The sequence below is a fragment of the Lissotriton vulgaris genome, chromosome 1_1, assembly GCF_964263255.1.
Source record: "Lissotriton vulgaris chromosome 1_1, aLisVul1.2, whole genome shotgun sequence".
NCBI lineage: Eukaryota > Metazoa > Chordata > Amphibia > Caudata > Salamandridae > Lissotriton > Lissotriton vulgaris.
The window spans coordinates 141,492,821-141,630,876 of record NC_141685.1 but is presented as its reverse complement, the minus strand read 5'-3'; the positions used below and the strand labels follow the sequence as shown (position 1 = coordinate 141,630,876).

General features: G+C 46.6%; 1 long non-coding RNA gene across 1 annotated transcript; it reads left to right on the top strand.

The window, feature by feature from the left end:
* The first annotated feature begins 22,569 nt into the window (after positions 1-22,569).
* Positions 22,570-82,766, top strand: LOC147737818 (uncharacterized). Its single transcript, XR_015299374.1, has 3 exons — positions 22,570-22,620; positions 27,703-27,822; positions 82,042-82,766. It is a non-coding gene; the product is annotated as an uncharacterized LOC147737818 (long non-coding RNA).
* The last annotated feature ends 55,290 nt before the right edge of the window (positions 82,767-138,056 follow it).

Below are 138,056 nucleotides of genomic sequence, written 5' to 3'. Positions count from 1 at the left end.
AACCTGGTTCATTCTTCAAGACTATAGGGATAAACTAGAACTTCACACATGACTTCTGCTGTGTGCTGAGTAGCTATTTACAACAAGGGGTGGTGAGGGACAGAGTCTCTGAATTAAGCAGAAAGCTCTCACCCAGTCAAGAGATCAGGGCTAGATCCAACACCGTTTTTTAGCTCACTGCACCATCCCAGTTTCAGAACCTGGCTGTATGCAAATTAGTGCATGATGGGAACAGGGCAAACCAAACTACAAAAGCCAATTCTTACACTGGGAAGGAAACAAGCTCCCGGGGAATATACTCAGACATGAGTCCCTTTCTCACTGCTCCATCAGGATTCAAGCAAGCCGGGCCGAAGAGGCTGAAATGCCAGAAACCAGCAGCGGTGTAGCAAAGTAGGATCTGCTTGTATGGGTCCCTTCCCTTTTTGCCCGGTGTTATACTGTTTCTGACTAGTCTGGTTGGGATCCTGCTAACCAGTACCCTAGCCTCTGTTCTTTCTTCCATAAATTGGCTATGGCAAGTACCTTGGTATATTCATGTTTGGCTACTGGTGCACCCTTGTAAGCCCCTTGTATATGGTACTGAAGTACCTGGGGCATAGGTGCGCCAGGGTTCCTCCCTGGGCTGAAGCATGTATTATGCCACCCATGAGTGTCCCTCTAAATCCTGACTACAGGCCTGCCATTGCAGACTGTGTGAGTTGGTGCTTGCACCTCTCACCGGAGATATAAGCTCCTTATATCTCTCTCCACTGCACTTAGACCCTATAAGTCACCCCTCTGGCAGGCCTTTTCAGCCCCATAGGCAGGGTGCTCGGTTTTAAGTGTGAGTCCATTCTCCAGGCTTTGTAAGTGGAACAGCCATCCTGAAATAGAGAGGCCAAGAGTCATCACGCAATGACCATCTCAAAACTGACTGGAACGAACCTGCTGGAATCATACCCCAACACCATATCCGGTGTTGAAGGTATGATTCCAATCACAGGAGAGCTCAATCATGTCAAGAGTAGAGAGGAGTTTATTAACCTCAGGGTTCGTATGATTTTCACCATGAAAATTAAAATCCCCAAACAAAAGAAATGTATTTGAGGAGAGCACATGTATAGCAATTAGATCTATCAGTTGGTCCGTGAAATTAGTCTTAGGAGAGCTCTTCCGGGGAACCCTCCCTGCTCCCAGGACCGACGTTACAGAGCCTAACAGCAGCCTAGGTCTGCTGCCGATGCCAGACACAATTCTGCCCTCCAGCTGCTGGGCCATGGCCGAGCAGGAGAAGGTAGTACAATAGGTTTCCTGTCACAGGGAGGTCGCTCCCCACACTGCAACAGCACCACCTGTCTGCCCGTGTCTCCCAGCTCCCTGCTGTTGCCTCGGACACAAGTTCAAGGCCCTCCTCCACCCGCAGGCTACCACCTGTGCCCCATCCCTGGTGGCCAGTGGTAGGTTGCTTTGTGTAATTGTATTGCTTGTTGTATTGTTTATTTTGTTTGCTTCATTCCCCTTGCGCTACTTCTGTGCCCAGTGCCCTTCTGCCTTCTCGCCGTTCCTCCTGTGGTTTCCCCGCCGCTGCGTCCCCTGCGGCCCTGCCCCCCGCTCGCTACACTTCGCCTTAGTGTATTTTGTTGGTTGTTTTCCTTTCCGTTTCTCCTTTTCCTCTTGTGCCATTTCTGTGCCCTTTTTGCCTTCTGTACCCTGGGCGTTCCCCATTTTCCCGCCGCTGCGCCCCCTGCGGCCCCAATCCCCCCGCTCACCCATTCATGCGCCCCCACCTCCCAGATGCTCCTCCCTCCCATCTTCCCTTCTTATGGCGGCTGCTGCACGGTGAGGAGAACGACCCTTGACCCTTTCACAGGGAGGGCGCTCCCCACACTGCAACAGCACCACCTGTCTGCCCGTGTCTCCCAGCTCGCTGCAGCTGCCTTGGACGCGAGATCGGTCCCTCCTCCACCCGCAGGCTACCACCCGTGCTTCATCCCTGGTGGCCAGTGGTAGGTTGCTTTGTGTAATTGTATTGCTTGTTGTATTGTTAATTTTGTTTGTTTCATTCCCCCGGTTGCCACTTGCGCTACTTCTGTGCCCAGTGCCCTTCTGCCTTCTCGCCGTTCCTCCCATGGTTTCTCCGTCGCTGCATCCCCCCGGGCCCCCCCCACTTGCTACACTTCGCCTTAGTGTATTTTGTATTGCATTTTGTTGGATTGTTAGTTGTTTTCCTTCCCATTCCTCCTTTTCCTCTTGTGCCATTTCTGTGCCCTTTCTGCCTTCTGTACCCTCGCCGTTCCTCCCCAATTTTCCTGCCGCTGCGCCCGCGCTCCCCTGCTCGCCCATTCGTCTGCCCCCACCACCCAGCTGCTCCTCCCTTCCACCTCCCCTTCTTATGGCGTCCGCGGCTGGACCGCGCCCAGAGCCAGAACACTGGGCCCCCGCGAACGCCACGACACCCGTCTCCGCTACAACTTCAGCTCCCTCCACGCACTCAACCCTGGACGATCATGCACCTGCTGCCTGGCTGCCCCGTAACGCACCCAAGGACCCTTCTCCTGCCGGAACTGCAGCTTCACCAGCATCCGGCCCGCCAACTACCTTAGATGCATTCATCTCAACAGGGCAGTAGAAAAACGAATTTGCAGGAAGTTGGCACTTCTTTACGATCCCAAAGGGATTCTATAAGGACAGTATCCACTTGTCCTAGCTCAAATTTACATTTTGTTACAATCAGTCAGGGAACTTAGAGTCAAAGAACTTAAAGTATAAGTAAAAGATTCATATATTCATTTGAAATGTAAATGCTCCACGTTCGATTTCTGAAGAACGAATAAATCATTGTGAGTTCTCTCCTCGCTTCTGGTTAACGAAACACGGCAGAAAACATAAACGGGATGCAGCTGGCAGCCGCAGCGTGTGCATGCAGTGTTCAAAGGCCTCGTGTAAGATGGCCGATCAGTTGAGTGGCGGTTTAGCTGCCGCTTGCTGTATGGTACAAGTGGGATTATACGAAGTATGCATCTAAGACTAGCCAAGGTTGCAGTCCTGTTTTTCTATTACAAACTTACTTCAAATGTTTTGTTTGATTTAAGTTATTCCTGTAACTGTTCAAAATGAAAAGATTGATCTTGAGAACACAATTTGTCACAAGGGGAGGCTGAGAATTAAGAAAAACAACAAATCTCCTGGTTTTATAGATGCCATCTTGTTTTTTAGTGGATGTCACTGTCTGTGATGGTGAGACCGGGACTGTTCTAATCATGGAAATGCCACTGAGTGCGAGCTGCCCAGACCTTAAATAAAGAGTTCTCAACCACAATATTTTGGCAAAGAGGTGAAGCCACAAATAAATGAGTGAGGTTTGTGGCTGCCCAAATCAGTGAACACCTTGTTGGGGGGGGGGGGGGGGGGGCGGGGAGATTCACAAGGATTTTTTTAAAGCACTCGCTACTTTAACAGAGACAGTTTCCAAGCACTCAAAGTGTTTACCGATAAGAGACTAAGGGCCAGATGTAGGTAGCTAAATACCGGTCGGTAATGGCCAGAAATTGGTGAATTTCCCGTTACAGACCGGTATTTAGCCCTTTCCAATGTAGGAGGTTGTAAATAAGGATTCGGTAATTTACCGATTCGTTATTTTAAGGAATCAGTAAAATACTGATTCCTTATTTTAAGGAATCAGTAAATTACCGAATCCTTAAAACCTATGTAGGTAGCACTTAAGTGAGTGCATTTTTGCTTTAAGGATTCTCTATTTACCACCAACTACAAGTTGGTGGTAAATACCGAATACCTTTAAAAAGCAATTATTTGCTTTTTTCAAAGTGCCATGTGGCAGACATACATGCCCTTAGGGCATGCATGTGCGCCACATGGGCACACATGCACGATTCAGGGGTGTAACAGGGTGTCAATGTGACACCCTGCCACCCTTGAATATGCTCCCGCTATTACTGATTCGGTATTTACTGAATCGGTAATAGTAAATGGCTTCCTATTCATTCCAGGGCCATAGGGATAAATGGGAAGGTATTCCTCATTACCAAATCGGTATTACTGATTCGGTAATAAGGAATATTACCAAATCGGTAAATTTTACCTATTTTTTACCTACATCATATTTACCGATTCTTAAATACCGAATCGGTAAAATTCGTTATTTAAGAATCAGTAAATTGAGATTACCTACATCGGGCCCTAAAGGTATAATAAGGAGATAGCGATGCCTAAGATTTTATTTCATACCAATCGAGTTACATCCTGTGTAGACTTGGCTCACCAAATGCAGCAATAGCAGGCAGAAAAGGCTTACTTTAAGGTCCAGTACCGTCTAATCTATGTTTCTTCTAAACACTAGGGGATTCAACAAACTTTATTCGGTTTTATAAATGGAAAAAACCATAAAAGTCATAGATAGGATGCTTTTTTGCAGCATGCGTATGACAATATGAAAGAAGCCTGTGAACAGATACAAACACTATTCCTCTGTAGAAAGTACGCATGTTTACCTGCTAATAAACACAAAGCATCACTTCTGAAATGATGACACTGTGAAAGAACTATCAGGAGTCTCTTTGAATTTGCATACATAGTGAAGGGTGGTCCTGCTAGATAGAGACCCGTCCCACTTAAAGCCTTGCGTATGACAATATGAAAGAAGCATGTGAACAGATACAAATACAATTCCTCTATAGAAAGCACGCATGTTTACCTGCTAATAAACACAAAGCATCACTTCTGAAATGATGAGACTGTGAAAGAACTATCAGGAGTCTCTTTGAATTGACATACATAGTGAAGGGTGGTCCTGCTAGACAGAGACCCGGCCCACTTAAAGCCAGAGCGTGACAATATGAAAGAAGCATGTGAACAGATACAAATACTATTCCTCTGTAGAAAGCACGCATGTTTACCTGCTAATAAACACAAAGCATCATTTCTGAAATGATGAGACTGTGAAAGAACTATAAGGAGTCTCTTTGAATTGACAAACATAGTGAAGGGTGGTCCTGCTGATAGAGCGCGCAGTTCTCCCGGGCCACCTGGGTTACCAATTCTTTACACGCACTGGGCCCTGGCGTGCGAATTTTCCAAAAATACCACACTAATAATTTGGGTGAGCCGGAAGAGGATTACTATATTTCTCCTCCTGCACGCTTGCTATGAGTAATTAAGGTTTGGTGTCACCTCTGCATACCATATACCTGACTTACCACAGGCACAATTCTTATGACGGATCTGGAGCTATAAGGGAAATAGCAGACAGGCCTAAAATCAGATACTCTTTATAATCACTACAATACTTATCCACAATTTCTGTAAAATGACCACAGACACCTGAGGATGTTTAAAACTTTATGTAAAAGTTCAGAGAGAATATGACAAGGCAATAAGTGATAGGCAGAATAATGCGTCTAACATCAAAATCAACACCATAAAATAGCTATAGATTAATGCTAAGACCATTAGAGTATATGGGAAGACTAAAAGGTAGGAATCTTAGAACAAACTAGTCACTGCAACTTTATACTAGAACATAGGAGGTGGATGGGACCTAGAACATGTACTTAACCTAAGTGATTAAACTATTCTTACTATGTTCACCGCAATCAGGCTAAAGGTAAGGGAAAAATTGGAACATACTAATACAATATAACAGTTGGTAATTTTCAAAGGGAGGGGAGAGAAGTGGAACAATTCTAAAACAATTGCATATAACTCGTTCTCAAGATGATAGAGCAATGTCACAGTCAAGAGTGCTTTATTAAGAAAAATAGAGAGAGAAGAGGAAGAGAGAGAGAGAGAGAGAGACGCAAACCCACAGATTAATATTTACCTAGGTCTGAGAGAAGACTAACCCTGGCCACAGGTCAGTTGGTAGGACGGGGACAAGGACCCTCAGGAAGGAATGCCAGAATGCGAGCAGGTACAGCTCACGGACAGTAAGGACAGGATACCCCTCAGGATTTGGGATCAGGACTGGGCTCACCAAGGTACGACCAACACCCACAGCTTCAGAAGCAACGCCAGCGTTACCCCTCTCTGCAAGTAATCCGCCAGTAACCCCGATAGGGTTTTTTTTCGAATTCCCCAGCAAAGTGCTTCGCCAGCACTTAGGATTATTTCCACCCCTTAGGAGTTTGTGGAAAGTATGGACAGAGTGCTCCGCAGCACTTCAGATTGAGCACCTATAGAGTTCGTAGGGTCAGTGACAGGTCTGCTACTCGGACAAGTCGGACGATTTTCCTAAGCTAAACTAGGGCAATTATACAGTTTTGGGGGCCCTTAGACCACCCACTAATGTTGCAAGTGACAGTTTCTCACATTATGATTGGTCAGAAGAGGTGGTGCGGTCATTACCACCTCCTAGAATTCAATTTTCTCATCCCAAATATTAAAATTTTCCTACCCGCCCCTTGGGTTCACGTTCCCATGCATAGAGTACAGCAATATAGAAAAAGTTCACAATAGGTAGCAACAGTATTGCTTCTTCCAAGGTAAGAATCCGTCTTCCCAGAGATGTTCCCAGGCGCATTGTGCTTCAGGAGCCAGCTGGCTTGTTTCAGCTTCTGCGCAGTGGAGGTTTTCTCCAGTCATGCGACGGTGCCCAGCAGAGCCTCAAGTATGGCTCCGCTCCCGATTTCCCAGCCCCAGAGACGCGGTACATGAAAAGTAAGCGAGAACGAATTAAAATCACGTATAAAACGATTACACTGTATACCATGATAAAATACTAACCAACCCTTATTTTATAATGACTATAGCATTATTGGTTTAATGCGAAACGACAGATAGGCTGAAGCAGCGGTAGCAAGCGGAGAGCGTGGTGAGAGACAAGCGGCCATGTTTGCAACAGTGCGCATGAGCACAAACTCCCTCCAGAATGCGAGTGCGTCACATCACATGGGTATGACCGACGCATGCGCAGACTGAATTTCAGCGAAGCAGCCGTTCTTTAGTGCAAGCTTCGTTAGTATGAGAAAAGACATACAAGCAAGCATCCTGGGGACACCCGCGTGTTTGGGAAAACACTTAATAAATGACGAACCATAGTGTTAATATGATTATACGATTTAGGCAAGGGTTTTGTATGAGAGCAGGGCGCTTGCACGCGAATCCCAGCTCCATCAATCCCCTCTTTGATGATATTTACTATCATCACCACATAGAAGGACACAGATGCCAACTTTTCTCATTCATCCATATCATTCATCTGAATTTCGACAAATTTTTCGTTGAGTTTTCTTGCAGCTTCTCTATGAGAGTGGTGATTTTTCACCTTTTTGTAAATTTCACTCTTTAACTCCTCTAATTCTAAATCATCAATATTTCTTTTCACCCCCCTCTTATTTACAGTATATTTCTTTTTGCACTTCTGGCATTTGCAGCAGATAAAAATGATTAATACAACTACACCTATTATAACTATTGGCATCAGTATTTTCCACAAAAGACTTCTACCTAGGTTAGTAAACCAACTACCTATAGAGGAGAGACCTCCAGTCAGTCTCGTCCAAGCACTGTCAACCTCCAATGGTTTGAGTTCCTTTTCCAAATTAGTTATGTTTTTCACATATTGCTTTAGTTCGATACTTTTATCAGGAATGTAGGTGCAACAATGTTGCGCTTTCAGCATTCTACAGACTCCGCCCTCTTTTGCTAATAGGGTGTCAAGGGCAAGACGATTTTGCAAAACCATTGATCTGATCGCAACCATTTCAGTATTGACCAGCAGAAATCCAGCAGCAGTGTCAGTAGATAACCGATCCACTACTGTAGACAATTTGCAGATTCTATGGGTGTTCAGAACTACCCCCATTCCAGGTATCAGTGCACTAAAAATATCACCTATAATTTCACCTACACTTTCACGTTTACTACGCACTAAGCCATTAGTCTCTTCATCGCTTCCAGCTGCATTATTCACATGGTATATTTTCGGGGAAACAATGCCAAAGTAGCAGCTTCCATACCAGTGATCCGGCAATTTGAAATAAGCCTTGTTCCCACATATATATTATATTCCGGGGAACACAGGTTCTGACCCATTTTTGAAACCCCAACCTCCAATTACCTTGTAATTATGTTCACACTCGCTGGAACCGATGAATACATTGTTATAGTACTCTGTCTTTTCCCTGTGGATACAAAGTTTCCCCTTTCGTTCAAAATCCAGCAACAAGGCAGGACTAGCTTCGCCTTCCGAGGTGTTATCCATGTGCTCAGCCCACCTAGGGACTCTATCCTTCTCGTCATTTGCCTTCTTCTGAAACTTTTCCCTCCTTCTGTCTGCCATCTTTATGAACATCTTTTCCTGCTCTTGCAGAGAACAGGTCAGATTAGCTTGTCTTGCTTCATCTAAATCTATGTTACCTATAGTCAGAAAATATTCTCCCATATAACGGGTCACGTCACTTTTAGTATGTACAAGGTTCAAGTGTCCTCTAATAGGAAGTTCAGAAAATACTACGTCAGCATTTGAATAATAATACTGCAAAGTGCTCCTATAAAACAAGCTAGCTAATATACTACAGGAAATTCCATAGGTTAAATAGATGGTGATATGTCACACCTTCAGCCACTGAAGTTGGTAGATTCATGCAGACATAACAGTCCTCGATTTCCATAGCTTCTACATAATGCACTAACAAGTTAGCAAAAACATTTAGATGCGTCTTGTTTCTCATTTTGTGAAAGTGCAGTTCATCCTCATCTGATGCTTCTAAATTAGGTCGTGTGTGTGTCAGTCTCACTTGTTTGTCGCGTCTTTCTAAGCTTCGTGGTGTCTCTGCAGTCTGTACAACCCCTACGTCTACTGCTTCGGGTTCAGTAGGGGACAAGTTGGGATCTTTACTTATCATAAAAGGTAGGAAAACTGTTAGTCCTATCCACATTACTATTAGCATTGCTATACTACACAAGCATATTTTACAACAGGTTTTAAGACACCCACACCGGGATCTCCCAGAGACATTCGGATCAGACATTTTTAGCTTACAGGTGGCTTTTGCTACCCCTCTTCGCTTCTTTGCACCAAAGGCTCACTTCGGGGCTTTTTCAAGGAGGGTCTTCGTCAGAACTCCGATCAGCGATGGACTCGTCGTCACTGTTGCCACTGTTGCGTGGTTCGTCTATTTCCTCCAACACAAAGTAAGTCCACTCAGGGTTCCGATACAGTCGGTTTTGTTTCTTTAGTCTGTCGCTCTTTCTTAGCGATTTGCCTTGGGCTGCATTTCTTTCACTTTGAGCCCTTTTTCTGTCTTTCAGTTTTTCTTCGACTGTCTTTAGTCTGAGCCTCAGTCTCTTGACGTATCGGGGTGCACTTCTGCCTCCGTGCCTCCCAGTCGTTGAGGAAACTTGGCCTTCTTCGTGCACTCTTTTTACTTTTTGATGTGGCACCTCTGTTTCCCTGCCTGTCTGACTTGTTCCAGGTCTTTCGTCTATTTCTTCTGCCTGGTCCCTATTCTGTCCCTGCTCAGATTCAAATCGTACTTTCTTTTTATTTCTGGTTGCTGTTGTTTCCGTTGTCTGAGCACTTTGATCTAATTCTATCTGTTCCTGTTCATGCTCTTCGATCTCTTCGTTTTCTTCTGCATGAACGTCCGTTCTAATTTCTAACTGTCCCTCTCCAGTTTCTGGAGTTTCAGGAGGAGTTTCGATGTCTTGATCTGACCCTACTTGGCCTACTTCCTGATCAGGTGTGTTGTGATTTTCGTTGACCTGACCTCCTTCCTCTATTTCTAACTCACCTGGACTATCCCACTCACTGTCTAAGTAAGAATATTTCCTGGTTCGTATTGGATCATGAACTTGGTCGTCGGCGGGGAACCATTCAACGTCTCGACTTGTGCTCGGCAGTTCGATGTCAGCTAGCTCCGGACTTTCCTCCTCGGAAGCCTCTTCAGCTGAGCTGCCTTCAGCTCCAGTCGCGTTTTCTCCAGATACCCGCTTTGTGTGGCTGGCGTGGATCCACTTCGGTACACCAGCACACTTTACAGCAGTTGTAGGGACGAGGATCACTTGTCGTGGCTTTCCCCACCTTGGTTTCAGGCAACTGCTCCGGGTGTGTTTCTTTAACGCCACCCAATCTCCTGGTTGCAGTTTATGTGCTGGAGTCTTTGGCCACTCGTCTTCAGTCTCTCCAATCTGCTGAGAGAGAGAACGCACTTGGTCACCCAGCTGCTTGCAGTATTCTAATACCATATCATCAGAAATGCTTAGCAGTTTGTGTCCGGGTACCCACGCCTGTCGCATCACTCTTCCCATCAACACTTCATGGGGACTTAGGCCAGTTTTTCTGTTCGGGATACTTCTCAAACTCATCAGCACAAGGGGTAAAGCCTCTATCCAGTTCATCTTTGTGGAATCACACATTTTGGCCAATCTGGATTTCAGGGTGCCATTTATTTGTTCCACTACCCCAGAAGCCTCTGGATGGTAGGCACAGTGCAGTCTTTGCTTCATTTTGAATGCTTTACAGAGTTCTTCTAGGACATCGTTGGCAAAATGCCCACCTTGGTCCGTTTCGATTGTCTCTGGGATTCCATACCTAGGTATCAACTCCCTGAGCAATAACTTGGCTGTGGTGAGGGCATCATTTTTCTTTGCGGGATATGCTTCCACCCACCGGGAGAATAGGCAAACTATGACTAAGATGTATCTATACCCCTTACACCTAGGCATTGTTATAAAGTCTGCCTGCATCCTGACAAAGGGACCTATTGCCTTTCCAACCGTACTCTGTTCTACTACAGTCTTTTTCCCTGCATTGAATTGCTGACACACCAGGCACCTCTGGCAAAGCCTTTCCGCCTGGTTCCTGAACTTTGAATTACAGAACACCTTGTCAAACACCCGACACATTGCGTCTCTTCCCATATGTGTTGGTTCATGTATCATTCTGATCATGGGGTCGACCAAGCTATCAGGCAGTACAGGCACCTCAGTCGAGTTTACCACCACACCATCATCTCTCAGCTTGCATCCCTCTTCTGCCCACCTTCCTTTCTCTTGTCTGTCTACTGCCTGTTGCAAATCCTTTAATTCCTCCCACGTTGACACATTCTCAAACAACATAAGTTGGCAGCTGGTTCCATCCCACAGCGCAATTTGGAGTGACATATGGTATCGGGCACAAAACTGTGCAATTTGGTCAGCGTACCTATTACCGGCAGTCACATCATCATTTCCAGATTTGTGAGCCGCACACTTGACCACAGCCAATTCTTTGGGCAATTGGATAGCTTCCAGTAAGTTATGCACCACCTTTCCATTTCTGATAGGGGTGCCTGAGGACGTCATGAATTCTCTTTGCAGCCACAATTGGCCGAAGTCATGAACAACCCCAAAACAATACTGGCTGTCTGTGTAAACAGTTATTCTCTTGTTCTTACCCCTCTTACACGCTCTGGTTAACGCGATGAGCTCTGCCACTTGTGCAGATTTCACCTCGCTCATGTAAGATGCTTCTATGGTTTCTGTCAATGTAACCACAGCATAGGCAGCACTCAGGCTCCCACTTTCATGTCTTAAACACGAGCCATCCACGAACATTGTTTTATCCCCATCAAGTAACGCTATTTCACGGATGTCAGGACGGGGCTTGGTACTGAACTCAGTTAGATCGATGCAATTATGCTCCCCTTCCTCTTCAATTTCTACCTCCAGAGGGATAGGTAACAATGTCGCAGGGTTTAGGACATTGCACCGGGAAATAGTGACATTTTCGGCACCAATCAAAATTCTCTCATACTTAGTCAGCCGACTAGGTGTGAGGTACTGGGTCTTAGTTCTAGTCAGTAGGATGACAACAGAATGAGGAACATATACAGTGACGTGATGTCCCATGACAATATTCTCACTCTGTTCCAGACTGACGCAAGTAGCAGCAACTGCTTTCAAGCATCCAGGTAATTCAGCAGCCACCGGATCTAGGGTGGCCGAAAAATAGGCCACTGGTCTTCTAATTAGTCCGTGCTCCTGGGTCAGGACTGAAAGAGCACAATTCTCTCTTGTGTCACAGAATAGCTCAAAGGGCTTGGTGTAGTCAGGCATACCCAATGCAGGAGCAGAACATAGACAGTTTCTCAAAGTCACCCAAGCGTTCATGCTCTCACTGTCCCAACTGACGGGGTCTTCTACGCCTTTCTTTGTCATATTTATCAGGGGTCTGGCTAGAGCTGCGAATCCTACAATCCATTGTCTGCAGTAACCCACAACTCCCAAGAACATTCTCACCTCCTTCTGAGTTCTGGGCAGTTCCATTGCTTTAATTATTTTGATTCTTTCGGTAGTAACTTTCCTGATTCCTTTTTCGATCTGGTGCCCCAGATATTTCACTGAATTTTTACAAAATTGTAGCTTGTCAGGTGACACTTTATGTCCTCCCTTTCCTAGGTGATTCAACAAGGCAATGGTGTCAGTGACGCAGTCATTTTGGGTTTTAGATGCCACTAACAGGTCATCTATGTACTGCACTAAAACAGACTCTCTTGGCAGCACTAGGGATTCAAGGCACTTTTTTAATATCTGGTTGAAAATCGATGGACTTTCAGTGTACCCCTGGGGGACACGATTCCAGACATAGATATGACTGTCAAATTCAAAACTGAAAAGGAACTTGCTTTCTGGATGCAATGGGATGGAGAAGAATGCATGGCACAAGTCGATGACAGTGAACCATTCTGCATTCCAGGGAATCTGATATAGTATCACGGCAGGGTTGGGTACAATAGGGCAGCACGGCACCACAATTTGGTTTACCTTGCGTAAATCTTGCACCACCCGGTACTTTCCACTAGGCTTTTTGATCCCAATGATTGGTGAATTACAGGGACTGCTCATTACTTCCTCTATTATCTCTGCTTCGAGTAGCCGGGTAATTTCAGTCGCTACTCCAGCTTTTACTTCTGCACTCATTTTGTACTGTCTGGTTTTGGGGTATACAGCATTTGTTTTTATGGCTATCTTAACTGGGTCCACATTTGCCATTAAACCTACATCCTTTCCTGTGAAATCCCACACTTCTGGAACTACTCTTAACTGGAGCTCTTCAGGTAAATCTTCAACTGTTAAAGGTTTGATATCAGAATCTTGTCTGACTAGCATCAGCTTGTACACACCATCTTCATCGGGTGTCTGAATTTCGACGCCTTTTGGTGTGCAATAGATGGTACAATTCATCTTGCACAACAAATCACGTCCTAGCAGGTTCACAGGACTAGAATCACAGACTACAAATCTGTGCATTTCTTTGAAATTTCCTATAGAAACTTCCATTGGTTCAGTTACTGGAGTACTTATTATTTGATTTGAGACGCCCACTACTTGGATCGCTTCTCCCGAGAGGGGTAGGTTAGGAACATCCACTGTTCTTACAGTAGATCTGGTAGCACCAGTGTCCAACAGAAAGGTGACGTCTTTTCCCTCAACCTTTCCTTCAATGTATGGTCCAGTCTGGTCTACCGGTAAGGAGGCGCCAAGCACGCACTCCTCATCCTCCCCTCTCAGGCCCCGTCAATCTTGATCTTCACAGAGGAAGGTATCATTTAGCAAATACTGTGGAATAATTGCGTTTCTTTCACTCTCAACTTCCCATACTTCCGCCCTCTCATTCTGCTGACCCTGACTCTTAAAATTCTGTCTAGGAGTGCGAGGTACGGGGGGTAGTTTTACCTGTTGCTGGTTCTTTCTTGTCCCCTCTTTCGGCACCTGTGGATTTAAACCATTTACAGGGGCATTACCGGCCTGCAGGTGTGGACACTCGTCTCGCCAATGCCCTATCTGGCCGCACCCGTGGCACGGAAACTTTTTCATGGCTTCTTCCCGACTCATTTTAGCTCGGGGCTTTCCTCCTCCCCCAGCAGTGGCATTCTGAGCATTAATACTAGAAGTCAATTTACTTAACTGTTTTTCCTGCTGTTCGGCTAATTTCACCTGTGCCCACATTACTTTCTCCTTGAGGGCCTTCTTTTTATTTTCGATTTCATCTTCACAGTATTTTGCATATTTCAGGACATCATCTATGGGCTTTCCCTGCCAACTGATTTTATTATCTCGAATCCATTGTGAAATTTCAGGCCTTAATCCTAGCACAAATCTGTAACTGAAATGGGTCATGTCTTTCATGTCTACATTGTCGATTCCACTGTAAGTCTTGAATACTTGCAGTAACCTTTCATAAAAGGAATGTACAGTTTCATCCCGTTCTTGGGTGGTTCTATCTATTCTGGTCCAATCTGTCTCCTTTGCGGGCACCTTTTTCTTGAGGTATTGTATGACTTGCTCATACTTCCTCATTACTTCAGGTGCGGGAGCTCCTGTTTTCTCATCTCTGGGATATTCATCATTGGGCCAATTAATTTCTATTTTACATTCAGTCCACAAATCTACAGGGACCACAATGTCGAAAAACCCATCCAGGTCTTTCAAGAGGCATTTCTGAACTTTTATGAAGCGTTCTACCTGCCTGTACCAGTCAACTGGCTTCTCACGTAATTTCGGGAAGTCATTTGTAAATGACACAATATCCTGTCTGGACCAAGGGACATGGACATATTTTCCTCCCGGGACCTCTCTCATAGGGCACAATTTTTCTGTTGGCGTCACTTCCTTTAACACGAATTCTGAAGTCTGTGACTTAGCCCTGCTGTCTTCCTTTTTCTTTGCCCACCGAGTTCTCCATTTTCCCACCTCGCCCCATTTCTGCAGAAGCTTCAATAATTCCTTTATTTGGATCTGTTTCCCCATCACATTCAGGCTTTCTAAATCTTTATCTGAAAAATCTACTCTGTAGGGTTTCTGAAGAATTTTGGAGCGACTAACATCAATTCCCATTTCTGTGGCGGTATCCATTATCCTTTCATGGAGCAACCTAGCACTCCGGGTAAGGTTTTTGCTGATAAACAGTAATTCTTCTTCACTGTACGAGCTTAGGCGCTCGACTCCTACATTCCCAGCCATCATTTCTTCTATTTCTATCCTTAATTTATATATTTCTAATGCTTTAGGTTGGGGAGTGGTCTCCTTCTCTAGCTCCTTTGTCCATCTGTCCAATTCTTCTGGGGAAACTACGGTGGCACTCCTAACCCCGGATGCACCCTCAATCAACACCTCCTTTTGTCTTGTCTGGCTCCTTGCCCCCGATGTACTAGTTCTAGACTCTCTTATGGGCAAATCCATCAAACCCACAGATTCACACTCACTTTCCTGATCCTCATCTATGAATACTTCCTTCCTCGGGGTCGGGATGCTAGGAGTAGGCAGTATTGGGGTGATAACAGGAGGATGGGGACTAATCAGGTCATTTCTATACAGTGGAATAGCTGGACCAATAGTTACTGGAATAGTCAGGGAATCAGGATGGGGATGTATCTGGGCAATGGTTCGAACTAAATCCTCTCGCTGTTTGGCCAGGGCTTCTTTCTCTTTTTCCTGCAACATCTTTTCTGCAGAATTGTCATGCAATACCTGAGGTACCAAGGAAGGATAAATACTTGGGGCAGTTGGAGTGACCAATCGGGGTGGATCTTCTCCGAACGGCCGATAATTTGGGACCGTGGGTCTAGGTCTGCAAAACCCATCCCCCTCACTGGCTTTACTGTCTGTACCTGTTCCATCTGTATCACTATCCCTCCCACGTCTGGGATATTTGGCAAAGGGATTTGGAGAATGCATAGGCCCTGACTCTGCAACATATGGAGGTGGATTTTTCATTAACAAATCTTCCAGGTGCTCATCTTCTGAGTCCCCTACGGGCATTAGGTGATGGGTCTTTTCTTTACATTTTCCTTTTCTCTCTTCCAATACCCCCATCATAGGGAATAGCCCTTCAGTCAACATAGATTGCCTCCACTGTTTCATTTTCTGCTCTTTGGTCTGCGCTTGAACCCTCGGATACCATTTACTCACTCCCTTATCCATCCGGGGTTTATCTCGCTCTGCAGCCTCAATCTCCCATTCCTCCAGGGCTTCGTACTGTGTCAACCTAGGTCTAGGGTGTAATTCATTCATGCGGGTCCTTAGGTTAAACAGAATCCGACCATTAAATGTGCCTTCAACAGGAAATGCTAGGACTCCGTCATCTACAGTATACTTTGCCCAATTTTCTAACCAGACACAAGTGTGGTACCCTTTATCAAACAGCATGAAAGAAGCAGGGGTATTTGGCGGGGGAATAAGCACGCCTTCCCTCGTTCTAATGGGCTTGTCAGTTTTGAAAAAATTCTTTATTTTATCAGAAAATGACAGTTTCCTCTTTACTCCATACATCATGTGCGGTCTACCTCGTCTAAGCTGATCCGTATGAAATCCTAGGTACTTTGGGTTCGGTATGAAATCTGGATACCACATGCAACTCTCCAGACTCGCTTCTAACTCGGCTTGATTAATTTTGTTTACTTTTGTGCTTCCAATGCTAGCGCGACTTTTATTTCGCACTACCCAATCAGGTCTGAGAATACAAACACCCTTGACCAATGGGTGCGCGGCCTTTTCGCAAGACAGAGTCTCACGCTTCGGCACTCACCCCTCCTTTACAAATTCAGCTCCACTACACACCCGCTGTCTTGACCAATGCCAGCGCGGCACGGAGTGACGTCAGAGCAGCTCTCCGACTGACTCCCTCCTTCACAAGGTAACGGAAACTTTTTACTCTCTCTAAAGTGCAAGTGCACGTTTTAGTCAACAACACACAACGTTTGCCACTATGTCTGAGTGTTCTAAAGAGAGAAAAGACTTTTCTTTCGCTACTAGTAAACCACTTCTGTCTACTTTTCATTCACTCTGGATAGACTTCTTTGCCTGTCCCTTCACACTAGTAACATAGAACCCGTTATTCTTCTGACTCATCCACCTTAGTCGGGGATATGTACTGAGCCAGGATTTCACCAGCGAACTATCTTACTTACCAGACAAGCCTCGGAGACCCTACTACTCCTTCCGTATGCGACCCTTACTAGGTGATATCGCAATGAAAGTTTTATAAAGGACTCGTAGCTATCATTCACTCCAGAAAACAAAGGTCCTAATTAGTGCTTCCAGTTCTCCTTAACCCTGCACTAATACCTCAAACCTAGTGACTTCAACAGCTAACCGGATTCTGCTCACCGTTAGCTAAATACTTCCCCGGGGATTCGGACTACACTGAACATTCACAAACACTGGTTAATATAAGATTTATAGCAGCAATGCAAAAATCATATATATTTGCATATAAATCCTTAAAACATTTCAAAATATTTGAACAAATACAGTAGAAAAATCAGCAGCACATTTTATTTTCACGGTTTGTTTATGACCTATCCTGTCTACCTAATCTAACTAGTCCAAACCATCCTCTGGCTACCAGAAAATTACTGATAGAGCGCGCAGTTCTCCCGGGCCACCTGGGTTACCAATTCTTTACACGCACTGGGCCCTGGCGTGCGAATTTTCCAAAAATACCACACTAATAATTTGGGTGAGCCGGAAGAGGATTACTATATTTCTCCTCCTGCACGCTTGCTATGAGTAATTAAGGTTTGGTGTCACCTCTGCATACCATATACCTGACTTACCACAGGCACAATTCTTATGACGGATCTGGAGCTATAAGGGAAATAGCAGACAGGCCTAAAATCAGATACTCTTTATAATCACTACAATACTTATCCACAATTTCTGTAAAATGACCACAGACACCTGAGGATGTTTAAAACTTTATGTAAAAGTTCAGAGAGAATATGACAAGGCAATAAGTGATAGGCAGAATAATGCGTCTAACATCAAAATCAACACCATAAAATAGCTATAGATTAATGCTAAGACCATTAGAGTATATGGGAAGACTAAAAGGTAGGAATCTTAGAACAAACTAGTCACTGCAACTTTATACTAGAACATAGGAGGTGGATGGGACCTAGAACATGTACTTAACCTAAGTGATTAAACTATTCTTACTATGTTCACCGCAATCAGGCTAAAGGTAAGGGAAAAATTGGAACATACTAATACAATATAACAGTTGGTAATTTTCAAAGGGAGGGGAGAGAAGTGGAACAATTCTAAAACAATTGCATATAACTCGTTCTCAAGGTGATAGAGCAATGTCACAGTCAAGAGTGCTTTATTAAGAAAAATAGAGAGAGAAGAGGAAGAGAGAGAGAGAGAGACACAAACCCACAGATTAATATTTACCTAGGTCTGAGAGAAGACTAACCCTGGCCACAGGTCAGTTGGTAGGACGGGGACAAGGACCCTCAGGAAGGAATGCCAGAATGCGAGCAGGTACAGCTCACGGACAGTAAGGACAGGATACCCCTCAGGATTTGGGATCAGGACTGGGCTCACCAAGGTACGACCAACACCCACAGCTTCAGAAGCAACGCCAGCGTTACCCCTCTCTGCAAGTAATCCGCCAGTAACCCCGATAGGGTTTTTTTTCGAATTCCCCAGCAAAGTGCTTCGCCAGCACTTAGGATTATTTCCACCCCTTAGGAGTTTGTGGAAAGTATGGACAGAGTGCTCCGCAGCACTTCAGATTGAGCACCTATAGAGTTCGTAGGGTCAGTGACAGGTCTGCTACTCGGACAAGTCGGACGATTTTCCTAAGCTAAACTAGGGCAATTATACAGTTTTGGGGGCCCTTAGACCACCCACTAATGTTGCAAGTGACAGTTTCTCACATTATGATTGGTCAGAAGAGGTGGTGCGGTCATTACCACCTCCTAGAATTCAATTTTCTCATCCCAAATATTAAAATTTTCCTACCCGCCCCTTGGGTTCACGTTCCCATGCATAGAGTACAGCAATATAGAAAAAGTTCACAATAGGTAGCAACAGTATTGCTTCTTCCAAGGTAAGAATCCGTCTTCCCAGAGATGTTCCCAGGCGCATTGTGCTTCAGGAGCCAGCTGGCTTGTTTCAGCTTCTGCGCAGTGGAGGTTTTCTCCAGTCATGTGACGGTGCCCAGCAGAGCCTCAAGTATGGCTCCGCTCCCGATTTCCCAGCCCCAGAGACGCGGTACATGAAAAGTAAGCGAGAACGAATTAAAATCACGTATAAAACGATTACACTGTATACCATGATAAAATACTAACCAACCCTTATTTTATAATGACTATAGCATTATTGGTTTAATGCGAAACGACAGATAGGCTGAAGCAGCGGTAGCAAGCGGAGAGCGTGGTGAGAGACAAGCGGCCATGTTTGCAACAGTGCGCATGAGCACAAACTCCCTCCAGAATGCGAGTGCGTCACATCACATGGGTATGACCGACGCATGCGCAGACTGAATTTCAGCGAAGCAGCCGTTCTTTAGTGCAAGCTTCGTTAGTATGAGAAAAGACATACAAGCAAGCATCCTGGGGACACCCGCGTGTTTGGGAAAACACTTAATAAATGACGAACAATAGTGTTAATATGATTATACGATTTAGGCAAGGGTTTTGTATGAGAGCAGGGCGCTTGCACGCGAATCCCAGCTCCATCACTGCTAGATAGAGACCCGTTCCACTTAAAGACCCGCGTTTGACAATATGAAAGAAGCCTGTGAACAGATACAAATACTATTCCTCTGTAGAAAGTACACATGTTTACCCGCTAATAAACACAAAGCATCATTTCTGAAATGATGAGACTGTGAAAGAACTATAAGGAGTCTCTTTGAATTGACAAACATAGTGAAGGGTGGTCCTGCTAGATAGAGACCCGTCCCAATTAAAGCCCTGCCTAGGACAATATGAAAGAAGCCTGTGAACAGATACAAATACTATTCCTCTGTAGAAAGTACGCATGTTTACCTGCTAATAGACCACAAATGCTGCAACCCTATGAGCTGCTGCCACACGGTAAACCACTGGCTTAGTAACCCTCCCTGCCAAGAGGCTCCTTGCGGCCTCTGTTATATTGGGCATGTGTCACCGAGCACTCTCTGATTTGGAATCAAACCTTTTCTTCCTACCGGATTGCCTCCTCGGATATCATTTACTTCCGTTTCTCTTCGGCAGCGACGCACAGGCTGTTGGTGGTTATTCGGAGTTAAGCGCAGCTGATTCAGGGCTGACACCATCTACGCTGGAGGGCAGTTAAACTATTTATTATTTCTCCCCCCCCCTAGCCTTGCAACGCAGTTTTATTGCGCCCGAAGCGCAGAGGCTTTGAGGAGGAGATCGAATCATCCACAGGACTCCCAGCAGACGACCTTGGGGTCAGGCGCGGTGCGTCCATTGGGGCGTGGGGGCGTAGCCCCCCCCGCCCGCAGCTCCCTCGGCGTCTTTGAACTTAAGTAAACTCTCAGTTTACTTAAGTTTAAAGACGCAGAGGTTGAACTGACAATCATGTCAGTCAACATGACGCCGGACCGCCCGGTCCGCGTCATGTTGACTAACATGATTGTCAGACCAGTGGGGGGCAACAGGCATCAGCACAACAAAAGTGCGCAGGAGTGGAGACGGAGGGCACCGTGCCCACGCATGCGCACTTGTGTTTTGACCTGTTTTGACCTGTTTGCGCATGCCCATTAGGAGCCCTTTGGGCTCCTAATGGGCGTGCTACGGGCGAAGAATAGCCATGCCCTGGCGCTGCCAGGATTGGCTTAGAGGGGCTGTACCTTTGGTGGTGATCCTGCCTCCCGTCTGTGTGTTGAAACGCAGCGCTCCCTCATCACACAAAATGTCCCACTGCGAGGAGGAGGGTTAAGGGTAAAGAAGGTTCATGTATAACCATAATTGTTTAAAAAACCACAGACCCTCCTGTGATGTAACGTGAAATTTATTGCCTTAACATCAGAGCGCGGAAGGCTGTGTTTCTATGGTTACATCAGTACTGGCAAGAACTATCTGCACCTGGGGTTTCACAGCTGGCGAGCTGTTCTCTCTGCGGTTTGATTGGCTGGTACCAGGGCTATTGTTTCAGTAATAAATCCACGAACTGAAGTGTCCACCTATACAATAAGTATCTTTTAGGCATTTGCAGGACATAAACCTGGCCTGATGGGCGGCGAATCGCTTTACATAATGAAAGCAGAGATATGCAAAGCGAGTAGTCTCATATATAATGATACATTGGGGCAAGTAGGAAGGTGGGGGCACGGAATGTTAGGGCCACTGTTTGGTTTTAAAGTGACCATAGCTTATTGTTATGAAATGAAAAATACAAATACACTGCGGCATCCGCTGGTGGATATCAGGCACAGCAACCTGCCGGGGATACTGGTGAATGGGGGAGGGAGAGGGGGGGGGGGTGGTCCTGGTGGCTGCGAGAATGGATTAATTGAATTCTATTGACGAAGGGTAGATGGATGAATGTCATGTGGGAGAGTTTGAATTCATGGCTGCAGGTGGATGGATGAATGTCATGGATGCAGGATGGATGGATGAATGTCATTGATGCAGGATGGATGCATGTCATTGATTCAGGATGGATAGATGGATGGATGAATGTCATTGATTCAGGATGGATGGATGAATGTCATTGATGCAGGGTGGATGGATGGATGAATGTCATTGATGCAGGGTGGATGGATGGATGAATGTCATTGATGCAGGATGGATGGATGAATGTCATTGATTCAGGATGGATAGATGGATTGCCCTTTGCTTACCGTGGGACGTACAGTATTAGTGTGGAAACTCCCACATAAAAATCTGCAACGAGACACAAAACTCACCCTAGAAATGTTCTCACGCCTGACGAAGTCATTACATTGGTACTATTTATAAGATTAATTTAAATAGAAGGCAGCAGAACACCACGTCCTTAAGAGCAGCCTACGACGGGTATAAATACATCTACAGGAATGCAGTGTTCCCTGCTCCTGCGGAAAATGAACCTGCCATCACTGACCCGGAAGAGGAAAGTCCATTTCGCCTTTCACCAGCAGAAAAACACAAATTAATAAAACTACCAGAATGTTAGCCCCAGAACTCCCAAGTGCATTATGGTATATGCAGTTCACTGTAATGTTTCATGGCATGCCACATGCACCAACAGAGAATAGTCCATTTGGTCTGTGGGGCCTCATTTTCAACTTCCACTAGCTCCATTTTAGCAACGAGCGCACCCCCATGTTTCGTCCACTGCATTGAGCCCGCAGCTTCCAGAGGCGCTTGACACAAAGAGCTGAACGCTGCGGGTGAGTCAAACCCCAACTGGCCAGACCAACACACTATGTCACAGTTGCGCACGAGCAGGACCACGCGTCACAGGTGCGCACGAGCAGGACCACGTGTCACAGGTGCGCAAGCGCAGGACCGCGCGTCACAGCTGCGCGTGTGCGGAGCTGCGCGTCACAGCTGCGCATGTGCGGAGCGAAGATAGGACTCAAATCGCCGAGTTAGGACCTACTTCTGGACAGATCTCACTCAACCTGCGCAGAGGAAATACACTTCTCCCCGCATAGAGGAGCCAACCCGAGGCGCTTAAATATATCTCAGCGTGTGCTGTATGTTGTCCTCAGCGCATGCGCACTTCATCCATGTTGTCCTCAGCACATGCGCAGTTAATCTATTTGGTCCTCAGCGCATGCGCAGTTAGTCTAAGGCCTCTTTACCCCGCGCCGTGGGAAGCTGTGTCTATCACCAGCGCATGCGCAGTTGTTCATCTAAGGCCCTCTTTTAACCCGACCACAGCAGGGCCCGCAGCACCCACATGAAACCCCAGGTGAGGTCAAGAGATACCAAGATTGTCTGGGGCTGGAGGGTCTCGAGCCTGCTGTCCGGGATTCATTTTGTTGTTGTCTGCATCGATCGATGATTATTTGTATCAAAAATGCTGATTGACCCTCATTGGTCATCCATTCCTATGTGACCCTTGAGTATATCCAGTCATATCCCTTCCCTATGTATATAGAGATAACTCTAATCACTAGTATATGCAGTAGACCGTTGTACTCTCTACCATTCCTATGTGACCCTTGAGTATATCCAGTCATATCCCTTCCCTATGTATATAGAGATAACTCTAATCACTAGTATATGCCGTAGACCGTTGTACTCTCTACCATTTCTATGTGACTCTTAGAGTATATCCATCCGTATCCCTTCCCTATGTATATAGAGATAACTCTAATCGCTACTATATGCAGTAGACCTTTGTACTCTCTACCATTTCTATATGACTCTTAGAGTATATCCATCCGTATCCCTTCCCTATGTATATAGAGATAACTCTAATCACTAGTATATGCAGTAGACCTTTTTACTCTACCATTCCTATGTGACTCTTAGAGTATATCCATCCGTATCCCTTCCCTATGTATATAGAGATAACTCTAATCACTAGTATATGCAGTAGACCTTTTTACTCTACCATTCCTATGTGACTCTTAGAGTATATCCATTTGTATCCCTTCCCTATGTATATAGAGATAACTCTAATCACTAGTATATGCAGTAGACCTTTGTACTCTCTACCATTTCTATGTGACTCTTAGAGTATATCCATTCGTATCCCTTCCCTATGTATATAGAGATAACTCTAATCACTAGTATATGCCGTAGACCGTTGTACTCTCTACCATTTCTATGTGACTCTTAGAGTATATCCATCCGTATCCCTTCCCTATGTATATAGAGATAACTCTAATCACTAGTATATGCAGTAGACCTTTTTACTCTACCATTCCTATGTGACTCTTAGAGTATATCCATCCGTATCCCTTCCCTATGTATATAGAGATAACTCTAATCACTAGTATATGCAGTAGACCTTTGTACTCTCTACCATTCCTATGTGACTCTTAGAGTATATCCATCCGTATCCCTTCCCTATATATAGAGATAACTCTAATCACTAGTATATGCAGCAGACCGTTGTGCTCTCTTCCATTCCTACGTGACTCTTAGAGTATATCCATCCGTATCCCTTCCCTATATATAGAGATAACTCTAATCACTAGTATATGCAGCAGACCGTTGTGCTCTCTTCCATTCCTACGTGACTCTTAGAGTATATCCATCCGTATCCCTTCCCTATGTATATAGAGATAACTCTAAACACTAGTATATGCAGTAGACCTGTTATATGTGACTCTTAGAGTATATCCATTCGTATCCCTTCCCTATGTATATAGAGATAACTCTAATCACTAGTATATGCAGTAGATGTTTGTACTCTCTTACATTCCTATGTGACTCTTAGAGTATATCCATGTCTATCCCTTCCCCATGTATATAGAGATAACTCCAATCACTAGTAAATGCAGGAGACCTTTTTACTATCTTAGAGTATATCCACGTGTATTGCCTCCTTGTGTGACTTTACATCTTGTACATTTGCAATTTTTTCCGTGTGTATCCTTCTTTTGTAACGCATGTAATCCTAAGTCCTTATGTTTCTCAACTGGTGCTTATGTAAAGCGCTCTGACACCTTTGGGTAAAGTTCGCGCTATAGAAAATCGCATAAATAAATTGGTGGAGTTGGGTCACTCTTTTTTTTCCCGCTGGGTCTGGGTACCTTAAGGTCTGTACTGCACAGCAGCTATACTGGGTCTCCTTGTGTCTGCTGAGCTGGGTCACTCTTTTGAAGGCCTCAGCAAACGTTGACATTTTTTCAGCCTGAAAACTCAGTGTGATGAGAAGATCGACTCGAATTCCGTTTTTGGCTTTCACCAGAGTAAAGGGGGGCAGCCCCGTCAATTGAAAGTGAAAGATCACACTCACAGTCAGCACCACCAACTGCGCCTCATTGCTACATAGTCCTGGGCCTGCACATCTGATGTGGATAAAGAAAAATATGTCTCAACCTCACTAGGTCCTCAGTAACCAGGTAGCGGTCAGCCAATGCCCATCAGGTAAACAAGCATGGGCATAGCCAGTAGGTCTCGCCTCTGGGACCTTATACGTGTTTAGTTATCCAGCACAATATCCTTGGGGCAACAATATCAACTGTTGCATGGCTAAACACTTATAAGGTCCCAACGGCGCAACCTATTGGCTATACCAATGCTTGTTTTCATTGGTTCCTGTTTGTGCCTTTCAGAGATGCAAGCTTCTGTTTCATCCTCCTGTCTAACTACTTCCATCTTTTGTTGATCTAGGTCACAGGTACTCACAAACATTTTCCTGGGGCCCGCAAAGTTTGGTCTATGGTGGGACCGAGGGCCGTACTGATGCCATCGGGGGTGTTAACTCTGGGTAGGGGAAACAAAGCATGTATATCTAGTGGCTGCCTTTAAGAATGAAGGTGTTCCTAAAGTTAAGGGCCTAGTTACCTCCTTTTTATGTCTCGTGGCGTTAACAGCGCGAGCGCTGTCTCGCCAGAGACCTATTGTTAGCGACGCAGCTTTCCAGGAGACAGGACCTGGCCGCGTGCCTCTCCTCTGCCGGAAGGCGATTTGAGCGGGCCACGCGCACAAGAACGCGCTCGCTGTGGCCAGCTCCTGTCTCCTGGAAAGCTCCACCACACACGCATGTGCACACACAGAGGCACACACGCAAGCGCACATACACGCACGCACACATACAGAGACACCCTACTCCCCCGTCGCACACAAGAGACACACACACGAGCACACCTACACGCACGCACACATACAGAGACACCCCCCTCCCCCGTAGCACTCAGAGACACACACATGAGCGCACATACACGCATGTACACATATAGAAACACCCCCCCCACCGTCGCACACATACACACACGCGCGCACACATACACGAGCTTACCGACACCCCCCTGCCGCCCCCCCTACAAGTAAGGCCCACTTACCGGCACTCCGGACATCTGCAGCCTACGCGGGGCTCTCCCTCGGGCATAGGAGCCCTGCGTCACCACTGCTCCTCCAGGCACGCTTTCACCAGGCACACACACACCACCAGCCGTCAGAGCACGCTTTCACCAGGCACACACACACACCACCAGCCGTCGGTGCACGCTTTCACCAGGCACACACACACCACCAGCCGTCAGTGCACACTTCCACCAGGCACACACACCACCTGCCGTCAGTGCAGGTATCAGAGCGCTTTAAATCAGCATGCTTATAACAAGCAAGACTAGCACTCTATATGACTGCCAACTTTGCTTAGCATAAGCAACAGCTAACCATTCACAAACAATGTTTATATACCAATTGCAAATTAAAAAAAAAATTAATGCAAAGCATTGTCATTTACAATGCCAGTAACTCTAACTTTAATGCTGCAAGACTTATTGCATTGTAAATGCTTGTTCTAACTGCAATTAACCTTTAAATAAGTGTTTGCTGTATATGTACGTTTCTTTTTCATGTTAGTTCTGAGTCAAGTAAACAGCAGCCCAGTGCTGCTGCTGCCGAGGGGCCCGCATGTAAAGACCTGGAGGGCTGGGGCTGCCCTTCCAGATGCTCACACCCTGCACAGCTCAAGAAGCTGCCATGGCTTAACAAGAGAAACAGGAAGAATCAGAGAAACTGACCCAGGTCAGACACACAGTACCAGAGAGTACTAACTGAGAACTTGCTTGTTTGCACAGTCTCTTTAAGCCAGAGTATTTTGAATGATTGAATGTATCACTTTTAAAATTACTCTGAGTGCTTCTAAGACAATCGCATTTTAAATTTAAAGCTTTTTGAAACAAATGTTTTTTAAACTGAAATTGCATTGAATGCTTACTCACTGTGGGTAAGCCTGACTTACGTCGAACAGTAGAACGGAAGCTGGGCTGGGCAGGACCAGTGACCACAGCTGGAGGACTCCCCCTCGTGGGGAGCGAGGGACAGGTCAGCGCTCTAGTAGTTAAGCATAAGCCTACTTATGGTGCCCACAGCATGGACGCGCAGCGGCACGCTGCTGGCGCGCCTAAGGCTAGCCCGCCTGTTTACGGACACGGTCGAGGGCGAGGAACCATGCCGGATTCGTCCCAGAAAACGGTAAGCTCATCACATATGATAGAGCATTATTACTCTAATTTAGATACTCGGGTAGAGCCCATTGTGAGATGATTCTAGCGCCAACAAGCTTGATAGGGTGGAAGATGTCATGCTCTATCTGCCGGACTAAGTTTAACTCAGGCATGGTGATGGATGTGGTGGTTATGGACGTGGTGATGGACATGGTGGCGGTGGATGTGGTGGACATGGTGGTAGTGGACGTGGTGGTGGTAGGTGTGGTGGTGGTGGGCGTGGTAGTGGTGGACGTGTTTTGTACACAAATACAGTGCCATTTAATACAATTAAAAATGTGTCAATTCACATGAAGAATAATGACAACCTGTATTTTATTATTCTTCATGTGAATTGACACATTTTTAATTGTATTAAATGGCACTGTATTTGTGTACAAAAGTATTGTTTTATATCGAATAAATTGTACAATTTTCTTAATATTTTCTCAAAATTGTTTTGATCTTATTTTTCTATTTTTGTGTTTTATTAGAAATGTGGTTATGGCATTAATGGGTCTGTGAGTTATGAGTGGTCGCATTTTGAATTCCTTTTCATTTTTGGAAAAATAGGGACTTGTTTTTATTACTAGTCTCGTATATACAACACATATTGCATTACAAATGCTATAGGTGTCACATTTGCGAAAGTTATAACTATTGGCATTGTAAATGACAAAGCTATTAATTTTGCTATTTTCAAAACCAACACATAAATAAAAAAATTGTCATTTACAATACCAATAGCTCAAACTTTCCTAATGCGAGACCTATTGCATTGCAAATGCTTGTTTAAGTATTTGACACAATATTGAATTTATAACCTTTGTTTTTATGGTCATGAGTCACCAGAATACTAAAAACGTGTCTTTTATTTTCAGGGTCAATTAAGTAATGGTTACCAGCTTGGAAGCTCTGTTCATTCTTCAGTATTTGTCATTCATCTCCACATGTGGCTGGTTTGGGTCTGCCCCCTGCATCGTTCCCGATAACTCGCACAGGTAAGGAGCTTGTAGCAGCAACATGATAACCCCATACTCGTCTGTAAGAAGTGCGCTCTGAGGCAGGAATCCGATCATTTTTGTGAAACAAGGAAGGGCCAATATCTGCTATGTACATTTGTTAAAATAAAACAGTCAAATCACAGTATACTGTTCCAGAGGTTCGTCCCAGAGACATTTTCTGTAACTGAATGCAGACACCCTAAAGCATGTGCTTTTAAGACAAGTTGTGTTTACTCACCTGAAGGTGACATGTTTCATCATTGGGCTATACTCCTCACCAGGCCGGTGCTACAATGCCTGGTGGGCACCCCTAGAGGGCACTCTGTCGGAGATCTTTTAATAAGTACGTTGGATGAGCATAGTAGGACAGAGGATGTTGTGTCATAAGATGTGAGATTGGTGAAGTCTGAATATAAGATCAACTATCGACCAGTTGCCGCAATATACTTAATGTGATCTTCCTGGTCCATGTTGAGATTAAAAACAGTGGCAGAGAAATTGAGGAACTAAGGGCGCCTATCACTGTGTGAAAGTATTGATCACCTATGGACCTGCTGGTAAGCTGGGGTCTATACTTCAGGTCAACTTTGTTCATGCCTTGTGTAGTCATGGAGCAATCTGTTGGCATTTCATCAGGACCAAATATGGGAAAATTGGTAAATGGGACCTAATCTTCTCCACAGCGTGAGGAGCTCTGTAACTCAAAGCCCTGCACCATGCATAGGTGATAAGGTGCCTAGTAACATCTTACTACCACAGGTGAGCACTCTCTAACAGAGTGCACTAGTTACGGTAACCCTCCTAAAATTCAGGACAAACTGATTTATTCAATAACTTGGACGCCGCATCAGGGGGCAACTGGTTTGAAAAGCACATGCTTCCTAGGGTGTTCAGTTAGAGATAATGTCTGTGGGACCGAACCTCCAGAACAGTATACTGTGGGTTGATTTATACAAAGAATGTGTATACTGGACTGTCATATTCCTCGTCATCTCTTATGATATGTAAAATAAAACACAACACACCTGGAGGCCAACACATCTATTATAAATTTAATGCAAAAATAGCCAAAGGCCAAGCAAACTAACAAGTGACAATTGTCTTTGCAATGGACAAGAGCATCCACCCTAAAGCAAGTTGGAGTATATAATGCTAATGCTACTCAATGCATTTTTATACACTTCACCTAATACAAGTCAATGAAACATGAACACGTGATAGAAACAGTTACTAAAACAACACTAATGAGTAGGAGGCAGGATCTTTTCTCAAGAGGAATGTGCGGAGTCTGTGAGGTGCAGATCAAAGATACACAGACAAGCTGCAGAATTCACTGTTTCTGGAAATAACACTTCTGTTTGTCAATATTCAATTTACGACAAGGTGCAGGAAAGTGTGGAGATGGACATCACTAAATAAAACGGTTCTGGGCCTAATAGAATCATGTAACTTTGCAGGCATATTAAGGCGAACAGTCACATCAAATTAATATAAGAATATTGTAATTTGGGTATGTAATATATCAATGCACGTTGTGGCATTCATGTGTAACCAATTATCGGTGTTAAAGAAACCAGTATATCCAGGTATGCTTTCTCAATTCCTTCTTCCGAGAGGCCACCACTGCTGCTAGCCAGCTGTATTCAGCAGTGCCACCTGTGACCTGGAATCCTGCATTTAATCAATACCAAAGGTCGTCAATGCTTCTAGCCAACTCCGGTCACTGGTGCCACTCGCACCCCACCACCCTTGGGCCTGTTATTCTTTTAGCCAGCTCCAGTCAGTAGTGGCCCCTTGGACCTGTATGTAAGCCTACTAGCCAGCTCCTGTTAGTACTGGCCCCTGGGACCTGTTATCATCCTAGCCAACTTGAGTCATTAGTAGCACCTTGGGACTAGTGATCATACTAACCAGCTGAGACCTAGTATCCTGCTAAGTAACTCCAGTCAGTAGTGACCCCTGTACCTTACATCCTGCTAATCTACAAAACCAGAGGTCAACTCTACTGCCAACCAGTTCCAGTCAATATTGACATGCATTGTTAGCCTGCTTGTCATGAATACCAGAGGCCAGCATTGTTGCTAACCAGTATTGGCTCCCTGAGACCTATTATCCTGCTAAGTAACTCCAGTCAGTAGTGACCCCTGTACCTTAATTCCTGCTAATATTCAAAACCAGAGGTTAACTTTACTGCCAACCAGTTCCAGTGAATATTGACATGTATTGTTACCCTGCTTGTAATGAATAACAGAAGCCAGCGTTGTTGCTAGCCAGCTTCAGTCACCATTGGCCCGTCACATATTATCCTCAATAGGATCAACGCCCAAGGCCTGTGCAGCTGCTAACCTGCTCTAGTCAGCAGTGACTTCCCGGACCTGTTATTCTGCATATAATCAGCATGTCTTCAGACCTAAATACACTCACCCCACATCCTTACTGTATAATAGCAATTATTTACTTACATCATACAGTAGGTACCACACTATATCACACGATCCCAAAAACAAAGAAAATAAAAAAACGCCTAAGCCTTCAGTACTCCACCTTGTCAAAAATGACCAAATCACACCAAGCACTATAGCCTGCCACATCACATGGCACACTCAGCCACAACATGACGATACCACAGCAGGGATTTGGGGCCATTAATCCTCTGTTCTAGGCATGTATGCTGTAGATGCACATGCTTTGCATACTCCTGCCATCTGGTGTTGGGTCCGGATGTTTGCAAGTTGTTTATCTTAGAAGAAGTCTTTCCAGTCACGAGGTAAGGTGACCATCTTTCGGTGATAGTGCACATGGGCATTGACTCCATTGTTAGATTGTTTTTTACCCCAAACGGGTTCGAGTGCATATTGCTGCACTCCGAAACCGCTCTTCGGGTTCCCCTCAGTGCGCAGTCCACTCTACCCTCAACTGTATTGTTTCAGTACACATTTCCCTGTTCTCCTCGTTTCAAATAGTTTGGAAAACTCTCCATTTTTGATAGAAAACCTTGTGGGCAATGGTCGGGCCTTGCTGCGTAGGGCCAGCCATCTCAAATGGAACGGCCTCCATTCTATTTCTGTCCTGAGTGCCACACCAAGTTCCCTCCACCGACGTACATCAAGTTTGTAACTTGTTCCTCTCTCCGGAGCACAAGAAGGAAGACTGCGACCCTTGTAAGTCGTTTTGGTCCAAGAGAACTCTACCCGATCATCAGGCTCGATGACAAGAGAAAGAAACTCAGATAGTGATTTGGCAAAAACCTTGTTTTAAACTTGTGTGGTGTCACTTATTTACTTGAATTGTGATCCTTACTGTACCCTCCACAACAGTAAAAGCCTCTTGAAGCACACAGCGGTGCATACGCTGTAGCGCTTTTTACTTTGCTAAAGCGGCCGCCATTAGACCAGGCGCGCTCGCCGACCACGCCCTCTAGAGGCCACGCCCCCATTTTCCCGCCTACTTAAACGCTGATCGTCAGCGCAACGTTTACATCCCTGACCCAGTCCTGAGGCGGAAGCCGGGAGCTGGAGGTACGCATCAAACCTTGGCAAAAACCTTGTTTTAAACTTGTGTGGTGTCACTTATTTACTTGAATTGTGATCCTTACTGTACCCTCCACAACAGTAAAAGCCTCTTGAAGCACACAGCGGTGCATACGCTGTAGCGCTTTTTACTTTGCTAAAGCGGTCGCCATTAGACCAGGCGCGCTCGCCGACCACGCCCACTAGAGGCCACGCCCCCATTTTCCCGCCTACTTAAATGCTGATCGTCAGCGCAACGTTTACATCCCTGACCCAGTCCTGAGGCGGAAGCCGGGAGCTGGAGGTACGCATCAAACCTTGGCAAAAACCTTGTTTTAAACTTGTGTGGTGTCACTTATTTACTTGAATTGTGATCCTTACTGTACCCTCCACAACAGTAAAAGCCTCTTGAAGCACACAGCGGTGCATACGCTGTAGCGCTTTTTACTTTGCTAAAGCGGCCGCCATTAGACCAGGCGCGCTCGCCGACCACGCCCACTAGAGGCCACGCCCCCTCCACCTAGAAATGTGCATGCACAGGAAGCGCAGCGGACGAGCGCAGCGGGAGCGCCTAAGGCAAGCCCGTCTGCGCCTGTCCGCGCACGACCGGGCCTAGGGCCAGCCCCCATGCCGGAACCTACCACCAATAGGAGATATTACTCACGTCGAGATCTCCTCAGCCTCAGACCTTCGAAAAATATCACCTGTCATGCAATACACGACCCAAACGTCCCCTTCACTAGCTGTAACATCTGCAAACCTGGAAACCTACTCCTTCCCAGGATGGCCGCCCCACTCCCAGGCCTCAAATTAGCGACACTCAACTGCAGATCGCTTCCCAAGCACGCCCTACTCATAAACCATCTGATTGTCGATCACGATCTGGATATACTCTTCCTAACCGAAACTTGGATCACCGGTCATTCCAACTCCGACATAGTCTCGGCCCTTCCCCCGGGCTTTCTCATCATGTCCCAACCCCGCCCTCTGGGTCGAGGTGGTGGAATAGCCATCATCTACCGAGACTACTTCACCTGCCGATCTACTGAGATTCAGAACCAGGAGTCGGAGAGCTGTCTGTTCACGCTGACGCTCTCACCATCCTACTCCCTGTCAGGCCTTCTGGTCTACCGGCCCCCTGGACACCTCAGCCCCTTCTCCGCCGCTTTCTTAGAAACCGTTTCATCCCTGGCCCACTTAACATCTAACTTCTTGATTACAGATGACCTTAACATCCATTTCGATGATCTATTAGACACAGGGCCATCTGACTTAATCTGTGAACTTGGCGCCCTTGGCTTCTCCCTGGCTAACTCAGGAGCCACGCATTCGAAAGGACATCTGCTCGACCCTGTATTCTCGAACATCCCTTCCCTCCAGTTCACCAATTCCCTCCCCCTCCCGTGGACGGACCACTTCTTGGTCTCGGCCCATCTCCCAGGGTCCTTTAAGAAACCCCATAATCCCCCAATTTACACCAAGGACAGATCTTGGGCCAGACTTTCGATGGAAAACTGGGCCTTGGCTCTTGACGCTACCACCCCCAGTCTTGCAGCCGACCCCGCCTTGGCAGACACCCAGTTCAGAGACTGGATTTCCTCCTCCCTCGACAGCCTCATCCCCATCAAAAATCGAGAGGTTAAAAATAAGACCAAGGGCCATGCACCTTGGTATAATTCCGAACTCAGAGCGCTCCGTAAAGAGTGCAAGAAGGCCGAGAGAGTATGGAGGAAAGATTGGCTCCATAGTAACAAGGACATATATCACAATGCGGTAAGACGATACAAAACAGCCTTGAAATTAGCTAAATCAACGTTTTATGACAACAGAATAAAAACCGCGACTAACTCATCCAAAGAATCTTATCAGATAGTCAAAGAATTATTAAACATCCCAACAGCACCCCCCCCTCACTCCCCCCCCCCAGACAGAAGTAAGGATCTGGCTAACTACTTCGATTCGAAAATCCTGCGGATACTGGACTCCCTTCCTACCGTCAGCCCCCCTCCCATCACGGATATAGCGAACGGCAACAATAGCCCACAGCTGGACACCTTCAGAGCAGTTTCCCTCACCGAGGTGATGTCCACGCTAGAGAAAATGAAAAGCGGTTCCCCCCTTGACCCAGCCCCGGTCAGATTCCTAAAAAAGGTGTCTCCCATCATAGCCCCCATCATCATGGACCTTATCAACTCTTCCCTCGCTGGAGGAACGGTGCCCCCCAATTGGAAGAACGCAGTTGTTAAGGCCCTGCTGAAAAAACCCCAACTTAACCCGGACGACATGTCTAATTACAGACCGATCTCACTGCTCCCATGTATCAGTAAGATGGCTGAAAAGCTAGTTAACTCGCAACTGTCCCAATTTCTTGAGACAAACAATATCCTGCGCCAATCCCAAACTGGGTTTCGACCCGGCCATGGCACGGACACCGCCCTCCTCTCTGTCATCGAGGAGGCAAGGTGTATCCTAGACTCAGGGGGATCAGTGGCAGTGATCCTCCTGGACCTTAGCGCCGCCTTTGATACGGTGGATCACCGTGTCCTATTACATCGCCTGGCCAAGGCAGGAATTGTGGGTACGGCGCGAGCGTGGATCGAATCCTTTCTCTCCTATCGATCCTTTCAGGTGTGGGACGGCAACTCCCGGTCAGAACCTCTTCCACTGAAGAATGGAGTTCCCCAGGGGTCGTCGCTCAGCCCCACCCTGTTTAATGTATATATGGCCCCCCTGGAAGACGTAGTGGCCCCCTACGGTATAAAAATAATTAACTACGCTGACGACACCCAACTAGTCGTCTCCATGTCCCACCTGGATAACCACCCTGACAGCTTGCTGCATTGTCTCCAGGACATCCATACCTGGATGTGTGACTCGGCCTTGAAGCTGAACGGTGCAAAGACCGAGATCATGCTCCTGGGCAACAAATGGACGTCCTTTCCACCATCATCTTGGCCTGACACCTTCGGCGAAATCCCCTCTCCTAAAAATGAGATCAAAACACTAGGAGTATGGTTGGAACCTGACCTAACCATGAAAACGCAGGCGGCCAAGACAGCAGGCACCTGCTTCGGTCTCCTGCGTTCCGTGCGCAAGATCCTACCTCTTCTTCCCCTCCCATCCAGGAAATTGCTGGTCCAGGGTCTTGTCTTGGCCCGGCTCGATTACAGCAACGCCATCTATCTTGGGGCCCCTGAGTACACCCTGGCCAAACTCCAACGCACCCAGAATGTGGCGGCCAGGCTCATTATGAACCTCCCCCCTAGAGTTTCAGCAAAGCCTGCCCTCAAAGCCCTACACTGGCTCCCTGTTCGCCAGAGAGTAGAGTTCAAGGCCCTCTGCACCACCCACAAGCTCATCAATGGAGCTGGTCCAGCCGCGCTAAAAAATATGGTTACTCCATACAAAGCCTCCAGACCCCTTCGCTCTGACGCCGAACATCTTGCCACGGTTCCCAAATTCAGGAAGGCCCGCACCGGCGGTCGTCGCTTTTCGGTCAAAGCCTCCACAGCATGGAACTCACTCCCTCTCAGTCTACGTCTGGAACCCTCCCTCACTGCGTTCCGCAGGAAACTTAAAACCCTCTTGTTCCCCAAATAATTCACTCCCTCTCCCCCTCCTCTGGATCTTCTCAGGTTTATAGCGCGGGGATGCCTACGGGTCACCAGGCGCTCTAGAAATCGCAAAATAAATAAATAAATAAATAAATTAGAATCGTGATTTAAAAAGAGTGTGGGCTACTCATCAGACAATAATTTTATTGAGAAGGTAGCTTTAACTCTAGTAAAAACAGTGAAAAAACAATGGACTAGTGATTGGTTGGGTTAGCTTGAACCAATAAGTCCTCACAAAGGTGACAAATAAACAAAGATGGTCAACATGTTTCTGCTAAGGAGCCCAGAGTCAGCTCAGCATTCGTCAGGACCAAAACACTCATTCATACTCCTTGGTGGGCACTCACTAAGGTGTCCTAACCTAAGGTGTAGAAAAAGAAAAAACTAATACAACCTGGTGACTGTAAGGGTTCCTAAGATGGATGAATCTCCATGGGGTCTCGCCTCATTAAGGGAGACTAAAATTCTGAAAAATAAAAGAAACAAACAAATCTGTTTTGCTACTAATTGTACTAGACTTAATATAGTTCAGTTTATCTAAGCCAACGTGCACAAGATTTACCAGTTAATAAAATTACCACAGAAAATTGTACTGTAGAAAATACAGGGCACAGTGCCCGAGAGAAGGCCATCTCATGTTATGAGTTCCCAGACAAGTATTTACTCGTTATTTAACCAATATCAGAGAAAACACGCAAATAATATTATATCTGCATGTTTTAAGGGTAGATACTATATTAATGAAAGTGCTCGTCAAAAACGACCAAAGGTCGGGATTGTGAAATTGCAAAAACGCCCTTTAAATAAAGCGCAATCAGAAGTCATATCGAGACAGGGAGGTAAAACTCACTTTCAAAAGTCCGCTGTCGAACATCATGGGCTGGCGGAGGGGGGAAACCTTCACGCTCGGTCAATCTGTCAGCATAACATAATGGTATTAAAAGCCGGTTCTGCTGGCGTGTGTTTTTAGAGTTGCGGGGGTTTTTTTATGTGGTGAATGGAGTGTAAACCTAAGACCTACTTGCTCCGATGTGACTCCCCGCCGGTAGACCTGTTCAGACCACAACCACCGCCCGCAACAACCGAGGGGCAATGCGGTCGCGGATTTGTTTTTGTTGGAAAACGCGGAAGTTCGGGAAGGGCGCGGCTCGCGTTGTCAGCGGTCACGTGTTCCTATGACTACTCATATCACTTAAAGGGACCTCGCTGTTTCTTAGTTCGTTGTGCCGTGTTCCCAAATTATCGGCATAGCAAAACGAAGAGATCCCATCATTTTGGAAAAATGCTATGTATCATTGACACTACGTTTATAAAGATGGCATATTACACTAATATGATCACGAAATATAGGGAAGTCAGGACACATCCAGGGAGTAATAATTTTAATTTAGGATGGCAAAACAATTAGGCCAAACTCATTGCGGGCATGTTTAAAGGGGATAAGTGTAATCTGGGTACAATTCACCTTATTGCTCGCATCCCCCTCACTCCATGCCTGGAAGGACATACTGAGTGCCATCTGCCTGATTGGTTTTAATATCTAGATTAGGAGCTCCCTATGGAATGGTGCGCGCTTAAGTACTCTCACTACAAACCAATGCCATACTCTGGCCGTTTGTCGCACAATATATGGATTATCTCTTGGTGTTGCTGATTCCTCCATTAACAGCTCCGGAAGACAACCAGCATCCACCATTCCCGCCGAGAGCCGAATTTCCCAACTAGGGACTGTGTTGAGCCATCGAGCTGCGTGTTGAAAATGAACGGCATAATATTAGGGGTCCAAATCCCCCGCTGCATACGTCCTGGTCAGTGTGGCCAAAGCCACTCTGCTATGTGTAATGGCCTTGTTGAAAGATTTAACAAGACAATGAAGGGCATGATCGGTGGACTTCCTGAAAAACTCAAAAGAAGAAGGGATGTCTTACTTCCCTGCCTGCTTTTTGCCTATTGGGAAGGGCCACAGAAAGGAGTAGGGTCCTCCTTATCTTAACTTCTGTTTGGGTTTCCTGTCGGTACCACTGTGCCTTGTGAAAGAGGGATTGGAGAAACTTCTCGTTGAACCTTAGCAGATATAGTGGACTATGTGTTTGGCTTTTGCTCCAGGATGTATGAGTACGTGGAAATAGCAAGCAAAAACGTCGAGGCCAGCCTAGCTCCAGAAGCTCTGGTAATGCCAAAAGGCTGCTATGGTTGAGTTCCAGCCAGGGCAGATGGTGTGGGTTTTGGGGCCTGTGACTCCTAGGGCTCTGCAAGGTAAGTGGAGTGGACCCTACCCTATCCTAGAACGAAAACTGGTGGTCACCTACCTGGTAGACCCTGGCTCAGACAGGAACCATAAGAGGGTCGTCCATCTCAACCGCCTTACACCCTACTATGACATGGCAGATGTGACCATGCTCATGGTTACAGATGAGGATCGGGAAGCAAAGAGTGAACCTGCCCCTGACCTGTCCAGCAATCAAAAGATGGGTCAGTGGAAGGTGTGGTCTTGTCAGACACCCTACCTGCCCATCAGGAGACTGATTGCAGGCAAGTCCTAAATCAGTTTGCTGAGCTCTTCTTTTTGACCTGTCGCCAGACTAGCTGGTGTATCCATGCTGTAGACGCTGATGAAAGGCTACCTTTCGAGAATAAAACATACAGGCCGACCGAACATGTGAAAGAGAGCATCAAAGCTGAAGTAAGCATGATGCTGGAATTGGGAGTTCTAAAGCCTTCTGAGAGCCCCTGGACCTGCCCAGTTGTCTTAATCCCCAAGCCTCATAGCCAGGATGGTAAGAAAGAAATGAGGTTTTGTGTGGACTATTGGGGCGTGAATGCTGTGACCAAAAGCGATGCATACCAAATTCCATGGGCAGATTAACTTATTGACACGTTGGGAGCAGCCAAGTATCTGAGTATGTTTGATCTCACATCAGAGTACTGGCATATAGGTCTGACGACTCCAGGAGCAAAATAAATATCTGCATTTTCAACCCCAGATGGGTATTATCAGTTCACTGTATTGCCCTTTGGTTTGAAAAATGCATCTGCCACTTTTCAAAGGTTGGTGAACTAAGCCCTTGCTGGGTTGGAATCCTTGAATGCAGCATTTCTACACACTATTGCTGTCTTTAGCTCCACCTGGCAGGATCACCTGAACCACCTTAGGAAAGTACTGTGGGCTCTGAGAAGTGCAGGCCTCGTTATCAAGGCATTCAAGTGTCAGATAGGGCAGGGAAAGTTTGCATACCTGGGTCACCTTGTTAGTGGAGGCCAGGTTCAACCCTTACACCCCAAGATCTAGACGATTCTGGACTGGGTGGCTCCAACTACCCAGACTCAAGTGAGAGCCTTCCTTGGCTTCCCTGGTACTGTAGGAGGTTTGTGAGGGATTATGGCACCATTGTGGCACCCCTCACAGACTGACTTCCAAAAGAATGCCACAAATAGTGAACTGGACTGTGAGCTGTCTAATAAAGACTTATAAAGCGCGCGCACACCACAAGGTTTCATGGTGCTGCGGACAAGGGAGTCCTGCCGCTAAGTATTTCATTCATAAGCCTGGCGAAAAAACCAGGTCTTTAATAGTTTCCAAAATTGAGGATATGATATCATCGATCTAATGTCCCGAGGGAGAGAATTCCAAAATTGAGGGGCCAGGACCGCAAATCGTATTCCCCGCGATTTCTAGCATTTAAAGGATGGAGTAGCTAGGGGATTCAAATGGGAAGACCTAAGATCCTGAATGTGGATATATTTCTGGACCCGAGTAGAAACAGACAATGGGCAGTTGCCATGGAGCGCTTTAAAGAGGAGGCATCCCAACTTGAATGCACTGCGTTCGACTACCAGAAGCCAATGTAACTTTTTCATAAGAGGGGTGACATACTGCATTCTTGGCTGGCGATAGATTACTCTAGCAGCCTGGTTTGGCACTAGTTGCAGTCTTTTCGATTGATATGCCGGAATGCCAAAGTAAAGAGTTAGTGTAGTCAATGTGAGAGATAACTAAGGCTAAAGCAACTTGGGTAAGAGCTTCAGTAGTGAGAAATCTGTTGTTCTCCAGTAATGGGGTAATTTTCATAGATTCACATGCTTGAATCATTCCCCGTCATCGACGTGAGATCCCCACGGTACATAGAATAGCAGTATAGCAACAGCATAGCTAAAGCACAGCTAAAAGAGCAATAGGAAGTATTGTAACATGGACGTTAATAGGAAAAAAACGTGTCACTTTACTAACTTGTCCAAGTCCTTAGATATGGTACAAACTCCAGCCAATCAGGCGACCGCACCCTCTGGAATCTTCTCCTCAGAGGCTCAGGCTCTCAGATGTTCTACCGCACGTCGTGTGAAGGGAGTCTCCCTGAGCGCTGCTCAGTCCCTCTACCTTTTCTCTTCAGAAACCCGTCTTCACTGCTTTGTCTACTAGAAAGAGGTCACTCATCAGACACTGAGTCTTGTGGGAAACTCCGGCTTTATTCCAAAGACCCCCACAAAAAATGTATCTACTGCCTCCACCCTGAACATCAGGTGAGAGATTGTAAAATCTGCTGGACTTTTCTTCAAAAGACTTTAAGAGACAGAGAGGGAAGTCTACTTCTGTGGTTACAGAAACTCAAGACCACGGATAATCCCTTATCAGATGTTGAGAGTGACTCCTCTCTCAGGACTGTCATCTCTAAGAAGGGGCTAGTGACTGGGGGTTTGGTATCTGCTAATCAATCAATTAATCAAAGACATTTATATCGCGCACTACTCACCCGGAGGGTCTCAAGGCGCTTGGGGAGGGGGGGTCCGCTATTGCTCGAACAGCCAGGTCTTGAGCAGCTTCCTGAAGGCGATGTGGTCTTGGGTCAGGCGGAGGGGGTCGGGAGGGAGTTCCAGGTCTTGGCGGCCAGGTAGGAGAAGGACCTTCCTCCTGTTGTGGCTCTTTGGTTGCGGGGGACGGCGGCCAGGGCGTGGCTGGTCGATCGGAGCTGGCGTGTGGGAGTGTAGAAGTTGATGCGGTTGTTGAGGTATCTCGGGCCACTCGGCTACGTCTTGCATCCCTTCGTGAAGGTTGGTTGTGGCGGTGGTGGGGTCGTTGGTGAGGGAGAGGATCAGCTGTGTGTCGTCGGCGTAGGAGATGATGTTGAGGTTGTGTTGGCGTGCGATGGCCGCAAGGGGGCTCATGTAGATATTGAAGAGGGTGGGGCTGAGCGAGGAGCCCTGAGGAACGCCGCAGATGACTTCGGTGGCCTCTGACCTGAACGGGGGTAGGCGGACTCTCTGTGTCCTTCCGGCGAGGAAGGAGATGATCCATTCTAGTGCCTTCTCCTGGATTCCGACGTTGCTGAGGCGCTGCACTAGGGTGTGGTGACAGACAGTGTTGAATGCTGCGGAGAGGTCTAGGAGGATGAGGGCCGCTGTTTCTCCGTTGTCGAGCAGGGCTCGGATGTCATCGGTGGCAGCAATGAGGGCGGTCTCGGTGCTGTGGTTGGCCCTGAAGCCCGACTGTGAGGGGTCGAGGGATCCATTTGTCTCGAGGAAGGCGGCCAGTTGCTTGTTGACGGTCTTCTCGATGACTTTGGCTGGAAATGGGAGGAGCGAGATTGGGCGGTAGTTTTTGAGTTCGGTGGGGTCCGCTGTTGGTTTCTTTAGTAGAGCGCTGAGTTCGGCGTGCTTCCAGCTCTCAGGGAAGGTGGCGGTGTCGAAGGAGGTGTTGATGATGTCCCGCAGGTGGGGTGCGATGACGGCGTCAGCCTTGTTGAAGACGTGGTGAGGGCAGGGGTCGGTGGGGGATCCGGAGTGGATGGAGTTCATCGTGCGGATGGTGTCTTCGGTGCTGATCGGGGTCCAGGCGCTGAGGGTGGTGGTCGGGGGCGTTGGTGCGGTCGTGGGGAGCGTTGTTTGTGTGCTGAAGCTGTTGTGTATGTTAGCGATCTTGTTGTGGAAGTAGGAGGCGAGGGAGTTGCAGAGGTCCTACGATGGTGTGATGTCGTTGTTTCCGGCGTTGGGGTTGGAGAGCTCTTTCACGATGTTGAAGAGTTCCTTGCTGTTGTGTGCGTTGTTGTCCAGCCGCTCCTTGAATGCTGTTTTCTTGGTGGCGTGGATCAGTTGATGGTGCTTTCGGGTGGCGAGCTTGAGGGTGGTCATGTTGTCCGGTGTTGGGTCTCTTCTCCAGGCTCTCTCGAGGGCTCGGCAGATCTTCTTGGAGCTCTTGAGTTCGTCGTTGAACCATGGGGCCTTCTTGCTGCCGGGTCTGCTGGGCGGAGTCCTCAGTGGGGCGAGGTCGTCTGCGCAGATGCTGATCCACTTCGTTAGGTTGTTGGCGGCCTGGCTGGGGTTCGCTGAGCTGGCGGGAGGATGCTGGCTCAGGGATGCGGCGAGTTGGTCGGCCGTGATCTTGTTCCAGCTTCTTCATGCAACCTGTTGCTGGTGGTGGTGGATCGTGGTTCTTCTGAAGCTGAAGTGCTCGCAGCTGTGGTCCGTGCAGTGGAGTCCGGTGGCGTGGCTGAAGGCGATATCCTTGCTGGATGAGAAGACGGCGTCGAGTATGTGTCTGGCGTAGTGGGTGGGGTTGGCCGCCAGCTGCTTGAGTCCGAGGTTGTCGAGGTTGTCGAGCAGGGTGGTGGTGTTGCGGTCGTTGTTGTTCTCCAGGTGGAAGTTGAGGTCCCCGAGGAGGATGTAGTCAGCGGAGGGGAGGGCCTGCGGGCTTGTCAGGGTGTCGTCGGTGTTGGTCGTGATGCGGATGGTGTTCCTGTGGATGATGGCGATACCTCCTCCCATCTGGTTGGCGCGGTCTCTCCGGGTGATCTTGTAGCCCTCCGGGATGGCGATGGCGATGGCGATGGCGATGTCAGGCGCTGAGGAGGCGTTCATCCAGGTTTCCGTGAGGAAGGCAACGTCTGGCGATGTGGTGTCGAGGAGGTTCCAGAGTTCGATGGCGTGTCTGTGGACAGAGCGGTTGTTGAGCAGGATGCACTTCAGGTGGTTGCTGCTGGTGTTCGGTTTGGTGGGTGCTGGTGTAGTGCAGGTCCGGATGCAGGTGAACTTGCAGGAGTGACAGCTGAAGGGTCCGTGGGTGCGTCTCGGGGTGGCTCGGTAGCATCCTGGGATTCGGCCGGTGTTGTGTGCGTTGAGGGTGGCGGCGTCGTACGCCCGGTGGGTGGGCTGGGGTCTGCGGGGGACAGGGGACCTGGCGCTGGGTTCGGTCCAGGCGCGGACGGGCTCAGACGGGCTTACCTTTGGCGCGCCTTCGGCGCACAATCGGCGCGCCCGCTGCGCGTACGCCCGGTCGCCATTTATGGCGAAGTGGGAGGGAGGGAGGAGCTGGGAGGCGGGAGCGGGGAGGGTACAGAAGAAAAGGGGGCGTGGCCGTGAGCACGGCGGCGGGAAGCGGGGAGCGGGGCGGGGGGCACAAGGGGAGACAACAACACGGAGGAAAAGTGCAAAATCACAGGGGCACAAGGGCAAATAACAGCACGGAGGAAAATAGCACAAAGTCAGAAGCTCAGGGGGATACAGGAAACAGTGTTACACGGGAGGAAAAACAAGTTTAGCACAAGGTAGACAATGCGATCCCGCTAGGGCAGCGGGGGGCGGGGTCGTGGCTGCAGGCTCAGCGAGGCTGAGTGCAGCAGCGGGAAGGAGGGGCACACACAGCAGCTGGTGGTCGTGCGGTGCGGGGGTGTCCTGGGAGCAGGTCACACTCACCTGCGCCGCACGGTCGCCATTTATGGCCAAGTGGGAGGGAGGGAGGAGCTGGGAGGCGGGAGTGGGGAGGGTACAGAAGAAAAGGGGGCGTGGCCGCGAGCACGGCGGCGGGAAGCGGGGAGCGGGGCGGGGGGGCACAGGGGCACAAGGGGAGACAACAACACCTAGGAAAAGTACAAAATCACAGGGGCACAAGGGCAAATAACAGCACGGAGGAAAATAGCACAAAGTCAGAAGCTCAGGGGGATACAAAAAACAGTGTTACACGGGAGGAAAAACAAGTTAAGCACAAGGTAGACAATGCGATCCCGCTAGGGCAGAAGGGGGCGGGGTCGTGGCTGCAGGCTCAGCGAGGCTGAGTGCAGCAGCGGGAAGGAGGGGCACACACAGCAGCTGGTGGCCGTGCGGTGCGGGGGTGTCCTGGGAGCTAAGGCTAAGGTGCTCAAGAAAGACCACACCTCTACTCATGAAGGCCAGACTTCTTCCCCAAAAAGGGCTCCTGCTCCTTCTAAGGGACTACTTATGACCTCTACGCCTCCGAGATTTGCCACTAAGTCTCAGGCTTCTAAGTCTCTTCCTGAGTCAAATTTGCCTAAAAAATGGGTTCCTCGTCGACGAAGACTTCCGTCGCCACTGCTACAACGACGACTTCCACCTTCTCTTCTCCTCAACCTACAATGATTATTTAATTCGCGTCCTCTCCGTCGATGTTTGTCATGGTGTCGGTGAAGCCTCGCTTGTCTGCCACCTCCCTCACTTCGTGGTCAATGAAAAATAGTACTGTCATGGTGTCGGTGAAGCCTCGCTTGTCTGCCACCTCCCTCACTTCGTGGTCAATGAAAAATAGTACTGTCTCCGTCGGTCGTCGTTGGATGCCCCCTCGCCGACGAGACGGTCGATGGCTTTCAAGGCTCTACCTGCTTCGTCGACAGATGCCTCGTCGAAGGTTGCCTCGTCATTGATGGGTGCCCAAGTCGGCAGCTCTGGCTGCTGCACCACATCCTCTCCCCATAGCAAGTACATAGGCTGGACACTCGTCATTATGAGTTCGCAGCTCCATGATGGCTTCACTGAAATATGTGATGTTTGGCCCCAAGCATCTCAACATAATAAACTTGCACCGATTCCAGTGTAAATTTTTATTAAAAATTACACACATAGGGCCCGTTAGCGTGGTCCCCTGAAACCTACCAATCCTTAGTGTGGTAATTGACTGGCCTGAGCCTGCCTGCTACCACCAGAGTGTGTTCTGACCTCAGGGGAGAGTGCCTGCGCACTCTGAGACTGAGAACAATGCCTTTCCTGGGTGGAGGTGTTCACGTCTCCCCCTGCACAGGAAGAGACATCCGTGGTGGGGAGCCTCAAAGGTCTTGCCGCCTTTGTAAGGCAACCCCAGCCTCTCCTGTTTGAAGGAGCTGGTCTCCATCCTGTCCTCACCCCCTTTTTGGCAGCAGGACAGGTGGGAAACCTTTGATAGAAGAGGAGATGTGCCCCCCTCTGCCAACTATACCCCTCGGGTGATGGAGGCTAGGTCAAGTTCACTTTTCAGTGACCACCATCTTGAAGATGATGGGACTTATCCAGTTAGGGCTAGGACTGTGTCCTCCTCTCACAGAAGGTGGGCATGTTAGAGGGCGTTGACCCCCCAGGCAAAGGGCCCATTGGACACTACCTGTCACTCCCTTGTAACACCCTTAAATCTAGTTTTCAGGTGGCATCCCCAGACTCTGAACTTCAGTTCCTGATGAACTAAGAAGACCTGGCACTACCGATGTGCACCAGCAGAGAAGATTGCAGAGAACTACTGTACACAGGTGTTCCAGGACCTTTTGTCTAAAGTAAAATCTGTATCCCCTACGGACTGCTGCCCACCACACATCCTAAAAGAAGCCTTCACCGGCCTCCCAGGACCAGCCCTCTCTCTTCTGAATGAGTCCCCATTCTAGAGTTGTGTCACTAAGGCCTTTAAAGATGCAATTGTGGTTCCCCTTCTAAAGAAATCAGGGGCAGACCCCCAGATCCTGTTGAATTACCGCCCAATCTCTTTGCTCCTGTTCCTGTGGTGAAGTGCCTGTCCAATTTTATTGAACAGTCCAATTATATCGACTCACACCAAGCTGGCTTTCGGCCTGCCCACTCAATGGAGACCGTAATACTGGCGGTATTGGACTTGAGAGAGGGCTGACAGAGGTACTCCTCAGGCCCTGGTGCTGTTGGATCTCTCGCCCGCCTTTGACAGGGTCGACCATGGTACCGTGGACCGTGTCAAGGAGGCTGGCATTCAGGGCTCAGCCCTTAGTTAGATTAGCTCCTTTCTAGAGGATCGCTCCCAGTCAGTCTAGAGCGAGAGTCCACCATGAGCTGACCTCGTCTGGACTCCTCGACGTTACCTGCAGCCTCTGCAAGGAGACCCCCTCAACCTTAACGTGCTTTGGTATGCCTTTTCTGACACCAAAAGGCACCCTTGCAACCATCCGTCCTGGGCTTTGGAGAAGAGGACAAAGGGTGTTGCTACGTTCCCGAGAATCAAAACTTACCATGACAGCTTTTGGTTTCCTTCGACCGGCCTCCTGGCCCGAGCCTGCAGATCTTTTCCAACTTGGCCGGTCTTTGATGCTGTGTTGGCATCTTGCACCCTGTGTCCCTGTACCGCTGGTGGTGTGGTGTAGTCATGGTGCTGCCTTGGGCCATGTCCAGTGTTGGCCTCAACCCCCAGAGACTAGTTCCCCCAAGCCGCTGTTACTTACCTGTAAGCAGCCTCTGTCCGATTGCCCCAGTCCCCCTTAATTTGTATTGGGTTTCCAACCTTGAACTTGCACTTGCACCTGGGCGCCCCTGTGCCGCTAGTGGTGCACTGTTGGTTCTGAACTGAACCTTGTCCAATCCTAACTTTAACTTCCGAAGAATGGTCTTGTAAGGAGATGTTCCCTGTACGTATGTTGAATGTTTTCTTCACCCCATAGGTTAACATTACAAAGTCTGGAAAATGCACTAAATGTCCACTTTTTATATTGAACAGAATTTGTATTGCAAAACGTATTTATTCAAGATGAAATTCTGTGGTTCCGCAAAATAAATCTGACCAAGTGTCATTTTATGAATTGGTCTCAGATTTATTCATTGAGTGTGTGTCATTTATTACCACTGTGTGTACAACAATGTGCGTCATTTATTGCCACTGTGTGTACAACAAATGCTTAAAACAATCCCTCGTATACGTCTAACTGCTCCCCCACACTACCACAAAGAGCATTAGTATTATCTACTTTAGCCTCTGTTTACCTCTGGGGATCCGCTGGACTCTCTGTACGCTATACCTCTTTTTGAGCCGGCTCCCCACGCTCAAGTACTCGCACACACTCAGACATAGACAGACAGACACACACTCTCTCTGTCTCTCTCTCTCTATCTCTCTCACACATACCCACCCTACCTCACATAAGAAACATGTATTTAACTTCTAAATGACACCTTCAATTAGGACCATTAGTAAATAGGTTCATGCAGAATTCAATGGATCCTACTTATAAGGATATCTGTGCAGTCATCCCCGTGACAGGAAAGAAGAAATGCAAATGAATGAATAAAATGCTTTAGGAGGCTGAGCACTCTTTTATGTATTTATTTATTTTGACTTTTTTTTATTGATTTTAATGCAAAAACAAAAAGAAAAAAAAACCAACATGTCAGATACATACCTGAGAATTACAGTCGGCATACATAGTCATAATCAATACAGAAACCAACAACTGAATAGCATCCCCCAATTCCCACCCCCAGCCCGGGCCTAGTTCTGCATTGGTGACCACACATTAGCATGATTTGACCCATCTGGGTGGAGAAGTGTGGCTCACGGGTTAGAGGAGGCAGACCCTGAAGCAGAGGTCAGACCCGGGACCAGGGTTCAATTCCCGACGCGGCAGGGTCTTGAGCTCAAATGTCCACAGACTCGATAATTCTCGCTTCGGGGCCTACTCAAATCAGGGGTTCACACTCTGCAACTCTGGGCAATAGCTTGCTCAATCTCCACAACGGCCCCCGCAGCGGGATGCCTGGCTTTCACCTTGGGGGTGCCCAGTAGGGGCTATCTCACAGGGAAAATCTAGGACAGGTTCCCAAAGCAAGCGCCTTGATACCTGTAAGGTGATAAGTGCGCTATATAAGAAACCACACATACATACATACACATACATCTCGCTGGTGGATACGTATATCAGGACTAGAACACATCCTTGCCCTGTGGGCTTGCAGTTCAGTGGCTACAGTCTTTGACTGAAACAGTTCTCCCACCAGTCTGAAGGAGCATTGACCGCATCTTCAGTCTGCTCACTACGGGTCAACAAGTGTTCTCGTAACGGGGCCCAGATGTCTTTAGGTCGTGATCTCATTGGAAGTTCTTCTTCATAGAGGGACAATTGCGCCAGACAATACACCATATCAGTTAACCATTTGGCAGCTGCCGGGCCTCGCTTCCCATCCCACGTGAACAGAACCCTTCTCTTTGCCAGCAATATAGCAATTCTCACAAAGCGTCCCATCACATCCTGCACTGAAGGTACATATCCCAATAAGCAGAGCAGTGGGGTGCAGTCCAGCACTTGACCAGTCATCGTGTAAACCATCTCCAGCACCTCTATCCGGTATCTGTGCACACCCTGGCAGTGCCATGCTAAATGAACGAAATCTGCCTCCTCCTGTCCACATCGTCTGCAACAACTAGTATCGTCTGCAACAACTAGTATCTCTAAGTATCTCTAAGTCCTATCTTGTGTAAGCGTGCGGGTGTGTGGTATGTTTGATGGAGGAATTTAAGGTGTATAATGCGTAAATTACTATTAGCTGACAGCTTTCCCGTCAGACCACAAATCTGTCCCCACATTTCCAACGTGACCTGTGTATCTAAAACCCTGTTCCATCTTGCCAGACTCTTGTCTTCCGGGAGCACCAATTCTTCCTGCACCACCCGATAAAGTTTAGTGAGTAAATGTTTCCTAGAGGCTGCCGTCACAACCAATTGCAGCTACTTGGAAATGTAGTATAGTAATCCCTGACAGCTCTGCACAGACGATAGCAGGTATAAGTAAACAACGGTGTAGGATTGGATATAAAGCTCAAATCTTCCCCAATAATATATGTCCCATCTCTATAAAGATCACCCATCATCGAAATGCCTGCCTCTTTGAGTGCACGAAGCGCCCCGCGCTCTCGCGCAACCGATAGGGCACTATGCCCCTCAATAGGCATGTTAGGAGCATACAGAGGGAGTTTATGTGTCCTCCGGCCTATAGCTTGCCATGCAGAGACCGTGGCATCAATGGTATTTATTTCCGATTTGGGCGTCAATCTATGCACTTGTGTAATAATGCCATGCAAAGGTATCTCGCCGGCATCCCCCTCCTCAACTGGCACATGAGGAATAAAATCATGCGGCCGAAACCAAAAATATGCGTATTGGGCCAGTAGGTAGTATACGAAGAAGTCAGGAGCACAGAACCCCCCTGTATCAAAAGGCAATGTAAGTGTGGACCAGCCAATTCTGGGTGGCTTCGCACCCCACGCCAAGCGGAGCAATTGTGTTTGCACCGTTTTAAAAAATTGCTTGTTTAAGCGGATAGGAATATTACTGAACAGATACAGTAATTTAGGCAGTATCACCATTTTGATGACAGCTATGCGGTCCGCTAGTGATAAAGGTAACCCCACCCATCTATCAATTAGGTGTACCAGGTCAGTGTAAGCCCTCCCATAATTTTCGCGGACAACCGTCACGGGGTCACTATGGATCCAGATGCCCAGATATTTCACAGGATCCTCTGACCACAGCAAGGGATAGTCAACCTGGGGCGATTTAGTGGCAGGTGTGAGGGGAACCTTGACAGATTTCTCCCAATTAATGGTGAGACCAGAGTACAGCCCATAACGGACATATTCACGGATGACCTGCGATAGATATAGCTATGGTTCACGAATGTATAGAACCATGTCGTCTGCATACGCAGATATGCCCACTGGCCTATTATTAAAGTTCAAAGCCACCGCCCTGTGTGTTTGGCGAATTCTACAGGCAAGGGTTTCTAGCACGATGGCAAAAAGGAAAGGGGATAAGGGGCACCCCTGCCAAGTGCCCCCTTGTATAGTGAACGGAGCAGATGTGAAGCCACCCACTCGCACCCTTGCCAAGGAGACTGTATACACAATTTGAACCCACCGGACAAACACAGGGGGGAATCCCATCCTGTACAACATGGAAAGCATGTATTTCCATTCGATGGAGTCGAACGCCTTGGCTGCATCCAGTAGCACAGCCACAGCAGGCAACTCGGGGTTCAGCACATGGAACATGGCAAAAATCGTCCTGAGATTCCAAGACGTGGAGCGGTCCGGAATGAAGCCAGACTGGTCTGGTAAAACCAGTAGGGGCCTTAAAGGATGTATATTTTAGCGAGGACTATGGCGTCAATGTTAATCAAGGATAAGGGGCGATACGATTCGCACCGTGATGCGTCTTCATCTTTCTTCATCAGGGTGATAATAAGTGCCTGCCGGAGGGATGGAGGGAGATGGCCAACCTCATGCCCCTATACATAACAAAGAAGGGAGGTAGAGTACAACGTAGGATTCCTACTCCACGGGCACTGATAAATAAACAAGAAGAATCCTACTACCAGTGTGTAAAAAAGGAAAGGAGGGGGGAACACTCAGTGTTGTGTAAAATACCCCTCACACACCAACAGGCCCCTTGGTGTCATGCTTCATCATCGGGGTCTTCGCACCCCGCTAAGGGGATGCGGCACGCTACGACCTGCGACTACGCGGGAGCGTTGACAAATTAGACTATGTGTGGTGTGTGTTGAGTGTAAGTGAAGGGGAATAGATGTGAGTGGGAGGTGTAGTGAAAAATTAAAAAGTACCTGGCTAGTGGGTAAAATGAAAAAAACTTTATTTCGTACCCCTGGCTGGTGCTGTTAAAAAGTGTGCAAAAGAACGAGGTTTTTTTGTCTTAATTAGGGACAGAACCTCTGGTGTGCGTCGACATGTTTCGGTACTGGTGTACCTTCTTCAGGACGGGGCACAACTCCCAACCCTACTCACGTTTTTCTAAGGAAAATGGGTTTATTTTATTTTTTCTAAAAAGTGATAACACTCATTAAAGACGGCTACAATGTGCCTACAGCGGTTCTCTGGATCATGTAATTACATTAATCGACAAGCAAAAGACCTAAAAACTAAACTTATGCAAAGGCAGTACCCCACCAGAACCATCGAAAAAGCGATGAAACGCGCAAAGAACAATCACAGGGAGGCACTCATAGAAGAAAATCTCCAAGAAAAAGAAACAAATAAGAGGCCGATCTGTGTGACAACTTACTCTACCATATCAAACCAGGTATCAAAGGTCATCAATAAGCACTGGGGTATATTGAACTGTGGAGACCTAAGTTTTGAGAAACCGATGCATGCACATCGGAGGGGCAAAAACATAAAGGACATCGTGGTCCACACTAGACCACGGGAAAACCAGACGGCAAGACTCAATGTAACTGGTGTACAGGGTCATTTCCCATGTGGAGATTGCAGTTGCTGTCACCAAACCCAGAAAAGCAAAAACCTTACCTTCAGAAATGGCACAACATGGGAACAACGCCATTTTTCCAACTGCAATACGAAAAATGTGGTCTACATAATAATTTGCCCATGTGGATTGGAATATGTAGGCATGACCACTCGACCCGTCAAAATAAGGATAGGGGAACATAAAAGCAATATACGCTGCAAGAAAACAACAACCAAGATGGCATCACATTTTCTGTTGGTTGCAACAAGGGGGTTACTGGACTGTTCCTGAACGTGACTGAGGGAAAGATTAGTTGGCGTGACCAAAGGTGTGAATGTGACACCCAAGGGCATCCATTTTGTTGGATGGATTGGCCTCACACACCCCGAAGGATGTCATGCTTCATCATCGGCGGTTGCTCCTCGTCGGGGAGGCGGTGCAATCCCCGACGGGCTCACCTCAAAGAGGGGCTCTTTGGCGGAGATCTTTTTCCAACTGCCTTAAGGTGAGGTGCGGGTGTGTGGGCAGGGTGGTATGTGATAGTGATAAAGGGATATTAAAATGTAGCTAAGGGTACCGGAATGAACTTTATTCAGGGGGTCCCTCGCTGCAGTTAAAAACAGGGGGCTAGCTCACTAGGAGTCAACGAGTAAATTCAGGTGAACCTAGATGGGGCTAGTGGTGCAAAACGGTCGACATGTTTCTCGCAGTGGGCAGTAGTAACCCGCGATTCATCAGGACCTATAAAAGGTGATTAACCACATGCTAGTGTCATGTGTGGGTTTGTGTGTATATTACCTCTGTGAGAGTTGTCCTATGCCTAAGTATGGAAGGGAGATAAAACAACAATAGTTAAAACAATATGCAAAAAATGCAAAAATGGTCACGCCAATGGGGAAGAATAGTGAAAAGCGTGGCATGCTGTAGGTGTACTTGTGGTTCAAGTCACAATCAACACATGCCTGAGTGGTTAAGTATGCCACCTGTCTGTAGTATGGCGTACACAACAATCACAAAGTGGGTGAAGTGGGTATTTCTGTGAAGTGTGAGGAGGTTTTTTTAAAAAAAAATTTATATATACAAAGGAATCACATGCAGTAGCTAAGCAAACTCTATAGTGCAGCTGGGTTCATACCCTGTGAAGGTATCAGTAAGTAGCAGGGGGGGACACCCATTAAACCATGATGATTATAACATGAGCAAATTGCACACACCCTCCAACTTAAGGGATTCACAGTTCTAACAAACATTCCCATTATCCACTCACCTATTTATCAAGAACTAACTGCCACATGAGGGGTCGGCGGGATGAGGCATCAGGGATGAGTCATATAGTCAAGACTGGGTTTGGGATTTAAAACAAAACAACACAGCCAGGCGAGCATTAATGAACTAGCAGTGTCTACTACTGCGAGTGGCTCCCAGCCTAGAGCCCTTTCGTCCCGCTGGAGCACTCACCTCTAGTCTCCTGCGCCCCGGCTGCTTGACCTACCCTTCTCCGCCGAGCTCGAGTAGATGTGAGAGCTCGGCGGGAAGGGTTATTTACATTACTTGCAGCAAATCGCCACGGAGCGAGCGTCCCCGCCCATTTGCGGGTCACGTGGTTCATGCAGTTCGTGGGGCGGCCATTTTAAGCTAGTCAGTCTATGGCTTTCGTAAGACTGAGTTATGTGCCCGCGCGTCTATTAGCTGTTTATAGTGTGCATCAGGAGCCCCTTGTTCCGGGTATTGGAGCGTGTGGGATTTGGATGGTAAGCAGGTTAAAACTTGCTAATTTGTCGGCAATGTGTAGAGGTGGCCTCGCGCTACTAGAGAGTGTTTCGGCGGCCATGATAGGTGGTGTCACAGCGCAAAAGCCCCTGGGTGAGTCACGTGATTATCGTCGTTTAGCGGGGCGGACATCTTAAACTGGTGGATCTAACACATTAGATGGGTTTAATGTGCAGGCATCATTAGTATAATGTATCAGCCAGATATCAAGCCCCTGTGGTGCTGTGGCATACGTTTTATTCGTGATGTGGACAATGTAGGGGGCGGTGGGAGCCCTTATTAGAGTGCTGTTATTGCAGATATACTGTGCCAGATGTGCCCATAGGTCATTACAGATAGCATCCCAAAGCTGGATGTAGGGTTGCCTGGAGTGGTTTGCAACGGTGTATAAAATTCAGGTTGCAATGGCTCATAGCGAATGCCAAGGAATATCTTCATTGAGTCCCAGTCTGTCAGAGGATAGACGGTGGACCCATCTCTGTTCCTTCCTAAAAAGGACATTCTTTGGGCAATTGGGGCTAGACTCGATTATTACCCACTTGACAGAGTCCTCATCATGGCCTTGGTCTACATAATGTTTACACATCTTCGTGTGTGTCTTTTTGCAGCGGAAGTTTCTCCGATGTTCAATGATCCTAGTTTTGATAGGGCGGGTTGTCATTCCGACATATTGCAAACCGCAAGGACACGTGAGGAGGTAAACGCAGTGTGAGGTGTTGCAATTAGTATGGTGCCTCAGCTCCCATGTAAAGGTCTCAGAGAGCTGTATAGTTTTAGCTGTCCGAGTGTACCGGCAGACTCCACACATACCGCAGGGATAGTGGCCCGTAACTGGGGGAAGCTGCCACAGTGTCTGTTGGGTGTCTTTTATCGCCTTCTTAGGTCGGGTGCTGATGAGAATATCTTTTAGGTTTTGCGACCTCTTGAAGGCAAACCTAGGGTCTTCCATGGTCAACTCACCCGTGCTCAATATTCCCCAATGATGTTTGAAAGTCTTCCTGATTTGGTTAGACCTAGGGGTGAATGTTGTCACACATGTGATGGGTTGATTCTCTGTGAGGACCTTTTCCCGGTGCTCAAGCAGTGCCTCGCGATTGTTGTTCCTTGCCCGTTTCTTGGCTCTCAGAACATCGCTTTTGGGATAACCCCTGTCAAGAAGGTTCCTGGACAAGATTGTAGATTCCTTTTTATAATCACGCACATCGCTGCAATTGCGCCTTATCCGCAAGAATTGCCCAAAGGGCAAATTAGTGCGCAAGGCCTTTGGATGGTGACTTTTATAGTGTAAGAGACTGTTGCGGTCAGTGGGTTTCCGATACATGGTAGTGCTTATTGACCCCTCGTCTAGTCTGATTGTTAGATCCAGGAAAGCGATCTCCTTGGGTGATGAGGTCATGGTGAATTTCAAATGCGGATTCAAAGCATTGACCCACTCTAAAAACGCTTCCTGGGAAGTTGCCGGCCCTTTCCACAAGATCAGGATGTCACATTTTCTGTCACACCAGCATTGCATCAACGATCTACGCTGGACTGTCATCGAACGACTACCCTCGGAAGCAGGCTTGTTCCAAAAGGAACAACGTTGGGTGTTCCGCCTGGCAACTCATATCACAGGACTCAATGATGATATACCGTGGAGCCAAATCACCTGATCATCCCCGGAATATAACAGGAATAACAACAATCTCCGATTTAAGTGTGAGCCTGGGAACCTATACCAGTGGCCAAAAACGTTAATCATTGGGCCATTGAATGTACCACCCTCTGTACAGATAATAAGTCGCCACAGAATTGAGTATATCTGAATGACAACTCCCTCCAAACAACCAATATAGTGCACCGAATCTCTGAAAATATTAAGCAAAAAAGCAGGCACGAAAAGAGACATGGTCATTTCAGACTTAAACCAATGCCCCTTTTTTGTTTAGATAACTAACTGGCATTCGACCGCCGGATGCACCCTGAATGATGATATATTTTGGTAAACTGGAAACCAAGTATCCTCAGTGACTAGCGCTAATAACATAACATCATCGCGCATGCTCTGTCGACAATCGCTTTCGCGCATGCTCGCAGAATGCGCCGAAAAACCTGTTGTGCGCATGCGCGTACGAGAGACAGTCGCGCGGCAGCTGCATCCCATGGGCTCTCGATCAACGCGAGTCACAGCAACAGCCAGTGAGTGGCTGACGAGCGGAAAGTCCATATTTGGACATACCCAAACCCGGCAATGAACGAATAACAGAGGGTTACATGTTACATGTGACTAGACCACACGCGTGGAGGGGGCGGCAACACAGGTATCCTCCGTACATGGTCACTTGCCATTTCCGCTAATCAACCAATGGAAACTCATCCATTCCTCCTTTATATACCGCCTAGCTCATCCGTACTTCATTCACGGCGGAGCAGCACAGGGTGGTAGAAGGAGGCCAATATAGGCGGATTTCGTGAGTATTTTTCAAACAAAGTCCAGCCTGTCTAGGTGTATGGCAGAGATGAAAAGTGAGTAAAAGCAACAACACTGAATCCACTTCTCTATCCTTATAGATTGTGGATCCACCTACCTACCTTGATGCTCAGGACTTGCTCATGAGGCAATAGACAGCAAAGACCATGAGTATGTCCAAGGACAATAAGTACAAAAAAACCCTAAATGTGTCTTATATGTTGTTGTGTGTTTTGTATGTCTGTTTTCCTTTACAGGTTTAATTAACTGTTTGGGGCTCCAGGTGACTGCACCTGTCTGAGCCAATCCTATATGGTAACCAAACCTAATGGTTTTTTCTTTTTTTCAGGACATGTAATTACATGATCCAGAGAACCGCTGTAGGCACATTGTAGCCGTCTTTAATGAGTGTTATCACTTTTTAGAAAAATTAAAATAAACCCATTTTCCTTAGAAAAACGTGAGTAGGGTTGGGAGTTGTGCCCCGTCCTGAAGAAGGTACACAAGTACCGAAACATGTCGACGCACACCAGAGGTTCTGTCCCCAATTATGACAAAAAAACCTCGTTCTTTTGCACACTTTTTAACAGCACCAGCCAGGGGTACGAAATAAAGTTTTTTTCATTTTACCCACTAGCCAGGTACTTTTTAATTTTTCACTACACCTCCCACTCACATCTATTCCCCTTCACTTACACTCAACACACACCACACATAGTCTAATTTGTCAACGCTCCCGCGTAGTCGCAGGTCGTAGCATGCCGCATCCCCTTAGCGGTGTGCGAAGACCCCGATGATGAAGCATGACACCAAGGGGCCTGTTGGTGTGTGAGGGGTATTTTACACAACACTGAGTGTTCCCCCCTCCTTTCCTTTTTTACACACTGGTAGTAGCAACCTCATGCCCCTCCGCATACACTGCCAAGAGGTGAGGCGCAAGCAAGTCGACATATTGCTTATAAAATTCTGCTGACAGCCTATCGGGCCCAGGAGCCTTCTTGTTGGGCATTGATAGTATAGCGTCCTTGACGTCTTGCACATCGATGGGCAAGCTTAAGAATTTTCTATGTACATCAGATAACGATGCGCAAGCTGTATCCGAAAGGTAGTCTGTTAAGGCGGATTCCTGGTAGGTCACCTCGAGAGGTATAAAGTGTCTCATAGAAGCTACAAAACCTAGGATGTCCCCAGGGGTGAAGTGTTCGCCCCCCCCCCCCGTCGTCCACAATGCGCTCTATCTGGGGGGGCATCCATACGGTCACGAAGACGGTTAGCCAGCATTCGGCCCGGCCGGCCACCCTCCCCATACGCTCTTGCCACAAACCTCTTAGACAAGTACTTCACCTCAGAGGCACCTAATGTGTTGTATTCGTCAATGTATTCTCGAATGAGTGTAAGTGTCTCAGGCGAGGGCGTTGCGTCATAAGAGGATTCCAATTCTCGCAATTTATCCTTGGTGCGCCGCAATTGCCCCCTTAAGTCCTGCAATATGCCTGCCGGCGTACCTATGCATACTCCCCTTATTGTGACCTTGAAGGCCTTCCACAGGGTGGCCGCGCTATCAACCGAGCCCACATTCAGATCAAAATACTGTACTATGGCTTTCCTAATGGTATCCTCATATACAGGGTTTAGGAGAGAGTCTGCCCGAAACCGCCAAGTAAATGGCCTGTGTATGTTCTGTGGCACTAGGAGTTGTAATATAACCGGATTGTGATCCGAAAGGATCCTCGGGAGGGCGCTAACCTCAGTGACCCAGCCATTCGCCTCACCACCCAACAGCCAGTAATCTAGCCGTGACCATGTATTGTAAGCAGGTGTGATATGCGTGCCCTCTCTAGCTCCAGCATGTCGGTAGCGCCAGATGTCCGATAACCCCCTCTCCTCCATGAAATCCCACACACATTGGACAACCTTAATCATACGTTGACTAGATGAGGGAGACTTGTCCATGTGTGGATCTAAACAGGTGTTTAAATCGCCCCCCCCAGCAACAAGGCCGATTCCGGCCACTCGCGCAGTACCTGAAATAGAGATAGAAAAGATGCTGGCTCATCAACCACCGGGCCGTAAATATTGGCTATTGTCACCAACACCTTCCCCAATTTACCCCACACCACAGCCCATCTCCCCTCTCCATCTACCCTGGTATCCAGTGGCTGAAACGGGGTCCCCTTCTTCACAAGGATTAAGGCACCTCTGGCATAGCTAGAGTATGAAGAGGCCAAACGAAAGGTGGCCCAACGCCTTGCTATAGACCCCTCCGTATGTTTGGTTAGATGGGTTTCCTGTAATACGGCTATTCTGACGCCATGCCTATCCAAGTGCGCGAGCACCTGCCTGGTCTTCTTAGGCGTATTCAGCCCACGTACATTCCAAGTAATACACCCGTACTTCTCACCCTTCAGACTTCCCCCTTGTAGCCAATCTCGAGCCAGCATCTCCCCACAACGAGAAATAACACGCCTCAGTTTATGCAAATATCACCAGTACAGTAACTAAGCAGTGAGCAGACTCAGCCCCCCCCCCCACCACCCACTTTGGCACCCCCAACCCGCCAAAGACACAATACACCCACCCCCCTTGCCCCAACATACCCAACAAGAGCCAATATACTTTTTGGGGCATTCCCATTGAGGGCCGTGGTGGCGACATACACTCCCGGCGCTGGGTGGAAGTGGCCCACCGCAGTCTACTTTACCCACACCTCAGAGACCGCTGACATTAGTGACATAAGTGACTACGTAGGAGCAATCAGCATTCCATATACCATACGGACATTGGGAACTGTCAATAATCCCTCCCGTCTCTAGGATAGTCTGTAAGTACATTACATTGTTAAAGCCCAACAACATTTCCGCCATTCGAGGAGAAACACCGCTTGTGCAACCGCCCGTCCCACTCATCATCCCCAAAGTTCCAGCAGTATTGAAAAAACAAAGGAAGGAACACAATACTGGCATTCAGAAAACAAAGATACATATCTCAAGCATTGTCATACTCAGTCATCAACCTCAGAAGTGGAGCCATCAGATTTGCGCTTTTTCTGCAAGGATTTAGCATATGCCATGGCCTGTTTCGGCGTCGCAAAGATTTTCCCTCCTTCATACTCGCCGATCCGCAGTCGCGCAGGATACAGCATGGCATAGGGGATGTTTTCTTGCAGGAGCAGTTTTTTCACATTCTGGAATTCTTTCAGCGCTGCCTGTACTTGAGCCCTAAAGTCCGGGTAGAATGATAACGGAGTGTTCTGGTATACTACTTTGCCCTTCCGCCTAGTAATACGCAGAACAGTGTCTCTGTCCCGGTAGTTGAGCAGGCAAACAATGATAGGCCTTGGCGGGGTACCCGGGGGTGGACGCACCGCCAAAGACCGATGTGCCCTCTCCACCACAAACATGGGGGACAGTTCGTCCAGGCCGCACACCTCTCGTAGCATGGTCTCCATATAGTCCTCCATCCGGCCCACATTCGTCGACTCCGGCAGCCCCAGCACGCGAATATTGTTGCGCCTCGAGCGTGCTTTGATGACCTCGTTCTTCGCTTGTATGACCGCAAGCAGCTTGGTGAGGTCTGACGTTTTTTCCGCCACCTGTTGGAGGAGTCCATCCTCTGCGTCGGAGATCCTTTGTTCCGCCTCGCCAATGCGCGCCGCTTGCTTGTCGAGTTTGGCGGAGAACAGATCCATTCGACCATTGAGGGCTTCAATCTTCCCATCTATGGCCTGGAGGCTATGTTGGATGGCTGCCAGCGCTTTCTGCAGACTGGGGGCACCCTGAGACGCGGTCTCCATGTCTGGGTCCAACGTTTCAGATTGTGGTGGTTTGCCATTTTTTCTGAGTTCGAATGTGAGCTTCGGTTGGGCCCTGTCTGGCTTGCCCATGTTGCAGTCTCGAGCTGGCTGGTCACTCGGCACAACCACGTAGCTGGCGCCCTTCAGACCTTACTGTCCCCGTCACTCACCGACGTTTTTTTTTAGGGGTACTGTCACCGCCTCCTTACACTCTTCGCACCTCACCCTGCACGCTAACCTGGGGCGGCTCCCCTGCACAACGTCAATGGCGACCAACCTCACCCCCGGGAGACTTGAATAAGTGTTGCGGTAGGGGCGGTCGTCGGTTAGGCGCACCTCCTTCCCACCTCTTGTGTAATCACCGCCAGGCTTCACAAAACCTCAGTAAAAGGCACAGGCACTCCACGAGCCCAGTGGCGTCCTCCGGTCATGGGAGTATCGACGGAGACCACAGTGTATAAGGACACTCACAATCTCCCATCCGGTGGATCCCAACGGAGTGGCTCCACACACATGTCCATACGGGCAGGGGTGAGGTCCCAGTGATGGCTAATGACCCTTCCACTGTTGTCCAATCGGTCAATACCAAAGTCCCAGCCTCGAGGGTCGCGGCCTATCCGCGGCCTAGTGCACCCTCAAGAGCAGGGCGCTGACCTGGTGATGGTGCCCGGCTCTCTGGAGCCCCGCTCACCAGCGCGAAACTCGAGGGCCGCCCACAGCAGTTCTTAGATGTTCCCCCACTGTGATCTAAAAGGGGGGACGGTACAACACAGGGGCAACAGTCACTTCAATTGCGGACTCTAACTGGCAACTAATCGTCCATGCCGGGAGTCGGAAGGTGGAGTAAGCAGCTTCACAGTGGCCTACTATGGGAGCCGGCCGCCTCCCATCAGTGGTTCACTCACCCCGGCTGCATGAATCTCGAGGTCCGCTCGCGGCGGTCCTTCGCGTCCTGTACACTGGGCACAGTCTCCTCCGCTGTTTCGGTGGTTGCGTGGACCTGTAGTGTTCCCCAGCAGCGTCCGATGGGCCTCACTGCAGCCACACTCCGTACTGTGCCCGGAGCCGGGGGCGATGTCCGGTGCCACTTAACTAAGCACCGCGGCTCACCTCAGTCTCCGTAGACCCCACGCTTGGTAGCAGTTTATGAACACAGTCCGCTCCGTTCCAAACAGGCAAGCATCTGTCTCCGATAGGGCAGCATATTTCAGGATATTGCACGGTGGCCCGTGGAGCAGCACTACAGCGCTGCCATCTTGCCGCGCGCCAAGCTGCGCCCCCAGGCTGAGCACTCTTAAATTAAGAAATGAAAGAAATATAAACCAGGAATAGAGAGAAACAGACAAAGCAATAAGAAAGAGAAAAAAAAGAGTAATAAAGATAATGAAAACAAGAGAAATAGAAAGTATGAAAGAAAGAAACAAGGCTCCCCTATATCATATTCAGTAGTGCTTGTAACACGACGGCCAGGATATCTGTCACGTTTGTGTCTGAGTAACCCTGCCAGTAGCTCACCCAGCGAACTCTAAATCAGGCTCTTGACACTTTGCATGTTGCTGCTGTTAACTGTGCACTATTACTTCTTCAGAAGTCGCGAGCAAGAGACACCTGGTCACCTGTAACATACCTTTTATAATTACAAGGGTGTGACAACACCACATAAACAACAAGTGCAGAGTAAACCACAGGGTTCAAATAAACCCACACACACACCATAAGATTAAACCTGTACTAAACACACAAGCCTCAGTATCTGATAGAGACTACTAGCAGCAGATTCCTTAACGTAGAATTATCCCCAGGCGTGGGACTGGATCCGGAAAACTTTTTGCCACAGCATCCCTGTGCGCCAGGGAGACGGCATCACGCGACTCCGCCCAGGCGTCGTCCGTGTAAGCGAGGTCACATAAGTCCCACCCTGGTGCGCCTATGTCAGTTTTTTCTTTGGATCCGGTCCCTGTTTGGGCCCTTTTTCTTTCATCATTGTGATATTTTTTGGTGGAACAGTGTGTGAATGCCTTCGGGCTTTAAGACTTGCACATCGTGTGTGCGCCTTATGTCGGCAATGGACCCTCACCTCATTTGCATGTGGTGTTAGGGGAAGATCACGGCACCACTGATTGTGAGGCGTGCCAACAGTTGAAGCCGAAGTCAAGACGGGAGCGCCGGAAGAAACTACTCTCGGCACGTCGCTCAAGATCGGCTTCTTCCCCTCGATCAGCCTTGGCAGACTGTTTCAGAAGCGGCCGTACTCGTCGGCGTCCTCATCCCTCTCCGATGTCGCACGAGCGCCGCTCCCCAGTGAGTAAGTGTTACAGCTTGTCCCCAGGTGCTGGTGTTCAGCCTGCCGGGTGTGTGAGCTCTCCGAGGGTGATGCGGCCCTGCGTGTCGTCCTCCTATCTACGGTTTCCCAGTGAGGGGGCATTGAGAGCCCAGATGGAGACATATGCGGCGATTTTGCAGGCCTCGCTGGTGTCTCCTGCTCCTTCCCATGCTGGGACGTCGGCGGATCCCTTGCATTGCCCGGGCCCTCTGCGGCGTCGCCGGCGGCTCTGGCACCGACTGGCTCGGCTCCAGGATTGGAGGATGTGATGCTGTTGGGGTGCGGACCTTCGGGGGTCCCTCCTTCGGATGACGCAAACTCCTGCTTAAGTCCCTGTGGTGACGCGGGAGGTCACCGGGGCTCGGGTCGCACAGCCCTACTCCGCCCTCTAGACAGGCGACAACCTTTACCACGGCTGAGCTTACGCCGCTACGGCGCCGGCGCCTGCTGGCCCTGGTGGCGCCACAGGGGTCGGTAGACCCGCTCATCCTGCTCTGGGTCGTGGCTGGACGGGGCCCTTTGTCCCCCTCCGGGCCCCTCTCGTCCCGCCACGCAGGAAGCTGCCTCATCGGAGGTCGAGTCGGAGATTGAATCGGCCCTGGCGGCGCTGCATGCATCGGCGGACCACCTACGTCACATTCTGGGCCGAGGCTGGCAGAGGGCTTCTTGTCACTCCCCTGGTCCCTCTCATCCCTCCACGCAGGCGGCTGCCTCGTCAGAGGTCGAGTCGGTGCCGATCCGGCACCGCCCCTTGGCCACTTCGGCTCCGGTCTCCGGCGCTGCGTGATTTGGAGGAGCCCTGTCCGGCGTCTCCTTCGGCGCCGGATGGTGATGACGTCCTGCCTCGGGCTGCAGACTCTACGACACCGGACAGACATTGAGTTGCGGATTCGGCTTCGGATAGTCATAGTCATAGTCAGACATTCTTATTAAGCGCGCAAATCACCAAAGTAGGTCTCAGGGTGCTCCCTCTTCTCCGGAGGTTGGGTGCCTGCTGGCGTCATCCTCACCGGAGGCAGGCCGCCGCATGGTGGCTTTTTCACCGGCGTCATCAATGGGCAGCTCCCCACCATTACTAATGCCGCGGCGTTTTCCGGGGGTGCAACAGGTCCCCCACTCTTCGGTTCCTACTTCGAACTTCCAGGTCTGGTCTTTGCCCGCCCCGCCCCGCTTGGCTTCGGGGACAGGCGTCTTAGTTTACAGCCGTATCCCACGGAGGAGCTGCTTCTCCACTGCAGGGCCCTAAGAAGGCGGGTGCGGCCTTCGCTCACGCAGTGTCCACGGCTGTGGGTATTCTGCGCATTGGTGACCCGCTTGCTCATTTCCCGGCAGACCACCTTTTGGAGGTTCTCCCCCAGGGCTCTGGTGGGAGGAAGCTATTGCTACCCTTTGAGGGTTCGCTCCTTTCTTCCCTGATGGGGACCTGGGAGCGTCCCGCCACAGGCGATCCGGTGCCCCAACACCTCCTGCAATGGCACCTTCCAACGCCAAGTGACTCGGCGTGTCTTTCCCTCCACCCCTCTGCCTCCAGTCCACTTTTGCGGGCTGTTTTTCCCTCCCTGCTGCCACTGTTGTCTCCGCCATCCCGGTAGGTACGCTGGCTGGACTTGAGGGCACAACATGTTTGCCTCGACCAGCGACGCTTTGGGGGCCCTTAACACCTTATGAGTGTTGGCTAGGGCCGCCTCTTCTCTGTGGGACTCTGCTGAGTCCATGGGATCCACTGCTTCACAGGAGACTGTTCAGGTCAACTTACGCCATCATGCGTTGGATGGCCGGGAGCTAGCGGCGTTTATTCTCCGCTCCGCTCTGGACATCTCGGAGGTGCTGGGCCATGCCATGGCTTCCTCGGTCGCCCTTGGTCGGCATGCTTAGCTTCGAGATGGTGTGTTCCCTGAAAATGTTCAGAAGTGGCTGGTTGATCTTCCATTCAATATTACTCTGTTATTCCATGCCCCAGCAGATTCCGCCATCCAGAGGTACTTGGCAGGGCTCAGTCCTCCTCCTCCTCTTTCTCCTCCTCCACCTTCTCCCCCTCAGTTACTGCTGAGTTTATCTGGTTCTTGGACCTTCTTTTGGGCAGGCTGCCCTGGCTGTGAGGTGTGTTTTATGGCCACTCGAGTCCTCCTTGCTGAGACTGTGGCATTGTTGGCTGCTGGACGGCCCTTTGTTGACTGTTTATTTATTTATTTTATCAATTTATAGGGCGCAACAGCTACCCAAAAAGGGTTTCCCCCCGGCGCCTGTGTGTGTGTGTTTGCTTGACTTATCTGCACATAATTGGCCCTGAGATTAGGCCGTCTGTTTTTGTTTTGGGCTGCTTAACAAGTCTTCTGTGGGTTTTTCCCCCGTGGCTCTTTTGTTTTTTCCTCTGCTGCGGAAGTTTCTTCCAAAGAGGGTTCCCTTGTCTTGGGACTTAACGTAAACTATGTGGGGTAGTCGTAGCTGTTATACAGCTTGCGCTCTGCTAGGGAGTTCTGGTCGCCTTTGGGTCTCTGCTCTCCATGGCGTTTATGTATGTTGCTGATGCTTCTTTGGGTCGTGTGCGCGGACCCCTCGTAGTAGTGTGTCTGGGCATTTCCTCGCCTTCATGCTCCTGTCCTGGAGGCTGGGTTGGTTCTGTGTTTCTCCCTTCGTCAGGCATAGCCTGCCCGGTCTTCCTGGGGCCCGAGCTGTTCTTCCTGCTTTCGGTGGCTCATTACTGCCGGCGCCGCTCTGTCTCGTCTGTTGCCTCGAGTGTATGGTGGGCTCGCCTTCTTTTTCCTCGTTTCCTTGGGCCCTCTAGGCTTTTCTTCTACCTCTTCCTTGCCCTGGCATTGGATAGAAGCTCTGTTGCCTTTTAGGGGCATGGGGTGCTTCAGCCTCCCTGGCCTTTCCCTTGGTTCCTCTGTTGAGAGTGAACGGGCTTTCTTCTTCTTCCCACACCCTTCTTGGGGTTGGTGTTTTTCTGCTTGTGGGGGTTCCCCCTCATGCCTGGGAGGGCGGGGCTCTTCACCCTGTCCATTGGATTAGTCCCCTGTGGGACCCTCTGTCATGCCCAGGCTGGTGGGGTCCTTCCCGTGGGTATGGCTAGGGTATCTATGCTACGTTAAGGAATCTGCCGCTAGTAGTCTCTATCAGATGTACGAGTTACTTCCCTTCGGTAACAATGTATCTTTTAGAGACGATTCTAGCCGCAGATTCCTTCACGGCCCGCCCTTCCTCCCCGTTCTGCGAGGACCCTTTGGCTTTCCCTTCTGCACTCGCCGGCGGATGACTATGATGAGTGAGTGCATTCTTTCGCTCTCTCGCCAAGATGTTGTCTTGCTTTGTTCCTTCCTCTTCCGTTGCAATGTAGAGGCTGGGTCTATAGGTACTCCTGTGCCCCTCTACTCTGGTTGCTCCAGGATTGAGGCTGGTGTTCTTTCATCCCTCTTGTTCCTGAGGGTCCTGGCCCCTCTGCTACCCTCTGGGTTTGGGTCATTTGGCATTGCCCTGCCCTGGCTTCCTTGGGGGGGTTGTCTTGGAGGTCTGTCGTTCCCTGTTTGTCTTGGAACCGGCTCCCCTTGATAGGTCTTGGTCGGGGTTGTAGTCCTGCTGCATGTTGTCATGACATTTTGCATATGTTCCTTGTCTTAAGGGGGTACTATTTTCATACTGGCAGGGTGGCTGCTCAGGGCTGTGCTCTGTTCTTTCTTCTTTCCCTGTTTTGGGTACTGCAGTGTTGGCACTGGTCCTTTTGGTGTTCTTCGACACCATTCCTTCTTTTCCATTTTTCTGCAGTTTCGCACACTGTTCCCATGCTCCCACAGCTTCTCTGCTGGCTCCGCGTTGTGGTGCGGAAAAGTTCTCCTAACAAAACTGACGTAGGTGCACCGGGGTGGGACTTATGGAACCTCGCTGACGTCACCTACGCAGACGACGCCTGGGCGGAGTCGCGTAATGCTGTCCCCCCGGTGCGCAGGGATGCTGTGGCAAAAAGTTTTCCGGATCCAGTCTCACGCCTGGGGATAATTCTACATTAAGGAATCTGCGGCTAGAATCGTCTCTACCAGATACATCGTTACCGAAGGTAAGTAACTCGTACAATAGGTACATCATAGAAAGACTGATGGACATAATGAAGCAGACCTAGAGATATATGCATAACAAAGAAAATATAAAGGTCTTGATTTAGAGTTTGGTGAGCAGGGTACTCCGCCACAAATGTGGTTGAGTACCCTGTCCAACTAACGAATGGTCTGCCTGATCTAGTGCAAGTCAGCAGGATTGTCATGTGTCCAGCCTTGCTTGAGTGGCATCAGTGTGAATACATCGGATGGCCCTTCCTCTCTAGATCAGGCTGGCTGATGTATTTTTTTCTTATTCAGGACCACCAGGGAATACCTGGCAGTCGTGATGAGAATTTCTTTTTAAATGAACCCCACTTCCTGGGAGAAAATTAATCGGGGAGAAAGTTCCAAGGGTGTGAGGGTGATTAGTTATTTGTTATTAAAAACAAACTCCAGCTTTGGAAGTTTGTTTTTGATAAACACAAATATTGGTGAATGGGCGCCTGAAACATGGCAGCCGCTCACCACCCCTGCAGTGCCTTCAGAGGAGCCACCGTGGCTGCTGCTCCTCTGAAGGGCCAGAGAGCGCCACAGGGCCAGCAGAGATCGCTAACAAGTCGGGTTACCCATTGAACTTAAAATCAGACCCATAGTCTTGATAATTGACAAATAGAGGAGTGGAGAAAAGAGAGAGTTAATTAGAATGCTGCCTATATGTTATTTCTTTTATGTGAATAAGTAAATGACAAGACGCTGCTGTGTTCCTTACCTTAACGCAGCCTTTTTTTTAAAAACTGCTATCTATGTTTCTGGGTTTATCTCTGCAATGTCAGCTGAACAAGTTACTGGTTATGTTCAAATCAAATTGTCTTTATTCGGGTTTCGACAATCATTGAAACACCATAAAAGTTCATAAAATACATTGTTTACATGATTATTTAAAAACACTAGAACAGGACTATTTAGATTGTACGAGGATTAAGACAAAATACACATAAATGTACAGTTAATTAAAAGCTTGCTTTAGGGATGCTTATTGTAAAAAACGAAAGCAGTTAAAATTAATGGTACCGACTTGTATCACATGTTGGGCAATCTGGAGCGAGTCAGCTCCATTCACACTAGCTGTACATTTTTCACAGATTTGCACGGTGCCTAATACAAAATTTAAGAAAGTAGGCTACAGGTTTGGCTATAAGTTCCTTTTCCAGGCATTGGAAGGCCAAAAAGGCTGGGCGACACTGCCTCAAGTTCCATGCCTTTAAAATGGGAACAATCCATCGCCTCCGTGGAATTGAATAAAATTTGCAGAAAAACAAAACATGTATGGTAGATTGTGACGAACTTAGATCACAGGGACAGGGGGATAGATTTGAGGTCCAATCATTCTGGGAAGGGAAAGAAATCAGACGATGAAATACATTGAACCTGAAACGGGTCAACAGAATTTTACCATATTGGTTTATGTTGTAGTTCAGGTATGGCTGAATAGTAGGGGCTGTTTGCATTAACAGACAATGCTGGACAGAAGGTTTCCCTATCTCACTCAACAGCCGGAGTACATTCAAGTGTGACAAACAAACCATTTTTAACTCCTTCCTTGTAATATCCAAAATTGTTGTTGGATCGGAATAAAACCTTGCAAGACCTATGTCTGTTAAGAATGACTTTACATATGCTAGCCATCCTATTTTTCCAGTATTGTCTAACTTCATACAATCCTTCACAATTGACCTCGTTAGATGACACTGGTCCGTGACCCAAATTCGTCTCCACAACATAACTGGTTGGATTTTTATAATGTCTGTTAGATAATCCACTCCCAGTTCAATGTCGCACCCATATGTTGCCGAACTTTTCGGGACTGCCAGCAAATACCTAAGGAAAGAGTTTTCAATTAGCTGGAGCTGGTCTACGTTCGCCCCACCCCAAATCCCTGCCCCATAAGTTGCAGCACTGACACACTTTGCCCTATATATTGTGAGCATTTCTGCAGGGGGTCTTTTCCCTAGTTTTTGGGCAAAAGATTTCAATGCGGCAACCGCCCTTAGGAAGACTAGTTTGCGTGATTTGATGGCTTCCTTCCATTTGAGTGCCTCATCGAATAAGATTCCCAAATAGGGATATGTAGCTGTGCATTCGAGAGGGGCCGTGTTCACGAAGATTTTCCTGAGGTTTCTAGTCTTTGGGCCAACGTGCATCACAAAGGTTTTCTTTATATTTACTTTTAGATTCAGACTATTCATAAACGAGCAGTACTTGTTCAGAACCCGTTGTAGCTGGACTGGGGTTCGGGCCAGGATAACCACGTCGTCGGCATATAATAATGCTGGTATCGGCCGACGACCAATGACAGGGAGATCAACTGCGCCCTCAAGAAGGGCGGCCTCTAGGCCGTTGGTGTATAGGGTAAATAGGAAGGGGGCCAGGACGCACCCTTGCCTGACCCCCATCTCCACCACAAAACTATCCGTCAGTTGCCCCTTGGTTCCAAATCTGACTCTCCCGGTAGCCCCAGAATACAGTTCCCGTAATAAATTGACAATAGGGGGATCAATTCCCATTTCTAGTAGGGTTGTCCACAGCCTCGTATGCACAACGCAGTCGAATGCTGCGGACAAGTCGATGAATACCATGTACTGGTTATGTTAAATTATGTCATGCTGGATTGCGGTCTAGAAAACATACAAGTACCAAATGCTTCAGCTTGACAAAGAAAGGGAGTTTCAGTCCTGTCTCTATGTTAGTCCACTTCTGGGGCCTCTAATAGGTCAAAGGGGTCCCCTGGGGAGGATGTAGGGCAGGTCAGCAGGGGAAAAGTCAAGATTCTAAGCAAGGGAGGGACATACCCTGTATTTCATCAACTAGCGGCTCATCAGGAGTCCAGCATTTACAATCAGTCGCAACTTTGAGCTCTCTACCTTTTTAGTGCCACATTAATTAATCAGAGAATTCATTCATTCCAAAAATATACTTTTTATTTTTATTGTAGTTTTTTCCATATATTATTTGTAAAACAGTTCATTGGTTAATCAGATTCGACAAAGAAATTATAAATAGCACACTTCCCCTCTAGTTCATACATTCATGCATCCCATTCCGCAGCAAACCTCACACATTCGCATTCACTATTCCTCATAACACACAACACAGCTTTAATCAATAGTGCTCTGAGAACATCCTGAGTAGGTCCTCTCAGCCATCGGCAGGGGACCCAGAACTGGAAACTCAGGACAAGATGTAGTAACGCCAACGCGCGTTTCGGTGCGAGGCCCGATGACCGGCCGCACCTTCGTCCATTTCTGGGGCCATGGGATAGGCAGTGGCTACTGGGTTGAGGTCACGTTCCTTTGATGTTATGTGACCTGTCCTAGTAAGACTGTGCAAACTGACCAAGTAAACCCTTTTTTGTACTTGACTCTCAAGTTAGCGAGGGCGAGCAGTCACAATATTCACAGCTTTGTAATGTCGACCAGCTTGAACTCAGAACTCAGAGCTCAACAATAGATCAACAGACTCAATTGAATAATGACCAGCACACTGATTATCTTGCCAAGACACAGTTACTTTTAAAAACTCTTTTTATTGAACTAGTGCTCAATTGATGGTGTTGACAACGAAAATACGGTGCACATTAGTGAGAGTGATTAGACCAAAAAGTCTGCAAATATGGAGTGAGTAACATAGCTTGGGTTGTCCTGACACTCCCTGGCCAAATCCCACTACATAAACCTAGATCGCAAGGATGGTACATATTTAACTTTCACTACTTCATGGCGCGTCACATGGCCCGGTAGCTCTACCAGCCCTCCCATATCTTTTACCATTTACAAGGGCAGCCCCTGCTGAGATACACCCTGTGTCCACCCGTTGACACCAATCAAGATCTGCTTCCCAATCCTCCACCCTGGGGGGGGGAGAGCTGGCTCCCAAATCCCGTGCAATATTACGCTTGCCAACCGCTGAAGCCAGGGCCAGTCATATTCTGTGAAAACTATGCCATGTCACCTCACTCGTGATATCCATGAGGTGCCATTTGGCCCCCATGGGGATCGCTAGTCCCATGACCTGGGACTTTATTCTCATGATCTCTACCCAGTAGCATTGAATTACCGGTCAACTCCACACCGCATTAAAAAAGCCTCCCCTCACATTCCCTTACGCAGAGAGGTGGCCGCCCGCCCTATTCGGTGCAACAAAGTTCTGGAGTAGTAGGTCCTATGTAGGATCTGTAGTTAAATTAGACCAAAACGAGTTCTAATTGCCACCTCCCTGGCACCCTGAATTGCCTCAACCCAATCGCCGTAGACAAGCGTGCCTAGATCCCTCTCCCACACATCCCTCCGCGTCCCCAAGGGATCCAGGGAATTGTAGATCAACTTCCTATAGATGGTTGAGATTGCTTTTTCAGTCAGGGATTAGTTAGCAGATGGTCCTCCAGTGGGGATGCTTCAGGCAACTGCTCCCCTTCCCACATGTGACCATGCAGAGCGTGGCCCACCTGCAAATGTCAGAACCGTTTTTAGTCACCTAATTTATACTTTTGTTGTAGGTTTGTGAAGGACACAAGCGCCTGTCCCCTCCACACATCGCCCGGCCGTTCTAAGCTAACAATCCCCATTTTGTGAAGCCCTGCAATCCTCCCGCTGCACTTACGAGATCACCACCATACAGTGGAGTAATTTCAGTCAGCTTACCTTCCCAGCCTAAATACTTGGTAGCCTCTCTCCACACCCTTACCAATGTTTGTGTATGAGTAGGTAGGCTGCACTCATACTTTCTTCGATATAGCACCGGGTTGGGGTAACCTCTCTTGCCCATGGCCTATCCATCTACCCGGTAACAGGTTCTTCACGGTCCGCAAAAATCCAGTTGTTGACTGCGACCAGCTGCGTGGCCCAGTAATACTTGAGAATGCTCCGGACCGCCGGTCCACCTTAAACTCCCCTCTGTAACTTACTCAGCGCGAAGTGCCACCATCCCACAACAGGAGCCGAAGTTCTCAGACTACCTTTTGAAAGAAAATGCCTGGTGGGATCTTAAAGGACGTTTTTTGCACGATGTACAGCGTTCCAGTTTGGGGTATCCCTGCGACACCGGTCTAATTTCGGGAGTATATTCCTGCCTGTGGCTCTCTTGTAATGAACACACCCAAATATTTTGTTTGAAATACATTTTTATTTGGTAGGTAAAGAATAGAACACAGGTCCAGATATACACAGCGTTAAGCTCACAACCCTATTTAGGGCCGGCAGCGTACTGTGAGAGAGTCTCCAAGAGTATAGAGAAGCAGTAGCAAAGTAGCTTGAACACAGCATGTCGCCTACAACCTTTGTGCCACATTATGTATAGCAATATTGGTCTATTGTGGGAAGTCGCAGGACCCTTTAAAAACAACAGCACTAAGAACACAGGAAAGAAGCCCATAAGAAGTGAGCAGTTATGAGTGGACAGAAAAGTGTCGGAAAGAGAAAAGGTAGTAGGAAAGACAGATTACGCCCAAATATTTAAAGCCATGTAGTGCCACCCGAACTGTGCACCTAGAGTGTAGCCGCATGGTCCATTGCCTCCAGCAGGAATATTAAGAACATCTTCCAATTGATCCTCCATCCTGAATGATCTCCAAATATGTGAAAAATTTGTAAGATTTGTTCACTCGAGAAAGCTGGTTGTGTGTCATATAGCAAAACATCAGTGTAGAGGGAGATTCTCTCATCCCACTCCTGATAAACTGGAATACCCCATCTGAGAGGTCCTGGCTAACCCACGCACCTGAGAAAAGCATAGAAGACAAGGAACATCCCTTTCGGAGGGAAAAGACTCGGGAGACTGTATTATTGACGCTCATGCGCACTAGAGGGGCCACATTACAAGAGCTTGACAGCAACGCCACTGGTTTTAGCAAAGGAATCCCCTGTTGCATATGGTACTCCATTAAGGTGTTGGAGATTTAAGCACGTTCCCTGGTGTGGCATAAAGCCCGATTGATCAGGATGAACCACTGTTGCAATTACTGTCCGCAGGCAGATTGCCAGGGTGTACGCAAGGACCTTAGCCTCAAAATTAAGCAGGTAGATAGGTCTATAAGACCCACACTCAGTTGCTGGTTCGACCTTTTCTGGGATGACCACCACCTCAGACGTTCTTTGTTCCTCTGGGAGACACCCTTATTTTCAGGCAGTCTTAAACCTCCTCTGGAGGCACTCTCTGCTTTTATATATTTGTAAGGGGATCTCATCAGGCCCTGTCGCTTGCCCTGTTTGCAAGGTTCCTATTGTCTTATTTATTTAGTCTACTGGCAGGTCTTGGTCTAGTGCGTCTCAGTCCTCATTCGTTAGCATTGGCAGGGTCAGGTCTTTCAGGAAGTCTCTCCCAGTATTACCGTCCCATTGTTGTCAGTGACCTCAAGGATCCAGTTCCGTCCTATGTCTTGTCTCTCTAACCATGCAAGCAACTCATTGGCTTTATCACCAACATCATAGAGACCATTCTGGGTAGCCAGCGCATGAGTGCCCGCTATTTTCCATTAGTGCTCTTAATGTGTGCTGCTTCAGTTAATGGTGTAATGGGAAAGAATCTCAATCCCCACTTACAAAGCGTGCCTCCAGGAAAGCACCTTCCCTGTCCTGAGCCTCACACTTCAATTTACGTTCCTTCGGCATTCCCCCAATCAAGGTTTGTTGCTTGGCTTGAATTACTGCCTTGAATTCATCCTATAGCACGCAAGACGATTCAACAGGCCGCCCGGTCTCCATAAAATAGAAGTCTGCTCCATCTCTCATACGAGCTTTGAACATCTTGTCTTATAAATATCACAGATCAACCCTTGGGGGTAGCATGAAGTCCACAACCGGACCATCGAGTTGCATCTCCACCAGCGAATGGTCTGAGATTCCCCCTGCTATGTGTGTAGCGGCACTAAAATCAACTTTATGGACAGTCTGGGTGAAAGGATGGTGCAGGCATGCCAGACTACCATGTGCTGCAGGCAGGTGCGTCCGGTTCTGATCCCCTCTTCCCCTCTAGGGGCATTTAGGAGTATCATGAATATAGTGTAGGTGCAGTTCTGTCACTCCAGTCACCCCAATGCGTATATGCTCTGTCGTAAACATCTTACCCTTCCACAGGATGAGTCAGTCTTGCTTGGGTCTCTTTCCTGTTTCCCGGCACTTGAATGGCATGCCCGAACACTCGAGAGAGCAGTGACCCGCCAGCAGGCTTTTGTGGAGTGCTTTTGTCCTGGAGGTAGTGCTGCATTCAGTAGGGCACCACTCTGTCTTTTCTTTGCCTTTGCCTGAAGATCAGCAGTCCCAAGGTAGCAGTCACACCTGGCCTGTCTGTAAGTGCAGCCCCCTCTGGAGGCACGACCGTCAGCAATTGAGCCCACACTGTGGCCGGCTCAGACAGGGTGTTCAACACTGGGGTAGTTGTAGTCCCTCATGGGCCTCTGACACAGAGTAGTCAGGAATTCAGCCGCTAAAATCCCAACACAGGCTTTCCAGTAAGCCAATAGATTCAGACCCAGTTGTGTTAGGAATTTGGCAAATGCAACCTTGAACGGGCCGGTTGGCAGCACACAATCGTCCAACTGGGCCTCAACAATCACGTTGTTGTAGAGTATTAGATTCTGCCTTGAACTGTTGTGAGCGTCTTGGGGGTGGGGGTGTCCCTCAGACTAGCGGTTTACTCTGTCGCACTCTCACATTGCATTTATCCTACGCACACCAACACCCTAAACATGCACTTGATGTTGGCGCAAAGTCTGGGCACAGGCATAGAAATTGAGCATTACATGGGTGTGTCAGTAGGACGCCACTCCAATGACCATGATGCAAAGATCTCATCAGGCTATTGATCCTTACAACAGGGTGCATTGCCACCACCGCTCTAGCTGTTAAACCCATGACAGTCCTCTGCCTTAAATAAGGGCACACTTGGTGTGACCCTCCAGGTCACAGGACCCGTCCTAGACCTCTCATAGTCCCTTGTTAGAAGTTGCACAGTGCTGGAGTGGCAGAAAGATCTCATGTAATTGTTTTTTTTAACTTTGTGGTAGATTTACCCCAGTAACGTCCAGTTGCAAGTTTGACGCAATGGACTGAAGAGTTGCCACGAGGAACAGATTCTTCTGCCTGTCAAACCACATGCCATTCACTATTTCATAGTGTTTTTCTGCTTTTATTTGCCACTTATTTTAGGCAGGTGGTAGATATATGCATGTGGTTGGTTGGGGGGAGATAGGTGAAGCAGGGGAGGGAAGGGGAAAGCATTTTCTAACAGAGGGAGCAAGGTAAATTGTATTTACATGATTAACAAAAATCTTACAATTACTACATTCTTAAAGAAAACACACCACTTTAAAATACAGACCAATAATTTTAACATTTCAAAAAATCCAAATTAGTTTGATTAACATAAACACAATTTATAGACATTACATCAGACCGTCATCTTTCCAGGACTTTATAGTGTCAATTAATATTTCTGTAATTTATGTGTGATATCATAAAAATTGTCCTAAATGTTGTCCTTAATTATCTTAGACTTCCAGATTTCCTGTGGGCACCTCACAAGTATCCCACTTCTTTTTAACAAGTATTAAAAATGTTGTAAAATTGGCGTTCATCTTAATAACCGTTGGTCTAAAACAAACTACCATGACATGTCTGCAGGTACGAACACCTCTGTCAATGAAGCAGTTTTTCAAATATCGTTTTCTTTCTGCCATCATTACTGCACATATACAAACAAAATGCAAAATACTTTCGTCCCGTAGGTTGCATAGTCTGCCCATAGTCAGCTTAGATGGTCTCAACCAGGGCACTACATGTTTTAAGCCAGGTAAGTTGCGGAATCGTGCTTTCATAAAGGTGTTTTTGGTTTGTAGAGACCATGGTATTTATAAATATACTTGGACCTTAAGACTTGTACATTCCTGGACCAACATGCATGCGTGGGATCTCTTAATAAACAGTTCTTTGTCTTTTAAAAGTGACAAATATTTAACTGATTTGTTAATTATTTTCTTAAACTATGTACTGTTAAAGACATTTCCCAGATCTCAGCAATTGACAATTCTTCAAGAGCTTTTTTCAGATATTTAAAGGACAATTTTTTTCATTTTGTTTCATTCCTTTCCACAAAAATGTGCACATTGGGTTATTGATATTAGTTTCGATTTGTCTCCAGGTCTTAACATACTGACCCATTCTTGCATATTGTTGATTACAAAAGCCAAATTCTAGCCTTATCTGAGCAGGTGATACATTAAGTGGATGCCGAATCAGATGTTTAAATGTATTTGTGATAGCATTATTTAATAATGCAGAATCCAAAACACAGAGTATTTCACTTCCATATAAGGCTCAGGAGCAATTTCGCTTTTATTACTTTTATTAATGGGGTATAAGTTGGGCCTCCCAAGGAGCTATAAAGTAGGCGAAAAGCCCCTTGTAGACTTTTGGCTCTTTTCTTCATCTCCATTTTATGGTATGAAAAAGATCCTTTCTCGTCAAACAGTATCCCAAGATATTTAATACATTTAACTTTTTATCTAGCTACCTCTTTTGGTGGTACCACTTGAATTGACTGCCCTTCCGTTTCTTGGTACTGACTTCCATTACTTTTGTTTTTGTTTTGTTTATTGTCATTTTGTTCTCAATTGAATACATTGATGTTTTGTTTATTAATCGCTGCAGTCCTATCCTTGTTTGGCTTAGCAGGACGACATCATCAACGTATAATAAGTTTGATATTTGTTTCTCAGCCAGCTTTGGTGAGTCTGCTAACTTATTGTTTATTGCAAGGGTAAAGTCTGATAAAAATAGATTAAATAAATATGGAGCTAAAACACACCCTTGCTTTAAGCCTAAAGTTTTTTTAATTTTCCTCGAAAGTTTTGAGCCATTCCCTAGCCGGACTCTTGTCCAAGTATTGGTATATAACAATTGTATTGCATTTACAAGGCTGAAGCTAATGCCATAACAATCCTGTTTCCTCCATAAAATCTGCCTATTTACACAGTCAAAGGCAGCTTTATAATCAACAAAAAATCTATTATTAGGTGATTTTAACTACCACGTGGATGATCAGTCCAATATTGACACAGGAAAATTGATCTCTGCAATGAACATCCTGAACCTGATACAAAAGGTTACCGGCCCCACCCATCAAGCAGGTCACACGCTTGATCTTTTATTTACAAATTTGCCGAATGTCATGCTTATGACTCCCATTCCATTATTATGGACTGACCATTTTCTTGTGAAATTCTCTATAAGCAGCCATAGATCTAAAACCATAATAAATAAAAAACAAAAAGCATGCAGAAACATGAAAAAAATTACTTTGGCCTCCTTTTCTGAGAACTTCACGACAGACCATATAAACCTTAGGGAAAATGTACATCTTGGAGCTATACACCTGGAGTCTGCTATCCATAAGACACTGGACAAGATAGCCCCTATTCGAAAGGTGTACTGTAGGGAAAAAACCTCACCATGTTTTACTGACCAACTAAAACATCTTAAAACCCAAACAAGAAATGCCGAAAAAACCTGGCGAAAAACTAAAGACCCCAACGATCGTAAAATCTACCAAACCCTACACACCAAATATATGAGGGAAATCAAAGCAGCAAAAAGAACTCATATAGCTGAACGAATAAATAAAGCTGAAAACTCGTCCAAAGAGCTCCATCACATTCTAAAAGAACTTACTTCCTTTAAAAGTTTGCTAGAAACCCCAAAAACAAATGAATGGACGGAAGACCTTTCTATGTTCTTAGACGAGAAAATTAAAAAAATATGTCAATTTTTTTAAATAGAAAATATATCTCTCCAACACCTGGAACAGGAGTTACACATGAATCAAGACATACACAGAAATGTCTCTTCCTCTAACTGGTCCACTTTCGAGTTGTTGGACAACGAAAAAACCATGCGTCTAGGACTGAAAATTAAATCAGGCTCTCCTTGCGATCACCTAACCTCTAAACTATTTTCCACTCTTGCTCCAGTGTTGGTTCATCCTCTCTCCTGCCTTCTAAACACATCCCTGACAGAAGCGGAATTCCCTAAAATCTGGAAAGCGGCTAGAGTAAAACCACTATTAAAAAAGCCCGGTGCGGATGTAAACACTTTCTCAAACTACCGGCCCATTTCCTTGCTACCCTTCTCAGGAAAAGTATTGGAGGCATTTGTTAATGAGCAGCTGATAGGCTATCTCGAGAGGAACAATCTACTCGACCCCTCTCAGTCAGGTTTCCATGCTGCCCGCAGCACAGAGACAGCCCTGATCGAGGTCACTGATAATATCAGATTTGCCCTTGACAAACGTCAATCGTGCATTCTGGTACTTTTAGACCTATCGGCTGCCTTTGACACCATCTCCCATCACATCTTGGTCAGAAGGCTATGGGAGTGTGGTGTCAAAGGGCAGGTTTTAAGGTGGTTTATCAGCTATCTGTCAGATCGAACAACCACACTGCAAACAGATGAAACCTTAGCCAGCACACGGCCAGTTACAAGGGGTGTGCCTCAGGGCTCTATCCTCAGCCCCTCGCTTTTTAATGTTTATATGGCCCCGTTGGCCAACCTCATTAGGGCATATGGATTTGACGTGTTATCATATGCTGATGACAGGCAAATACTAGTCACCCTAGGCCATGACATAAATGATACCAAAAAGCGCTTCAAAAAATGCCTGGTAGAGGTAAAAAATTGGATGAGTCTGAATCACCTACAACTGAATGGTGCTAAATCTGAAATAATGACATTTGGCCAAGCCAGTGTACACTGGACCCAGGATTGGTGGCCCCCGGAAATGGGGGAATGCCCTGTCCCAAAAGAACCCGTCCACAACCTTGGAATCCACATGGATAATAAATTATCCATGAAGGATCATGTAAACCACACTGTTGGGACCTGTTTTGGAATCATGCGAAGCCTACGCAGAGCTTTTAAATGGATACCAAAAGAAGCACGCAGAGTCCTAGTTCAGGGCCTCATAATAAATAGGTTAGATTATGGTAACTCCCTTTTGCTTGCCATAAATGAGTGCCATATCAAGAAATTACAAGTTGTTCAAAACACTGCTGCTCGTCTGATTCTGGGACTACCAAAACGATCCCCCTTCCTGCCATGCCTAAAAAGTCTACACTGGCTCCCTGTAAAAAAAAGAGCCATTTTTAAAACCATGTGTCTGGTTCATAAACATATGTACGGCACAGGACCAAAATACTGGAACCGAAAATTGACATGGTACCAGCCTGGTCGAGAACTGAGATCTAGCTCTAAGTTCCAACTCACGCCATCTAGAGTTCAAACAGCTAGAAATGGTGGACGCGCTTTTACCTATATGGCACCACTCCTATGGAACAAACTTCCTCTAAACATCCGTACAACTATCGAACACATGAGTTTCCGAAAGTTGTTGAAAACATGGCTTTTTAGCTAGGCCTTCATCTTTAGGATCATTCACCATCCTTTTTCTGGGACTGTCCGCATGCGCCATGAGACTCCCTCACGGGATGTGATATGTTTGCGCAATACAAATATCCAGACTAGACTAGACTAGACTAAATATAATGGCTATTTTTTTGTTTGATATTTTTCCATTAAAATTCCCAGTGTTAACACATTTGTTGTTGTACCTTGACCGTGTACAAACCCGATTGGTTCGGTGGAATTAAATGGTTTTCATTAGCCCAATCAATTAACTCCTTAAGTAGAACCGATGCAACTAATTTAGCTTCAGTATCTTAGAGCGTAATTAATCTGTAATTGGACGGGAGGGACCAATCCCCACTTTTATATATAGGAGAAATTATAGATCCCTTCCATGCCTCGGGGACTGTTCTTGATTGGAGAGCATGATTAAATACTGGTGTTAGATAGCTCGACTAATATGATGCTTTCTCCTTATACAGCACAGCGGGAATCCCACTTGGGCCTGGGGCGCCATTGGATCTCTGATTCTTTGTTAATATACATACTTGGTTTTGAGTTATCTTTCTTTTCTCCTCCAATTCATAGCCCAATCAGTAGAATTCACAGCCATTTTAGGAGTAGGATTCAAATGCATATCTATGAATGATACCCATTCAGATTCAGTTAATGTTGATGAAGTAGATTTCCTACTAGATCTACTCAGTTTGTTTACTAGAATCCAGAAGGCTCTTGAATTACTCCTTTTGCAAGCATATAGAGCTTTTGCCCACAACAATTGCTTTTCTTGCATTTTGTCCTTCCAGACCATTTTCCTTACTACTGTATTTATCTTTTTAAGTTTTACTCTGTAAATTAAATTAACTGGGAACTTTTTTACCAATCTCAGGATTCTGTTACGTATTTTTTTTAATTGATGGCTTTCAAACTAAATTTTCACCAATGAACATGCTGTTTTTTTCCTCCACTAACCTTTATTAGCATATTATTGAGATTGACTGGTAATTAATTGCTGTGTGAAGAAAGACCATTTTTCGACAGCATTCGAATAATCTCCTTCGAAGTGAAAATCAACAATTGCCTGCGCAGTGTTTGTAATAGAATCTTTGGTGTTATCTGACCAATAAAGTTTCTTATAATTTACTGTCGTTATTTCTCCCGGAAGTGTCATATAGTTTTCAAATCTTAGGCCATTTAGGTTTAACTCCATTATTTGTTGATCGTGGTCGCTTATATCTATTCCCACTATCTGATAAGACAGAAATGTATGAAATAGATGCAACAATGCTATGGTATAATCTATTCTAGACCTATGATACCCTTCTTGAAAAGTCCATGCTGATGGCGAATCTTGGGGAAATTGCTCATTTAGCACCCTTAGACCTATGATGTATAATTCTTTTACAAGAGTCTTGCCGATTTTTTCATTCTTTTGTTCCCTCATACCCATTGTTGATGATAATCTTGGAATTGACCATAAGTAATTTTGCCATTGTATTTCAACATCTCTATCGTAAGACCATAGCATGTTCATGTTATATTTCCCGGTAATAATAATCTCAGTTTGGGTGTCATTGTCCAGTTGCTGCCTTCTCATAATTATCAAATTGGTCGCCATTGTTCTTCGTGATTATATACGTTGATTACTACACGAGATTTAATTATATTTTGCTCCTTGTATCGTATTTTGACAATTAGATCATCCTTTTGACTTGGGACGTCCATTTCACTTTCCATTTTTAGCTCAGTTGATATAAAAAATAGCCAAACCCCCACAAGGTCTGCCATAGTTACTTGTTCTCTTAGCTAATGAGTAATAACCCTATACCCTTCCAATCTAAAAGGAACTAAAGCCCAAGTGTCTTGTAAACAAATGATTTGAAAACAGCACAAAGTAGCTAGTTGGTTATTCTAAATCTTTGCTTGAACGCCATTTATATTCCACGAACATAATCGGACCCTTTCATTCATAATTGTTGGCCCCCTTAAAGAAACTTCGGATTGTAGATGCCAATCCTGCCTGACATTATGGAGGGCTGCTGTTAGCCAACCTAATTTGACAGTGTCAAATAATAGGTCTCCTATTTTTTCCCTCTAATTATTTTAAAAGATGCCTGTTGGCCATACCTATGGGGTTTTTTAATATGGAGTATTTCTTATTATTCTCGGTTCTCATTTGGTTATGATTTTGTAATTTTGTTGAAACAAAAGGGCTAGGATAGGAAGATTGCAGGGGAGTTTTTTTTAATCCCCAGTTCTGAAAGAGATTATGTTTTTGCATAATACGGCTGGCGGCAGTAGAAGATGTCCAAATTACTAATGTTGATTCGCGATTATTATTCTTGGTGTGTCTAATTCAATTGATTCTATGCAGGTACATTTAATTTTCTTTAATGAGGGTACTGCATTACACAATTTTAATATGTTCCCACGAGTCATGATATCATTATTACCCCTAGATTTATATTCTGGCGTAAAAATTACCTGCACCACTCCTTCTTTTTTATCTGGGTTATTTAATTTAATTTGTTGCAGGCTATTTTCACCTTGAGCATGTTCAATTAACCTTCCATTATGATTACTAAAAGTTTGAGACCATGATTGTCGATGTTTATGTAACTGCTTCGTTTTGGTTCCCAGATCTTGTGGTAATTTAATATCCTTCCAGGTTTTTAACAAATCTCTATTTGTTTCATCCCCTCTGATACTCTCACTCTTTGCTCTATTTGTTTCCAATTGTGATGGCTTATTCTCCACCTGCTTATTACTTTCCTCCACTTGCAGCATTTCTAAGGACTGAATTTTCCATTCTCTACCATTTCCATACTATCAGCTTGCTTGTTTAACCCCTTCGATGCTCATGACGAGCTCAGCTCATCATGAGGCACAGTTGAGCTGTGCTGATGACAAGCTGAGCTCGTCATGAAACCATAGTATTCAAGCAGGTGCAGCACAGGAGGGGAAAACACCTAGCAGCCAAGGTGTTAAGCATTTATTTTTCATAACTGCTTTTACCTCCGATATATCCTTATTAAATAGAGGGTAAAAGGGTTCTGTTGGTAACATTTGTTTACCCTCACCTTCACAATTTGATATTTGGTCATGGTTGTTTCCAGTGTTCAATCTCACTATATCTGATGAATTTGTATTTTTTTTCTTTTAGAAGCTTTATTTCTTGCTTTCTGTTGTTTTTTCCTCTGTCTTTTTGATAGATGAACTTCTGGAGCTGCGTTTGTCAATGTTGATTGTGTCCAGCATAGGTGTATCACTTCTTGATCTTTTGTTTTATCATCTATTTTTTCTTTAACAACAACAGTATTGTCTTTACATTTTATTGTATCTTTAGAGGGGCAGTCGGTCTTGATGGGTTGAATTCCCACATTAGGAAAATTCCCTTTTACATTGTCAATTATCGTTTTTAAAATATCCGGAATGGTAGCAAGTTTGTTAATTAGCGGGGCACAACTACACTCTGCATACGTAGATATTGGCTGAGATTGTGCCCTTACTATTAAATTATTTGGCGTTGTTATCTTCTGCTCAATTCCGGCAACAGAGGATGCCATAGCCGTCAAGAGATCTATTTGGACCTCCATTTTGTTGGACTGATATGTTAAAGCGTCCAGATTTAATTGCGAGGTTTTGAAGAATAAATCCCAAATTGCTCCCGCGTTCCCACTTCCAGGTACCTGAGTACCTGGGCTATGGTGTTGCCCATTTATGAATGATAGGTCCTTATACTCCTCTTTTTGTGGTTCTTGAAAATTATGTCCCTCGTCACAAGAATTAATGAATTGTGGACTACTATTCAAAACGTCTTATACATACGGAGTACTCCAATGCTGCAGAGTTTCTGGGTTGCTGTTATATTCGTCCTTATTAATTTGAGATCCGTTATTTCGATTACATTTCGGCTGGTCCTGTTTTTTAAATGAATTTATTTTAGACAGAGTAAGATCCTCGAAAATCATGTCCCTCGTCACAGCCGCCGCACCAGCAGCACCGCAGGCCAAGGCTCCTTTGACCCCTGCAGCGTCCGCCGCACGAGCAGCACCAGCAGTGCCTTAGCACTGCGGTGCCGGCAGTGGCCGTTCCTGCCCCCAAAACAGATCCGTCGAACTTAAAGCGCCCGTATAACAGGACGCGGGTGAAGCGGGAGAAACCTTCGGGAGCGGGAACTGGTCACAAAACAAACCCGGGCAGTCGTCCCAGGCTCCGCTCCTCTTGCTCGTTAACTCCTCCTCGGCTCGGCCCCTCGGCTCTACTCGATACACTCTGCACTCAATGCCGAATCATAGGCCGACAACGACTGTGAACACCAACAGAGGGAAGAATTGTGGTTTTCCCCCAGTTAGTAAAGAAAACAACATAAGTCTTGGCTGCTTCTGCTGCACCCCCAGAGTCTTATGCGTCTTTTCAGTCTAATTTTTCTGTCTGGAAAATAATTGTGTCCTGATTTTCTGCACCCAGTAATTCCAGGCACAGAAAAACCTAACAACTGATAATCAGGTGGAATAAAATGAACACATGAAAGTACGCCTTCATTTTATTGCCTTGATTCATACTCTGGACCATAGTCGAGGGATAGGTCTAGGCATAGTCCTCGCAGCACATAATAGATTTGTTTGAGGCAGAGGCCAAAACTCAAAAGTCAGGATACCAGATACAAGTAGGCGGTAACTCAGAGCAGGGGAGAATGCCTGTTGTCCGTGGCGGAGTCCTTCCCGTCCCAGAAATCTGCATTACAAATTAATTAATAGTGTATATTATTTTAATATCAGTTTGGTGCCAGTCCATATGACTTTAATATCTGCCTTTGGGATTCTATGTTACAACTCCATAGGGTATCCTTTGTGAGCTTAATAAAATGCTGAAAATTCTACAAATCCTCACTCCTACATCCAAGTACTCTCAGGCTACCATTCTACACTCTGCTCTGTCTGAAAAACAGTTCAACATTTTAAAAATCCTGCATTGATGTGGCTTGTGAATTATTATTTTTGGAAATGTACATGTATTAACTATTTAATTTTAATACTGTAGGTGATTGAAATTACGGACGAAAAAAGCAAGATTTAGCACTAAGCCACTAAATGTCAGTGCCATAAGAAGGATTATTTTGAAAAACTGAAGTACATCCAGCATTCTACGTTTAAATAATTTCCAAAAATCTAAGTGTGGCGAGGAAAGTACTCTACCTGTAAGTGAAGTCTCTAATTTTGCATTTCATTAATCCAGAGCAAAGCCATATCTGTGCACACAGCATCAGAAATAATGTAGAAAGACCACTTCAGCATCCTCATCTGAAATATTATCAGAAAGACAAATTGCCTCAGCATGACAGAATAACGTTCATCTAAAGCATCATGTAATTCTAGAGAGGAAGCACACACTGCATTAAAGAAAGTTACAACAAAAGGTTTCTTCTGCATACCATCAAAGAAAAGACGCTCCAAGAAGACCCAGAAGCTGACACGTTAACAACCAAAAGATTGGAAAATCACCTTTGTTCAACAACCGTTTTTAACCAGTTACACAAGTTTGAGACTATCTGCCTCTGGATATAACACCTCGACCCACTCTGCTCACTCTGACGAAAACCTTAAAAATTCACAACTTTATTGTTTTCATGACCATCTCAGATTGTTTCCTTTTTATTGTGTACTGTTCTGTAATTCTATGTAAATCGCCTCAACATTCTGTTGTGCAGGAGTGATTTGTAAAACTGTTAAATATAAAAATGGATTAAATGAGCACCGTTGCGCTATAGCTAATGTAAATAAATCCTCGTCTTCAGAACTACACCTTACACCAAACATAGAAAGGGTAAAATTAACTGATGTTCTGCGACTGGTGAGCCACAATAGTACTGTGCATGTTCTAATGTTCTCAGTTACTGCCATTACTCCAGTGCAAAAAGGTACTTCTCAGTTTAATCATTAAATATCAGCACCTTATCACTGCATTGCTAAGAACCTATACAAATAGATTTGAGAAAAACTTCAGTCACAAAATAAGTTGCTGCCGGAGAGGTTATAACCAAAATACTTTTATCTGCTAGAAACATTTCAACAGGTTTTACAGGGCTGCTTCGAGACATATTTTGCTTAATTCAAATGTTAAGCAGATTACACACAATTTCTTTTAGAGATAAATACTGAACATTATCTAAACAAGCCAGACTCTAAAATCTAGTTCAATCTTACGGTGTCATATAAGCAAGAGAAAACTAAATGTAACTCTAGAAATACACCTTATAAAAACACAGGCTGTGAGAACAAATTCAGTGTTCAAACCCGTCTCAATCAAAGCAAAATAACCCAAGTTGGGGAAATAAGTTACCTGTACCAAAAATATTCAGCCATCAATCTCATCTCACTGAATTTGAGAGAATGCACACTGGGAAAAACCTCTCTCAGTGCTCAGTATGCCAAAAAAGTTTCAGCCGTAAATCTTATCTCACTGAACATATGAGAATCCACTCTGGGGAAAAACCTTACCAGTGCCCTGAATGCCAGAAATGTCTCAGTGACCAAAACAGTCTCACTCGGCATATAAGAACCCACACTGGGGATAAACCTTATCAGTGCACGGATTGCCAGAAATGTTTCATTGAGAAAAGAAGTCTCACTCTTCATATAAGAACCCACACTGGGGAGAAACCTTTTCAGTGCTCTGAATGCCAGAAATGTTTCATTGACAAAAACAGTCTCACTCTTCATGTAAGAACCCACACTGGGGAGAAACCTTTTCAATGCTCTGAATGCCCAAAACATTTCAAAATTAAATCACTTCTAACTGCACATGTGAGATTCCACACTGGGGAAAAACCTTATCAGTGTTCTGAATGCCAGAAATGTTTCAGTTTAAAACATACTCTCACACGGCATACAAAGATCCACACTGGGGAAAAACCTTATCAGTGCTCTGAATGCCAGAAATGTTTCATTGACAAAAGAAGTCTTTCTCAACATGCAATAACCCACACTGGGGAAAAACCTTATCAGTGCTCTGAATGTCAGAAATGTTTCAGAGACAAACTCAGTCTCACTCAGCATATAAGAACCCACACTGGGGAAAAACCTTATCAGTGCTCTGAATGTCAGAAATGTTTCAGAGGCAAATTCAGTCTCACTCAGCATATAAGAACCCACACTGGGGAAAAACCTTATCAGTGCTCTGAATGCGACAAATGTTTCATTGAAAAAAGCCATCTCACTCAGCATATAAGAACCCACACTGGGGAAAAACCTTATCAGTGCTCTGAATGCCAAAAAAGTTTCATATACAAACTCAGTCTCACTCAGCATATAAGAACCCACACTGGGGAAAAACCTTATCAGTGCTCTGAATGCGACAAATGTTTCATTGAAAAAAGCCATCTCACTCAGCATATAAGAACCCACACTGGGGAAAAACCTTATCAGTGCTCTGAATGCCAAAAATGTTTCTGCCAAAAAAACAGTCTCGATAATCACATAAGAACCCACACTGGGGAAAATCCTTATCGGTGCTCTGAATGCCACAAATGTTTCAGTGAAAAAATCCGCCTCACTCACCATATAAGAACCCACACTGGGGAAAAACCTTATAGGTGCTCTGAATGCCAGATATGTTTCAGCCTTAAATGTAATCTCACTAAACATATGAGAATCCACACTGGGGAAGAAAATTATCAGTGCTCTAAATGTCAGAAAAGATTCAGCGGAAGAGATAATTTCAAGCGCCATAAGAAAACACACCAAAATATTTTAGTGCTCTGAATGCCAGAAAAGCATCAATTTAAAACACAATCTTACATGAGCAGACGCACACAGGGAAAAAACATTACCAATGCTGTGAATACCAGAAATTCCCAGACGCAGAGTACAGTTCAAAGCCCTCTGCCTGGTCCACAAGTCCATTCATGGCAAAGGTTCAGATGACCTGGCCAAACTCCTCCCACGCTATGTGCCTAACCGAACCCTAAGATCTGCCAATCAAGACCTGATCTGTGTGCCTAGAATTTGGAGAGCGCGCTGGGGCGGAAAATCCTTTTCCAATCAGGCCTCCAAACTTTGGAATACACTACCCTCTGTGCTCCGGTCACAACCTTCTAATTTAAGTTTCAGAAAATCATTGAAAACGTGGCTGTTCTCTCTGCCCTGATCTGTCTCATTCTTGTCTTCTATTCTACAGCGCCAAGACGCCGCAGCATTCGAGCGCTTAAAAGAACTTTCAGTCAGTTCAGTCAGTCAGTGGTATTGTACTTCCCCCTACTTTATCAGATTTCTGAATTTTAGCTTTTCTTTTGACACTTAATGTTGGAGGTCCAGGATGCACAGTGTGATGGTTAGGGGCATTTCTAGTATTTAGCATGGCGGCTTCACACCAAACTTCCCATTGATGCCCGTTTGTTGAAAGCAGGGTCAAGTGACAATCTTCTTTCGGTCAGCTCAATTTCGTGGGCCAGAACGGAAGATGCCCTCACGAGAAACTGGTCCAGGGTACCCACTATTGACCAACCATTAGTTGATTTCCTGCCTCTCCCAGCCTTAGGAGTGGTAATTTCCGATGAGGTTTAGAACAACTACATCTTTGAGTGTGTAAATGATAGCTAGTAATTAGATCATCTACAACAAATGGCAGGGTATAAATCATGCACCGACCTTGTAGTGGAGATATTATTATTATTATTATTATTATTATTATTATTATTATTATTATTATTATTATTATTATTATTATTATTATTATTATTAGCGGGTTTGTAACACGCTTGAATAAACTCCTGAAGGAGTATCTCCGCTCTCCAGAGACGACAGTAGCCAACCAAAGGGCGATAGTCCAGCACAAAGAATCATATATGACTAAATCATGACCAAGCTAATTCAAACCTGAAATAAAAAAGTTTTACATTTTTTCCTAAAAACCAAGTGATCCGAACAATGCCTAAGTTGGAGTGGAAGACTATTCCACAGAATTGGGCCCACCACTGACAGAGCCTTGCCACCCTGTCTGGCCCTTTTAATCTTAGGCACCCTCAGAAGCAGCTGATCACTTGACCTAAGGGCACGTGTGGGAACGTAAGGAACAAACTTCTTTGCCAGATAATAGGGTCCTAGGTCATGCAGTCCCTTGTGTACTATACAGCATGTCTTAAATTTCACTCTTTGGCGAATAGATAGCCAATGAAGTTTTTCTAGCAGAGGTTTTGATGGAGATCTGGGGGGGAGCGGTGAGGACCAACCTGGCCGCGGTATTCTGAATCCCTTGAAGTCGGTCCAATACCTCTTCATTAGCAGATGCCAGGAGGCCATTACAGTAATCAAGTCGGCTGATCACTAAAGCCTGAACCAAAGTCTTTCTGATGGAGTCCGGAAGGAGCGGAATCACCTTACGGAGGAGTCCTATCATATGAAAACAGGACCCCACTGTATTTCCATGCTGTTTCAAAGTCAACTCCTGTTCTAAGCGGACCCCAAGGTTCTTAATTACTTGCTTTGGTTCGGGAACTGGCCCCAGATCTAATGGCCACCAATCAGGGGCCCATAATATCTTGGCCTCACCGAAAAGCATAACCTCAGTCTTACCAACGTTACACTGAAGACAGTTGTAAGACATCCACTGGGATACTGCTTTCATCCCCTCGGAGAAAGATTGTTTAACCTCCGGGGTTAAAGATTTAAATGGAAAAAGCAGCTGGGTATCGTCAGCATAGGACACTGGACAAAAACCAAAGGCTCTCATAATGTTTGCCAGGGGGCCACGTAGATGTTGAAAAGAGTAGGGCTCAAACAAGAGCCCTGTGGCACCCCCTTGGTGATCTTAACCTCATCCGACCGAAACTCACCCTTGGTGACACATTGAGTCCGGTCGGAGAGAAAGCTCTTTAGCCAGGCCAGTGCCATGCCCTCCAGCCACTCTCAGCCAGTCGTTCGATCAGGATCTTATGGGAAATAGTATCGAACGCTGCCGATAAATCCAGCAGTACCAGGACAGCTGAAATACCTTTGTCCTGGTACATGCGGAGGTCATCAGTTATCGACAGCAAGGCCGTTTCAGTACTATGTTTCGGCCTAACACCGGACTGAGAGGGATCTAGGCTGGCTGATTGTTCCAGGAAGTTAGACAAATGCTTATTAACATGCTTTTCGATGATTTTGCCCATGAATGGCAGCAGGGAGATAGGTCTAAGGTTGGACATACCGGTCCATGGAACAGAGGTATTCTTCCAAATAGGTCTTACAAGAGCCTTTTTCCACTCTTGTGGAACACAACCCGTATTAAGCGAGAGGTTCACAAGGTTCTGGATTTCGGGAGCAAGTACCCTGCCCACGACTCCCATTGTTCTCGCAGGTAACTGATCTGAAGGACTCCCACTTTTTATGTTGTCGATCAGCCCCTCTACTTCTAACAGGGTGATATTAGAAAATTTGAGTAATGGGTCAGGATTGACATCCACTCTCGCCTGTATAAAAGTTATGTGATCACTTGTGGATAAGATAGATGCCCTGATTTTTCGGTAGATAATGTCAATCTTATCAGGGAAAAAACCAGAAATGTCGTTGCATAATTGCTGAGACTACATTTCCGTACTTTCACACGCCACTGGTTTTAGGAAGGTGTTTAAAATTTGATATAGCACTTTAGGAGCATTGCCTGCTGCCTCCAGTTGTGAGGTAACGTGACTCTTACGTGCAACTCGGATGGCTTTATGGTAGGTGCTTAGTGCCATATAATAGCTGGATTTATCCACCTCCAAGTGCGACTTTCTTCAAGCTTTTTCTAGTTTCCTAGCGGTTCGTTTAAGGACCCGCAGTTCTTCAGAAAACCAGACTTCCTGTTTTTTGGCAGGACGGTTTTTGAAAGTTTTAAGTGGGGAAATCTGTTCCACTGCTGTGTGTATCGCAAGTTCATATTTAAGTAAAGCGGATTCAATATTTTCCGTGGGTGGAAATTTTGGCGCAATATATATCTCCTTAAAAGTTTCATGAGATATTTTATGCCATTGTCTTCGCTGTACCGGAATCTGTAAAGAGCGGCTGAGAGGTACATCAATTTTAGGCATTGAAAACTCCAAAATAAAATGATCTATCCAGTTAGTCTGTTTTGGTGCAAAACACTCAATGTCAGGAAAATTGGAAAAGATCAAGTCTAAAGTATGCCTCGCCCGATGGGTAGGCCCACTATTGCACTGCTTTAGCCCTACAGAGAAACATCATTCAGGAATGACTGGGCATCCATATTATCTTTTAGCTCACTGTGGATATTAAAGTCTCCAAGCAGTAAGAAGTCTTTATCCGTGTTAACATAGGGAGCCAGTGCTTCCACCAAAGAGCTGGAGACTTTTTTCATAGGGCCCGGAGGGCGATAGACTAAAGCTCCCTTCCTGTAATATTTAGCAGACGTACCAATTTTAAAATTATCATTTCAAAAGCAGAGGTACAACATTGATCTAGAATAAAGACAGGTATGCTGAATTTATTAACACTCGCTATGCCCCCTCCTGCTTTAATAGGCCGATCCAATCTAATAATCTTATACCCTTCTGGGATCCCATAGGTGATAACAGGGACCGAATGGGGTTTGAGCCATGTCTCAGTAAGGAAACACAGATCAGGTTTGTGCATAGAAATAAGATCCCACACCTCAGTGTAATGTTTGGGCATAGACCTTATGTTACATAACAGGTTTCTCCCTCCCTGAGTTGTTTCGATGACTGTACATTTGGTGTAATTTTGGGAGTAATCCATATTCCTGTAAGAGGGATCGCTTACTGTCTGGAAATGACAGTGCCTACATGAGGACGGCCCCTCGGGAGGGGGTCGCTCTTCTGTCCCACAAGTAATCTGTGGTATTACCCTTAAATGCATCAATGCCTGGGAAGAATAACTCACCCTAACCTTAGAGGGCATACTTCCTCCTGTGGATGTTGGCGCCATGGCCCCTGGCCTCGTCCGGTCGCGGACGGGCGCAGATGGGCTTCTCTCTGGCTTGTCTCAGGCGCGTCCTCAGGCGCTCCCCTGCGCGCGACCGCTGCGCGCTTCGAGCGACGAGAGGGCTGAATAGCTAAATAGCCCCTCCTTGTGTAATACTAGACCGCCACCCGCTTCGTGTTAGCGGAAGTGGAGTCAATGCCTGTCTCTTTCCTGTCAAGCTACACCATCGAGAACAGACTTCCTAGTGTGTGAGTGTAATTTAATACCACAATAGTCCCAGCAACGTGAGGAATAGCTTATTAAAACGGCGATACTAACTGTGTTTAAAAATATTCAGTGCGCAATATAAAAACCATCTATATACGAATGGACAATATTTAAATATCAATATGCAGGAATGTTCACAGTTTAAATGCTCGGTCCGTTTTTAGAGGTGCTGTGCGAGCTAGCTGGCGTCAAGCGGCTCGGGGAGACACTGCCACTGCCTTCCCTAACCACGGTCGGCCGGCAGCTCCTCGCTGCCTAAATAGCCCCTCCTTGTGTAACACTAGACCGACTGCCACTGCCTTCCCTAACTACTGCCTTCCCTATTAGGGGGGAACCCCGTCCCGTCCTCGGTCGTTCTTGTACGGGCTCAAACAGGCCCTCCCTTGGCCCGGGCTTCGCCCGGCGCGCACCTGCACGCGTCCCGCGAAGCGGGGGCCTCGAGCCGTAAAGTAGTGCGGTGGGTGGGATTGCGCTTCAGCCCAGGTGAGTGCAGTTAAGGGGATTCTGGTGTCTGTAGTTCCCCAAGCTTCCTTGTAGCAGAGAACACCCAGCAGCAACAAAGTCCGGCTGCAAGCGGCTCCCGCGAAGCGGGGGCCGCGAGCCGTAAAGTAGTGCGGTGAGTGGGATTGCGCTTCAGCCCAGGTGAGTGCAGTTAAGGGGATTCTGGTGTCTGTAGTTCCCCAAGCTTCCTTGTAGCTTAGAACACCCAGCAGCAACAAAGTCCGGCTGCGAGCAAGCATTTGTTGTACACACTCAGTCAGCAAAAGGTTTCATACACTCAAGGATTGAACTCCAGGCCAATTGTTTTATATCCACAGTTATAGTTGTTTTATTTTTAGAACCAACAGTTATAAAAATATACTTTTCTTGTGAGTACTCTCATGTAATTACTTTGCAAAGGAGCAATAAAGGTTGTGCACACAATGGATACAGTATTGGAAGTAAGCAACACAAACCTAAAACACACTATAGCATTGACTTCAATGGGTTTTCCACATATAAGTACAGTTGATTACTTTATAGATTACTTTGGTAGTTCCAGGACTAGATCCTAGATTCAGTTCTGGGGTCTAAGCTGAAACCAGATTAGCAAAAACGTTTAAGTTACTGTAGTGAATTTTCATGAATATAAAGCTGTTTTAAAAGTTAACACTTAGAAACTTTTCAATGAAAATCTGACTATGTTATTCAATGGGAGAAAATTCAGGTTGCAAGTAAATTACGATTGCGTTACTTTTATAATCCAGCACTGGTCTCCTAGGGCCAGCACTGGGGTCTTGACTTAAAACAGGTAGGTAATTGCGTTTCAATATTTCGTGTGATTTTTAAAGAGTATTTCAAGTTTTCAAAAGTAGACACTTAAAAGAAATTTCATAGAAAAGCAGACAATGGGTTCCTATGGAGATAATACTGATTAATAGTAAACCCGGAAAGGATTAATTTTACGGTTCACTACTGGGCTGAAAGGTACAGCACTGACTTCTCCCCTGGTCACAGTTGAGTACTTTGGAATTCGGACTTTGGCTGATTTTATGTGAATATTTTCAGTTTTCAAAACTTCAAAATTGGTCAATGTTATCCAATGGCAGGTAAGTGAGCTACCGGTTCCCAGGTGATTACGTGGTTGGTGAAGTTAAGGTTCTGGGCATAGACTCAGGGGTCCCCCAGGGTGAGGTAAGTACTGTTAGTTCAATCCCAGCAGCACAGGGGCGGCCGGGTGCAGAGGTAGGTAGGCCTAATGATATCCAATGAGGGAAAGGGAGCCTTCGGTTGGTGGCTGCTGGCTAGCAGGCCACGCGGCTGTGGGAGCTGGGCTCCTGGTCACTTGCTCAGGGCAAGGGGGAAGTAGGCTAGGACAAAGGTGGCACAGCCAGTGGCCCTCGGTCGGCTGGGTACAGCGTGCTTTTGTGCCGTCGGCGCTCAATGTTATTCAATGGGAAAGGTCCAAAAGGAAAAAAGGCTGCAGGCTCGGGGACGGAGACTCTCCAGGGGCGACCAGCACTTCGAGAGGTAAGTTGGGGTCTTGGAGCCCAGGTAGGTACCCAAAAGGGGGGCACAGGGAGCCGCAGGGTGCCGGGTGCAGGGGTCTCTTTGGGTGTCGGAAAAGCTTACCCTCGTGGTGGCCCCTGGTTCTGAGTCTGCAGGCGTCGTCTGGGTCGTCGAGGAGGGTCTTTTGGCACTGGACTTCGGGTCCCAGTCGTGGGGGGGGCGTTCTCGTGGTCTTGGTTCGGTTGGGCACGGCCTGGGCTCAGCGGGTGCAGAGTGGGCTGGTCCGGAGCTTCCTGGTTGGCACCAGGGTGGTTGTTGCAGCAGAGCCTCTGCTGGAGGGAGTCCCAATCTTCAAGAGGGTCAAGGCAGGCAGGTCCTCTGGATGTCCCAAGGTTGCTGTCCACAGGAGTCGCCAGGGTTAGGCAGGATCAGGTTCCAGGATCAACAGGCCGGTAGGACTGGGGCCAAGTCAGTTGTTGTTGTCCTGTTGTTAGCAGCTGCACGGCGGGTCTTCTTCTTCTTGATCTTCTTTCTTCTTTGGTTATCGAAATCTGTTCAGGGTGCCCCTACTAAATTTAGGGGTGTTACAGGTAGGACAAAGACAGGGACCAATGCGTCCCTGTCCTGGGGTGAGTACACCCCGTAGCCTGCTCCTCTCCTGGGGGAGGGGGGCAGGAGCCTAGCTGGGATTGTGCAGGGCCCCCCATCTACAAGATGGCCGGAGCCCGGGGTTGTGCTTCACCTCCCCTCCTCCACCTGAGGGGTGGAGTTGGCAAGGCAGGCACACCCCCCCTTCCTGACGTAGTTTTTCCCGCCAGTCTTGTTATGTTATGTTATGTTAATCTTTATTTGAGAGCGGACGTACACCAGGTTGGTTTCTTGGCGCTGATCTAGAGGTGATAAACTGGGGTGTTAATAGTATGCCTGCTTGAATAACCACATTTCTGATAGATTCATCTGCCAGTGGATTCTCAACTTGTGAATATCCCCTTGCGTCAGCAACATCCGGAAATTCTTTTTGTAGCTTTGCGCCGACGACGTCACCGAGGCAAGGCATCGCGCGAGACTCCGCTGACGTCACCGACACCATAATAGGCCCACGCCGGCATGATGACATCAGTTCCCTTTTTTCTGCGTCATCGACGCTAACGGTTTCTGGGAATCTCTGTAGGTGTAGTAACTTTGTTACTGTTTTCTCTGTTTTCTTGCTTCTTTGTCTCGCTGGAAGATGTCGACTAAGAAGACCAGGTTCAAGCCATATGGGGAGTGCGCAAAAAGATGTCGATCACGGACCCGCACGATGACTGTATCTGGTGTCTGAGTTCGGACCACGATGTCGAAAGCTGTTCTTCGTGCAAGAAGATGAACCCGAAGGCACTCCGAGAGAGAGAAGCTAAACTTCTGGTGGCGAAGTTGAAAGGTAGAAAGGAAAAGAAGACTTCGAGATCGCATTCGAGAAAGTCGAGGTCGAAGTCAAAGGCGCTGTCGAAGTCCAGGTCGAGATCCCGCCCGGCGTCGCCTTCGAGGTCTTCTTCCGATCATGCTTCGAAGTCAAGAAAGAAGCATAGGAAGCGGAGGCATGGATCTCGCCATCATTCCGGTAAGGAGTCGGACTCGAGGCAGAAGTCGCCTAAGAGGAGACATGGAGAGGATGTAGTGTCTCTGTTGCCCGAGGTCTTGGATCCAGAAGGTGAGGCTCCGGTTTCGAATCCATCTCAGGCGCCGTCTCCGGCTCGAGAGGATGAGGAGGTTCCATTGGCAGAGGGCTCGATGACTCCGACCCACCCACCTGTGAAAGAAGAGGTGAATCTGGTACCTCCCGAGGTTCAGCCAGTGGGTTCTTACCCACCCTTCCCAGCTCCTGGACAAGACCCTACTGCCTTTTTAAACGCTATGTATGGAGTCTATTCGAGAGCTTGGTACCCCTCTGGTGCGCCTTCAGGTCCCATGGGTCCTATGGCATATAATTTAGGAGTTCCCCATTCCTATGCTCCAGCTCCTTTCATGCCATTTATGCCGGCGTCGAATCCGCCTTGGCCTTTTTCTGCGCTGCCGAGGTCGTCGACGCTGATGCCGTCGTCGCCGGCTCCGATTCGACCTCGAGAGCAGCGCATTGTTCCTCCGGATTCGATCTCAACTCCGATACCGGCTCCGTCGGAGTCGTTCACGGATCCGACGGCGAGGCTTGTTCAGGAGAGATCCAGAAGGGATGCTCAGCACCTTGTTGAGGAGCAAATATATAGGGAAGCTGAGGCTGATATGGAAGAAGGTGAGCTTCAGGAGGACTATTTTGATGATTTAAGAGAAGCAAGTGAGCTAGAGCTTTCTCCGGAATGGGAACTGCCATCTGTGTCTGACGCCTCTTCAAAAGACAATGTGCCATACCATGTGGTTATTAAGAAGGCTGCGGAACTTTTAAATTTAACCTTGCCTACAGTGGAATATAAATCCAATCTCTTGACTGAGGTCCTTCATTCTCCGAGTTCTGTTGTCGAACCGTTGCTCCATTTTAATGATGCGTTAACTCAGCCTATATTGGAGGTTTGGGGCAAGCCTCTTACAGCTCCTGCAGTGCCAAAGGTGTTGCAAGGAGGTATAGAGTTGCACCTGGGGATCCTGAATTTTTATCCTCGCATCCTTTGCCTGAAAGTCTGGTTATTCAGGCAGCCTGTTCAAAAAAGACTGTGGGTGCATTTCCTCAGGTGCCTGGGGATAAGGAATCCAAGAAAAAGGATCAGACTGCTAAGAAGGTTTTCTCTTCAGCAAGCATGGCATTGAAATCGCCCCATGCCACTTGTCTTTTGGGGAGGCATATACATGCTCTGATGGCCTCAGTACGCCAGTTGGCTCCTAAAATTCCTGAGGACAGCAGGACGGATTTTAATGAGGTATTGGCCGATACGCAAGCAGCTGCACGCCAAGTGATTCAGAGTGGGCTTGACACTGCTGATTCAGTTGCTCGTATTATGGGTACTTCTGTTGCCTCTAGAAGGGCTGCCTGGCTGAAGTCATCTGACTTTTCTGCTGATTTTCAGGCTGCATTGTTGGATTTGCCCTTTGATGGTGTTGGGCTATTTGGTAAAAAGGCTGATGCGGCTTTGGAAAGATTTAAGGACTTTAGGGCTACTGCCAGATCTTTAGGGCTGCAGACCAGAGGTTCAACAAGTAAAAGGTATAGAGGTTTTGCAAACGTGCTTCCTTTCGTCCCTACCGTCAAGTTCAACAGCAGCAGCAACAGCAAAATACGCTGTATAAGTCATACAGGGGCAGACAAAGAGCTCGTCCTCGAGGGCGTCAAGCCTCCTCCTCCTCCTCCTCCTCTTCTAACCCCCCTCCAACCACAGCAAAGCAGCCCTAGATCCGCCATTCCGGCTCATGCGGGTCCTGTGGGGGGTTGGCTTACCAATTTTCTACAAGATTGGGAATCGGTTACATCAGATCTTTGGGTTCTCAATCTTGTAGAAAATGGGTATGCTCTTCCTTTTCAGGAGTTTCCACCGAATTACCCTCCTTGCCAAGGTTTTTGCACAGAGGAACACCTGTTGCTCCTGCTGGAAGAAGTCCTGGCACTGTTAAGAAAGGCTGTAATAGAGGTGGTTCGGAGCAGGAAAGGGGTCAGGGATGCTACTCCCGGTATTTCCTGATTCCCAAGAAGGATGGCAGACTTCGTCCAATTTTGGATCCCAGGATCTTGAACCTTTACCTGAAGCAGGAAAAGTTCAAGATGCTCACCCTTGCTCAGGTTCTTCAGGCACTGATGGAAGGAGACTGGATGGTGTCAATAGATTTGCAGGATGCATATTTTCACATCCCTATCCTGCAGTCTCACAGGAAGTATCTCCGTTTTACGGTGGGATTCAGCATTACCAGTTTATGGTCCATCCGTTTGGTCTTACTACTGCGCCTCGAGTCTTCACCAAGGTGATGGCTGTGGTGGCAGCACATCTCAGAAGGTCGGGGATTCCGGTATTCCCTTATCTGGACGACTGGCTGATCAAAGCAGAGTCGCCAGAGATAGTGCTCCATCATCTGCACGAGACAACTCAATTGTTGCACAGATTGGGTTTTTCGATAAATGTACCCAAATCTCACCTAGTGCCCTCCCAGCGCAACCTGTTCATAGGTGCGGTACCGGACACAACTGTTTGTCGTGCATTCCCTCCACCTCAAAGGATTCAGGAAATGATTCCTTTATTTTACAATGGAGCGGTTGTTCCAGTCCTGAAGGTCCTTCGTCTGCTCGGTCTGATGGCTTCTTGCATTCTGTTGGTCAACCATGCACGCTGGCACATGAAGGCGCTCCAGTGGTGCCTCCGCAGGCAGTGGTATAAACATCAAGGGGATCTCAGGGAGTCTGTGAGGATCTCCAGGGAAGCTGCAGCGGATCTGTCTTGGCGGGGCGTGGAAGGCAATCTGTCACAAGTTAAGCCTTTTCAACTGCCTCCATCGGTGGCCACAGTAATAACGGATGCATCCAGTGGAGATGTGTGGCTCACTGGTTAGAGGAGGCAGACCCTGAAGCAGAGCTCAGACCCGGGACCAGGGTTCAATTCCCGACGCGGCAGGGTCTTGAGCCCAAATGTCCACGGACTTGATAATTCTCACTTCGGCGCCTACTCGAATCACCGGTTCACACTCTGCAACTCTGGGCAATAGCTTGCTTAATCTCCACTACGGCCCCCCGCGGCGGGATGCCTGGCTTTCACCTTGGGGATGCCCAGTAGGGGACATCTCACAGGGAAAAGCCAGGGCGGGTTCCCAAAGCAAGCGCTTAAAGACCCCTGGGTGATAGGCGCTATATAAATCCAAATTACAATTACAATTACAATCCACTCTAGGGTGGGGTGCTCATCTGGGGGATCTGGAGGTCAAAGGTCTTTGGTCTCCGGAGGAAAGGTTGCTTCACATTAACCTTCTAGAGTTGCGGGCAATACGTCTAGCGCTCAAGGCCTTCCTCCCTTCCCTTCGCGGTCGGTTCAAATCCTGACGGACAACACCACCGCAATGTGGTATATCAACAAACAGGGAGGTGTGGGGTCGCAGTGTCTCTGCAGAGCGACTCTGCGTCTCTGGTCCTGGGTTAAGAACTATCAGATTTGTCTGATGGCAAATCACCTGGCCGGAGTTCTGAATGTGCGTGCAGACAGTCTCAGTCGGCAGTTCTCGGCCGACCTTGAGTGGAGGCTTCACTCAGAGGTGGTTCGTTACATTTTTCGGATGTGCGGGACTCCTCAGGTGTTCGCTACTCTCGAATGCTCACTGCCCGTCATTCTGCAGTCTCCAGTTTCTGATTCAGGGAGCCTTGGAGAACGCATATCAGTTGAGTTGGGACTCAAAACTACTTTACGCGTTTCCTCCCATACCCTTGATTCCTCGGGTTCTGAGGAAGATTCGCCAAGACCAGGCCCAAGTCATATTCGTCGCCCTGGATTGGCCAAGAAGGGTGTGGTACACAAATCTTCACCGCCTCTCCTTCTGCTCGCTGCTCCGTCTCCCTCTCAGGGCAGATCTCCTCTCACAGATGGAGGGGCAGGTTCTACACCCCCATCTCCAGACCTTACACCTTCATGCCTGGAGATTGAACGGGGCAACCTGAATTCCTTTTCTCTCCCACCTACTTTGGTGGATGTCATCTTATCAGCCAGGCGTGACTCCACCAAGTCTATCTACTCTTATAGGTGGTCCAAATTTGTTTCTTGTTGTGGAGAGAGATCTATTGACCCCTTGAGGGCTCGTTTGTCCAACATACTTCAGTTTGCTCTTTATTTGGCCCAGCAGGGTTTTGCTGTTTCAACTGTAAAAGGTTATTTATCAGCCTTGTCGGCATTCCTTTGTTTGCCGGACCAGCCGTCTTTATTTAAATCACCTATTGTGTTACGTTTTATAAAAGGTCTGACTAACAAATTCCCTCCTACTCCATTTATTTTGCCTCAATGGGACTTGAATCTTGTTTTGACCTATTTGATGGGCTCACCTTTTGAACCATTACACAGGTGTCCCATGAGGCTTCTGTCTTTTAAGACTGTTTTTCTTGTAGCAATCACCTCGGCAAGGAGGGTAAGTGAGCTTCAAGCTCTTAGTTCTAAGCCCCCATTCTTGACTATTCACGCTGAACGAATGGTACTCAGGACCAGGGCTGCTTTTCTGCCTAAGGTGGTAACTCCCTTCCATCTAGGACAGTCCATTACCCTTCCTACCTTCTATCCTCCCCCTCACCCTTCCAAGGAGGAGGAGAGACTACACTGTCTGGACCCTAAGAGGGCGGTGAGCTTTTATCTCGATAGGACTAAAGACTATCGTGTGGATGACGAGCTCTTTGTTGGTTTTGCTGGCTGCAAGAAAGGAAGGGCACGCTATCAAGATGGATTATCCTGTGCATTAAGATATGCTACGCTCTTGCTGGTAAGGAACCTCCAGAAGGCATAAGAGCTCACTCTACTAGAGCAAAGCCATCAACATCTGCTTTGTCTAGAGGTGTACCTGTTGAGGACATTTGTAGGGCGGCAACTTGGACCTCCCGCCACACTTTTGCGAAGCATTACTGCTTGGATGCTGAGGTGAGGAGGGACGGCCACTTTGTGCGCTCTGTCCTCCAGAATTTTCTGGTATAAGAGAGTGGACACCCTCCTCCGGGATTGGGGACTGGTGTGGGACTCTATTCACAAGGTGAGGAATCCACTGGCAGATGTATCTATCAGAAGAACAAGTTACTTACCTTCGGTAACGCTTTTTCTGGTAGATACAGTATCTGCCTGTGGATTCCTCACTGACCCTCCCGCCTCCCTGTTGTCCACTCTTCTATACCTGAGTTACTGTAATGTAAATATTTTTTAATGTCAAAGGAAATGTTTTATTTCAATTGCTTTCCTGCATTGGCTTCACACTGTGTGTGTTATCTTGACATTTGTGTACTGTGTATTCTGTGCATATATCTACTGTCATCGCTCCGTCCGTGTGCCTCGAAAGCACGAAAAAGGGCGGAACTGATGTCATCACTCCGGCGTGGGCCTATTATGGTGTCGGTGACGTCAGCGGAGTCGCGCGTGATGCCGTGCCTCTGTGACGTCGTCCACGTCGGCGCAAAGCTACAAAAAGAATTTCCGGATGTTGCTGATGCAAGGGGATATTCACATGGTGAGGAATCCACAGGCAGATACTGTATCTACCAGAAAACGTGTTACCGAAGGTAAGTAACTTGGTCTTTTAGTAGTTTCCTGAATCTCATGAGGTCTGTGCATGCTCTAGCTTCCAGAGGTAAGGAGTTCCACAATTTTGGGCCTAGGGTGGCGAATCTTGACCCTCCAGCGCGTTTTAGCCTGAAGGGGGTATGACCAGAAGGTGCAGATGGGCAGATCGCAGGTTGCGAATGGGAATGTATCTGTTGATCAAATTCATTTCAAAGAAGTTTTTATTGGTTGTTTCAGCATCAACATACAATGAGTAGATCCAGTAGCATAATTAGAGTCAGAATTTCACGGGCGAAAATTACAGTACGCTACTTTACATCAAAAGGAAAATGTCAATACAAAAGTACATAGCTGATATCTTGTCGAAAGTAGTAGAGCATATATCTTATACTCAACAACATTTTAGTCACAGTCATATTACTCAAACAACATTTTAGTCATCCAAAAAACACCATGATAAATAATACAATGATGGGAGTCTGCAAACACATGTTAATGGATCGTGGACGGTGTGGGACCAGTTTAAGGTGGCTTATGTGTCGTGAAATAGTTGTCAAGAGTTGACCACAGTTTTCTCGTCGGAGGCGCCACGGTGTCTGTTGGAGTGCTACATTATATGCACCACGTAAGCTGATTATCCAATTCAGCCACCCTGCGAAGTTGGCTTTGCTGGTATCTTTCCAGTTACTAAGGACTGTCTTAACCGCCGCTGTGAGTAGGAGATCAAGTAACGCCTTATCGTCTGCGTCAAGGGAAGGGTCCTGGGTGAATCTGAAAACTAAGTAAGGGAGCTCTTTAGCTGGTGTAATGTGGAATAGTTTTGAGAGAAACTCGAATATCTTCTCCCAAAAATGTGCTACACAGTCGCATTCTAGGATAATGTGTGATAAATCAAATTCCGCACGTTTGCAATTCCAGCAAAAGGCGTCTGGGCTGATGTTGTGTGCAAATAATCGCGCCGGAGTCCAGAAGGCCTTATGAAGGAGCCAGTATTTTGTCTGAGATAGTGTAGGGCTGATTTTGTGTCTCGTGCAAGATACCCATGTACTGGTCCATTCTGTTTCTGTGATTGGCCTGGACGAAAGATTATTCCAGAATTGTGTGATTGGGACAGTGAGGCTAGATTGTTGGGGACAACTTAGTCTATAGAGGAAGGAAACCTAATGGCCCAGTCTGTTTAATCTGGCCAGGGAGGGTGGTGTCAGGGAGAGTTTGGTTTTGGACAGTGCTGTTTTTATGTTTAGAAAGTTGTAAAATTCTATTGGTTCAAGATCGTATTTGTTTTGCAAGTCACTGAATGGAATAGGATATGACCCCGCAAACAGTTGATATGGGAACAGTATGCCTTTTTTGATCCATGTCGCATTGTGTAGAGGTTTACCCTTGTACAATATGTTACGGTTGTTCCATAAGGATTCCCATTGTGAGCCCCTTATGCTGTTTTCTAGGATTCTGTCAAACTTCAGAAGAGCAGATTTTGTATTATGGAATATTGATTTAGATTGGGTTAGTTTGTTTAGATTTGACGAAAGAGCCGCGCTAGGGGCAATACCATCTAGAATTTCTTTCTCAATTTCTAGCCACACTGGAGTATAGTCAGGTGAGGGTGCGAGCCAGTGGGCTCCCTGCTTGGCTAAAAAGGCGGTTTCATACCTTTTAAAATCTAGTAGATTGACCCCACCTGCGGTTTTATCTAAGCGGAGCTTTTTTATGCTGATTCTTGCCCTTTTCCCTTTCCAAAGGAAATTTGAGATAGCCATGTCTAATTTCTGGTAGAAGTCTGGTGTAAGGGTTAGAGGGAGCATAGATATGAGGTAGTTAACTAGAGGTGATATCATCATCTTGATGGTCTCAACTCTGCCCCACCAAGTAATGAAGCGAGGGGACCAACTCTCTAGTTGGGTCTTGATTTTGCTTAAAGTTGTCTTTTCATTCCGTTGGAGGGTTTCCATAAGGGAGTCACCGAATTCAATACCTAGGTATTTCACAAACTTTGGTTGCCAGCAGAGACCTGAGTTTTCCAGCACTTCTTTGGGCGTTAAAATATTGAGTGGCTTAACCTCTGACTTATCACGATTGAGTTTGTACCCTGAATGGGTGGAGTAAGTGTCAATGGTAGTCATTAGTGCAGGGATGGAGGTGTCTGGTGATTCTGTTACAATCAAGATATCGTCCGCATAGGCGGCCAGCTTGACGCACTTATCCCCAAAGTTCACACCTCTGATGTCGTCATTTTTTTAAATATTAGCAATTAGGGGCTCCATTGCCAAGAGGGAGAGGGGGCAACCCTGCCTTGTCCCTTGTTCCAGAGAAAAGGGGTCCGACAATGAACCATTTATAGCAATGCGTGCGGATGGTGAAAGTTATAGGGCCATCACCAAGTCAATAAATGTTTCCCCAAGGTTAAAGACGGACATACAGCTCTTGAGGAAAAGCCAGGAGACTCTGTCGAACGCCTTCTCTGCGTCGAGAGTAATAGCTACGGAGGGGGCTGCGAGTAGTCTGGCTTTTTCAATGACGTGACAGAGGATCCTTGTATTATCGTTAGACATACGCTGTTTCATGAATCCTACTTGTGATGTACTAATTAGCTTTTGGAGTTGTGAGTTTAACCGTGTGGCGAGAATCTTTGCGTATATTTTGCAATCTAAATTAATTAGGGAGATTGGCCTGTAATTTTTGGTTAGCAGCGGGTCTTTACCTTCTTTGGGGATGACGATAAAGGTAGCTTCACTCATCGATTTGGTTATTCCTTTTGTTACGCTAAAGGATTGGAATAGTTTTAGAAGAGTCGGGCTCAGGGAGTTTGTGAGTTCTTTGTAAAAGCTGGCCGAGAATCCGTCAGGGCCCGGTGCTTTCTTACATTTAAGGGTTTTAATGGACGCTGATACTTCCTGTAGAGTGAGTGGAGAGTTTAGTGCGGCATTGTCTGCATCGTTGAGTTTAGAGAGGCCAAGCGAGTTTAGGTACCTGTTACACTCTTCCGAGTTAAAGTCTAGATTATTCTTGTACAGGTCTTGGTAAAATGATTTAAAGGTATGGAGAATTAGGTCCTGCTTCGTTTGGATGACATTGTTACTATCTTTAACTGAGGTGATGTTGAATTGCTTTTTTTAATGTTTTTTATTTATGATGCCAAAATCTTTCCAGCTCTGTTGCCCTCACAAGTCCTTAGAGCATTGAACTTATTTACCCAAACCCCCGCCCTTCTACTGAGTATCGAGTTATATTCATATTTCAGTCTAGTAAGGTCGTTTAAAATCAGAGAGTTTTGAAGATCTGCCATATGAGCGGTTTCTAGGTTTTTAATGTTATCTTCCAGAGTGGTCAATTCCTTGTTTAATTTTTTGTTAGCTTGCCCTCGAATGCCAATGATTACCCCTCTCAAAGTGGCCTTGAGTGCCTCCCATACATTCGCGATTTCCGATTCAGGGGTATCGTTTAGGTTGAGGTAGTCTAGAATGGCAGCCTCGATCTTTTGCTTGTTTTCCGGTTCAGAAAAGATTTTGTCATTGAATCTCCATCTCTTAGGGGGGAGAATGGATCTGGAGCCCACTAGTTTGGTCTGAATGCTTGAGTGGTCAGAAATCAATTTGGGGGCAATACTAGTTTCCTCGATGAGGTGTGTGAAGGGGCTATTAATGAGGATATAATCTATCCTCGAGTAGGAATTGTGAGGAGGCGAGTAGAAGGTGTAGTCTCGGCCGTCAGGATGTTGGAGTCTCCACGAGTCGTGTAGATTGAATCTGGAGCATAGACGGTGTAAACTAATATGCGAACGTGTAGGGTGGTAGGAGCAATTCGAGTGACGGTCGGTGATTGGGTCTAGTGGCAGGTTGAAGTCACCTCCCACAATTAGTAATTCTCCCTGGGGTACGCATTCTAGGGTCGGGGCTAATGAATCCCAGAAATCTGGGTCGTCACCATTGGGGCCATATATGTTCATGACGTGGAAATGATCTTCGTTTCTCTGAAGGTGTGCCATGATGAAGCGGCCATCGTTATCGTGAGTGTGTGAAACTACGGAAATGTTGGATTTCTTAGCTATTAGTGTGAGCACCCCCCTCTTTTTGCTAACTGCTGGAGAGAAAAGATTATGAGAGATCCAATGTTGGTTTATAAATTCAGCGTTATCCTTTGATAGTTTAGTCTCCTGCAGGAGGAGGATGTCGCCCTTGGAATTGGACAGGTACTCAAGAACTTTTCTCCTCTTGACCGGGTGGTTGAGGCCTTTAACGTTGAAGGAGACAATATTAAGGCCCTCCGAAATGGAGGTATTACGAGTCGTTGGGTACTAGGTTGTCGCTCCTGATCAGGTGGCATATTGGTAAAGATTAAGATAGAGTATTAAGTGAGTGTTGAGTATGAATGAGTGAACTGTTTCGCTGAGTAGGCTCTGTCGCGCATGTGCTGCTGTTACAGTGGAATCGGTTAAGCTAGCGGATTTTGAGTGCGTGTTGAGTATGTTACTGTGGTCTATTTCGGAGAATAGGCTGATAGTATGGTTAATTAGACAACCGTGAGTGCTCTGTGAGGGCCCATTTAGGATATTGGTAAGTAGTACTTTTGTAGACATACAGGTGAGAGTAAGCATTAAACATAAACACAGAAAGCATACTGAAACAATCCAGAGTTTTTTCTTCCCCTTTCCCCCCCTTCCCCCCCCCTCCTCCCTCTTTTACCCCCTCTTCTACCCTCGCCCCTCCCACCTCCCCACTCAAAAGAACTTAGGAACTGCGACGGCATTACCGTCCAGGAAAGGGAGCAGAATGGTAAATGTAACAGGAAACAATAACCAACTCTTTAATGTACTTTGCTAAGCGTCGTTAAGGACCAGCTGTATGTAGTAAGTTGTGAATCAGTGATCATGAGGAAGATCATGAAACTTAACTATACACTGTAGGGTATAAACCTATTAACTAAAAGCTTGCTAACCATGTCTGTTCAGTTGTGTATACTATATAGTCTTTGCATGTCTAAGCAAGCGCAATTTGTAAACAAGATAATATGAGGAAACTTCCTAGAGATAAAGACATAATCCCTAATAACCTGGTAAGGTAACAGTGGTATCGACTATGAAACAGAGCATTTGCCCCTTATTCTGTTGAAAGTACACAAAGCGAGTCATGTGCTAGGGCACGTGATAGGAAAATTAATGGATGCGTCAGGTGACGTTGGACATGTACACTAAATGGTCTTACCTGACGGAGTCAAACAATTCAATTCAAAACACCAACAATAAATGAGTCGGAAGAGACAGCAGGATGAGCAACTGCTAATAGATGATTACTAGGTAGACTCACTACCTACGGGAATAGAACCCGATCAATAAGGTAGTTAGATACATCAGGATTGAGGGTATCGGGTATTATGATAGAGTCACCCTTGACCTGAATCCGAGTTTATATTTTCTTGCGAGTTTGTCTTCCGCTTGTTTGATGTGCTGCTGGGCGAGTCCATGTTCTGCGGTGGAGAGTCTCCGATGAATTGCGCCAATGCATTAGGGTCCGTGAAGAATTTCTGTTTGCCTTGTATGGTGATTCTGAATTTCGCCGGACCAGCAAAGGAGTACTGAATACCTTTTCATCTAAGGTTTTCTCTCAGGGCCAAGAAGCCCTTCCGGACTTCGAGTGTGTCTTTCGAGTAGTCCTGGGTGAAAGTTATTTTGTGGCCCTCCCATGTGACCTCGTGGTTGTGTCTTGCGAATTGAAGTATGGCCTCGGTATGTTGGTACCTCAGTGGCTTGCATATCGGTGGGCGCGGGCCTCTGTATCCATGAGGGATGTAGCTTGGTACCCTGTGGGCTCTGTCGAGTTCAAATTCGTGGTGGAAGGAAATACCTGTTATTGTCAGAATCCAAGCTTCTAGAAAGGCTACACAGGAATCCGCGTCTTTCTCTGCATTTTCCGGGATTCCAAAAATGCATACGTTTCCCCTCCTATTTCTGTCCTCCAACTCCGAGATCTGGCGTCTGAGATGGTCTGTTGACCCCTGGATTTGCCTTATGGAGTTGGATGCAGTGTTGGTTCTGTCCTCAAGGTCGCTAATTCTTTGTTCCGCTTCATCTATGCTTTTGTGTACAGAGCTCATGTCAGCTCTAATTGCAGTAAGTTCCAGCTGCATAGAGTCAGTATTGGATTTGGTTGATTTTGCTAGGTCTTGTACTTCTGCTAGTTTTTTTGAATTTAGGATTTTTATTATTCAAGGATTTGAAAATGATACATCCCACTTTGAAGGCGCATCTCTGGGTTACAGGGAGCCAGTGTAGCTTCTTTAGCAGTGGGGTGGTGTGTTGGCTCCTATTTGCTTGAAGGACCAGCCTGGCCGCCTGATTTTGAACCATTTGAAGGCGGTTGTTGTGGTAGGTCTGGATGCCGAAATAAAGGGAGTTGGCGTAGTCGATGTGGGATATTACCATCGCAAGGACTGCCTGAATCTTTGCTTCCTGGCTAAGGAATCTACTATTTTTTCTTATTTTTCTTAGCTGGAAACAGCAAGTAGAGACCACAGCTCCAATTTGGTTGTTCATGGTAAGATCGCTGTTGATTATTACCCCCAGCGTTTTAGCAGAGGTAGAGGGGCTGGGGGATTGTCCCAGATCTTTAGGCCAAAAAAGGGGGCTCCAAGGGTTCGTTCAGCCACCTGTGAGGATGACTTCCGTTTTGTCCGGATTCAAGCTTCAGGTGATTGCTGTTCTTCCAGTCACGTATGAACAGCATTGTTGTCTGGAATTCGTGGACAGTAGTGGGGGAGTTATTGATTGGGAAGATTAACTGAAAATCATCCGCGTAGTTAAAGGTTTGAATTTTTCTTTCCTTAAGTGCATGGATGAGTGGGAGAAGGTATAGATTGAATAAGTGGGGGGAAAGGGAGGAGCCCTGGGGACGCTGCATGTATTTTTAATCTTGGAGGTTGTGAAGTTTCCCAGACGGACCGCTTGGTAGCGGTTGTATAGGAAGGAGCTTATCCATTTGAGGGCTAGTCCTTGGATTCCAGCCCTTGACCCGGTCGACCAAGGTGTTGTGGTCGACCGTGTCAAACGCGGCGGAGAGATCCAGAAGCACAAGTGCTTGGGGGGATCCTCCATCTGCTTTTTCTCGTAAGTGGTCCAAGACTGATAATATAACTGCTTCTGTAGAGTGTCCAGGGCGGAACCCTGCTTGATGAGTGTCCAGGTAGTCTGACTGCTCCAAAAAGGCCAACAAGTTTTTGGCTACACGGGCTTCAAGTAGTTTGGCCATGTAAGGGATCAAAGAGATGGGACGGTAATTTGTGAGAGGCCCGGGGTCTGCTCCTGTTTTTTTCAGGAGAGGGATGACTGACGCCTCTTCTAAAGTGTTGGGAACATAGCCTTATAGCCTTGAGATAGTGAGAGGTTTAATAAGGCCATGGGTGGATCTGGGCAAGCCGTAAAGGCTTCCTTTAGTATCCTCGGGGGGCAGCAATCTTCAGGGGAGCCAGATTTGACCTTTATCATAAGGTCCCTGAAAGCTTCTTGGTCAAAATCAAAGATTTCCACCGGTAAAGGAAGCAGAGGCTCCATCAGTGGAAACATGACGATTAGCCCAACTTTAAACATAGCACTCAACTCCAAAGTGGTGGATTTCCCTGCCTGCAAAGTGCGTAATTTCTGAATATTCATTGTGAGCAAGCCCATGAACACCCCTATATGACAGGTGGCTTTATTTAAAATAATAACTGGTTCTTTAATATAGCACTTGATATCAAAGTTTTCCTTTTTTAAGGTGGTGATGCTAACCAACTTAAAAGTATTCAGTATATCAACCTCGTAAGGATGAAAATCTAAATTGACCTATTCAGTATTTAAACACATGACCTGCAGGTGACACAGATTCATTTTCATGGCTTTAAAGTCCACTTTCCCTCATGTGCTAATTAAACTCACTCCCAGACTGGCCTGTTAAACGTGAAATGTAACACAAACAGAGGGGCGGACCTGTTCACACTTTATGCTTCCAATAAACAGGCAGAATCAAAGCTTGTGCCTCACCTATGCTGTCTATATACGTTACTAGGCGTCTGCTCCGGAACTGAAGTGAGGAGTGAATGTTACGACAAATTGTCACTTTACTCAGGGCAGCAAAATCTTACCGTCACTCCCAGTTCTTGTCAAAACGTTTTTGCACAAAGTATCAAAGAGAAGCTGACTGGGAAAATAAATGTGCACAGTTCACCAGGATTCTGGTCAATTTTTTTGCCAAAAAGGCCTGGATGGCCAGTAAGGAACGCCCGGCGAGTTAGCGGTAAAGAAAGGTCGTCTGGGGTTTACAAATGTGATTCAGCACCACCATCTGCTGGTCGTTTGTTTTTCCTCCGGTTCCTACTTCAAAATGCATAAGAGAGCTTTTTAACTGTCTGTCTATTGAGAAATGTGTTGTTTCTTACGGGCACAAAGGCTAGGCTACGGAGCTATTCTCAGACTAATCCTGTCCAATTAAAAGGTCTCGTCAAATAAGTGTTACTCAAAATAACGCGAATAGAGTGAGGACTGACTCCATGAGACTCCCACAAATAGCGTAATTGCTTGACATTAAACCATCCTCCTCTGACTAAAAAAGAATCGAGCATTGGTAAAAATAATAAATCGGTCCTTGGAAAGCTGGTGCGATATTTATTTATTTTATATTTTGAAAGCATATTCCACTGAATAAAAAAGAAGAAAAGAAAACACAGTGCCTGCTAAAGTGTCAGCCTTATGTTTGCAATAATAAAAACATTTAAAACAAGCTCTTGGCATTGCTGAGGGGGGGATGAGAAATGCGAGACACGGTCTGGCGGCCGTGAAAGTGAAAATACCGCAGGCCGGCCGTGGGCAGTGAATAATTAGGGGAGGAGAAATGCCTGAGGCCAAGTGCACGCTGGGGGAAGCTTCAGATGCCTTCGATGTGGACGCGCTTTCCGCTTCACTGCTCCACAGGCACTGTACGAAATCCGCCGATGGTTTAGCCCTGGTTTAGCCCCTATATCTCTCACCAGCAATGCGCAAGCACATTGGCAGGCGAGACCTACAAAGGAGTTGTTATATACTAAACCTACAGAAACTTTTGATTAACCAGTTATAAAGTCAGGTCTAGCTTAGTTAGTTTATAGTCTTTTTTTTATAGAAATTATTTCACATTGTTACTGGATCTGCATTGTTAAACACTTATAAGGTCCCAAAGGCAAGACCTATTGGCTATGCCAATGCTTGTTATTGACTGAGTACAATGAGCAGCAGCACTTTTGATTAGGTCCTGAAGAAAGCCGCAAACACTTCTTTGAAGGTTTAATTGGCTGAAACATGTTGACCTATTAACACTAACAGTGCATATATTTTTCTACCACAGTGTCCTGTTTTTAATCATGGCCCAAGGGAGTACAAATAATGGAAACCACATACCCTTCACCAAGTTTTAACTTTCATTCTGCTGCCCCCACTACCCTGAGCTCATTATTTTGGTATTCAGTATACCTTTCTCTATAACAAAACATGCCTGAACTCCTCCCTCTCAGTGAGGGGGTTGTACCCCGTACCGTGACTAGGTATAACTGAGTGAGGAGCTTCCGAATGAGGAAGCATGCCAATTATGGTGGGTGAAGGAAATCTTCCTTTTAAAGGGATATTTCATCTTAGCTAGGTCTTAATTTGCAACAGTAATCCTCATAGACCCAAGGGTTTCTTGATTGTGGTAGAAATAAAATTTTACCCCTTCATTGTACATTTAAGCACAGACCATTGCTTGAAATGTTGTGATCAATGTAGGAAAAATACTCTGTGCACTGAGAAAATGTGTTAAAATAACGGAAAGTTGATAATCGCAGTTAATACCTTCTCATACCTGGATTTATCTAGAAGAGAAGTCTGTTAATTCTAGCAGATTTTTGATACCACAAGGTATAAGAAATTAGGGGATCTTTATCTGATATCTTTATCAGTAAATTATCTGAAATTAATTTAACATAAATGTTTGCAAGTATTATTTCTAAAGATAAAGGAAGGCCTATATTTGTCTTTTTAAAATGAACCCCAGTGTGTATGACTACAATAACCACCGCTCTCAAATCAATATTGTGCTTGGTTTAGTGAGAAAGCTAAGTGATCCAGGAGAAACTAGGACTGTTTTTTCTTAGGAAGCTTTAAGTTAGAGAGTGAAATTTTTTTTTAGAATGCCCGAAAAATTGTGATAAAGATATTTCAATATGTTTGACAAAATAAAAGGTAAATTTCATGACAATATTGAAATGGGAAATAAAATAACACAAACAAATATTTACACCACATGACAAAAATATTAGAGACTAAATTTCAGCAATATATAGGAAATACTGAGGTTTATGTATTAATAATCCATTTGGTAAAAGTGGTTGTTTGTAGAGTCAGCACACTACTGTGTCCGTGATTGCTTTTAAATAAAGGCATTTTAATGCACCCCATTTTACTTTCAGATTCACAAATGTCCCCTTGGGTTACTACCTCCTGTTACTCTTTTTCAGCCCACATACGGTTTCAAAGCTTCATACATACCTTAAGGATGTATAACACATTCAGAAAGAACACTATTAACATTCCCCTTCCAAATTATGGATTGTTAAATGGGCTTAGTACATTTCAAAAAGGGGTTCAGCATTTGCAAACTCTGTGAATTACAGAACCAGTGGGTTTTTGAACAATAAAACCCTTGGTACATGAGGCAATTTTTCTCAATTCCCTCCAAATTAAGTTTGGTAATAATGTTAGTTGAATGATAACCGGTGCACATAGCTATTTAGTGATAGTGTTGCTTCAGATCAAATAAAAATCATCACACAAAACTCTTACACAATACTTAACACTATGGCTGCTAAGGCAATTCCCCTCCTGTGCTGCAGGCCCCCTCTTTCCCATTGTTTCATGTTGAGCTCAGCTCGTCATGAGCACAGCTCCAGGCTACCTCATGACGAGCTGAGCTCGTCATGAGCATGGAAGGGGTTAAAGACAGAATTTCTGACATCCAGCTTTATTGTTTTGTTAAGTATATTTGCAAATGTTGTTACTTAAACAGGAAAGCCTGTAATGTGGATGTAATCATAATCTTTAGATACTTTTTCTGAGTTTTAGGACCAATGTGTGTCTTCTGGGTTTACTCTAAACCACTATAATAAACATATTCAATGCTTTTAGATTTGATGTTTGTACTGGTTTCTATTGCAGACAATAATCTAGATCAATTTGAGCCATGGCTTTTAAAATCTATTTATCATTGATCTCTTTTAGTGTTATCGCAAATAAAACTGTAATAGAACTGATCTGAGAGATGGACCTTCAAGTATTATGCTCAGTCAATTTATTGAACAAACTATGGAGTTAAAATCTGAATAGATTAGATCCACAAGCATTGCCTGACCAATGTATTTTACATCAATAGATTACTAATCGGCACATTTTCTCTAAGTACAATTCACTCATCTTCAATTTTTCGCGGAGCTCGTGCTGGGTCTGTTTGAACTCTTTAAAATATGACATTTAAATGTCCAAAAGTTCAGGCACTCTAGTTTCAAGCCTGGTCAAACCTTAATGAATGCTACACCTAAAGACACCCTTCTGTTCCTACATTTTATTGTTCACCATGATTCAGAAATGACAGGTTTTTCCTTTCGGAGGTAAAATTCTAAACATATTTATTGTTGTTGCCATCTGAAACATTATCACTAATTGGGAAGATAACAACAAGTGGTCCTGTGATGGTTGCTGGAATGGGAACTGTTTAATCAAAAGGTGGATTGAATTCAAGTTTAGGTGACAATTTTACAAAAGTGTATGGATTTTGTATATATTTAAAATTGCTGATCTCCAAAAAGGCCTAAATCAATTAATTGAATTGAAATTCAAGTTTATCATGGTAATCCTATTGTTGGAAAAGATGTGATTTTGAACTCCATGAGGCGGTTCCTTTCCAGAAAGCATTCAGGTTGTAATCATGAGTCAAATAATGCTGAGGAGGTTAAAATATTCAAATTGAATTTAAATTACACATGAATTGTTCAATATATTTCTCTTAGTATTTTAGTGTGCAGACTTTATTGCTTAAGGAAAATAATTAGTTTTGTTTTTCTATATGTAAAAGCATTACATTAATGAAATAACTGTATCCTACCACCTTTCTTTCCTGTTCTTTATGAACGTTTCTATAGTTGAACTTTAAAGATTGCCCGAAATTAGGCATTGTGCTCTACATAACTTTGCAGTGTTACAGTATGTTGATTTTTATGTACAATTTTTGTCTCTTATGTGTATGGCAACTGATGTTCTGTTTTGCTTTATTAATCAGATTATGTTTATTAGGTTTTATTAATCAATAAAATGTTTCAAACACAACAAATGGTAGTTGATATGCATTTACAACTGCAGCATTTTTATTGTATGGGCAGTTTCAATGGGGCCAAACATATGGTCTGTGGGTTGACGTAGGACCACATTGGCATCATCAGGGGGAGGTTTGGGCAGGTGATTGGGGGTATATGTAAGGTTGGAAGTAGGGGGAACAAAGCATGTACATTGTGTGGACTGTGACTCCTGGAGGTATTGTGAGGGATACTATGCTACCCTGTAAATGAATCCCCTAGTGATTATTATCAACAAACTTTATTCGGTTTTATAAAGGAAAACCATAAGTCATGTATAAAATGATAAAACATCTTCCAAGTTGCAGATTGACAAAATATAATATGTCCAAGTTAATCAAAACATAAAATACAAATTCATATGCAAAGCAGTGTCATAAGAGAGGAGTTGTAAAAAGATAAGAGCTGGTCTCACACTCCTAAAACCCGCTTTTTAGGGCTCGGCCTAGCGTACACTACGCAGTAGTGTCGCGCAGCCGAGATCTTATGTTTCCCTAGTACTGGGGCTTGAACCCGCCTTCTCTTCCATTGGCTAGCTTCATAAATGAAGGCTACCCATTGGAAGAGATGCGTGTCACTCAGTTCTGTCCCCGGCTTGAGCAGATTCGTGGGCGTTTCTTGCTTTTTTTAAGCCCGCCCCTTTTTTCATCAATCAGAGGTGGGCGTTTACTTTTTGTTTTTTTTTGCGGCGCTTTTGTTTTGCCATTTCCCCCGACCGCCGCGGGAAGAAGTCATCCTCAGGTGAGTGCTTGCTGTCCTGCCCCCCCTCGTTGTTCGTGCTTGCTGTCCTGCCCCCCCCCCCTGTTCGTGCTTGCTGTCCTGCCCTCCCCCCCCCCGCGTTCGTCGTGCTTGTTTTTTTTGTGGTTGTGAGGTCTTGTTTTTCCTCCTCTCAGACTTTTCACTCGTGGATTTATTGGAACCGCTTCATTCCGTCTGAAGACACCCAGCCCGGCGCTGCTCCTCTGCCCTTTTACCTCATCGCTCTTTCCACTGCCCCATTATCTGGCCTGGCCCTTTGAACTGTCCGTTTGTTCCAGCACACGCGCTAAACCAGAATCTGCCATTTTACCTCAGGACCTGCCTTCTCGCCCCCCGGATCTGCACCCTGAGTACTGCCGGGATCGCCCCGTGTGCTGCAGGTGGGGTCTCTGCCTGGGCCCCCTCACTGCTGGATATTGGATTTGACCCGCAGCTGTCCGTTTCCTGCAGCTGCCCCCCAGCCCGGCGTGCGGCACCCACCCTGCACCTGCCCCCGGTGAGTCCAGACTGCCCCCTTGTTTCTTTTGCCTCCAGTTTTTCTTAAACGTCCGCTATAAAAAGGAGCCACAAAAGAGGAGCTCTTTTTAGTGGAGCTTTCATTTTACCACATTCTTTCATTGCAGTAATGCATCTTTGCTGAATGAATACATTGACTCAGAGTTTGTCTAATTAGTTTCGTTCATGGACTTTCCTTTCCTTCTCCTGTTTTCTTCAAACATGATGTTATCTCAGTGAGCATACTGTGGCACCTGGCAATTAGGTGAGGCATAGTGAAGTAAAAGATGCAAATGCAGGAAAAGCACACAGTTGAGGAAATTGCACCTTTTTATAGAATTAAAAGATAAAGAATGGCGGAAGAAGATGAATCTTAAATTTGTTTATTTTCTGTTTTCCCTGTGGTCTTCATTCCTTTCAGCTTGAATTCATTGCTTTGGGTTTTTATCATTCAACTTTACCTATTGCCACTTCACTCCTTTTGGGTGAGAGCTTTTCTGTGGAGGTTTGCGAGTCCCCTCTGAGCTTTCTCATTAGTCAATTTCACTCTTACGTCTCTACGAATTTTCTGATTTAGCTGGAAGCCAAGTTAAAAGTGCTGGCTTTTTCAGTATGGTTACTGTAGACATGTGATGAACCCTTTAGGAAGTGATGGGGAAGATATTTCAGGGAAGTGGTTTGGCGACAGGGAATGAGAGCCCGCTTTTTGATAACTTTTTAGCCTTTTGTGATTCTAATGTGAGATGATAAGGATAACCTTAAGCTTGCTATGGCTGGCTCAGGGTCTTCATTATTAAGGCAGTGTGATTACTTGCCATTCGTGCACTTGTACTTTCTTGTTTGATCATTATCACTATTTTTTTTCATTTATATCTCCTTCTTTTAAATCCTTAAGTATAGGTCTCTGTACTCTTTTTGTAGAGCATGATTGATGTACTGCAATGATTATTCGGAAGAGATTATCATTAATGTGTGAGTGACCATGTATTTAACACACCACAGAAGAAAAGTAGTGCTGTTTACTGAATGAAAAAGAAAATTAATGTTGATGAGGGTGTAAAGTGAAACTCATTTTTGAGGCTGTTCCTCACATCTGCCCCCCTGATTGTGCTGTTTTTTTCTTGCCTTCTGCCCCCTGATTGTGCTGCTTTTCTTGCCTTCTGCCTACGGATTTTGCTGCTTTTCTTGCCTTCTGCCCCATGATTGTGCCGTTTTTCTTGCCTCTGTTCCCCTGATTGTGCCGCTTTTCTTGCCTTCTGCCCCCTGATTGTGCCGCTTTTCTTGCCTTCTGCCCCCTGATTGTGCTGTTTTTCTTGCCTATGTTCCCCTGATTGTGCCGTTTTTCTTGCCTTCTGCCCCCGATTGTGCCGTTTTTCTTGCCTTGTGTGTGTGGCTCTGTGTGTGGCTCTGTGTGTATGTGGCTCTGTCTGTGTGTGTGTGGCTCTGTGTGTATGTGGCTCTGTCTGTGTGTGTGTGGCTCTGTCTGTGTGTGTGGGGCTCTGTCTGTGTGTCTCTGTGTGTTGGGGCTCTGTGTGTTGGGGCTCTGTCTGTGTTGGGGCTCTGTCTGTGTTGGGGCTCTGTCTGTGTTGGGGCTCTGTCTGTGTTGGGCTCTGTCTGTGTTGGGCTCTGTCTGTGTTGGGTTCTGTCTGTGTGGCTAGCTTTTTTTGTAGGTGGCTCTATGTGTGGGTGGCTCTGTGTGTGTGTGGGTGGCTCTGTGTGTGTGTAGGTGGCTCTGTGTGTGTGGGTGGCTCTGTGTGTGTGTGGGTGGCTCTATGTGAATGACTGTGTGGGTGGCTCTGTATGTGTGTGTGTGGGTGGCTTTGTGTGTCTGGCTCTGTGTGGGTGCAAAAGCAATAGGTCTCGCATTTGCGAGCGATTAAGCTATTGGCATTGTAAATGACAATGCCATTTATTTATGTTTAATAACATAAATACAAATAATGTCACGAGCAATGCCAATAGCTCTAACTTTAACAATGCCGAGACCATTGCATTGTAAATGCTTGTTTGAGAATGGGAATAATAAATAACTTTCTAGGGACAGCATAAAAACTATAAAAACATTATAAAGTGCATCATGTCCTGAGGAGACTCGCTGTTGCAGCCACAGGGCAGGAGGCACTGGCCTCTGTGGAAGCCGCGAGGGTGTGCCATGAGGTAATGGATGAGGTTGAGCCGAAACCTGGTCAATAGAAAATGACTGGCTGCTTTTAAGCCCTAGAAGATAAGGTTTGCTGGTTGGTACAGTTTTTAACACGGTGTACTTACGCACACTAGGCTTACACCGCTCATTTCCCTCTATCACAGTGGCTCATTCTTAAAAAACACTCTTTGACTAGAGAAAGGTCCCTCTTACATCTGCACTCAGGGTTGGCGAATAGTTCCTACTTACCCTGGAGAGGCCAACTCTTATATTCTGGAGCCATCGGATGCGTAAGACACGGTCAAGTGAAAGGCATTCCCGTAGGATGTCTTTGCTGAGTGTATTTTCTCGCTTAGCCCAAATATTAAGCCACAAAGCCAGGGGGTGGAAAGCTAGTACATCTGAGAGGAAAGGCATTCCGAACTCTTTGTGCATGACATAAAACAAAATACTTTGTGGGCCAGAAAGGGCCCCTTCGGAGGAAAGAGTTTTCAGCACTTTGCACTGCTCCTACCCACATGTGGCCCAAAATCTCACTCCCATAACTAACCTTTGAGATATATTTGTCTTCATATGTCTTAGGGCACCAACTCAAGGAATTGTCAAAAACAACTCCCAAATAGTAGAAAACATTGATCTTCGGTATTGATGAAAGTCAGAGTTTAAAAGTGAACTGCTTAGCTTTACGAGGTCCCACCTGCATAATGAACGACTTTGCATGATGAAACAAAAGGTCCAAGTCCTCCATAAAAAGGGCAAAATAATTCAGAGGAAGTTGTAGGCCCCTAGCTGTCCTCGCCAAGAGGACTGCGTTGTCTGTGTATAGGAGGACTGGCAGGCTAAGCTTGCCTACCTGGGGACAATCCGCATTTGTGGCCAAACAACAAGCCAGTACGAAATGGATTGAAAAGGAGCGTATACAATCTGTCTTTTCAGTACACAATGCTAATAATAGCTCACATCGTTCCCACCTACAACAAATCTCAGGCATGATAATAATCAAGCTAGGAATATTGCACACATTTCAACAATTATTAACACAAATGTAATGATGTTACACATATCTTCCCAGATACAGCCTTTGCTACAGTTGTACATTGTGGCCTCTGGCCGGAGCTATCTCTTCATGTGCTCTAGCATTGAAATTGGGTGTGGATATATCGCGTCTGGGGAGCAATTTGCGTGCCCTCCGCGTCTGTCACTTCAGTCGTTATTTGTAAGCCAGCATTCCACGTTAAGAACGGCTCCCATATATTGCGGGTCTGGATGAGGGTGGCATCAATTCCCAAAATGAGCTCAATTGTGCGTGCCCATATGTGACGTCTCTAACCCAATATTTAAGGGAAGGCACTTGCTGTCTGCCCCAATTAACTACAACCTGTCTCTTAGCAAACAGTAGGAGGAGTGCGTGCAGTTAACGCAACTTTGGCGGAGTGTCCTTTACGTACCCTAATAGGCTAAGGATGGGAGACGGGGCCAGCGACACCCCCAATATGCTGTTCACCGACTCGAAAATCTGCACCCAGAAGTCGGCTATCTTGGAACATTGCCATGCAACATGTAAGAACGTAGCTGAAGCACAGCCACATCTCCAACAGGTATCCTCATCGCGAATGCCCATGCGGTGAAGGCCCACTTGGATCATGTAGTATCTATGCAAATATTTAAAGTGGATCAGCCTCAATTCATAAATCCGGGAAAGCTCCAACAGCTGCCACGCCAATAGTCCCATTGGGCTTCAGTCAGTGGCGTTTCTAGTTTGTCGTTCCAATGCTTAAAAGAGTTTGGCGTTACTATCGGAGCAGTGTCTTGCATGCGGACATAGAGGTGTGTAATAAGTGTATGGGGAGACGGGAATTGTAGCAGATTTTCTAATGCAGGCAGGGTCGGTGGCACCCTCAGGAATTACTCACAGAGGGCACTACATGCCGTGCGTATTCTATGATACAAAAAGATCTCAGTAACCTGGACCAGTTGACCCTCGGGTGCCACAGGGGAGGTCTGAATTAATCTCCAGGGTATAGGTCTTCGAATGTCTGAAGAATCATTTTCTGAGCTAAAGCCTTACTCATACTGTCCCTTATGCAAGGCATCATTGGGTTCTGAGATAATGGGATGAAAGGGGCAAATAGCAACGGGATCCCCGCTCGTTTGCGCTGTTCATCCCATGACCAGCACTGGGTCCCAGCAGAGTCTATGTCACCACGAGGGCAGCGTGCCGTCCAAAAGATTGAAGGACTGAACACAGTAGTAAGAGTCACTCACAATTAAAGTAGTCACAGGAGGGTCAGCAAACTCCAGTGCAAGCACTAGAGCACGTAGCTCTGCCAACTGGGCGGTACAGTCACCTAATGGCTGCATGTGCACGACATCGGACTTTAATTCACCATTCACTATAGTACCAGCCACTATTGTGCAGGCCGCTGAATAAGAATGCTTAGATCCTATCGCCGATTGCGAAGAACCGTCAGTGTAAATGATACAATGGTAATCATCAAGTGGACGCATGGGCAGAGGAAGCAGAATGAACAAACTCATACTGTAAGAACTCCTGAGTCTGCAATGAGGGGTCAAAGATAAATGTGACATCCGGAAATGTCAGCGTGGTGGCCCATTGTATCCAACGAGGATGTAAAGCTTTAGAATTTGGTACACTGACTGCTTCAAGTGCAGGAAAGGTGTAACAACCAACATGCGTTTTCCTTGTGACAGCGCTCTCACTTTTAGAATCGCCATCTTCACAGCCGTCAAGACTTTTTCAACAGAAGAAAATCGCATTTCAGCCGGTGTACAAGTGCGACTTGTATGCGATAGACACTGTGTCTCCTTCATTAAACGTCAAGTACGTGAAACCCATAGCACCTGGCACAATTCTTATTACCAGGTAAGTGTGGTTATCACGAGTCAATAAGTACTTAGATTCAAGAAGATCAGACTGAAAAGCTTGCAGAATAGCTGAATGTTCAGGCAGCCAGCATGACTTGGTAAAAGTTGGTTTTATCAAAGCATATAGCTGCTTGATACACTGGGCATAATCGGGAATGTAAGTATGCCCCAAATTCAAAAATCCCAGCAAGGACTGTAGCTTTTTCAGTGTTGTAGGAGATTGCAAACGTGCGCATTTCTCCAGGAAGTGAGGTGCAAGACCCCTACCTTCATTGTTGAGCTCATAGCCCAGGAACAACACTGTGTACTCTGTAATATGTGATTTTTGCAAAGTTAAATTTATAACCGAAGTCTGCGAACATAACTATGATGCGGTCAACGCGACACAGATGCGGCCATAATTCGTTATCCGTGAGATAAATATCATCAACGTATGAGTATGTATCAGGGTCAATGCCATCTAACATACAGAAGACACACACAGCAAAGATGCCTGGGCTGTTTTTATAGCCCATGGCCAATCTTTTAAATTGTTTGTGTTTGCCGCCACAAGTGAACGCTGTCCATTGACTACTAACAGAGGACAGGTTATGACTAAAAAGGCAGTTAGTTGGAAATGTCTAGCGTGGTCTTAAATCTTTTTTGCACCAGACTGTCAGCGAGAGCTGAACTGTGGGTGTTCTGTACCACACATGTACGACACTGTGAATTTAAATGTCGATAATCTAAAACCAGGCGGTATGACCCATCAGGTTTAGTAACAGTGAAAAGAGGATTATTCATGTGTGACACACATGTCTCTATCACACCTTGGTATTCTGACTGTTCAAGGTTTTCTGCAACGGGAGCTTTAGCCTCTCGCCCGCATGGGATATTCAGGTTGTGGCATAGACCGCAATAGAATCTCGTGGCTGGGAGAAAGTTTATCCCACCCGACCTGAGTACGGTACAACGCTGGTGCAAGCACCAGAGCCCACTCTTCTGCAAAGTTCTGCGCCTGTTCCTTGGGCGCTGTGTGCGAAAAACTAGGGAGGATCACCTCCTCCCCTCTCGGAGCGGCCAAAATGAAAGGCGGGGGCCAGTCTGCCTCAGCTAACAGACTGTCATATGTAGAGGTAACATTTTCCCAAAAAATCTCTTTTATTACACGTTGTATGTCACCTTCTATCAAAAGAGCAATGTCATATAGTCTATTAATGCCCATGTCAGGTTCTGAAGCTGTGTTCTCACTATCTGTAGCATACATTGCAGTTAACGTAACAACTTTCTTTTTCTGAAACTGAGGGCGTTGACATGGAAAGTCGTCCTGCTTGCCTTTACCATTAATCAGGCGGGGCTGCTCACGTCCTTGTGGGGCGCCCCAACTTCTGCTGCGTTCGCCTCCACTGGCTTGCATGCCCGATGTTTCCTGTGAAGAACGAGGAGAACGTTGATCAGGAACCTGAAATCTATCAGGAGACCTAATTCTCGTGTGGTCGCGCAAATCATAAGTGTGCTCAGTAGACACTGGTATAGGTGATGCAGGACGTGACCCTTGTTTCTGTTGCTGCTTCCCCTGTTTTTTATTCTTCCAATTCTGTTTTGGAAAATTTGGACGGTCGTCTTTAGTAGACTTCGCCGTCTGAGTTTGCGGTTGTGCTGCTGATTTAGCAAAACACCCAAACTATTGTGGCCAATGGTCTTATAAGCCTCTACAATAATTTTCGGTAACGCTCGGGGTTTGTCGACGTCTGGGACAAGGCGCAAAGCATTTGACACCTGAAAGTTAACCGCAGCTCCCTTTACATTCGAAAGGATGAGATCAGCAACTACGTCAAACACTCCAACAAGCCTCATTCCCAACACGACTGCCGCATCTGGACCAAGCTCCTCTTGAACACGTTTGATCACGAAGGGCAGGACAGTCATAGACGGTGTGTCGAAGCACTTCGGATATACTGCTGCAAATACTTTGACCCAATTCTCACAATCTGTTACCTCTGGCACTAAGTCTTTCTACAAACTAATTGTGAGGATCCTGTGTTTTTCCACAGGAGTGGTATTAGGAAACACTGCTTCCAGTTGGTCAAGTTTCTCAGCAAGCCAATAAGGCATATCGTCCTTAGTTTGGGGGCGCTTGAAATGCAATGTATAGATATGGGTAGAGTTGCACATGCACCCGAGGTATACCTCAGGCTCAAGGAGAGCGGGGATTCTAATTAAGGCTTCCGTCTCACTGATAGTGAATAGGTGTTGGCTCGACAAGCTAGGACAGTATGTAGCAATCACCAGCACTTGGGAAGGGAAAACCCTGAACCTTTACTCTGTATACATTCCTCCGAGGCAGGTAGTGATACCCTTGCACTGCTGGGAAACACCATACTTGAGTTGCCCATAGGCATGCCTATTCTTGGGGGTGATATGTATGCAGTCATGGACCCGCAGTCAGATAGATTGACAGAGGCAATGGGGACACTCTGAAGCGAACCACTACATGGATTGATAGCAGCGATGGGCATGATTTACCTGTGGCGGGCTCATAATCCATCGAGTCAACAGTACACACATACCTCCGCGGCACATAAAAGCCACTCCAGACTAGACTACATCTTCACATTCAAATCACAGGTGGGACAGTTTTGGGAGACTGCACACAAAGCGCGTGCTGTATCCGACCACTCCCCAGTCACAGTGCAATTAAAGGGACCAACGAGAAACACTACACTGCCATGGCACGACAGAAACAAGCAGTTTGTGCAAAAGGTGCAGATACATACTACACAATACTTTCAAGACAAAAAGGACTCGGTGGAATTGGCCTCCACTTTGTGGGAGGCTTACAAGACAGTGATCAGAGGATACACCCAGGTACAAATAGGCAGTCATAGAAAAGAACAAAATAGAGAAGCTGAAAAACTTGAACTGTACAAGAGTGTAGCAAGTAAGGTTGCTTCCCGTCTTTTAAATATGTACCTTGAGTTAAGGGAAAAAGGGAAACTCCCCCTGGACCAACGCACAGCCACGATAGTGGCGATCCCCAAAAAAGGTAAATCGCCGGTCATATGTGGGTCGTATAGGCCGATATCCTTGCTAAACACAGAGGCATAGGTGCTGGTGAAGATACTAGCAACCACACTACGGGCGGTCAATTCCAATCCATCTGGATCAGTCAGGGTTTATGCCTCATAGGGACACCCGGCTCAACCTTCGAAGCTATACTGGACCAAAAAGACACAAGATGAGGAGGCGGTGCTCCTTTCATTGGATGCCCAAATGGCATTCGATATTATTGAATGCCAATTCATATTTGCCACCCTTGAAAGGCTAAGCTTTGGACCCAACGTCTGTGAAACTCCTTTAACAAGACCCCCAGGCAAGGGTGAGGGTTAACGGAGAGGTGTCTCGCTCCTTCCTGCTTAGCAAGGGTACACGTCAGGGATTTCTGCCCTCGCCGATGATCTTTGCCCTGGCATTGGAGCCCTTAGCCACATGGGTCCGTAATGACCCAATAATACAAGGAGTTCCAGGAGGTGGAGACTGGGAGGACAGAATATCCTTATACGCTGATGACGTACTCCTCTACCTGGTCCACCCATATAGGTCCGTGTTTAGGGTGCTCCATATATTCCAATTATTCTGTAGTTATTCAGGATTCACAATAAATTGGATTAAGTCACTCATCTTTAAATTGGCGGGTACGGTCCCTCGAAGATTGGTAGACACCACCCCACTAATAGTTGAAACAAGCTTCACATACTTGGGTATTCAGATATCCACAGAGGAAGATTTCCTATCAGACAATTTATATCCCCAGATACAGCGGCTGGGCAATGACGTGGAACACTGGAGGAAACTACAGGTGTTCTTGAAGGGTAGGGCGGTCATTTTCAAAATGATGTCACTGCCTAGGTTACTATATGTTTTACAGAATACCCCATACAAGATACCCAAGAAGTTGTTGCAAGATATAAATAGTGAGCTACAAAAACTCCTCTGGGATGGAGGCAGTTCTAGAATAGCTCTCTTTAAGCTCCAAAGGAGAGTTTATGAAGGAGGGCTTGCTGTTCCAGATATGTGCAAATACTACTGGGCCTCACAGTTGACGGTGGTGAATGACTGGGCATTTACTGATCGTGCAGACCTGGCCTTCAGGGCAGACAACTGGGCTGTGGGGGAAAGGGGATATCTAGCGGCGCTGTACTGCAGAAGTAGGGAAACAGCTTCCCCCACATATACAGACGGTGGTTCGAGTTTTGAGGGAAGCGTCAAAACACATTGGTCAGGAAAGGAAATTGACAGAAAGATCTCCACTGTGGGATGTCGATCAGTTGGCGAGGTGAGGGACCTGAGAGGGACCTTCAAAAAATGGGAATTGCTGGGAATCGGATGGTTGGAAGACATATGGAGAGGACAGAAACCGCTTACTTTAGAAGAGCTAAAAAGTGAATATGAAATGGTGGTCACTAAAAGATTTAAACATATGCAACTAAGTCACGCTCTACGCCAATATCTTAGAGAGGGGGTGAACCCTACCTGATTACTCGCCCCCGGGAAATAGACTATTGATGGACCCAATTGTGGTAAAGACCACATCATTGACATACAAGAAAATAATGTACAACTCTCCTAACCCGGTAGACCCCTTGAGGTCGGCCTCTGAAGGAGAAGTAGGCCTTTTAGAGATGACGACTGGGAAGAGGCTGTACAGAGCCCACGGGAGGTAGCCATAATGGCCAGATTCAGTTTGATTCAACTACGTATATTCCACAGGTCATATGCCTGTAGAACACTACTGCATCGACTGGGGCAGGGTATGTCCAAATATTGTGCTAGGGAATGTGGTGAAATTGGCTCCTTCTTTCATATCTTTTGGAAATGCAAATGCATCAATGACTTTTGGAAGGCGGTGACAAGAGTTATGTCTGACGTCACTGGGATTGAAATTCCAACTGAGTCAAGATGGTTGCTATTATGTGTTACTGGGGCGGAAACATGGCCCACATATGCAGCTATATGGTTGAAAGTAGCTGCGATGGTGGCAAAACGGAAAATAACCAGGAAGTGGGGAGTGAGACAAACACCGGATTTATTGGAATGAGAAAATAACTTTGACTGGTGCTCTGGGGCCGAGAATGTGAAATATAATGCCAGAAGATGTCCACACAAAATCTGGGGTTGCTGGAAGACATATAGGTGTTACTGAAAGGGGTGTGGGAAGGCGGGGTAGGTTAGTGGATTATGAGTAGCATTGGATCCCGGCAGCTCTGGGATATCCGGGATGTACGAGAAGGAAATCTACCTGAGAAGTAAGAGATTTCAGTATTGGAATATGTATAATCGTTGTCCTATGTGTGCAAGACTTGTTCTGAGCTTTTGTTTAATAAAAGTTTTTTTATAAACAAATGGAGGCTGTGTCGCATGTATTTACTATAAGCCCTGTCGACCCTCCAAACCATCAGAGGCCTCTGTAAACCCAATCCGAGCGGCCAAAATTGTTGAAAATGGGGATTGGAGCTGTTCAGCCAACCCCATGCCCTCCCCCCCAACCTTGAAACCTCAAAAGGCACCTGCTTTTGTCCTATCAGACATGTGTGTCTGGACTTATTGGGGGTACAGTGTCTGCCTCAAACAGTATGTTAGGGTTAGATGTGGAAGGGCACTAGCACTGCCATAGTACATGCCCCATGGACATCCTCATCTCTCAAAGACCAAATGTTGTGTGGTTGAAGAAGTTTGTCATCTTAAACATGCTTAAAGTGGGTTTGAGTGCCAGGTAACTTTTACTCCATTGGTTTAGGCATGCCTAAGAGTCATTCCCACGTAATAGCCTGTGCCGGCATAAATGAGGCATCTGCAGGCACCCACTTCAGAACACTCCTAGACCTGAGGAAGAGCAGAAGAGGACAGGACCTCCTGTCTGTGATCTGAAAAAAGCCCTGAAGCACTGGATCTGCTCCGTCCTTTACTCTGGACAAAGAAGTAGACTTGAAGGGTCATACGGCTGACCTCCTGTTCAACCTACAAGGACACAGTACACTAAAAAGTCCTTTGCTGCAGCTGACCAGTGGCATGAACTGGACTGGTCCTGGCTGTTGGTCCTTGACTGAGCCCATATGAGGCTCTAAGTGCTTCCCCTGAGGTCCTGGGAGGCTATAGAAGTGCACTCCTATTATGGAAGAAGACTAAAGTCAAAAGGGAAAGTCTTTGACCAGCACAAACCTGGTTGATGTATCCGACCTGACTTCCATTGCGGTCACCATCAGTTTACGCCTAGGTCTTGCGCAACAATGGAGTATCATTGGCACCTTGTTATTCTTGGCACTATCGCTACTTAAAGCGTTACAGTTCATATCTCATTCCCCTTATTGGATTTTGTCATTTTAGTGTCATTTTGCTAATTACATTTTACTTTATTTTTGTATTTTGTTTTTTTTTTAAATTGTTTTGCATTTTGACTGTTACTGGTTTGGTTTCTGCATAAACATTTTACATATTACCCTATGTTAAGCGTGCCTGTTCCGTGCTTAGGTATCAGTGGGTTGACACAAGGTTACTTTTAATGGCGTGCTAATTCACTCTGACTGGGGTTGTGATTTTTCCTCTTTCAGCACAAATAATAATTCAATTTCTTGCAGAAACCAGCGGAGAGTTTTTAGAACTTATCTGCAAATAGTCAGTTGATAACCTACCGGGGTTGAAGCATCCTGTGGACAAATTGGAATATGAGACGAGTATTGTGCGACAACAGAAACTCTAAAAAATTCAGTTTAGAGATTAAGCAAGCTTCACGCTTGAATGTCACAACCTTTTAAAACAAAGTAGTCAGGAAAGTGTGAGGAATATATAACAGCTCTTTGCTTTTTGACAGCCCCAAGCCATTTTGAGAACAGAGTGGATGTATGTAGCAGAGACGAGTCTGTGTTTAACTGATTCTCTAAGACGTTGCTGGAAAGATTACTGAGCTGCAGGAACCCAACTCTCCCGAGAGGTGAACATTCCTAAAAGCACAGAGCGCTCCACGCTTCCATCTAAGACACTGACCTCTGAGGAGGGCGCATCACCAGTTAGTCGCATTCTTGGGACTGCTCTCGGTTGTTCTGTGAACTCCAGAGTCAGAACAAATGGGAATGGGGCTGAGAAAGCTCATCATGGCAATTGTTAAAGGCGTCGGTTTAATTCACACGTGGGAAGTAATGGGAAATGCCCAGATCTAGGAAAATTTTGCAATGTTGAGGCATTTTCAAGCAGTATGTGTATGCAATTCTGTTAAAGTCGATACAATTGATGTTTACGAGCAAGCATGTCCCCAGAGGGAATAACTTAGTTTTAGCAATTGATTCCATAGTTCCACCTTCATGTGACAGGTAATGTGTCCCTTGTGTATGGTTCATGCTTGTACGGTGTTGTTAACTGCTTAACCGCGGCGGTTTAGCGGAGTAGGAGGGGTCGCATCGGCCAACGGACCTGCACAGCCCTACGGAGGTAGTGCTCGCGTCAGCCGTTGGCCGACAGAAGCATCGAAGGGGTTAAATGGAATGGCGGATTCAGGACAACCCATCAAGGTTTTGTGTGATGTAGCCTTTGAGAAAACTAGAGATGTGAGAAACAGCTGACCAGCTCCAATATAAATCCCAAAGCCTTAGGTGAGCGGGATATCGATTTATACTGGATTACTTTGTTAGTCTGCTGGAATGATTGGGTAAAAAGATTACCTCAAAAATGTATGTAACTATCAATGGAAGGTAAGAAATAGGATGGCAGAATCAGAATAAGTTGGGCTTCGCTATGAGGCCTGGTTCTGATAATTGCAAAAACAATAGTTGATGGACAGAATGCAGAACAATGTCATACATTCACCCCAGTACAGATATCCGGGCCTAAATCCATTGTTGTTTTGCTAACCATGCCATTCCAGTTTGAACCCAGCCATATGCAAATCAGTCTTGACCGTGTTCCCCATGGGAACAGTCCAGCCCGAACTGCCAAGCCATGTCCTCACTGCACTGGAAACAAGCATCCTAGGATCGGTTTCGGACATTCAGCCCTCATCAGCCAGGGTAGCTTGATTCCAGTGGCATGGAGAGCACAGGACTCACGTATGAGCATACCCGTCCCACTCGGGGTGACAAATGCAAAGACAACAGTTGATGGACAGAATGCAGAACAATGTCATACATTCACCCCAGTACAGAGATCTGGGCCTAAATCCATCATTTGTTTGCTCACTATGCCATTCCAGTTTGAACCCAGACATATACAAATCAGTCTTGACCCTGTGCCCCATGTGAATAAAATTACAACTTTGGCTTCAAATTAGTACACAGAGACAGAAACTACATGGATGGCTGCTTATCTAGGAAGCCACTTTTGGGTAGTTTGGGTGATAAGGATTTGGATGTTCATGAATGTTTGTGGTAGCGGTGTTAGACGCTGTCCATGATGTTGCTTCTGCAGACCCAGGAGTGGTGCAAGTTAACAAGGACTTCACAGATGGTCTCCCCTGAGACTGGTGCTTAAGCGCTGAGGTGTTTGGGTGTGCTCGAGTGACGGCAGAGCTAGCTGTGGCTCTGGATATGGTTATGAGACCAGATTATTTTGTTCTACTTGGTAAGCCGAGACCGTGCTTGTTAAGTATTTGCCCCGTGTGAGTGTGGATTCCTAATTGCTGGCCTGCCTGAAGTTATGATGCTGCTGACAATAGCGTGTCTGCTAAAAGCGATGGCGTGACTAGTGGATCTATAAAGCCAAATAAGAGAAAGTTATCTACTGACACCGCAGTCTTTGTGACTGAGACCAGTAATACTGAAGACTCTGAGACGCACAATATTATTTACTCCTTTCAGAGCGTTATTGCTGCAGATGGAGTGAAGCCCAGAAGTAAGCACATTACTATGCAGGGAGTGAGTGACACTGCAGGGAGTGAGTGACACTGCAGGGAGTGAGTGTCAGTGCAGGGAGTGAGTGTCAGTGCAGTCAGTGCAGGGAGTGAGTGTCAGTGCAGGGAGTGAGTAAGTCTTAGTGCAGTGGGCAGGGCCCTGGTCTCCTCTGGGGGTGATCTGCTCCCTTGATTCTGGGTCCTCCTCCTCCTCCTCCTTGCTTTGCTTCCTTCTGTTTGGATCAGTTTGCCTCGTTTCCTGGGGGGGGGGTGCTCTGGTTGTTGCAGAATGTATTGGGGCGCTTTACATGAGGCCCAGTCACTTTATACGCGGTCACCTTCACTTTTTGTAGACCCGGGCGATGGAGTGATTTGCCCAGTCCCATGTCAGGACTCGACCCAAAGACGGCAGCTCTTGCCGCTACGCCACATCATTTTGAGTTTGTGTCTCTTACACGTGAAGTGCAGGATGTAGATTTCTGGTGAATAACAACATTCCTGATTGAAGTCTATTTACCTTTTGAGTGTTTTAGGCTCATTTATGTGAAAATATTCTGTTATCGTCCGGTGACCAGGACAGTCTGCGCATGTGCGGGGGAGCCGTGTCCAGACACTGCCTCGGTCTCGGCAGTCTGCGCATGTGCGGGGGAGCTGTGTCCAGCCTTGGTCTCAGCAGTGTGCGCAAGTGCGAGGGAGCCGTGTCCAGCCACTGCCTCGGTGTCGGCAGTCTGCGCATGTGCGGAGGAGCGGTGTCCAGCCACGGCCTCGGTCTCGGCAGTCTGTGCATGTGCGGGGGAGCTGTGTCCAGCCTCGGTCTCGGCAGTCTGCGCATGTGCGGAGGAACCGTGTCTGACCGCGCTGGGTGAAGCTACAGTGTGAGAAGAAGGACACAGGGTCATCAACGGCTGAGTCAGCATCAGCAGATCCCGTCTTCACTTCCGGCCAATTGTGAGTGTGGCCCAATCATGGTGAAACTTGTGTTTCGGGTCAGGGGCGACAGAGTCAGCACAAGCATCAGATGCCGATATCTTCCGGCTTCTTTCCGTGTTCAGCTGACTGCAGAGGCGGAAGGACCCCCTCTCCTGGTGTCTGTGCAGCTATCTTCATCTACACACCCCCTCTCCAGATCTGCCCCCCACCCCCTCAGAATCCAAACCTGCCCCCCCCCCCCCCTTTCCAGGAGGTGGAGAGAGTCTACTATATAAAAATCTGTGCATACTGTGCTGCTTTTTACTGCTCTCTGGGAAATCCTGCATGTTACTTTGCATTTCACTGCACACGGAGGTATTTACAGCTTAATCTTTACATTTGTGCACACTGCATGACTTGTAATACTGTATGAGACATCTTTGCACACTGGACTGCTTTTTACAATACTGTGTGAAATCTGTGCACATTGTACGTGTTTTTTACTTAACTATAAGAAATATGTGAACATTGCATTACTTTTCAGGGCACTATAAAGGATATTTACATCTTAAAGAGGTCATCTGTGCACAGGGCACTGCTTTTACCACACTATAAGAAATCTCTGTGCAATGTACTGCTTTTTACCACACTATGAGAAATCGTTGCTCACTGTACTACGTTTTACTACACTATGAGGACTATGTTCACAATGGACTGCTTTGTACTGCACTGCAGGGGGGCATGCACAGTAAAATGTGTACTCTGCACTGATGTTTACTACACTAGGAGAGATGCATTATCGCTGCACTGCTTTATACTGCACTGTGAGGAATCTTTGCCACCACACTTCTTTACCTGCACATTTGAGGGAAATTTACATTCTCAATGTTGCTGATTTTTTTTATACCATGGCAGGTTGGACTCACGCACCCATCGACGCGCAGGCTGCGCCTGGGTGTGTCTGGCCAGAAAGAGGCACTTCCGCCTTCTACTCTGACTAGGAGAGTGTCCATTTCTTCTGCTCTGCCGCGGTCAGCAGCCCCCTCCTTTCTTCCTCTTCTTCCCTCTCTCTGTCTCGCTCTTCCTCACTTGCTGAATGAAAGCGTGACTTCAACAAACGGCTATTTCCCTCTCTTTCCTCTTGTTTCCTTCATTTGTTCCCCTGTGAAATGGATCCAAAAGAGAAAGGAACACTTTTGCTGGAAATGTCGTCTTTTTCTCAAATTTTTCTTTTCCAAAGTGCAGCCTCGGGATGAAGAGGAAAAAAGGTTCAAAATAAGAAAAATACAAAGCAAAGCAAAACAGAGGGGTCGCAAAGTGGCCAGATTGGTTTTATTCACACCTAAACACATTAGCGCCACTTCACGGAGTTTGCCAGTGAAACAGTACTTTCGTTTCCTCGTCTTTCTGTTGGTGCGTGGAGTGGAAAACGTTTAATGCAATCCGTATCGGCTGTTTTCCTTATTATAGATTATAAAATGTGTACCACGGCTCTGTGTTCAGGGATGTGGTCTTTTTAAATCATACTGCTTACGTTTTGTAAGGATATAAGCAATGGGCATTGAAACAGGCCCCTTCCTATTCCTGTAGTCCAGGTTCAAGTTCAAAGAAACTTTATTCGATTGAATCTACAATCATAAAAGTACATTGTATAAAAATATTTACAACATTTTGTAAAAAGGGATTTACATGTGAACAAAATTCACTGATTGGGGGGGGCATGGCTAGCAGCCGATGATGGCGGCAGCAACCTAGAGAGGCTCCCGTAGCAAGGCGGCTTCCCGCAACAATCCGCATGCCTATCCGTTCACTGATCGTTCCAGAAGGGGTGTCCTGGGTGCGGTGACCGAACGACGCTCCCAAGGAAAATTTGGGAGCGCTCAGACCTCGGAAACGGGACGAACCTTCATCCGAGTCCCTCACGGGCGAGAGGCCTGGTGACACGAGGCGAGCAGCGGTGTCGAGTTGAACCCTTGGCCGGGTGGAAGTCAACCCTCCCCGGCACGGTCGACCGGAAGTAGCCGCTGACGAAAGCACTCGACACCAACGGCCGGCGGTCCTTCCCTACGGCCACTTCATCCTCAACGCGGCCTACCCAGTGGCGCTACACCGTAGTGCCCCCTCACTACACTCGGCCAAGACGTGGATCTTGCTACGCAGCAGTCGCCATCTTGCCTGAGCTTGCCGAGGCCGCAGCAGTTCCGTGGCTGCTGGCAGCACCTTGTCATCGTCAGCGACCCCTGGCCTATGCCCGGACTGAACCTCCTGTACAGCCACCCCCACACGGTCGGCTACGGGCGATCGACCCGCTCCATCATAAACTGTGTCTCGCCGCAGAGCAAAAATGGCGGGGAGGGGGCCAAGACAAACCGCCGCCCAGGCGAAACTCGGTAAATTTGCCTATGATAATCAGACGTCCACTCAACCTGAGCCGCGCAAATCACTGGGCAAGGGCGCAGACAACGATGGGACTAAAAAGGCCACGCTGGATGATGTCCTACGCGCACTGGAACAGGTTCAGGCTACAGTGGGCTCGACTGCTGCCGAGGTGACCCTCATTAGAGCCGACCTCCAGAAGATGGGCGAAAGGGTGAAGCAGGTGGAAGTGGTGGCTAAATCGCTGATAGAGGACGTCTCCGACCTGCAAGTAGCCGTGGAAAGACTACAAGCGGACAATAAACTCCTAAAAAGTAAGTTGGACGACCATGAAGGGCGCTCCAGACGCAACAACGTCCGCATCTTGGGGGTTCCAGAGTCGGAAACGAAAGGAGCCATGGATCTGTACGTGGAGGACCTCATAAAGACTCGCTTGGCCCCGAAGGGACTCTCCAATTTCTTCACAGTAGAACGTGCACACCGGGTCCCCGGTGGGACACCTACGCCGGGGGCCGCCCCGCGTCCTATCCTGGCGAGACTCTTCAATTTTAGAGACCGCGACACAGTTCTCCAGGCGGCCAGAGTGGCACCACCTATCCATGTCCAGAACTCGCGGATATCCTTCTTCCCGGACTACACGGCAGAGGTCACCCGCAGAAGGAGGACCTTCTTGGAGGTAAAGAAAACGCTCCGCGAACAAGAATTGCCGTACTCCATGTTGTTTCCGGCCCGTCTAAGAGTTGTGGCCGACAAAAAGGTCTGGTTCTTCGACTCGGCTGAGTCAGCAAGAGAATGGCTGGATGGATGGCGCACGGTGGACCGCACTTCCAGTCGTCGACGCAACAGGCCAGAAGAGGATAGCCGGCCGGACTCACAACCATCAGTCAGGGGAAGCGCGAGCGGATCACCATCGCTGGACCACGCAGGGGCCGCTGGAGGTGAATGAAACCACCGTGAGGGACTGATTGGACTCGAATCTACTCCCGAGAAGATTGCTTATCAAGTCGTTCTTGGACGCTGGCCCGGACAGCCCGAGGGCAGCAGAGGGACCGCCTGCTTTGGGAGACACTCTCCCCCGACGTGCAAGTACTCTGTTTTTGGCATGGGATAAGCGCTCTGCTGAGTTGGGGTGGCGGGCAGTTCTGAGTCCGTTTGGCAGGGAGGCAGGGTGGGGCGGGTTGGGGGGCGGGGTTTGTTCTTTTTTACGGGAAATTCACAGAGTCGATCTCGAACTGTACAATGTACTTTGATTGCTATTGTAATGTTGCTGGGGCGATGGAGTCTATACCGATGGTTTATGTTTCTGATCTCTATTGATGGCGGGTGAACAGCTCAATACAGTGAGAGTGGAGGAGATGCGTATAGGCGGCTCCACCCTCCGACTCCTTGCCTGGAACGTGCGTGGCCTGGGTGATAAAGTGAAACGCGGCCTCGTTCTGTCCGAGGTGAAACGCTATAAACCTGACCTGATACTCCTGCAGGAGACCCACTTGGTGGGTAGCGCTACTAAGGCCTTAGACAGAAGGGGATATAAAATGTTAGCCCACTCTGAATTCTCCACTGGTTCCCGGGGTACAGGCATACTCATCAGAAAATCCTCCAACTTCATTACCCTTAGCACTAGAACTGATACACAGGGTTGCTTTGCGGCGGTGGCGGGACAATGGGACGGACGCCCCTTAACAGTAGTCTCAGTTTACATCCCACCTTCACTACACTCGGTGATGTTACCGGCCCTGGGTGATTTCTTACTGTCCCTTTCCTTGAGGGAGAAGTGCTTCTAGGAGGGGACTTTAACGCAACTGCAGACCCGCAGCTCGACAAGTTCCCGACAACCACCCCCCCCCCGGGGGGTCCCTCCCGGTTTCAGCGATTCCTAGAGGCACTGGGGCTGGTGGACGTCTGGCGCCATGTTCACCCTACGATCCAGCAATACACGTTCCACTCTACCGTTCACAATAGTCTATCCCGCATTGACTACTTCCTGGCTTTAGGGGATGGGCTGCAGCGTGTAGATGAAGTGCACATACACCCTCGGGGCATCTCAGACCATTCACCACTGACTCTCGCCATCACCTCACGGACACGATCCCGCCGCCGCATATTCCCCATTCACGCCTCTTATCTTAAAGTCCCGAAGGTCAGGAAGGCCCTGCAGAGGGTCACGACACACTATTTCATTGAAAACGAACCAACCGCAGCCTCGGCCGAGGTACTCTGGGAGGCCTACAAGACAGTGTTGCGGGGGCAAGCTATAGGCTCTATAACAACACATAGAAGGGAACAGGCGGCTGAACACACAGCCCTTGAGCTCCGACTACGCGCAGCCACTACTGCCCATGAAGCCGACCCCACAGATGATACAGCGCATGCCCTTGCACTTGAACAGCGACTATACGCAGATCACGCACGGCTCATCACACAAGGACACATCACCGACACACAGAACCGAGTATACGATGTTGGAGACAAAGCAGGGAAGATGCTGGCCTGGCTCGACAGGAGAGGGGGTAGCTCCAGAGGGATCCAGCAGGTGAAAGATGATGAGGGTAGGATTCTGACAGACCCGGATCGAGTAGTAGAGGCATTGGCGTCCCACTTTGAAAAAGTATACACCCCGGAACGGGACGTTACTGCGATTGCGCCCAATGCGCATTGAGCGACATAGACATCCCAACACTGCAGCCGGAGGCCATAGCGGAGCTGGAGGCACCGTTTACCACAGACGAACTGCGGATGGCCATTGGAGCCCTCCGTACGGGCAAGGCGCTGGGGCCAAATGGCATCCCGGTCGAATGGTTCCAAGCGCGCACTGACACTCTTATCCCGCACCTGCTCAAAATGTACGAGGAATGTCGTGGTAAGGGATTGCTCCCGTTGGACCAACAGACTGCCACGATTGTGGCTATTCCTAAGCCCGGTAAACCCCCTGAGGACTGCTCCTCCTACCGCCCTATCTCTCTGCTTAATGCAGAAAGTAAAATACTAGCAAAACTCCTAGCAAATCGTCTCATGCCTCATCTGTCTGATCTTATCCACCCGGACCAGTCGGGATTCATGCCCCACAGGAACACCGCGCTCAATCTCAGACGGGTGCACGGGGTGCTGGCGAGAGCGGACGGCATAGGCGAACCCGCGGCTATATTGGCGCTGGACGCGAAAATGGCCTTTGACCTGGTGGAGTGGGCCTACCTCTTTGAGGTCCTTTTGTGTATGGGATTTGGCCCAATTTTCATTTCCTGGATTAAGTTACTCTACACTGCACCGGTGGCACACGTGGTAGCAAACGGCCACATTTCACGCTCCTTCCCCCTTAGACGTGGCACCCGACAGGGATGCCCTCTCTCCCCCTTCTTTTTGCACTCTCTCTAGAACCGCTGGCGATCCATATCAGGACTACCCCTTTACTTAAAGGGATTAAATGGAGGGAGGGGTGGGAGGACCGCATGTCATTATACGCAGACGACATGCTGGTGTACCTGACGGACCCCGATCATGGCATACCAGTTCTCTTGCGTCTCTGTAATGACCACGGCGAGGTGTCAGGCTATACCATCAATTGGAGCAAATCAGAGTTGTACGCCCTGACGGGAGATCACCCAACGCTTGGTCCGGACTGCCCTCTACGGCTGGCCGGCTCCTCATTCAAATACCTAGGCATCCACGTCACAGGTGACCCTGCTGAACACGAAAGGCTGAATCTCTTGCCACCACTGGACCCCCTCAAACAAGACGCAAGCTTTTGGGCGGGATTGCCGTTGACGTTGTTGGGGAAAGCTGCCTTGTTTAAAATGAAGTCCCTGCCCCGTTTCCTATACATCCTAGACAATACCCCATTCGCAGTACCACAAAAATACTTCAGGAGAGTGGCGGCAGTGGTCTCTGGATTGCTGTGGGGCAACCGCCCGGCGCGTATAGCCCACGCCAAACTTTGCAGGAGCTGGTACCAGGGCGGCATCGCGCTCCCAAACCTGCGTCTATATTATTGGGCAGCACAGCTCAGACCCATCAACCAATGGCTGCATGCATCGCAATCTGATCCGGCATTCCAGGCGGATAGAGCTCAATTGGGTGCCAATAACTTGCTGGCACCGCTTTATGACCGGAGGAAACTTAGACGGCTGGTGGGCCCCACTAGGCTCACAGTGGCCACCTGGCATGCAGCCACCGCTGCGCTAGGGTGGAAAGATACACTCACTAGGCTCACTCCACTCTGGGACGCACGAGCCCTGGGCAATCTTTGGGTCAGTAAGGGGTTCTCCCGTTGGGATGACATTGGAATCTCCACGGTGGGGGACATGTGGGAACGAGGGGGAGTTATCATCTTCGCCCGTTTGAAAGAGGTTTATGATCTGGGACCACACGAAACCTACCGGTACGTCCAAATTCGCCATGCACTACTGTTGGCTATCCCGGCGGGTTCGACTCTTCCCGAGTCCTCCCCGCTAGAGGATCGCCTCCTGACGGACTATATGATAGAAAAGGCCACCTCCCTCACTTACCGAAAGCTCCTTAACAATTCCCCGGACCCACTAGTGACTCTCAAGGAGAAATGGGAGCAGGAGGTGGGCGCGCTTGATGAGCATGAATGGAATGAGGCATTGGCTTCCCCTAAGGAAGCGGGAATATCGGCCAGAATGAGGCTCATCCAACTTAAAGTTCTACACAGAACATACTACACCAGAACACTGCTCCACCGCATACAACGGACCCCTGACCCCTTCTGCTTGCGGGGCTGCGGGGAGGAGGGCACATTCTTCCACACATTCTGGGAATGTCCAAGCATACACAATTACTGGCGTCAGGTCCTGCGCACTGTGTCACAGGTGCTGGAGGTCTCGGTGTTGCCGGAGCCGCGGCGATGCCTCCTCAATGTATGGGAGCCAACTGATTTGTCCCGGCACGGCCGCCTCTGGGTAACATTGGGAATGATGGTAGCTAAGCGGGACATCGCGCAGCGTTGGGGGGTGGCGGACCTCCCGACAGCTTCACAGTGGTGCATTAACATGGACAGGGCCATGGTTACGGAAAGGGCGGTATACTTGAACCGAGCTTGTCCGGGCAAGTGGAACAAGGTGTGGTCCCCGTGGAACGCCTACCGGGGTGACATCTGCGACCCACTGCCAGAAGAAGACCCGCTAGACTCGGATGAGGACGACGGGTTGGAATGAGGGGTGCTGATCAGGGGGCGGGGTCTTTCAGGAGGGGATGGGGGGGGAGATGTTTCATTTACACCCTAACTTGACTTGTGGTCGCGCATGAGATTAATCTTTAAAGGAATCGACTTTACAGTGATACCCTGTATGGCAATGAGGTAAAAGTTATTAACACAAGGACGAAGGAAAAATTTACTATGCGGAAGCCGCTGGTTGAGAACGAATTTTCATACATGCCTTTAAAAAACAAGTAACTGATTTGGCAACAAAGGGGGAGTCTAAACACTGTAGTGCCAAAAGAGCAGGTCTGCATCTTCTCAGTCCTATTTATCTGAGCAGTGGGACCAACCAACGTTTACGTGGGATCTCATAAAAAGTACAGAAATATGTTACGTGCAATGTAGACTGAGAGGAACAGTCGTCACAGGGGCATTTGATCAATTCACGCGACCAGTCGGAGGGAACAGGGAACGAGACAAGACGGTAAAATGAATCAAACCGGAATCTAGTTAAAACATATCTGTCATAGTTTGACAAATAAAAAGACAGATAGGGTTGAATGCCATGTGAGGGTTGGATCATCATTAAATGTGTGGTCGACTGTTTACCAATTTCAGAACACATGCGTAAATCACTTAAATGCGACACACAAAGATTCTTTAGAGTCTTTCTTGGAATGGCGGTAAGTGATGTGGGGTTTGTAAAAAACGCTGGACAATTCAAATCGTTCAAAAAATTAAAAACATACAGTAGCCAGGGATTCTTTTTCCAGTGGGTCAGTGTCAGGCAGTCTGTTATTAGCGACCGAGTAAGGAGACATTGCTCCTTAGTCCATATACGGTGCCAGAGGAGAATCGGTTGGTATCTAATGGTGTCAGATAGATAATCCCAACCGAGCTCTGTGTGGCTACCATAATTGGGGGCGCTTCGAGGGAGGGCTAATACATATTTCAGGAAATCATTTTCAATTACTTGAAGCTCGTTGGTGGGAGCATAGCCCCATACACCTGCTCTGTAGGTCGCCACGCTCAGACATTTGGCTTGATAGATTTGTAGTATCACAGCCGGAGCGGGCTTACCCAACTTTCTTGAAAATGAGGTCAGCGCCGATGTTGTGCGCTGAAGCTGCAGTTTCCTACTGGAAATAGCAGGTTTCCAGGACATTTGATCATCAATGAGGATTCCTAAATATGGATAGTTCCTAGCACATTCTAACCTAGTATTCTCGATATAAAGGGGTTTGCATTTCTGGGTTTTCTTGCCAATAATTCCTGTAGTCATGTCCTTTACTTTTCAGGCAAAAACACTCTTTGATTTCTAAATATTGAGTGTAAAAGTGTTAAGGTAACCATGTTGTTCCAGTTAATATAACAAATGCTTCCAATCTTGCATTCCCTATAAGTGTTTGCTTTTCCAGGAGGTTATTACTTTTTTTTTCAGGCAGCATATTGCTCTTGTCGAGTGCATAATTTGAAATGAGTCGCATCCAGGTGTTTATAGCGGGCACAATTGGGTTGTAGCTAAAGGCAGTGCACGTTTTTCTCAGTGGACACGTATATACATAATAGGGGTCATGCCCAAATTACTCTCAAATACCAGGGCAATAACATCAATGATGTAAAATCACAAAAGAATGGTATGGAGGGATCAATCAAAACATTTATTTCCAGCCAGAGTACAATTAATTACCCTGATAATCTCTATTTTTATTAAGGACAAATTAATTTCAGCTACTACAGCTTGTGTACGTTTCAAGTGATGGGAAAAGAAACACAGTATAGTCACAACAAACTAATACATATAAAGTTTTCATTTATACACAATTTACACATCTTTACACAAACAATTAAATCACACTCATATATATGATACAATACATATATACAACATATACAACATATATCAAACACATACATATATCAAAAATAAACAATAAATCAATGATTGGTTCCCCTACTGAGAACAAAGCAAACAGCTTGTATACTCTTAAATCAGAGCAATACACTATAAAGTAGTCCCTACTGCGCCAGAGGAATAACACCTCAAAAGATATTCAGGTGGTCCTTTACTTTATTCACAAAATTCTACGTGATGGGACTCCTTTTTCTCAGTGGGGCAGTATGGTGTTCAGTGGGGGTGAGAATTTGGCTCTATGGCCAGAGATGCCGAATTTGGAACTGGTGAACCAGGTTCAGCATTCATTACCAGACCATTCTCCTGAGGGAGTATATCCCCATGCTAGACCTTATTAGAAGGCCCCACTGGACCTTAGAAGCCAAGTGTCTTAGCACCAGCAGGTGGACCCTAGCAGTGGCAGGTATGGGTTAACCTTAAAGGTTACCACAATCCATACCGAAGTTCACCTCCAGTCTTGCAGGCAGGCCTATGTAGCAGCACACCCTATAGCGACAGTGACTTTGGCACTGAGGTCACATAACCCTTGAGGCCAGTCCACCTCACCCATTGGTGCCTCCATTGGCCTTGTTTCAGCAGTGGTAGGGCAACTCGTCAGAAATAGACAATGCAGGATTTGCACCCACACCAAACTAAGTTTGCAAACTTCACGGTCCCTCTGCTTAAGGCACAAGCTCTTTTAACATCTGCTTGTGCATTAGGGTTTGTGTATCGTTTTAATCCACACTAACAAGATCTTCAATTGTTGGGTACATCAAACTCTCTCTTTTCTACTTAGGCATATCTGTCTACTTGGGTAACATAGCTTAAAAACATTGCCAAAATTAAAAGCTCTGATTAAACACTTATAAGGTCCCAAAGGTGAGACCTATTGGCTATGCCGTTGCTTGTTAATACATGTAAGTTACCCCTATGGTAGGCCCTGGGTAGCCCTAAGAGCAGGGTGCAGTATTTAAAAAGTTGGGCATGTGCCTTTACGTTTTACATGTCCTGGCAGTGAAAAGCTCTTACGTTTGTTTTTTACTACAGCGCAGCCTATCTCTCTCTCGTAGGATAACATTGGAGTTGCTGTGTTTTACATTTTAGAAGTGTAATTTCCTAATGGGACGAGATGTTTGGTTCAAGTTTGGTGTCTCTGGAATCCTAATTTAAACTCCTAACTCATGTTGAAGTTGAATTTTAAATTACAATTCTGAAAATGACACTTTTAGAATGTTGCCATAAAAATTAATGGGGTTGCCCCATGTCCATCAGAACCTGGGTATCTAATGATATTGGCTACAATGTGTTCAGTTAGGTGTCGCAATTGTTTGAATGAAAAGACAGTTCTAGAATACATCACCAAGGTATGCAGATCAATATATGGTCTGGAAAATTAATGAAACAAAACACACAACATATTTTATTTATTTATTTTTATCTATACAGTTTTGTATAGCGCGAACGTGACCCAAGGGTTTCAGAGCTTTTCACAGTTACATGTGTTACAGTTAGAGTACAACGGTATAGTAGTGTTAATATATATTAGAGTCCGGTATATGTCTTTCTTAGCAGTTTCAACAATAACACATTTAGGATCTGTTTAGTGTACAAAGATGTACCTCTGATCCTCTCCGAATGATCCCGATGTGTATTGCCAATAAGTTCTACATCAGGATTCCAGAGTATTACTGATGGAAAGTCTAGCCTAAGGGAGGAACTTGTTCATTAGGAAGATCTTCGCTTCCCTCTTGAATGTTGCTGTGTTTGGAATTTTTCTAATGTTTGGAGGAAGTGAGTTCCAGATTCTTAATTCAAGACCTTCCTGAATCAACGCTCGGC